This window comes from Choloepus didactylus, chromosome 6 (assembly GCF_015220235.1).
Source record: "Choloepus didactylus isolate mChoDid1 chromosome 6, mChoDid1.pri, whole genome shotgun sequence".
NCBI lineage: Eukaryota > Metazoa > Chordata > Mammalia > Pilosa > Megalonychidae > Choloepus > Choloepus didactylus.
The window spans coordinates 123,584,443-123,706,453 of NC_051312.1; the positions used below are offsets into that span (position 1 = coordinate 123,584,443).

General features: G+C 39.4%; 2 protein-coding genes and 1 non-coding gene across 3 annotated transcripts; 1 reads left to right on the plus strand and 2 right to left on the minus strand.

Moving 5' to 3' along the window:
* Nucleotides 1–936: 936 nt before the first annotated feature.
* On the minus strand, nt 937–4,250 carry SLN (sarcolipin). Its single transcript, XM_037838033.1, has 2 exons — nt 4,201–4,250; nt 937–1,294 (listed from the first exon to the last, which is right to left on the minus strand). The coding sequence occupies exons 1-2, from the start codon at nt 4,201–4,203 to the stop codon at nt 1,124–1,126; spliced, it is 174 nt and encodes a 57-aa protein (XP_037693961.1). The 5' UTR covers nt 4,204–4,250; the 3' UTR covers nt 937–1,123.
* A 34,948-nt stretch (nt 4,251–39,198) lies between these two features.
* Nucleotides 39,199–107,790, minus strand: SLC35F2 (solute carrier family 35 member F2). The gene is made up of 8 exons (XM_037839111.1): nt 107,681–107,790; nt 59,095–59,270; nt 56,910–57,037; nt 53,178–53,337; nt 47,731–47,887; nt 47,139–47,191; nt 45,731–45,885; nt 39,199–40,172 (listed from the first exon to the last, which is right to left on the minus strand). The coding sequence occupies exons 1-8, from the start codon at nt 107,788–107,790 to the stop codon at nt 39,987–39,989; spliced, it is 1,125 nt and encodes a 374-aa protein (XP_037695039.1). The 3' UTR covers nt 39,199–39,986.
* On the plus strand, nt 87,474–87,581 carry LOC119538891. The gene has a single exon (XR_005217678.1). It is a non-coding gene; the product is annotated as a U6 spliceosomal RNA (small nuclear RNA).
* Nucleotides 107,791–122,011: the final 14,221 nt, after the last annotated feature.

The window sequence follows — 122,011 nt, forward strand, 5'->3', positions numbered from 1 at the left end:
CAAAGATTCAACCCTGGCTATACTATACAATCATCTAGAGGAACTTTTGAGAAGCAGATGCTTGGGCTTTACCTCTGAGATTTAATCTAATTGGTCTGAGTAAGACTTGGCATCACTGCTTTTTAAAAAAGTATCCATGGTTGCATAAACTGACTACCAGAATGGCACATAGGTCTCAGCAATTAGTCGAATTCTTAGCAAGGAACACCTTTAATGAGAGGTGCTCATTAAATGATAGTTCACTGATTCCTAGCTTTATTTGCATAATGGCAGTAACAAAACTGGAATATGCTACTCTCAGAGACATGACTCATTTTCCAGTTTTATTCAGTGTTAAGTCATTTTAAATAATTATATTAAAACAAGCACAGAGATATTATAGAGTAGAAAATACAATTCTTCTGAATTTTAAAGATAAAACACAAGACTTGCAAGTTTAGGCTATGCCCCGGACCTCCTAGTGGAATGGATTTATTCTCCCTCTGACCTTGAGGCTAGTTTAGGAGGAAAGTTTGAGGAGCACTTAACCAACAGAATGGTTTGAACTGTGACACTTTTTGTTGATTTAGTTTCAAATCCTCAGTAATGGAAGCGTTTGGCTCATCTCAAACACTACAAATACTATAGCATTTGTCACTTCAATCCCAGCCAAGGGTCAAATGCAGCATCATGAGTAAAAGCTAAAATAAATTCTAAAAGTCGTTTTTGTGGTTGACATCTTTATTCACATGATAGCTGTAGGGGCAGACAAAGACTTCCTCTAACATTTCTTTCTCCTGGCAGGTTGATTTAGAGATGGTGTGGTGAGACAGATCAGGGGCTTGTTACAATTCTACGTCATCATGAATCCAGTTTGACTGTAACCTGTGGTTTGTCTAACACATTTGCTGTACAATTGGGGAATGAATCTATCGCTCACTGGCAAACGCTCGGCAGCCGTTGAGAGCAGCATCTTTGGAGAACACACAGCCCCACCACCAGGGGCTCCTCAGACATTGTGAGTGCAGGTCAGAGGTGGCCTGGGGTACCAAGGAAGGCACCCCATGACAGCAGTGGGGTCTCAGGGCATTCAGCAGGCAGCTCCGGAGCCTCGCAGTCAATCCCGGGAGTGTGGCGTGGCCTCTCAGTACTGGTAGGACCTCACAAGGAGCCACATGAGGAGAACCGTAATCAGGACAACGGTGAAGTTAAGAAACAGATCCTGGGTGGATCGCTCCAGTCTCACGGGTGGCTGGTGAGAATCTGGAGCAGACTTCTGAGAGCCCGCAGAAGACCTCTGGCTCGTTTTCGACTCCTAACAGAGAGTATTAAAAAATAATAATAATGAGATTAATGAGCATTACTGTAAGACAATGCTAGTTCTTTCCTCAAAAGAAATAGAAGTATTTGGAAAAGGAAAGCCTGGCTTCTCTGCTTTCGAAAAGACCAGTATAGTCCTGATTTTTCCTGTGATGATTGTTTTGATGATTTTAATACAACCCAAAATACTAAATTTTTCTCTCTCCAATTTCTATGTGTGCATGTGTGTGCTTGCTTTGCTAGCCTAAAGCACCAGTTAGCAGGGGCACTAAAGCAGAGAAAAATGTTATGGTTAAGTAGTCTTTGTGCTTTGAACTACATATAGCAGTGGGGTATCATAATCTCTCAGGGTTTCGGGCTACTATGGGTCTTTATCTAAGCCTGGAGAAAGCACAAAGTAGCTTCAACAGCTGCTTGGCCTCTTACAAGTTCTGCTTCAGGCACAGAGTCTATTGGGGTCAACCCAAAGGCCATCACATAGCAAGCACTGGGTCGAAGGAGCAAGTGTTTACCTCATGAGTGCTGCTATTTCACTAAGGGCTTGTGCCAGCTATTTTTAGTCTGGTCCAGGATGTGCCTAGATTGTAACACTTCAAAGAGCAGGGATAGTATCTTCATAGTGTGTACAGACAGTGTCCACAGAAATCATACTTTTAGAACACATGCAATGCAGTCAATCAAATTATTACCTGCCGTGATGTTCTATAATGGTGGTGTAACTTTGTTTATGCAAAATAAATTAAAGATGAAATATAACATTTTAGAGATTGAGGGCAAAAAATTTACCATGGAGTGAAAAACTTTAGTGGGGAAGGGTATTTGGTTTGTTTGCTGAGGGGGGGTGGAAGGTTCTTAACAAGCTTTTGGTCTGAATGGTATTGTTTAGCCATCTAGCAAGACTGAAACTGCATTTACCGTATTATTGATTGACCAAATTATTAATTTTATAGGCATCAGCTGAATAATCATTTTTCAATAATGTTATCTTTGGTTTATAACACATAGGTTCAAATCAATGGTGCCAACCAGTACATTGTTGAATCTTGGTTTAAAATAAGGCCAATGATGACTGATTTAAGGTTCATTTTCTTTTTAATTCTTATCCATCTTTTGGCCCTATATATGAAGAAAATTAGTGGATTGCTAATGAAAATCTTTACAAAGACTCACTTTGAGGAGAGAGTTAACAGAAGAAAATGAATGGACAAAGTAATAAGAGAGAATGTACAAAAGAGCAGAAGATAACAGGAAAGCGCTGAGCCCAGGTAAGGACCCTTGAGGCAAAGGGATTAAAATCAAAGTAAGAATCCTCCTTATGAATTCATGAATAAAATCAAACCCTGGTTCATCCTACTTATTTGGGTAAGTTCTCAAGAATTACAGAGCTATGCAGAAAATATGAGACTGTGATTATAATGATCAAAGCAACCCAGTTCAAAGAGGGCAAAATAACTGTCCTACCAAATCTGCTTATTAGAATAAGCTTTTAAATAAAGAGTCATTGGAAGTGGTCCAAAAGAAATATTCTCGGAATGCAAGGAAATGCTAAGGAAAGCTGTTCCACAGTCCTGCTAATGTGACCTTCACAATGATTCTATAGCCTTCACAACAACTCAGGCAAGTATTGAGATTTTTATTTTTTTCACTCTTTGAGAAACTGACTCTTAGAGAGAGGTTAAGTTGCTTGCGTAATGGTGCATAGCAAGTTAGAGGCAGAGCTAGACCTGGCAGACTGGAACGAACTGTTAGAATTGTGGTTGTCTGTAGGAGTGATTACCAGAATGAGTTCATACTGCAATTAACTGGGCTGGCTAAACAAAGTTAATATAAATTTTCAACCACTTTGGGAAACAGTATGGCATCTTTTATTAAACTTAAAGATACTCATTTCCTATTATCTAGCAATTTCACTTCTACCCTAGAAACTTAAGAACATGTACCAGAATACATGTACGAGAATGATCACAGCAACATTTTACAATAGCGCAAATTGGGAACAACTGAAATGTCCACTAACAGTAGAGTAAATGATGAATTTTGGTAAGCTCATGCATCAAATACAGTAGAGCAAAGAAAATATATAAACTACAGCTACACACAAGATTGGAGGATCTCACAAACATAAGTGGTGGGCAAAAGAAGAATTTAAAAGAAACAGAAAAGGATTCCATGTATACAAAGACAAAAACAGGGAATTTAATCATATTGGTTAGTGATGCAGACATAGATGGTAAAAGTATAAAGAAAAGCAAGGAAGGATATATCTTTTTAAATGAATAAAAACACAAGAGTTTATGTGACACTTTCTAATGAATCCGATTCAACTGAACACATAATGCTAACTGTAAGGAGTAGACTTCACTTTTACACACATTTACACCCTACAGTCAGAATGAACCAGGTTTGGCAGAAATTCATTTCAGCAAATTTCCATTTTTCTACTGCTAATCCACAAAGACAGTTTTGCCCCCATTTTAAACCTTCTCTGAAGTCAAGTTCATATCATATGATCCCAAATGACTGCCATGTGGTTGAAATAAAAACCAAAAAAATCTCTGAATAAATTGTGCAGGAAGTTTGACATTGACTTTCTTTGAATGGAGACTTTGAGAAGATGAAATACAGCCCTTTTTCTATGTTATGAAAATAAAATTTTATTTAAAAAAAAAGGAAATAAGAAGGGAGTAAATGTATACCACGAGGAGAAAAAAAAGGAAAACAAGGATCAATAATACTCACTTTACATCTTGAGAATTGTGCGCAATAGGCATTGCCTATTTTGTTAAGAAATATAAACATTCCTCTGTCTTTCTCCCTTGCAATTGCAACACACACACAACACACACAATGTATGCTAAACACAAAAATCCTGCTGTTACCCAAAAAGGGTGAAGGACGCACCATGGCTGCGGAGGGTTTCTCTCTCTTCTCTCCAATGCCTGCTCTCCTCCTGGGCTGTCGACTCCTCGGCTCAGGGCAGGGCTTAAAGTAGTCCAAGGCAGGTGGCAGGCAGTGTGATGTCACCATTGAGCCATCTCAGTGGAACAGCCTCTGGAGTCTCAAGGCTATTTGTGTTTAGGGGAACACAGATATATGTTGACTATCACTTGTTCCTTTGGCTGTGAATTTGTATTACCACAAGGACTTGAAAAACCTTGTTTCCATTTGGGTGGAGAATAAAAATATATATTCGGGGCCCCTCTGAAGAGCTGGGGGAGAATGCAGAGCTGTTGGACTTCCTCACCTGGATTGTTGCTGATATTCTCACAAACACTGGGGACTGACAGCTTGATGTGCCGAGCCATCTGTCTTGGGGCTTGCCCCTGTAAAGCTTGTTGCTGCAAGGAGAGGCTTAACCTGTTTACAATTGTGCCTAAGAGTCTCCCGCTGAGTGCCTCTTTGTTGCTCAGATGTGGCCCTCTCTCTCTCTAACTAAGCCACCTTGGCAGGTGATCTCACTGCCCTCCCCCTTATGTGGGACCTGACTCCCAGGGGTGTAAATCTTCCTGGCAACGCAGGATATGACTCCCGGGGATGAATCTGGACCCAGCATCATGGAATTGAGGATATCTTCTTGACCCAAAGGGGGATGCGAAATGAAACGAAATAAAGCTTCAGTGGCTGAGAGATTTCAAATGGAGTCGAGAGGCCACTCTGGTGGACATTCTTACACACTATATAGATAACACTTTTTAGGTTTTAATATTTTGGAATAGCTGGAAGTAAATACCTGAAACTACCAAACTCCAACCCAGTAGCCTTGACTCTTGAAGATGATATATAACAATGTAGCTTACAAGGGGTGACTATGATTGTGAAAACCCTGTGGATCGCACTGCCTTTATCCATGTATAAAGCCTAAATGAAACTTAGGGTGGGATGGGGGGTGGGGTTTGGGTGTTCTTTTTTTATTTTTATTTTTATTCTGATTCTGATTCTTTCTGGTGTAAGGAAAATGTTCAAAAATAGATTGGGGAGATGAATGCACAACTATAGTATGGTAGTGTGAACAGTTGATTGTACACCATGGATGACTGTATGGTATGTGAATATATCTCAATAAAACTGAATTAAAAAAAAAATAAAAACAACTTCTGTTTCCAAAGGTGACTTTGGTGCATTTAATGTGCGTTTTCAATTTGTCTTTTCCATGTTCATGAATATCTCTAATATATCTTTAAAACATTATAAACCTCAAGAGAGTGATAAACTGATAACAAATTGACGGTACATTTGGCTGCTCCCCCTACTCAGCATGTGAGGGTGTGCAAAAGTGACTTCATTTCACCACTCATATCTTTACTACTTGAAATGTAAAGCGATCTCTGTCTTCCTGACCCATGCTTCAATTCATGCACGCACACATACGAGAATTCAAAAGGCAGCTTTAGCTCCTTCCAAACTGACTTTAGTCCAAGCAGTGAAAATGTTCCTCTCAGTCACCAGCTCCACATAACTTTGCAGCTAAGACTGTAGGTTGTAAATTTACACATTAATATACAGTTTCATCTGAGAAAGCCGATGAAGTTTTGCATATGAGGAAGGTATGTTTATCAGTCAGTAAACTAATACAGCACTAAACTCATACAGCAAAACTCAGTCACTTGGTTAGATTGGAAGTAGAAGGAGAACTGGTCAAAATTAATGAAAAACATGAACTATAGAACATATTTGAAGGAAACAGAATTTCATAACTTTCAAATACAAACATTGACTTGTTAAGACAGGTTTTTAATCAGCATACTAGATGTTTGGAGGTAAATGGAACCACTAAAGTGTTTAATTGGACTTGAAAGCAGATCAATTAAGCACTTTAAACCTGACCCCTGCAATTGTGTTGGCTCAGCAGATAGTTTCTTTATAGGAAATAGAGTACGTCTCCCTTTGGAATTCCCAGTTAGGATTAATCAAAATAATATGTTCCCAGAAAGCAAAAACAAATAAAGTTAAATAGTTGTGCCCATAGTCAAAACTTTTCCACACACCCCAAAGGTATTACTAAAAGAATTTCCATTCCATTTCTTCATTTCATCATAAACCCAATGATGCAGAATCTTAATGCAGCATTCTGTCACCACTTGCCTTGTAAAAAGATAGCTTGCTGAAGTGACAGATAGTGTATAATAATTATAGTACAATTGAACATTGGCAGTTATTTGTTTCCATCTGGCAAACTCCTTGAATGTACTCAGATTTCAATCTTTCATCTCCAAGCCCTTGCCAGATTGTTTAAATGCTAAGAACGTTTTCCTAGTTACCAAGCAATACCCATTCCCCCCTTTTTTAAACCACTGAAAGTTGTTTTTCCAAGTTAAATTACTTATTTACTGCAGAAAATTTGAAAATATGCAAATTATATAAGAAAAAAATTAATTACCTTTAATCTCACTATCCAAAAGAAAAAAAGGGACTTTATATTACTTTTTATTCAGATGATTGGGGCATATAACCACAATCTCAAATTCCAAAGAAATTTTTGGTAAAGAAATTCTGATTCTTGAAAAAGCCTTTCTCTTTTTTGATCCATACAGACGCAAATCCTTCATATATGCCATGTGTTGGTGTTGGGTTTATAGGACAAGTATTTGTTTTGTACATGTCAGAATACAAGTTAGCTCTACAATATTTTAAGTATTAAATACAATGGGAGAATGTTAACATATCACCAAAAACAGCTGGCCAATTGTGTCAATTTAGTTGAACTGGTCAATTTGAATGACAAGGCAGTTCAGTTTCTCCATCTGGTTGTTCCTTTTGAGCATATCCAACATTGTACCAGGGGCTGTTGTGCCCAGTAGGTTGACAAGTTCCCGTGATGCCTGACAACCAGATAGTACCTTTGGAAACTATATAGTAGCCATTTCTCCTGGGATGAAACTGGAGAGTGGGATTACACTTGGAAATCAGCTTGATATTAGTTTGGCCTAATCCTCTTCAGAAAAAAATGCCAGTCACCCAAAGTCACAACTATTCAAAGGCTTGAAGGAGAATTTAATCCTAATTATTGGCAGGTCCATAAAGAAAACAAACAAACAACAACAACAAAAAACACACACAAAAAAGATTATTGTCTCTCAGTAAGAAGCTGATAATGACAAGATTTCAAATCTCCGTACCAAAGCAAATTTATCCCTTACAGTTAACCTCACTTAACTCTGCTGATACTTTCCTTCCTGTGAGGAATTTCATGACAGCATTCATTCCAAATCAACTTTCTTCCAAGGTGCTGTTCTGCCTTTCAGCAGGAGGACATAGTTAATAATTTTTGACATTATTTCTATGCCGGTTAATCTGCAATTTAGCCAAGGGCCAAAAATGTCAAGAAAACAACATTCACATTGACACTGACATGGAAGATCTAATTGGTATTTAGCTCAGCTTATATAGTCTCAAGTGTAAAATAGTATACTCTTTGGTAATCAATGCTGAGCTCTTATGACTGTTAGGAGCTAAACCATCTTTTTAAATTTATTCCCCTCTTCCATCCACCTCTTGTGAACACAAACTTGGAGACTATATATCAGTCCATTAATTCTACAAATCTGTGACACAATGGGAGAGTTTCGCAAGGCCTTGACAAAAGGCGATAAGTACTTAGCACATCACACAAATGAATACGATCATCATGGTGCCCTTTTCACCCTCATGTCTTCACATCCAGCCACTGAGAAAGAAGCAAGCAGCTCTCTGATTCTCTCTCACTATGCCAAACACATGAGGACAAGCCCAGAGGAAGAAGAAGCCCTACTTCTTGAAGCGCCCTCCATGACATTGTTGCCACAAGGATCGTATAAATTCCTCCCTTCTGGCCGCAGGGAAAGCCCAGGAAAAGGTCAGGAAGACGCTTTAGTGGCCGCTGGTGGGATCCACACAGAACCACCAATTCAGACATTTTAGTCCAAGTCATTTTGGGAGAAACTGCCTTCATTGGAGACTGTGTGGTAAAGCAGAGTCACAAAAACCTGTGTCCAAATTCTGAATTTCCCACTTACTAAATCTGGGTCTCAGATTCCTCATCTGTAAAATGAGAATACTAACAACTCTTATCAACATTTATGATCAGGATTCCGTTGATAGTGTACATATATACATGCCAAGCACAGAACCTGCCCGTGCTGATGTCCAGTAAATGTGTTAGTTCTTTCCTTTCTTTCTTTCATAAAAGTTTTTTTTTTTTTTTTTAATATATCAAGGGACTCCTTTCTCTCGGACAAGTGCAAAACTTCTCTTTACATTTATGACCAAAGGAGAGTGGACTGAGTTTCACCTAGTATAAAAATCCTCTGAGATGAGTGTAAGTGTGAGGGGTGAGTGTGTATGGAATTGAAGCAAGGTGGCTTCCCTGGCTTTCTGTCTTGCCACCCTTGTGTCCCTTAGATGTAGGCCAGCTATTGTCATACAGGCAGGAGAGGTGTCCTGCAGATAAGCAAAGTCACCACCTCCACTTCTCATGCAATTGTTCAGTTGGTATCAAGTGAACTAAATACAGAATATTATTCTAGGCAGATGGGAGACTAAGGGCCTAGGAGAAAATGTTGCCCTCCGGAGAAGAAAGTTAAGAAAAGTACACAGTTAGGATACAAGGCAATGTGAGAGAAGTGGCATCAGAATTAAATCAAGAAAGACTGTAAGAGTCCCAGGGTGGGAGAGATCTCTTTCTCCAGAGATAAGAAACGAGTGGAGCAGCTGCCTACAAAGAATAGAGAACAGTACTAAAGTTGTAGCAGATCATGGACAACCAACCAGAATTGAGTCTGGTCGCTCTCCATAAGAATGAGAAAAAAGTTACTTAAAGGCTAAAATGATAATAATCAAAACAAAATCAGATAGCATTTACTAAACATGCAGTGTCTTATTTAATCTCTATAACAACCCTGTGAGGGGGTACAAACATTCCCATTTCACAGCGGGGAAAATTCAGCCCCAGAGAGGTTATGTCTTAACAAAATTCAGAGTTAGTAGGTAGCAGAGCTGAGAGTTAAACCAAGTCTTTGGACCCAGTCCTGTGTTCCTAACCACTACTCATAGTGCATTCAGTGCAATGAGTAAAGTACCCTCTAGCCCAGCAGCTTCCAATCTTACGCACCTTACTAAAAATATTACCATGATCACCAACAGAAAAACATTTATTTGTATGTCATATATGTTATATTATATATAATATACTGTATATACATAACAAATACATGTAATTTGTTGTGTATGCATTAGAGTACACGAAAGTAAACATTCTAAAATAAGAGTTAAAAAGGAAAGGAGATAGAAATTCTTTTTTTGTTTTATTTTTTACACACCAGGAGACTTCTTTTCCCCCATTTTGGAGCCCTCTGCTATTACTTATGGCACTTAAAAATGAATGGCATACAATTTAGCTTCTGATTTTATATTGAGTCATGGTAGGTTGTCAGTAAATCCTTGTTGAAAAAAATAAGTTGAAAAAAATAAGTGATTATTATCTGTTTTATTGTTCACTTGTATCTCACTAACTGAATTTTATTTTCAAAAGCAAGGCCAATTACTTGTATTTCTTTTGTTTCTCTAGCTATTCGTTGAACTGGTGAAGAAGCATAACAGATGCTCAAAAATTTATATAGCAAGGGGCCAGGCTTGAGCCTCCATCACTCCCCTACTGAGATGCAGACATGTCTGAAAATATCTCGCACGCATTAGTGGAGGAAATGGAGGTCAACATCACATCTACTCATAGAGGGCCTAGAAACCTCCTAGGAGAGAAAATTCCTCTGAAGGGAAGTGAATCAAGAAGAACACTTGGTCCAGCAACAAAAAGCATTATTCATCGAGAGGAAGATTCAGTCATTCTCTAGCACATAACAAAGATAAATTTCACTGTGTTAGTCCCGGTCCTGCATGAAGCAGAGGCCAAAATGGGGTTAAATGCAAAAGAAAAATGTATTATGGGAAATACCTGTGAGAGAAAATATAGAGGGAGTGGAAGGGTAGTGAGTGAGCCATCAGACCACAATGCAGTTCCGACCCCAAAAGAAGGAAAGAAGGAACAAAGGAAGGAAGCACTTAGACTGCAGCGCAGTTCTAAGGAAAGTTCCTTTAAGGAAATTTCAGCTCAAAGTTCCCCATCAAAGAAGTCCTAGGGACTCCAAAGGATGGGTCTGCCTCTCGCTCAGTCACTGAGCCTGGCTTCCATGCAGACATGATCATGATTTCAGAGAACAGCAGCAGGATCCTGCCTCAGTTGTTCTGCAGTCAGGTCTGAGAGGTGCATACTCACCCACCCACCCATCCTACCTCCCAGGAGGAGAGAGGGCTGTGAGTAAAAACTCCATGTCTTGATAACCTTGATGGTGTGTAACACTGAAAGAGAGATTCTCCCTTCACCTGCGCCATCCTGAGGACCTGGGTATGCCCGTGGAATGAGTAAGGTAGTGGCCTTCAGAAGTGTCACAGAGCCTGACAGACACATCAGTACTCACCAATACTTAAATACTTGCAGTTTATATTAAGGTTCAGTGGCGGACAGCAGCTGAGATGAGCTAGAGATAAAAAGCAAATGGCAGATGCTCAGTGGTAGCTGACAGTACATGTTCATGAGTGCTTGAGAGGCTCCCTCTGAAATTGCTGGGAATAACTGGGAGGAACATTACAGGAGAATGGAGTCTTGAATAACAGGTGGAGGCAAAAACTAGAAAAATATGTGTTCTTCCTGTTTAAAATAACCCATTTGGAACCCTGGATTGGTGAGATGACACCTGTTAACATCATTTGGACTTGGAACCAGTTAAATTGTGCTTCTCTGCAACAAATACATTTCTGCTCTATAATAAGATTCTGCAAGCAAATGGTTTTCTCCCAGCACATTAAACATAGCTATGGGGGAGGGAGGAAGAGAAGAAGCCAAAAATGTGTTTACTACCCAGCTAATACCATCTGCCCTCAAAACACTCACAGATTTCAGATTGGCTTTGTTATTTTTCTGATAGGAATTAAGAATTCAGCAGTCTTTTGATGTGCTATTACTGTGCTCAGGGAGAGTCTAGCCAGATATGCCCACTTGAAACATTCTGTTCCTTAGGGAATTTGATCAAGGGTATTTTTCAGTGACTCTCTGTTTGGGAATCTGTCAGTCAGAATAACACAATCACAGTTTCTGCAAGAATGATAAGGATAAGAAAAAATTGCTTGTTGATCCCTGTAAATGAGTTTGTCTGACTTTAGCCTTTGGCCTTTAAAGCGAAGAGAACAGAGTCATGAAGAATCATGAATATCTATCTATGCTCTCTATGAAGTTAAAAAGAAAACTGAGGTGTCTAGTGGCAGCAATGTGGAAGAAGATTAGCTGGACACAGGCTACAGGCTAGGTTTCTTTTTGGATTAGGGATGTGCTATCTTAGAGGGCAACTGGGCACTGGTTCGACAGCCTGGGGATTAACCCAACCTTTTACACTTTTACAGTAAGAGGGAATGTGGTGTTGCCAGGGGCTAGTATTCTGAGAATTTGGGCAGCTTATCTGGAAGGGGGTAGTTCAGGCCTACTCTACTTAACTTCCCTTTCCCTGGGTCTTACACCATTTGCCAGTGGAGAACAGACAAGTGTCTTCCTCCCTCCCTGGCCCCAACATCTAGGGCACCAATTATACCTATGTTCCCAATGTTGTATTCTTATGTGATAACAAAAGTCCAATCAGTTAACATTTGCTTCCTCTTCTCCTATTTTCCCTCTTTGCTAAAGGCTACAGCACTCACCAGCCACTTACCTGTCAGCCTTGTGGCATTTGCCTTGGGTCCTGCACTCCCAATGAGTACCACTCCGTGCACAGCCCTGCCACTGCCTCAGTGGACAGTCACATCTGCCGAGCACCGCCACTGCATCTCTTGGTTACTGCCCACTCCTACAAGTGCGGCCTCCTCTGCTGGGTACAGCTTTTGACCATTGGACTCTTTTGACCATTTTGACCATTGGAGCCCTCAGGTATCAAAGTTGTACTTACTTCTGGAGCAAAATGGGAGGGATGGGGAAGGCTGTTATATGTTAAGCCCTTTCGTGAGGAGTACTAAAGGAATGCTAGCTTGCTCTCAGTCCAGTGTCTTTTCAGAGTGTTCATGTTCAGCCAGAAATTCATGGGGAAATGCAGTCAAGAGATATATGCAAGTAATAGGAACCTTGTTATTTTAGAATCACTTCTCTTCCAACACTAAGATTTGATGTGACACCAAATTTTCCTTCTATTAGGATGAATTCTCTCTTGGGAGGTGCCAAAGTTCCCAGTGCAAATCAAGTTCTGTCGGGTCTGCCTCATGAGTACATAGACATTGCATGCCTTAGAATGCAGCACTCGACACAGCTTAGGCTCAAGCCAAGACCCCACCACATCAGTGTCCTTGTACAGATACCACAGCATATCGTGGTTTCTACCAATTATTTTTGGGTTAGAGTTGGAGTAAAAATTGGTATCTCTGCACTCCAGATAAAAAGCATATTATTTCTTAATTCTATGATTCCCTGTAGGTTAAGTTCAAAATCTTTGCCTGCAGAGACAAGGCCCTACAATGATCTAGCTCTTCTAAACTCACTTCCCTTCTCTCCAACAATTCCAAACTTACAGTTCCTCAAACTTTGACTCCGTGTATGGATATACCATTCCCTTTGATTAGAACACCCTTCCTCCCTTCCCTCAATACCACCCACCCATCTCCCCGGTTAACAACAGTAAGTTACTCAGGTGTCACATTCCTGGGGCCTAAATGCTGAATGATGCACCTATGAGATCTACCTAACCCTATTCACTACTGATTTCTCCACCTTGACTTTCTCATCCATCTGCCCTCCTTAAGGACAAGGATTGTACTTCTCATCCCTCTAGGCTCAGCACTTAGTCATACAGCACACTTTATTGTACCAGGCACTCCATAAAAGTTTCTTGAGTGATTATATGTATGAATGTAAAATAACAACTGTGCAACTGTGGGGAGTCATGGGCAAGTGAATGTTTTAAAAATAAAACTTTCTAATCCTTCACCAGTTTCAGCTGAGAAAAGATGGTGATGTTTACAAGAACTGTAGTAACTTGAGCTCCTCAGGATTTCTTGATCTAAGAATAGTACATTCTAGGCTTCTCATCACTGAGCCAGTCTAACACCTGTCTGTTAGGTTGGCAAATAATATATTTTAAAGGGATGATTTTCTCTGCTGTAGAAGTGGAGCAACAACCAATGTAATTTGTTGTGGATATTTTTTTAGAAAATTTAAAAATTAAGATATTAAAAATAAACCCTTTTTACCACACAAAATTAAGAATTGCTAATATTCTTCGTAATAAGTTTTTAATCATACAATATTTGTCCTTTTGTGTCTGGCTTATTTCATTCAACATGATGTCTTCAAGATTCATCAATGTTGTTGCATGTATTGGAACCTCATTCCTTTTTGTGGCCATATGATACTCCATTGAATGTATATAGCACATTTTGCTTATCCATTCATCTGTTGATAGACAGTAGGGTTGCTTCCATCTTTTGGCAATTGTGAATAATGCTTCTATGAACATTGGTTGCAAATATCTGTTTTTGAGTCCTGCTTTCAATTCTAGAAGGATTGCTAGGTCATACAGTAATTTTCTATCCTTAACTTTCTGAGAAACCACCAAACTGTTTTCCATAGCAGCTGCACCAATTTACATTCCCACCAGAAACAATGAGTGTTCCTGTTCTAGTTTGCTAATGCTGCCAGAATGCAAAACACCAGAGATGGATTGGCTTTTATAAAAGGGGGTTTATTTGGTTACACAGTTACAGTCATAAGGCCATAAAGTGTCCAAGGTAACACATCAGCAATCAGGTACCTTCACTGGAGGATGCCAGTGGTGTCCGGAAAAATTCTGTTAGCTGAGAAGGCAGGTGGCTGCCATCTGCTTCAAAGTTCTGGTTTCAAAATGGCTTTCTCCCAGGACGTTCCTCTCTAGGCTGCAGTTCCTCAAAATGTCACTCTTGGTTGCTCTTGGGACATTTTTCCTCTCTTAGCTTCTCCAGAGCAAAAGTCTGCTTTCAACGGCTGTCTTCAAACTGTCTCTCATCTGCAGCTCCTGTGCATTCTTCAAAGTGTCCCTCTTGGCTGTAGCAAGCTCGCTTCTTCTGTCTGAGTTTATATAGTGCTCCAGTGAACTAATTCAGACCCATCCTGTATGGGTGGGGTCACACCTCCATGGAAATTACCCAACTAGAGTCATCACCCACAGTTGGTTGGGTCACATCTCCATGGAAACATTCAAAGAATTACAATCTAATTAACACTGATACATCTGCCCACACAAGATTACATCAAAGATAATGGAGTTTGGGGGGACATAATACATTCAAACCAGCACAGTTCCTATTTCTGCTTATTCTCTCCTATACTTTTTTTTTCATTTTTTTAAATAGTTGTCATTCTAGAGGATTTTTATTTCATTTCCCTAATGACTAATGATGTTGAGCATCTTTTCTTGTGCTTTTTGTTCATTTGCATATCTTCTGTGGACAAATGTCTACTCGAGTCTTTTGCTCATTTTTTGATTGAGCTGTCTTTTTGTTGTTGAGTTGCAGGATTTCTTTTTAAATTCTGGATATTAAACCCTTACCAGATATGTAGTTTCCAAATATTTTCTCCCATTCTGTGAACCATCTTTTTACTTTCATAATGAAGTCCTTTCATGCACAAATGTTTTTAATATTGATGAGGTCCCATTTACCTATTGTTTTTTCTTTTGTTGCTTATGCTTTTGGTGTAAGGAGTGAGAAACTGCTGCCTAACAAAAGAGCCTGAAAATGCTTCTCTATGTTTTCTTCTAGGAGTTTTATAGTTCTGGTTCTTATTTTTAGGTCTTGGTCCATTTTGAGTTAATTTTCCTATCTGTGTGAGGCAGAGGTCCCAACTTTTTCTTTTGCTTATTTATGTGAGATAGGATATCCAGTTTTCCCAGCACAATTTTTGAAGACTATTCTTTTTCAACTGAGTGGACCTGGCACCCTTGTCAAAAATCAATTAGTCATAGATGTGAAGGTCTATTTCTGAACTCCCAATTTGATTCCATTAGTCTACCAATTGTAACAAAGCTACCACACAAATGCAAAGTGTTAATAATAGGGAAAACTGTGTGTATGGGAAGTATGTGGGAATCCTATATTTTCTGCATGATTTTTTGGTAAACTGACAACCTCTTATAAATTTTAAATAAACTTGATGGGAATGGAGAGTCCAGTTCTGCTTTGAAATGAATCCCTTTAATTATTTGTCTTTACCTGCATGTAACCCTGTGTTTCTCTGTACTGAATCCCTCTGTAAAAGCTCTGCCTAATGTTGTTTGTTAATTTATGAGACTTCCTTTAGAAGCTTTTCTTTTTCTTTTTTCTTTTTTTCATTTTTCCATTTTTATTTTTTTTTACCTTTGTTATTTCCCTTAGCAAATAGCAGTATTAACATTTGACACCTGCAAGAGGTGTTCAGCCAAAGATATAGTTCTCATCAAATTGGGCCTGAAACAGATGGTGAGGCCCAGTTGACGCTTGGGGAGCAATTAGATGACATGCTCAAGGCATTCTCATGTAATGGCTGTGCTTTTGATCAAAATTCTGAGAAATACAAATCCTCACATCTTCCACGGCATAAAAAAAAAATAGCCAGGAACCTCTTCTCTTGGATCAAAGAAAGGCATGCCAACTATTTCACAGGACTTCATGTGCAGTAAACGGCCACATCCTCAGTAGAGCTGCAGAGGCACAGGGTGGCATGAGTCAGAACAGAAGGTGGGATCACTGCAGGCGTTGTGCTCCCTTTGTGCATGGGAACACACAGCCGTTAGGAATTCAGATCCCAAACTTCTAAGTGTCTTGAGCATTTTATGTGTCATTGTGAATGGTGCCAAAGGCAGGACCTTAAAACATGCTCCCTTCTCATGCTGGGTGTGGAGCTGGAGAAGGAATGGAAAATATCAAATGACACATATTGACATCAGCGGTCTGAATTCATGCCTTCACTGAAGGGTTAACTTGTACTCACTTTGGGCTATGTCCTGGGGAGACAATGGCCAATATGACCCAATCTTTGCCTACACAGAGTTCAGTCTGTGCCATTGGTGCTTCTTCACGTGGAGTAGGTATGCATATGAAATGATGTGGTGGACGTGAGAGGTTTACTTAAATTATGCTACTCTACAAGATAATAATAATAATAATGCCTTTTTAATTGGTCCCAGGAGAAAGTCCCTTGGCCGCCTCTGCACTTTCCTGAAGTCCCACATAGTTTGGTAGTTGACCACTGCATTATAGGGCTAGCCTTCTTGTTGATTTATGGCCTGAGGTTTTCATATTCTATTTTACTTGGTAACTTTACCGCTCCGGGGACAAGAAAACCTTTGTTTGCAGTAGTTAATCCAGCCCCCAAACCCAGCCCTCTCTTCCTTTCTTCACAAAGCTACCAGAATGGTTGTTCTAAAGTACACATATTCTATTGTTCCCTGCTTAAATGCCTTCAGTAGCTCCCTGCTGTCTACAGGGGTGAAGTCCAAATACCTTAGTATGGTGTTCAATGTCCTTGTGAGCTGGTGCCTGTTCACTGTTTTTCATTCACCTACAAACCCCCCTACCCCAGTTACCCTGATTTACTGATGCTTTCCACCAGCAGAATGTAAGATTCCATGAGGCAGGGATTTCCCCTGTTCACTGCTACATCCTCAGCACATAGTAGAGGCTCAATAAATTTATGCTGAATAAATGATTGAATATATATGCTCTTTCTTTTGTCTAGTATGCTCTTTGCTTTTCTCAGATTGACACATTCCCTACTCATTCTTCAGGATCCAGTTCATCTGTCTCTTGTAGAGCTTTCTTTGACCAACTCGAACTCCTTCCTCTCTATAGTTCTGCACTTGGAACAGATTTTTGTTGCTTGCTCTTGCCACAAAGCATGGAAGTTACTTGGTTGCATATCTTTCCTCCCTACAAGACTTTTAATTCCAAGTCTTATTTATCTCCATATCCATGTTGCTTAGCATAGTGCCTGTATATTTATTCCTTCATCCACAGTATTTAAGCACCTGCTTTGTTGCAGGCACTGGGAGGGGCTCTGGGGATACAACAGTGACCAAGACAATGACCCCCCTGCCCCCAAGCTTACATTCTATTAAAGGCTGCACATAATTAAAATAAATGTGATACATGCAATGATGGGACTGTAAGGGCACCCTAGGAGCCCATGAGAATGGCCCCTCACCCAAAATTTAAGGAATCAGGAAAAGCCTCCCAAGGAGCACTCCCAGAAAAACAAAGAGGAGCTGAAGAATAAATAGAAGTTAGCCAGGAAAGGTGGGAGTGTTCCAGCAAATTTGGTAAATGGAAGAGAGGAAGAAGGAAGGGAGACAAAGAAAGAAGGAAAGAAAGGGAGAAGGGAGGGAGGAGGAGCAAGACTGTCTTATTTGCCTTGTGATCATGTCTTGTTCCAGAAGGTGGCCTTACCCAGAGTCTACAATTGCCAGGGGCCACCTCCTACCCCTCCCGATTTGAAGGAGATTAATTCCAGTGCCACTGTTTGAAGCCCCAGGTACAGAATCATAGGATATTTTAGAGCCGAAAGGGGCCTTCATTACCTAGTTCTAACCCCCTTATTCTACACCTAAAAAACTGCGGCCCACAGACATTAGTAACAGTAATATTTTGCTTTTATCTGTCATTTTTCAGTTTACAAAGCACTTCCACCCCTATCCAGTCTAAACCCAACAGCCCTGTGAAGCATGTGCAGCTCATTCTTTATAACATTATCAGGAAACTGAGGCTCTGGTTTAATTCATTGTAGAGCTAGAAGCCAGGTGGTCTGGTGACATGCCCAGTTGTCATACTGCTACGCCTCAGCTCCTCTACCATATGCTTTGGTAATACATATATGCAAAGCAAAACGATAAAAGCATGGGCTGAATATATACCAAATTCATGATACTGGTTACCTCTAAGGAAGGAGAGGAATAAGACAACAGAGGGGAATTTAGGGGACTTCAACTTTTTCAGGCTTTTTAAAGAATTTTTTAAAAATATGAATAAATAGCTTAATATTTTATAATTCTTTGCCCATTTCTTCTCTAAATTATTTTCAAAACATATTTAATGAGTCTGACATCTCACATCTAAATTTCAACTATTTCCCCTTAACCACCTCAAGCTTAACACGCTCAGATTCCTCATAAAGAAGTGGTAGATTAAGTCATTTCTGAAGTCCCTTCCAGCCCTGACACTCCTATGAAATCTCTAAGACTTTGGAGAGATGGTAGATGAGTGACCTTTTGTTTGAGTATGTTCCAGGAAGGGGCTAGGAATATACTGTCAGCTGTTACAAGGGAAGGAAGCCCTGGCATCTTTTTTTAAAACTATGAATGCTTCTTGTTTTCACAGTAGCCTCTCTCCAGAGGCCTTCCCCAGATAAGTCTCCTATCTATTTATACTCTGGGAACCTGTCTAAATTAAGCTGCCACACAAAGGTTTGTATGATGATGAGATCTGGACATTCTGGCACTATTTCCCGCCACTCTTTGCCTCCCCCTTGGCACAAGCCTCTTCATTGTCATTAATTCTTGTACAAAGGAGTAGGCTTAGAGATTTACTGATCTATATTGAACCCCCAAGTGGAACTTGATCTGACCCAGGTCTGACAAAGTGACAGAATATTTGCAAGCAGAATGTTCCAAACAAATCTCCAGTCTTGTGGGAGACTGTGAAAGACCCAGTCAACACAGATGGGAAAACTGTGGCAGAACCAAAGTTCACAGCTGCATGGAGATCTTAATTGCTTGAATTCATTGCTTTGCTTTCCCCTGCATGTCACCATTACGTTTTGTAAAGGGTCCTTATTCTACAACTACTGGTTAGAACATTAGTGTCCTTTGTGACCCGATGCCCACCTACCCCAAGTGGAACCTCTAAGGAGCTGCTCCCTTCTTTCATTCATCAGTATTCCTCGAATGTCAACATTTAGGCATCTCATCTGCAAGTTCTCTCACTACCTTCAGCAATATGAATTATTCTTATTCTTACCTAAAGCAGCTCCCCTCCCTTTTATTATTATCCCTAAGTAATAAATACTTCTTAGATGAAGGAATCATGTCTTCATTTGAATTCCTCATGATTTGAATTCCTCAAACAAATTCTTATCTGGTTTGGTTAAAAAAAAAGACAAACATTTCTTAAACACTTACTATATACCACACAACTGATTGAAGCTATTTTTGCCTGTCCTGTTGAGAGTAATACCGTGGTAAAAACAATTGGTGTTCTAAGCAGGAGCTCGTGAAACAGTGCATTTCTCTCCTTGGACCATTGATGCAACTTTTCTATGAGTTTGAAACTATTACAAAATAAAAAGTCAAAGAAAGCATTTGACAAAGTTCAATCCAATTTCTGGTTAAATTTATTAAAGGCTCCCAGAACTAGGAATATAAGAAAACTTTCTTCATTTGCTAAAGGTGAATTCTTTTTTTTTTTTTTTTTTAATCTTCATTTTATTGAGATATATTCACATACCACGCAGTCCTACAAAACAAATCGTACTTTCGATTGTTCACAGTACCATTACATAGTTGTACATTCATCACCCAAATCAATCCCTGACACCTTCATTAGCACACACACAAGAATAACAAGAATAATAGAGTGAAAAAGAGCAATTGAAGTAAAAAAGAACACTGGGTACCTTTGTCTGTTTGTTTCCTTCCCCTATTTTTCTACTCATCCATCCATAAACTAGACAAAGTGGAGTGTGGTCCTTATGGCTTTCCCAATCCCATTGTCACCCCTCATAAGCTGCATTTTTATACAACTGTCTTCGAGATTCATGGGTTCTGGGTTGTAGTTTGATAGTTTCAGGTATCCACCACCAGCTACCCCAATTCTTTAGAACCTAAGAAGGGTTGTCTAAAGTGTGCGTAAGAGTGCCCACCAGAGTGACCTCTCGGCTCCTTTTGGATTCTCTCTGCCACTGAAGCTTATTTCATTTCCTTTCACATCCCCCTTTTGGTCAAGAAGATGTTCTCCATCCCACGATGCCGGGTCTACATTCCTCCCCGGGAGTCATATTCTACGTTGCCAGGGAGATTCACTCCCCTGGGTGTCTGATCCCACGTAGGGGGGAGGGCAGTGATTTCACCTTTCAAGTTGGCTTAGCTAGAGAGACAGGGCCACATCCGAGCAACAAAGAGGCATTCGGGAGGAGGCTCTTAGGCACAACCATAGGGAGGCCTAGCCTCTCCTTTGCAGCAACTGTCTTCCCAAGGGTAAAACCTGTGGTAGAGGGCTCAACCCATCAAACCACCAGTCCCCTATGTCTGTGGTCATGTTAGCAACCATGGAGGTGGGGTAGGCCAATACCCCTGCATTCTCCACAGGCTCCTCAAGGGAGCACTATATCTTTTTTTTTCCTTGTTTTTCTTTTTTTTTTTTTTTTTTTTAACTTTCCCTTCTTTTTTAAATCAACTGTATGATAAAAAAGTTAAAAAGAAAACAAACATACAATAAAAGAACATTTCAAAGAGACCGTAACAAGGGAGTAAGAAAAAGACAACTAACCTAAGATAACTGCTTAACTTCCAACATGTTCCTACTTTACCCCAAGAAAGTTACCTAATACAGCAACATTTCTGTGAACTTGCTCCTACTACATCCATCAGAAATTAACAGACCATAGTCATTCCTGGGCATCCCCAGAACGTTAAATAGCTTATCTGTTCTTCTTGGATTATTGTTCCCCCTTCCTTAATTGCTCTCTATTGCTAGTTCCTAAAGGTGAACTCTTAAAACCTTCCTTGCTCCATCCAAGGAGGAAATTTGGATGCTTTTTTTTTAATGTGTGTCATAACTATTTTTTGGCCAACTAAATAAAAAGAAAAAAAAGGGATATGAGGATTAAAGAAGAAGAATCATAAACAGTCATTATTTTCAGATGATACGATCACCTATGTAGAAATCAGTAACCCAAGAATTAGAAACTAACGAGAGGTCAGCAAGATTGCCAACAAGAATATCAACTACAAAATGAAATATATAGGCTCCCCCTACACAATGAGAAACTAGAAAATATAATGAAAAGTAACAGAGTATTGACAATGCCAGTGATAATGATATTAAGGAGTTAACCTTAAAAAGAATGACAGTATATTTAGAGAGAGAAAAAAAAACTAAACTTTAACAAAAAAATCTAAAAGGGATATAAATAAATGGAAAGATATTCTGTGGGAAAAAAAAAAATTCTTATCCAATATCCAAACTCCCCCTTCCTTATTAATGGAGTCCCAATTTGGGTTGGCAGGATCTATGTGCCTAGATTTAAAAAAAAATTTAATACCCAACATTGTATCTTGCAGCTCAGGGTGACCAGGGCATACAATTTTGGCCAGTGAAATGTAGGCAGAATTCCCTGAGGTAAACATTCCTTCCCAAATATAAAGGCAATGCCTTACATTAATAAATACATTAATGCATGAAAAGGGTAATACAATCCCTATCAGTGGTGTAATGTGCTCTGCAAACAAGGATGTTCAATCATAATTAAATGACTAATTAATGGAATTTGGCTAAGCAGCTTGCAGCATCAGATGGAGAATTGGACAAGATGAACGTTTAATACACTCCTAAAAATAATAGTTTATGAGTCAAAGGAACACAGTTATTTAGTTCCCTTGGATACCTTTGTTTTGATCACAGTGTCTAGGGTCCACTATTTTAGTCAAATGGAGTAAGCCAATTGAAACTCAATCCTCTTTAGGACTCTGCAAATTCTAAACACCATCACCCAGAGGGGCCATGGTGTGAATTCCATCAACAGGAGGTGTTGTTTGTGATGAATATTCCAGTAGGCAGAAATATTCTAACCATGAATCTTTGTGACTCAAGGTCAGAGCTCCCTCAGCTGACAGTTGCTTCCCAGTTTAAATCCCAAGGAGTGACAGTCACCATATGATAACGGAGGAACACTACATTTTGCAAGCCAGGTCCCACGTGAAAAAGTGCAGTGAGTTTCACATGATTAGGTCTCTGGAGAAAGCAAGATGTCACCAGCACCACACCTGTCATTTGGATTAGGGTGCAAGAGGCCTTGATTTAACAAATTGTTGAATTTATTTCAACAGAGTGCGTACATGCTTGGTAAATCTGTCATACAGCTTCTCAGCATGCCATACGGTTTCTAATGATCCATTTATGTTACCATCACTTGCCCAGTGTAAGAAGAGCCTTGTCCCTGTGGATTTGCAGGGACACCTGTTTATGAGGGTGTTGTTTTTTTTTTTAAACTTAGCTGAAGAGTTAAATTAAGCACAATCCTAATTCTTAACACATTATCATTATCAGTTCACTTAAGACCTATCTGTTGGCTTTGTTTCTTTTTTTCCCTCATTCCTGATCCCAGCACCACCAATTCTTATGTATTTTGTAATATATCTTGAAATAAACATATATTCTCATAAGATTTATGGTCTTGTGTGTATGTAGTCTTAATACAATTTCAGTGTTTCTTCTTTTATCATGTCAACAACATTTTTAAGATCTATCCATTCCTGTGTGAGTAGTTCAAAGATTCTGAATATTTTGGTCTGTATCTACCATACTGTAATTATTCATGCTCCCATTAATTGTTATTGCTACTGTCTTAATTCCTATTTTATTTTCAAGTTTGTTATTATTGACTTAGAGGAAAATTGTTGGTTTTTATTAGTTAACCTTGTATCCAGCATTTTTTCAGAATATTTGAATAGATATAATATATTTGCATGTTAAATAGATTAGGTTTTATCTCTTTCTTTTCAGTTATTATATTTCTTATGACTTTTTCTTATTTTAGCATTGTCCAGTACCTCCTTTACTATGTTAAAAAATAGTGATGAACAAGGCTATTCATTGCAATACAAGCCTGGAAATAATTCAAATATTCATCAGTAAGGGACCATTTGAAAAAACTATGATACATCTATACAATGGAGTACTCTGCAACTGCAAAAGGGAATGAGGGCCATCTTTATTTGCTGCTATGAAATAATCTCTAGAGGCATATTGTTGATTGAAAAATCAAGGTGCAGAACAGTGTGTATAGTGTGCTTCCTTTTACCTAAGAGAGGAGATAGAAATGAGAGAGACAGAGAGAGAGAAAGAGAGAGAGAGAGAGAGAGAGAGAGAGACAGAGAATCTGCTTCTCCCCAAACTCTCCAGGATTTGGTGCAAACTGAAGCCAGAGCCTTAACTCTGTGCCTTATGGGGGAGTTTCTTAACCTGATATTCCAACTCAGTAACTATCTGTGCTCCTTCTGTTAAATTCCATATCTATTGAATCCATATTTCAACTATCATAATTTTTATACCCAGGATATCTACTTGGTTCTTCTTGATTACTTTTTTGTCTCTGCTTCTCATTACCAATATAATCTATCCCTTTGAAGATATTTATTAAGCTTATTTTTAAATCTTGGTGGGTGTTTTTCATTAACTCTTATTCTTCTAGTATAGAACATTTGAGTGGAAGTCTTTTTCTCAAACAGATTGGACTCCTCCAATATCTCAATATTTTTGCCTGTGAGTTCATTTTCCCCTAGTAATGAATACCTACCATGAGGAGCTAAGGTTCAGACCCTTGCTTATGTCATTCCTGGGGAGTTGGTGGGGAAGGGTGTCTTGTACTTTTTCCCCATCTTCACCAGGTAACCCTGACCCCAATGTCAGGAGAAGCCTCTACACTCAAATATCTCCAATTAAAGATCTTTTCTTTTGCATTGTAAATATTCAACCATTTAATGTGGAGAAGATGGGAGAGTGTAGGGAATGCACAAATACTGAATTATCTGACTTCACTATTATTATCTGCTCCTTACCGCAGCCCACCACCCTGCTATAAATCCTATTGACCCTAAAGCCATGGCTGAAGCTGCTACATTTCTGTTCTGTATTACAACTGAGCCATCAGTGATGCACCCAGTGGAATATGTCCATGACAAAAAGCATATCTCAAAAGCTCCCACCTACCCACCGGAGTCTGGCCTTCTGGCCTGCTTGGCTTTCCTTCCCACACCAGGTCAGAATCATTTTACATCTCCACAAGGATTTCTCATTAATGTTGATTTGGTACTTCAGATCCCAGTGCTTTCCTCTCATTTCTGTTGTACTCTGTGGTTAGGTTAGGAGAGAGAGAGAACACCCCTGCTAATTCACCATCTTGTGTAGCACCAGAACCAGCTTCTGTTCCTTAGTACCACTTGTTGATGTCTCATTTGACTTATGATTTTTGAAACTTAATAAATTTTAATTCTGCTCCTTCCATCCAACTGCAATTCAATCTTGGGCAAGTTAATTAAATTCCTGCCTTTTTATCCCCTCTCATGTAGTAACTGTAAAAAATAAATGAGATAACATGCAAAATCATCTATCATATGTGTTGCCCATAGCACAAATAGAGTAATTTAGAGGCAGAATAATATAATAAACTATCAGTTAGCTTTTGCTGCTGTGACAAACTACCCCAAAGTTTACTGCCTTAAAACAACCACCATTTATTTAATTTATGATTTTGTGGGTTGGCTGGGCCCAGCTAGGCAGTTTGGGGAACTGGCTACTCTGCCGGTTTGGATGTATTATGTCCCCCAAAATGCTACGTTCTTTAATGCAATCTTGTGGGAGCAGAAGTATTACTGTTGATTAGGTTGGATTCCTTTAATTGAGTGCTTCCGGAGATGTGACTCAATCAACTGTGAGTGAAATGTTTGATTGGATTATTTCTGTGGAGATGCAGATCCACCCATTCAGGGTAGGTCTTGATTTAATCACTGGAGTCCTATAAAAGAGCTCACAAACAGAAGACCTCAGAGCAGCTGAGACTGACATTTTGGAGAGCAGCTCAAAGAGACATTTTGGAGACAGCTGCTAAAAGCAGACTTGTGCTGACACTTTGGGGATGCTAGCCCAGTGTTTGCTCCAGAGAAGCCAAAAGAGGACAAAACGCCCCAAAAGCAACATTTTGAAGAATGCACAGGAGCTGAGAGAGGAGCTGGAACACAACCTGGGATCAGCAGATGCCACCCACATGCCTTCCCAGCTAACAGAGTTTTTCCGGATGCTATTGGCCTTCCTTCGGTGAAGGTATACTTGTGTTGATGCCTTAATTTGGACATTTCCATGGCCTCTAAACTGGAAATTTGTAACCAAATAAACTCCCTTTATAAAAACCAATCCATTTCTGGTATTTTGCATAATGGCAGCATTAGCAAACTGGAACAGCTATTGTCAGCTAGAGCCAAAGGGTTAACTGGGCCACGAGTCTCTTATCAACCAGGAGGCTAGCCTGGGAGCTTGTTCACATAGCAGCTGTCAGGGTCTCCAGTGAGAGAGAAAGCAAGTGTGGCCCCTTGAGACCTAGGCTCGCAATTGGCACAGTGTAGCCTCCACTGCATGTTGTTGGCCAAAGTAAGTCATAAAACCAGTCCAGATTCAAGAGGTAGTAAAACAGACCCAATCTGTTGATGGGCAGAGGTGCAAAGTCACATTGCAAGGCCTTGGATACAGAGAAAAAATCAAGCTGTGACCATTTTTGTTCTTAAGTGGTTAAGAACACAGACTCCAGAGAATGATTGTCTGGCTTTGAATGCTGGCTTGTCATTCATGGTTTGTGACCTTGGACCATTACTCAACCTTTCTGTGCCTCAGTTTCCTCATCTGTTAAATGAGGATAATTTCAGCACCCATCTCTAAGAGTTGTTGTGAACATTAAATGAGTTAATATTTGTAAAGGAAGGCTATTAGAATTTATTAATCTTTTTTTAGTTTATCTTCCACCTGCCTATCATGTTTCCTCCCTGCCAAATCAAACTTCTACCCATCACTCAAGGCTCTGCTCAATTACTTCCTGCCCTCAAGACTTCTTTTTCACCTTTAGTTGGCATTACCTTCACTCCCCCTTCACTCCAACATCACTCTCTATCTCTTTGATAGCAGTCATCACATTCTGCCTTGCATAGATTGTAACAATAATGAGCTCCTGCTATGTTCTGGGCACTGGATATAGAGTGTGTATTAGTTAGGGTTCTCTAGGGAAACAGAATCAACAAGAGATATCTATAAATATAAGATTTATAAAAGTGTCTCACGCAACTGTGGGTATCCACGAGTCCAAATTCCATACAGCAGGCAGCAAACTGGCAACTCCAATGAAGATGTTCAATGAACTCCTCAGGCAGCAAACTGGCAACTTCGACGAACTCCTCAGGAAACACTTTGCTGGTCAGTTGAGGAAGTCAAGGCCCTCTATCTGTCTTGCTTAAAAATCTCCAACTGATTGGATTAAAGCCAGCTGACTGCATTCTCTCATTGTGGAAGACATACCCTTAGTTGATGTAATCAGTCACAGCTGCAGCCAATTGACTGATAATTTAACAAACCAGCCTTCTGGTTTATCAAGCAGCCACAAATGTCCTCACAGCAACAGTTAGGCCAGTGCTTGCTTGACCAGACACCTGGGTTCCATCACCTGGCAAGTTGACACATGAACCTAACCATCACAGGTGGTGAACAAGACCAAGTCCCTGGGCTTATAGGCTACAGTAGAGGTGAGAGTTATGTAAGTAAGTGTTTCTCTCTTCTAAATTATACCTCCTGAGGGCAGGGCCAAAGTCTCACTCCCTTTAATACTCTAGCCACAGTTGATAGTTGTATCAAATTATGTTGAATTAAATTGAATTGAATGCTCTCAAATTGACAATGTTTCATTTGAGGCCCTGGGTCACTCTCTTACTGGTTGCCTGGGACCAGAAAGAGCTAGATTGCGTTGGTGTTAAATCTTCAATAACAGCCTTTCCCAAACCATCTCCCCAAGCTCTCCCTATTCGGGCACTGAGTTCAGGACAGTCATCTCCACTTTCTCCAGTTAAAGCCAGAAGGGTCAGCTCCCGGAATAAGTGTTCCCTGTGGCTTTTCATAAAGTCTGTGTGAACAAAGCCACCTCTCCACAGTTGCTGTGGAGAAAATAAATTCTGGGGGGACTTGGATCTAGGTCTCTGGGACTTAGAGTCTCAGAGGGAAGCATTATCCCCCAGAACACCTTGGGACCAGAGAGGGAACTGTTTTCTCCTGACTCTTAACTCCTAACTCTCCTCTTTGGACATCAAAGAATCAGTCTAGATTTGGAGAGAGAAGGGGGATCTGCTCTGCCTAGGCCATGAGAGCGGGGGAGAGACAAAAAGAGAGCTGTGCGTAGTGAAAGAGGTGGCAAGTTGTTTATTCCTTCCATTGAGGGTAAGTATTCAGTTTCACAGATGGAAAATAAGACAAATGTCAATGCAACCTTCCAAATCTTTAGGCACAATCTACTGCCTACCTCTCTCACTTCTGATTCCAGGAGCTGATGTTTGCAACCCAAGCGAGGGGAATATGGAGCCCCCAAGTAATACAGTGTTAATCAGAGAAATGTTCTTTTACCAAATATTAATTATTCAGCTGAGCAAAGTCTCAGGAGCACCTTATTCCTATGTAATGCCTGTATTTTTTCCAAAAATTTTCATTTCAACAGTGCCATCTAGTGTCCAGTTTCCTGAATTACCAGGCCTTAGGATATCTGTTCAAGGTAACACTATTCACCTAGTAGACAGAAAGATCAATAGTCACTGCCTTGGAAAGATGTCTGTGACATTCTGTTGAGTGAAAATAGCAAATTACAAAATGGTATGTACCAAATAGTTCCGTATGTGTAGAGCCGTGTGCATATTTGTGTGCAAACTTTATTCATAAGATTGTTTTCTGAATTGAAATGCATTCAACAGGTTTTTATTGAGTATCTATTATGTACAGCATACTCTTTTGACTTTAAAATACAGCACTAAATTCAGATAATGCCCCTTTCCCATAATATCAGCCTCCATTTATTAGTGTTTACTATGTGTTATGTACTGTGTGGAGCCTTTTGCATTCTAAATCTTTTAAAAATCCTGGAGGTGAAACTATGGAGGTAAGAAAACTGAGGTTCAAACAGTTTAAATAAAAGTCACACAGAAGATATGGGATTCCATAGCCTGGACACCAAACCACTACACAATTCCCCTCTAAGTTTCTAAAAATTCCCTCCTCATTATCCACAAGTATGGGTAGAAATTTTTGAATGTTTACTAAGTGTGAGACACCATCCTTTAATCCTCACAGGAATCTATGAGGTAGATACATCTTAGCACACAACCGCAATACAACCAAGGAAAAGCCCATCGCTATGTGACAACTTCATCTGAAGTCACAGGGCTAATAAATAAAACAATTGAGTGCGTTGAGCACTTGCTATATGCAAGGCCCTGTTCTAAGAACTTAACATGTATTGTCCTATTTAATCCTCCAAACAACCCCATGGGGTAGCAGTCACAATTATATTCACATTTTGCAGATAAAGTAGAGACCCAGAGAAATTCAGTAACTTGCCCAAGACTTAAGAGAGAAAATAAAAGAGCCAGAATTTTAACACAGTTTTGACTAACTTTGAAGCCAGACCCTTCCCTCTCTACCTGATGCCATCAGAACCCTGGGCACAAGGTCGTGCTCAACAAACATTTCAGACGAATAAATGAAAGAAGAGGATCTGGGACCCAGAGACTCGAACGCAATCACTTACCCGTGGTTATCCACTGGTTGATGAGATTAGAATCTGGGTTGCCTGACTCCCAGCCCTCCGCCTATAGCCCCATTCCACTTGACCCCTGGAATCATCTACACACAAGTGTATGTTAACCACAAACGATTAGTGTATTAGTCTTCTATGGCTGCTGTAAAAAATTACTACAAACTTCATGATTCAAAATGATAGAAATTCATTATCTTACTTTCTGGAGATCAGAAGTCTGAAATGGTTCTCACTGGGCTAAAACCAAGGTGTGGGCAGGACTGTGTTCTTTTTTTGGTGGCTGTACGGGAGAATCCTTCCACATGTTTCTAGCCCTGCCATCTGTTCCAGTTTGCTAAAGCTGCCATTATGAAAAATACCAGAAATGGATTGGCTTTTATAAAGGGGATTTATTAGGCTACAAATTTACAGCTCTGTGGCCATTAAAGTGTCCAAACTAAGGCATCAGTAAGAGGATTCTTCACTGAAAAACAGCCAATGTCATCCGGAATACCTCTGTCAGCTGGGAAGGCACATGGCTGGTATCTGCTGGTCCTTTGCTCCTGCGTTGTGTTTCAAAATGGCTTTCTCCAAAATGTCTCTGGGCATCTGTCTTAGCTCCTCTCTCTCAGCTCCTTTGCGTCCTTGATTCTTTCTCCCAGAGCATTTCTCTCTAAGTGACTTGAGGTCCTCTCTTAGCTTCTCCAAGGCAAACTCCGGGCTAGCAACTCAAAATGTCCTGCTGTCTGCATCTCCAAGCATCATTCAGCATCAGTAAGCATCTGGGTCTGGGTCAGCTCTTAGGTTTTCTCTTAAATACTTCAGTGAACTAAATGAAGATCCACCCTGAATGGGTGGGGTCCACAACTCCATGGAAATAATTCAGTCAGAAGTTCCACCCGAATCAACAGACTAATCAGTCTGCCCCCACAAGATTGCATTAAGGAATATGGCTTTTCTGGGGGACATAATATATCCCAACTGGCATACCATATTTTGTGTCCCACACCTGCTTCACTACGCACTATGATTGCCCATCCTGGGAAGGTGAAATCTGGGTGGGTCTTGTGGAACAGAAAACATGCAAGATGGAATAAGTTTGAATAAAAGGAGTCAATGAGTGGGAAAAGGCCACTGGACATCCATGTAACCAATATCCAGGTGAAGATATAGAATATTTCCATCACACATGAGATTTCCCTCATACCCCTTTGCAGTTTATGATATACTACCACAACCACTACCCAGAGACAAATACTATTTGATTATAGCTCCACAGATTCATTTTGCCTGTTTTTTGAACTTAATATAAATAGAATCATGTGTATGGCTTTTTTTGCTCAACATATTTTTAATATTTATTCATGTTATTACATGTATCAGTAGTGCATTCCTTTTTTAGCAGTTTTATTGAGGTACATATGCTTTTATACCATACAGTCCATCCAAAGTATACAATCAATGGCTCACAGTATCATCAAATAGTTGTACATTCACCACCACAATCAATTTTAGAGCATTTTCATTACTCAAAAACAAAAACAAAAACAAAAATATCCCCTACCCCTTATTCCCCACCCCATTTTTGACCCTTAGCATTGGTGTGATACATTTGTTACTGTTGATGAAAAACTATTAAAATATTACTATTGACTATAGTCCATAGTTTGCTCTGGATGCATTTTTTCCTATATACTATTCTATTACTAACTCCTTGTAATAGTGATGTACATTTGTTCTAGTTGATGAAATAACATTTTTATATTTGTATTATTAATCACAGTCATTGTCCACCACAGGTTCACTATGCTACACAGTCCCATGTTTTATCCTCTAGCTTGCCTTCTAGAGAGAATACATGACTCTAAACTTCCCCTTTGAACAACAATCACACACATAATTCAGTGCTGTTAATTACACTCACCCTAGTGTGCTACCATCACCTCTATCCATTTCCAAACTTTAAATCATCCTAGTTAAAAATGCTGCACACATTAAGCATCTGCTCCCCATTCGCTACCCTTGTTCTCTCTCCTGATGACCTATATTCTAGATTTTAACTTGATGAGTTTACTTATGATTAGTTCATATTAGTGAGATCATACAATTTGTCCTTTTGTGTCCTCAGGGTTCATCCATGTTGTCACATGCTCCAGAACTTCATTCCTTCTTACTGCTGAATAATATTCCATTGTCTGTATATACCACATTTTGTTTATTTGTTTATTGGTTGTTGGATCCTTGGGTTGTTTCTGTCTTTTGGCAATTGTGAATAATGCTGTTATGAACATCAGTGTACAAATATCTGTTTGCATCCCTGCTTTCATTTCTTCTGGCTACATACCTAGTTGTGGGATTGCCAGATCGTACGGCAGTTCTATATTCAGCTCCTGAGGCACTGCCCAACTGCCTTCCAGAGCAGCTGCACCATTCTACATCCCCACCAGCTGTGAGTGTGTCCTTATTTCTCCACGTTCTCTCCAACACTTGTAGTTTCCTATTTGCTTATCAGTGGCCTTTCTAGTAGGCGTGAAATGATACCTCATTGTGGTTTTGATTTGCATTTCCCCAAAAGCTAGTGAAGTTGAGCATATTTTCATGTGCTTTTTAGCCATTTCCTCTTTGGAAAAATGTCTATTCATGTCTTTTGCCCATTTTTTAATTGGGTTATTTGTCTTTTTATTGTTAAGTTGTAAGATTTCTTTAATATTCTAGACATCAAACCCTTATCAGATATGTGATTTCCAAATATTTTCTCCCATTGAGTAGGCTGTCTTTTCATCTTTTTGACAAAGTTCTTTAAAATTCATAACTATTCAATTTCGAGGCGGTCCCAGTACATTCCTTTTTATAGCTGAGTGGTATTCCATTGTATGTATATACCACAATTTGTTCATCTATTCTTCTGTTGATGGACATTTGAGTTGTTTCCAATATTTTGCTATTATGATTAAAGCTGAAATAAACATTGTTAATAGAAGGCACTGGACTGATACCTCCATTATCTCAAAGGGCTCCAGGGCCTTCCACAGCAGGGGACTATGTATGTAGTGGGAGGCCCAGTACATGTGCACTTAGACAGCTATACCTAAATATAACTGCTACTTACAAGCAAACTTCTTGAACCAGTCCTTGGCCTGCCAGAGATGGGAAGTAACATAAGTATAATAGGGCATCCTGAATAAAGGAATGCAGCTACTTACGTGTTTTAGTTCCCAGCTGCTAAAACAAACACCATACTATGGGTTGGCTTAAAAATGGAACGCATGATTGGCTCAGGGTTTTGAGGCTGGGAGAAGTCCAAAATCAAGGCATCAGCAAAGCGATGCTTTCTCTTCCAAAGACTGTGGTATTCTGGAGCTGGCTGCCAGTGATCCTTGGTTCTTGGCTTTTCTGTCACATGGCATGGTACATAGCTGTATCTTCTTTCTCTTCTGGGTTCTGTTGGTTTCCAGCCTCTCACTGCTTCTCCTAGCTTCTCTTTCCATGTCCAATTTCCTTTTTTGAAAATAAGGACTTTAGCCATATGGGATTAAGGCCACCCTCTTTTAGTTTGGGCACAGCTTAACTAATAACATATTCAAAGGTCATATTTAGAAATGGGTTCACACCTGCAAGTCCAGGGGTTGGGACCTGAACACTCATTTTGTGGGGGGAAGGATTCAATCCCCAACATTATGCATTTGGCAGGTGAATCATTTCTTTCATTGCTAGGAGGTATGGTAATGTAGGGCTGCTTCCTGCACCTGGTGATATCATCCATTTGTCCACCAGTCTTGACATTCTTGAACATGCCTTGGACTTCTCCCAAACAAGAAAACAAACTGAGATCAATTGCCCAAATCAGCTGATTTGGGATGTAATGGAGTTGGAAATCATCAGTGATTTAAAACTTGATAAAAGAAAAGGGAGCTGTTGGAATGCAGGGAGTGCCATATCGTGAAGGATCTACCATCACCAGGACAATTTAGAATAGGAAAGCAAAATAAGCAGGATTTGGCACCCCTTAGTCACAGAACAAGTGTCACATATGGTGGTCCTAGAATGGGCTCCAGAAGCCCCTGGGGAATGTGCTCATTATCTTGACCAAGATCTGGTGACCTACAGAGGGGAAATCCAGGACTTCTGAAGGGAAAGCTGCTACTGCAATGACCTTGAATCTACCTAGTGTCCCGTTCCTAAGGAAGTTGATGACTGGAGCTTTGGGGATAGAAAAGTGAAGAATGAACCACCAGCAATGCCAGAGAAGCCTAAGAACCACAGCATATAGTGGATGTGATAGGGACGCTTCCTACAAAACTGCTAATATCTTGTCCAGTATCACATAGACCCTGGATAGAATGTGACCCAAAAACTCCATCCTAGGGATTCTCCAAAATACACTTCCTTGGTGAAACCAGAAATGCTGTTATGCACATGTATTAATTTCCTGGGGCTGCCATAACAAATGATCACAAACTGGATGGCTTACAATAACAGAAATTTATTCTCATAGTTCTGGAATTGAGAAGTTCCAAACCAAGTTGTCAACAGGGCCAGGCTCCCTCCAAAGGCCCTAGGGAAGAATCCTTTCTTGCCTCTTCCTAGGTTCTGGTGGTTGCTAGCAATCCTTGGTGTCCATTGGTTTGTAGCTGCATCACCCCAGTCTCTGCCACCGTTGTCACAAGGCCCTCTTCCCTGTATGTCTTCACATGGCCTTCATATAAGGACATCAGCCATGGCATTTAAGGCTCACCCTAATCCAGTATGATCTCACTTTAATGACAACTGCAAAGAACCCTATTTCCAAAGTAAGATCACATTCTGAGGTACTGGTTGGATGTGAATTTGGGGAGGACATTACTCAACTCATTGAGGACTGCCCAGATTATAGCAAGGAATGTCAGGTTGGGGCATGCTTGTAACTCTCAGCCAAGGAAGTTATCTCTCAGCTGTATCGTACCATTGATCCAGGATTGGGGTTTTGCTGGGCAGGATGTGGATGCAAAGAAATGATGGGTGTAGGTGAAAATGGAAGGACTCCAAGCAATCAGCCACAGACTCCAGGCAGGATAGAGAGGAAAAGAGCATTCAGGAAGGGAAACAATTGAAATAATTTTAAAGAATAAGGATTCAGAAGCACATGAAAATCAGGTGTGCTGGGTTTGAGGCTGTGACGATTGTGCTCAGAATATAGAATATGGGAATTTAAGGCTCAGAATTGGAGCCCTTCCAAGTGATAAAATTCAGATGTAATATGGGAGTAACCATTAGAGACAATACGAGTGACAGTTGTTGGCATTAAGTAGGTAAAGAAATTGTGAGGTTAGAGTGTAGATGATTCATCCACATGGGCACAGATCGTCTAAGCGATGGATGAAGTTGTGTGGAAAGACTAAACCAAGGAAAATGTCCTTAATGAGGACTGGAGAATGACTGGGAGGAAGGCGTTGACCACATCAAGAGAGATGAAACAGAAAGATAATAAAACAAAATGTAGTGTTGTATTGTTGGAAATAAATTTTATTGCTGTGATAAAATCACAAACCTATTTTTTTCTTTGGGCTAAAATTGAAATATCACTGTTAGCAACAATTTTTATTGCTGTGGTAATAAGGTATATACAGTTATTAATCCCCATCAGAAAAAAAGATTCCCAGTTGTTTTGTTTTCAAAGAAAAATAGTCATATTTTTCAAACCTGATGGTCAATTATTAAATGTAAATCACCCTAAATTTAATGTGGTGGAATGGCCTTCCAGATGACCAATTTGTGGGTTTTTTTTCCCTTTTTCAGAAAGGAAGTTACCAGAAAACTACTCTACATTCATTAAAAGCAGCCACTCTTAGCAGGGGAATAGGATACCTTAGAGCCATTGAAAATAGTCACTACCCCCAGAATTCGGTACGGACACGCTGGAATCTCTTGGAGCATCTCCCCTAGAAAGGTGAATTACCCTCACGGCACCGAAAGTACTGAAGGTTGCATTGCTTGGGAGGATTGGCAGTCTGGGGAGAAAAGAGTCCCTGTTTTAAAGATTGAAAATAAAAACTGACCTCTAAAGGTGCAGACCCCGGCATGAAAGAACTTCAGTAGTTCTGGGCAACAGACACTTAAACCAGCCCTGTATGAGAGCCTTAGGCCCCCTGACACCTTAAGAAATGAGAGCATATAGATTAGAATGCTAAGTATTAGAAACTGTAACACACCTGCCACACTTCACCAGGTCTGGGGCATTTCCCCTCCGTCAGAGGTCCGCATCAACCCCTGTGAGGATCTAACCAGCAGAGACCTCACCCCAGAAAGGAACGGCATCCTCTGTCACGCTGTGGAGGACTAGCTTTCCCACAATACTACCAACTGTTGGGACATGAAATGGCAGAAGCTGATTCATCAGAAACAGCTTGGGCATGCCCTACTTGGGGATGAAAATCAGACAAAACCATCCCTCAACCGTTTTAAATTGTTAAAGCCTCCTCAGGTTTTCAAATAATTTAGAGGAAGGGGAGAACCCCTAAAGAGACTATTTCTCACTAATAAGGAACATGGGGCCTACAGTAATTCATTAATAAAATAAGCGATGGGACTGTGCCCCTATTTTAGACAGCAGTTTATATCTGTCACATTAATAATGAAAAGTCACTCTGTCCTTTATTTTTTGGATCTTCCTCCTTCACTGTCAACAGAAAAAGCTGAGTGTCTCAAAATAACAAAGGAGGTAGTGAGATTATGAATCTTGAAATAGACAAGGTGTATGAAGTGAGTGTGACTGCGGGATTGGGAGGCAGTGCCAGCACCCTCAGAGGATAGTGCTCCCCGAGTATACCCCAGTGGGCAGTGCCTTGTGGTGCTCAGCACTTGGCATACATCCTCTCACTTAATCCTCACATTTTTCAGATGAAGAAAATGAGACACAAACTAAGTCACCTGCCCCAGGCTCAACCAGCAAGAAGGTAGAGTCAGGATTGCTTTCAACTGTGCTCTCAGTCTCCAGGCTGGGCTACAGTGTGATCACAAGGCTTGAGGTTTCCTCCAGGAGGGATCTCTGCTCAGCACCCACAGACACCAACCCCCCTGCAAACTCCATTTCACCCAAGGTGGGTTTTTTTAATTTGTTTGTTGGCTGGTTTTTAAATGTTAGATTAAGAACTTCCTCTCTCTCTTGGGGTTTTATGTTGTAGCACATTAGTTATTCTTGCTGACATTTCTAATGGTTCCCTGGGTAGCAGGCCTGTGTCTGGGAAGTAGCCAAAACCTAAAGCTCAGAACTTACTTTCAAATTCCCAGGGACTAGACATTCTCTGGTAGGCTTGGGTGCCACCAGATCAAGTCCTATCAAATGGATGCACAAAGGTGCAACGAAACAGCAACGCTTAAGGCTTGCAATTCTCTTAGTTCTATAAGACCTGCATTTTTCTGAAGCACAATGATTTTATTATAAATGTTAAAAGCAATGCCTTGCAGTTTGGTAATCCTTTTTCTTTTCTTCCCATGTTACTGATTTTACCATTTCCACAGTGACAGACAATGGCAGGTATTGATACTGTTTTACTGTAGCAATAGAGCATGGTGGCTAAGAGTATAAACTCTGGAGTCAGAGAGGAGGGTCCAAATTTGGTAAAGTTGCTTAATTTCTTTAAGCCTTCTGACAGTCTTAGGGATGCGCACAAATGAATTGTTAATTAGGTATATTAGCAATACAAGGCAGGATAGGTAGACCTCAAATCCAATATTTTAATAGAATCCCCGTTTTCCAATATATTGACACCTCAAACCAACTTTTGCCAGCCTTATGGTGCCTTAAACTAGAACAGGGCCTGTCTCTGTTGCTCGATAAATGTATTTTTGATCGCATGGATGAATGACGCTGTCTGCTAGCCAACAGTTTAGTTCCAACATTGTCTCCCCTGAGCATGGAAAAGCATAGCCACCACGTAGAAAGAAGTTAGCACCAGACATTGGAGAAGGGGGGGCTTCCTGCAGAAATTCCAGCTGCTAGCATGCAAGTCCTCTGTGTCACACCTGTGTACAGACTACGGCCTCCCCAGGGACTGGTTGTGAATGGTGATAGCTTGAGTGCGCAATGAGTATGTGAAAACATCTGACTGCATGTTTATAGTTAGTTGGAGCCAGTAATTGTTGAAATTGCCGTACATATAGGTTTTTATTTGTCTCAGTTCTCCCCCATTTCAATCTAAATTTCATTCTCCAAAAGTGCTGCATTTTAAAACAAGATTGTTAGAAGAGAACAATATTTAAATCAAGGAATAAAATGCATCGACAAACTTTGGGACATCATGTCCTACCAGTTAATACATAGAAGGGCAGGTAAAATTTTGTGTTTCTGAAGTGGCTTTACTTCCCTGATACCCATTTATATCTTGCCAGACTTCTCAAAACACCCTTTATATGACTATGGGAGAACTGCATGTTCAGCATTACCTAATTTTCTCATAAATCCTTTGCCTTTTAATCAGCTAAGTGGCTATCTGCTGACTTTCCTTGATTTACTGGTATCTTTTGAGGGCTGAAGATATGTCCAGATACTAAGAGATTAAATGTGGATGAAAATGGCACATCACCATAATTCTGATGGAAAAGAGAAGCGTGACTGGGCATACTTAAGCTCTCACAGAGATGAGTGTAGACAGCTTCTTAAAAGGGCAGGCTCCAGAGTTGCAGGGAAAACTGCAATGTCAAGCCAGCTTTTACACAAAAATCTTCACAGTTCCTCTCATAAGGAATGTATTTGCTGGCTCAGCAGTTCCAAGGAATACCCCCCTTAGAATTCACTGTCTTGAGAAGCAGTGCAGATTTTAAGCTGCTAGCTACAATGAAGATTAAAATCCTTGCTTTGGTTTTCACCTTTGCCACCCAGCTCAGTGTGACCTGAGGAGACGGGTGTTTCAACTCTTCTGAGGCCCAGCTTCTTCAACTGTTAATCAGATGTCATAATACCCTCTTTAAAAAACACAGTACTTATACACTTTGATTTAAAGGGACACTATGGAGGTGCTATAAAATGAAAGACAATTATGTTACACTTCTTTTGGTTGTCACAGTTGTTAAAGCGCCACCTGCTGGAAACTCCAGACAATACCTATCAATTCTAGGAGTGGCTGCTATCAGAAAAGTAAGAAATGTAACTGCCTTTCCACAAAAGGGAGCCTAGTTTCAAAATACAAATAGTGAAAATGGCATCAGCAAAGCCCCCTCTTCCTACAGTGTTGCCAGTCTAGTTGCAAAATTTATTACACACTATACAACAATTAGGAACAATGTAGCATCTTTATTATACTATTCAGTAGGTTTTTGTTTGTTTTTTAAATGGTATGATTATCTACAAAAAATATGGAAAAATCAATATTGTTCTAAAAGACTAAAAAAAAAAAGACTGACAGGCGGTTCTCAACTTAAGAATGTGTTTCAAAAGCTCGTCGGCAAGCCAGATGTTTGAGATATATTTTCCCATGAGTTGCATTACAGAGACTGGTCAAACTTCCAGGCCTCACAAATGCATTTAAGCCAGGATGCACAGCCCTGCAGTACTGTTATTTAATGGCTGTTATTCATAGTTCTGCTTCTTTGGGATACTGAATTCTGACTTTTAACATGGAATTCCTGGGTTCGAACTCCCTTTGCCCTCTCCTGAGGAAAGGGGGAAGATGATAGGATTAAGTGGATGGATGGAAAAGAGCAGAGTGGATTAGGATAACTTGCTAACTATATGCTTGTGCATAAAAGGCCTTACTTCAGGTCAACTTCTCATTAAATGCTCTGAATTAGGACCAAAATCAAATGTTTATTTAATAATCCCCAAGAGATAAAATGATCAAAGGGCTAGAAGGATGAAAAAAGGCAACAGTTAACCTGGAAGAGCTCAACCTGTGGTGAGGAGGGGCAGGTAAACCACAAGCACTTCCACCAGTGCTGAAAGTGAAAGTGAGATAAGGACGGGGACCACGGGAGCCCAGAGGAGGGAAGCCTGAGAGAAGCTTCAGAGATAAGTGGTATTTGAGCTGAGCCTTGAAGGACACATGAGACTTTGTCACCCGAGATTCCCTTCTTCAGCTCTACCACAACATATACAGGTTTATTCTTAAAATATTTTTTAAAAAAATCATCAGTGTGCTAAACAAACTGAAAGTCTTCCTCAAAAGGTCAAACATTTTAACATGAACTTTTTCTGTCATAGACAGTCATTAATGGTAGAGAGTGATAACCAACCAATTGAAAAGGCAATTTTAATTGGTTGCAAGGAATGAAAGATAATTTCACTCGAAAAAGTAAAACACCCATTCTGGTAAATTAGGATTGAAAAATGTTTATTCCAGCAACACTCTGAATTCCCCTCCATCCCAGCAGGGCCCCCCCAGATAGGTTTGCCTTACCTTACAGAAGACATGAGTCTGAAAAATTGGATATAAAGAAATCTTGACTATATTGAGACATTTAAAATCCACAAGGGCAAACAGTTAATCCAAGAAACCACCCAGTGAATGTATTTCCATGAATTCAAAATATTTTAATAATATGAACACTTACTCCCAGTTTCTTTATTATATTTTTAACAAAATAGTAATAATAATAATACACCCAGAGTTTTCTCAAAGTGGCATACTGATGGTTGATATTATCAGGCTACTGCATAGTAACACTTTGAAGTATCATAAAAATCTCATGGCACATTACAAAGAAGTAGTGTAGTGTCTACATTTAACAACTGGGTTTATTGGACACCAGCTTCTATGCTTCCCCCACCATATGCCATCAGTCACTAGCTTCATCCGTGAGCTGAAGGCTCCCAGGCCTCCTCTTCCCCAGTGTGGGGCCCGCCCATACCTCGTCTCCCTAACTAACAGGTTATCGGTCCTCAAACACATGGAAACAATCCTAGCCTTGGGTTCTTCTCTAGTTTGCTATGTCTGCTTATAACTCATTGCTTTGTGTTTTCTTTCTAAAATCTAACCACTGGATCCAATCCAATGCGGCAGAGTCTGATCATTTTTCCAGTGTCCTCTGAGTAGTCAATGGGCTCTGCTTTTCCCCAGTGGAGGCTCCCAGTTTCCCGAGAAGCCTCCGGTGCCCCTGTGTGTGCCTTCTTCTCCAGCTACAAGACTGTAGTGTGGGCCTCCTGGAGGTTCTCCTCAATCTTCAGCCCCAGGTTGTCGATCCCAATGCAGGTGACCGGTGGCATGCTGCTTTCAGCCGGCTCTGCCGTGCGTGTCGGGGTGGAGCAGTACAGAATAAAGCCCACCATGATGATGGTGAAGGACAGGATGTAGAGCCCTGAAAACTAGGAGGAGAGAACAAGAGGCTGTGGACCGTGCTCCTTCTCACACACATTTTTCCTGCTGCCTTCAACTGGGCTTTGAGGATGACCTCCTCATCATCTTTTTTTCTGAAAGTTGCCTAAGAAGATGCTAGCATCCCACACCTCCCCCATGTTTACTGGTGAATGTGTGGGCTTTGGCAGCACCACCTGGAAAACTGGCCAAATGGATCCTTGGATCTCGAGGGGAAAAGGAACCTTTGCTTTTTCCTGTGAGACTCCAGCAGCACTCCATTCCACAAGTAGTCCTGCTTACTGGAGAGAAAGGTGGGCATGGATATTATGAGAGAGCCGAATTTAGACCTTAGGCAGAACTTACTGTATTAGTATGAGACAGAGGAACATACAACCTAAGATAACATGTGGATGTTCAGATGCAACATCTCAACTCCTACTGAATGTTGTTCCAATAAAATTCATTTTTTCAAAGTTTCATAAGTTATCTTGTCTCTGAAGGAGAGTATTACATGGTAAAAATATATAGTGAACTGAGAAGACTCAGACTTTTCAACCTGGAAAGAGCCTAAGATATTATTTTTCAGAAGAGCCTGGAGCCCAAAGAGGTTTCTGGCATAAGGAGAACCACAGGGAATGGAGCCCTGCAGGAGGCATCACCTACACTTTCTGGCCCCAGAAGAACCAGTTTAGTGGGAGTTAATTCCAACGCACCATAGGGATGGAGTTTTTGATGACCTTCCTAATTGCCCCTTTTTAGGACTGAAAACAACCACCCAGAGCAAAACGCAATGAAAAAGAACACTAATGCATTGGATATTTTTACTGAAATGATATTCTGATATACCCTAAAGTTTAAATAAATTATACTAAGTACTTTGTATATTTGATCTTACTTGAATTGGGGAGCCACAGAAAACGAAAGTTCAAATACAGTAAAAATTAAGGAATATTTGTTCTTAACAGTATGGTGAATAAAGCACACAGCATAGCTAAAGATTGTCCATGAATGGCATTGTAAAATTGAGGGAAACCAGAAAGCATAATTAATGTGTAATTAAATGCCCAGGATTAATTTTCTTTTCTTGAAACAAGCAAACCTAACTAATGAAAGGTCCTGCTAACCTGATTTTAAAATTAAGAATGGGGGCATGCTCTTTTAAAGAAGGCAATAAATATTTTCAAATTAGCTTGGACTTCCTATTATGCAAAATAAAAAGAGTGCTAATAAGGGGAAGACAGAAAAAGCAACATGAAAACAACTGGGGAGGGGAAGAGAAAAAAGACTGAGGAAACAAGAAAAAAGAAGCAAGATACACTCTTAAAGGTAGAGAGAAGGAAACACTAAACAGGTTTTTGAAGTGAGTAGACTTACAGTCATATCCGGCTGTGGATTTCTGGACGTCACCATTGGCTTTGACATGTTAATTTTTTACAAAGGCTCATTACTTCTTAATCTTAAACATTTAGAACTCCTCATGAACGAAATAGCCACAGCCCTTGACCAGGCAGATTCAGTGATGATGCAAAGGCAGTGATAATGTCAAAGTGTAGGGATGAACTAATTAACCACCACTGGCTTTAATTCTTGGATCTGATGCTTAGGACAGGGCCCAACATATAGCTGGTATTTAATAAATGTTTGTAGGGAAAAAATATTAACTGAGAGAATATTAGGAAAAGTAAAGGCTGTTAAGAATATTTTACCCTTGGGAAGACAGTTGCTGCAAAGGAGAGGCTAGGCCTCCCTATATTTGTGCCTAAGAGTCTCCTCCTGAATGCCTCTTTGTTGCTCAGATGTGGCCCTGTCTCTCTAGCTAAGCCAACTTGAAAGGTGAAATCACTGCCCTCCCCCCTACGTGGGATCAGACACCCAGGGGAGTGAATCTCCCTGGCAACGTGGAATATGACTCCCAGGGAGGAATGTAGACCCGGCATCGTGGGACGGAGAACATCTTCTTGACCAAAAGGGGGATGTGAAAGGAAATGAAATAAGCTTCAGTGGCAGAGAGATTCCAAAAGGAGCCGAGAGGTCACTCTGGTGGGCACTCTTACACACACTTTAGACAACCCTTTTTAGGTTCTAAAGAATTGGGGTAGCTGGTGGTGGATACCTGAAACTATCAAACTACAACCCAGAACCCATGAATCTCGAAGACAGTTGTATAAAAATGTAGCTTATGAGGGGTGACAATGGGATTGGGAAAGCCATAAGGACCACACTCCACTTTGTCTAGTTTATGGATGGATGTGTAGAAAAATAGGGGAAGGAAACAAACAGACAAAGGTACCCAGTGTTCTTTTTTACTTCAATTGCTCTTTTTCACTCTAATTATTATTCTTGTTATTTTTGTGTGTGTGGTAATGAAGGTGTCAGGGATTGATTTAGGTGATGAATGTACAACTATGTAATGGTACTGTAAACAATCGAAAGTACGATTTGTTTTGTATGACTGCGTGGTATGTGAATATATCTCAATAAAATGATGATTAAAAAAAAAAAAAAAAGAATATAGCCTTAAACTTTTCAAGTCAGTATTGTAAGAGATATTCATGCTGTCCTATAAAATGTTCACTGTTACCTGTGGAAAAATCCATAAAACTTGTTAAAAATATGTCCTATTTGCTTTGGCGGTTTTTAAAAGTTCAGGAGAAAAAGTTTCGTGTCCCTCTTGAGAAGTCAGAATAAATTAAACAGAAGCACCTTTATTATAAGGGAGAGGACCTAAGGGAGTGGGGTAAGTCCTAAATTTACTAGTTTTCATTTTATTCTACCCTTTGGGTCTGAATGTATACAGGACGCTTCTTGTGGCTACTCTGTTCAATAAGTATTTACTCAAGATCAATTCCAGAGGAATCAAAATACTTAAGGCCTGACACAGATGAGTGTGAAGATTGTAAAGGCTCTTTTTCAACTGTCTGCTTCAAAAAATCAGAGCCAAAGTTATTTTAAATTTAAAAAATTTATGGTGTACTGGACTTATGATTCTGTCCTTAAAAATTCCTTCTAAAAATAGTAGGTATCTCCTTCATGCTCTGCAATGTTTCCCATCTCTATAATTTACTTTGAAGGTCATAGCAGACCTGCTCTTTGTTCTATATGTCTTGAAATGGACTTTGACCAAAACCAATAAAATCTAATCTGAGAGTGAGCTGCTAGACAAGTCAGGGACATAGACACATAAAAACAAAGAAAGGACTTTACAGATCTCATGTTCTGATTTGAGAATAATAGTTAAAGTCATGTGGCCAAAAAAATGACACAGAAAAGGGTTTTTTCATATTAAAAGTAAGAGCAGTTAACGAGCAAATATTTAGATTAAGGGGGTTTATATAATAGGTAATGACAAGAATATTCCATTTGTACTTAGAAGCTTTTATTTCTTTAATCTTATATATCCCTTAGACATTATTTTACTTATGAGGGAAAAGCAAAAACTAAAGTTAAATCAATATACTTAGTTAAGAAAAAAAAAGGCTCAGGAGAGGGGGGCCAGATGTTATACTGTTGAGCTCTCCCCTTTTCTTTGGGTGTGGGTTGCTATCAATGGCCTTGAACTAAAGTATACACACTATCATCCCCTGGTGGTGGCCACGTGAAATGCAGGCACATCACCACAACTGATTGCTCTCCTTCAGGCCAAGCTGACAATCCTGTTCTCATAGGGAAAAAAAAAAATCAGGGCCTGATTCACTTTGACATCTGTTACATTTTTATGATGCTACCAGAAAGCCTTTAAAATACTCCTTAGTTCAGGAATACCTTAACCAGCAAGTTTACAAAGATAACAGCTGGTTCCTGACACATAACATTGCAAGGAAAAATGGTTTATGCTCCTTAAGCAGAAATTTCTGGGAACTCACTGAGCTTAATGTATCAGTAATTCAAGTAGGCACAGTGAGCTCATGGCTGATTCCTGGGAATAATGTAAATCAGTGCCAAGGGTTTTTGCCTAGATAAAAAAATTTTACAAGGACAAAGAAATATAGTTCTCCATCAGCTACTTAAGGTAAATTATCAAATAACAGCCAACATCCTAACTATCTGCAGAAATGACTGTAGGGAAAGACAGTGAGCAGCTCAATAAACATTTACTGAGAGTATACTAAGGAAAGACAGATTTCTAAAGCAGCAGTTCTCAAAGTATGGTCTGGAGAACCCACGTGTCCCCAAGACCCTTTCTAAAGGTCTGTGAGGCCAAAATTATTATCATAATAATACTGTGAAGTTATTTGCCTTTTTCACTTTCATTTTCTTACAAGTGTAGAGTCCTACATGACATATCACAAGACAGAATGAAGAAGCAGATGTGAGAATCCAGTTATTTGAAAGAGATTTTCAAGAATGTAAAAAAGGCCACTCTTCTCAATAATTTTTATAAAAATATGTTTGTATAATGGATTATTTTCTTAATGAGTTAATAAATCTTTTAAATTTTTTTCAGTTTTAATTTCTAATATGGTAAATAACATTGGATATAAGCAACTGGGGTAGGTCTGCAATAATTTTTAAGAGAATAAAATGGTCCAAAGGTCAAAAAAGCAAGAGAACTACTACCCTGGGAGTTCCCAAATCAGATGTGAAGTGGAAAAAATCGACTTATGTGGTTCTCTCTAAAATATGAGACTTTAGCATGATAAATGTATAAGCCTCAGATCTCTTTCTAATAATGAAAATAGAGAAATGGTGCAATAGAAAGAAGACTGGACTGTAAGATGAGTAAGATTTAATCGTGACTTTACGACCAATCAGTTGCTGACAAAGAGTGAGCCACTTAGCCACACATAACCTTGCTGGGCCTTCATTTCCCCATCTCTAAAATGAGCTGGTTTGATCAGCAATTCTCAAGAGAAGGTATATCAGACTCTCTGGGGATACTATCTTTTCAAACTGTATATATTCGCCATCCTGCTTCTCTTAAAGAGACTGATACATCCCCCTCCCACCTCCCTTGAGAATAACTACATGTAACAGGAGCTGCTACTGACAGAAGCAGGTTACACTTATAAATGCTGAGATGCTGTGGAGACAGAAAAAGTCTGAAAAAATCTCTGGATGGAATTATGTCTAAGGTCCCTTCCAGATATAAAATTACTATCAAAGATGGAACCATTCCAATCACTGCATGCATGGTAATGCACCTGTCTCTCCTTCCTTTCCATCAGGGATTCCAGGCCTTTTGTCTGCCTACTAGGACAAAAGAATGAAGAGAAAAGCTCAAAGAGACTAGCCTAGGTTAGATCATCCCTCAAGTAGCTCTGGGATTGCTAGTTTATCATCTGGCATTTGACACTCCCATAAGCTAGTGTCCTGGGCCATACCATCCCAAAGAGGAAATCTATTGCCTTTCACCCTTTAGAAAAAGCCCTAAAAGGACAATTCTTATGTAGGAGAATTTTCTAATTCAAAAGCAATAACAAAAGTAGTGAAGAGTGTCCAGTGAAATTTTCCCCAAGAGAAGGAGGTTTTATTTGGGATCTGGAATCTTGAAGAAAATTGCTACTGCTCTTGGACTGAGCAAGTATTCATTTTTGAACATGCTCTATTTCAAATAGTATTTGCTTACCTTATAGTCAAATAGAAAGAGACCACAAAAAAGGCTGTAGAGGTCAGCTGTAAGGATACCCAGGTTGACAGAAGTGGCACTAGTGACTTTAATCACCAATGGCATGAAGCTGTACAGGCAAAACATGCAGAGGGCAAATGCCACAAAGAGCAGAGCTGTGAAAAAAAATGGAATATCTAGTATTATAAGAAGAAATGAGAAGGCAAAGGGGCTTAAGGCTTGGCTACCATAAAAAACTCACTGATCTTTTGAGGGGCTATCTGTAAAGCATTTCTGATAGTCAGCATTGCAAATAAGAGAGAAAAAGCTCTCTGGAAAAAAATAATAGTAACTAGTTTTAATGGAGATGAACAACTTCCAAAATCCCACAAGTGTTGGATAATCAAGGCCATAAAGTCTTGCTTGTGGTGTGATTGAGTCAGTGGCTCTCATCACCCCATGCTATCTACTGTCTGAGGACAGAGTAATGTCTCTGATAAAAGGTCAATTAAAGTGGAATCAATACCATGTCAAAAAAATCACTCATTATTCCTTTTTTGTTTTTATTTGTTTGGTTTGTTAGACATGACTAGTGTAATTGGATTCACAACAACGTATTTTTAGAGCATCAAAGGCAGCTGTTAGGCCTATTATCTTTGTTTGCCTCATTAAATTAAATGCGCCAAGAAAGCACAATATAATTATCCTCTTTAGGACAGTACCAGTCCTGTGGATGCTGACTACATTAGCCCTATCTCTGCTTTGTAATCACGTTTCCAATCTCACGCCCATACCCAACACACACACACACACTCACACACACACACACACACACACACACACTCACATGCAGACTCACATACTCTTTCTGTCCATCTAAGTTATTAAATTACCCAGGTAGGGTCAATCTTCAATGACATTTTATGTACTATTTAACTTCTTCCCACACATCTAAGGTTCAAAACTTTCTTAACTGTCCCATCACAGTTTCCTTCTGCTTTATTTACTTGTGCAGATGCCTAGGAGTACCAGGTGACAGTAGCAATGGAATATTGTGGGTGATTACAAACCATCAGGTTAGGTTAATGCTTCACAAGTTACATCAAGCAGACAACAACCTTTGTAAGAAGCTTGAAGACCCAAGATACAGATCTGTTTGAAAGCTAAGTATGTCAGTCTTATTTAGAATTCCTAGTAAAGAAAGGTTATTCCTGCAGGTAAAGATTACAAATTAACTTCTATGGAGGTTAATCTACAAACTCTCAAAACTCAATATATGCCAATATCACTCTCTGTGTAATAAATTACAGTGTGATTTTACAAAGATGCCTAAACATTATCAAAATGAAGTATTTATTTCTTGGGGTCTGTTTTTGTCAGTTAAGGGAAAAGGATATTCACTAAATAGAATTATCATTCATTTACTTACCAATTTTCCAGTCCCAGTGAATGCTGGCAATATCCTTATATTCCACAATCAATCTAAGATTAAAACAAGAGGTCACAGATTGAGCCACCTACTAATTTTTATTATTTTATAAGCATTTTAGTTTCTGTATTATTTAAGGAATTATGGTTGACTTCAAAAATTTTTTCTTAGAATATAAAAATAACTTGAATACAGATGGCAAAGAATAAAACGAAGGAAGTCCATAAAACTATTTTTCACTTCCTTAGGACACTTCAATAGTGTCAGTTATGGGGGGGAATTTATTAACATTATGCTATCCCTTAGAATAATCTTATGAAGTTAATATGTTAACATTTTCTGGAAATAATTAAAAAAGAAGGTCCTTGTTGGCAATGCCTCAACCACATCTGAGCAGGAATCCTAAACATCACACATGTAAAATAAAATGAAGCGTAATTCATGGTATTTTAACAATCCTCTAATTGATATTTAGCAAATTAATGATTTCAAATGTGAATTTGGAATAAAACAATTAATTTTAGTAGTTGTAAAGTACTTATCTATGATATATTTGCTTATTTTGTTTTTAAAGAAAATTTGAGATTCTTACAGTTGTATGCCGCTGATAATTGTTCCAAATAAGCCCACCATTCCTAAAAACTCCTGCCTGCTCAGTTTCTTCACGACATATTCCTCACACACATTAGAAATAGCATAGAGAGACGCTCCAAGAAGGACCAGTATGTCACCAGTCAGCACATCACTGCCTGCAGGAAGACAAGCCACAAAAAAGCAGACGCTGTTAAAGCAGAGGAACCTCTCTAGCTTGCTTCCAGGAGTTTACCTGGCTCGTGTTCATTTAAGTAAGATTTTATGGAAGGAATGACCCTGGATTTCTAAAATTTAAAGCTTTTCACTTTCTGGCACAATTCTGCTGTGACTTTTCATATTTTGTTCCTCCGGAGATTAAAAGACAGGGATGTTGCTGCAAAGGAGAGGCTAGGCCTCCCTATGGTTGTGCCTAAGAGCCTCCTCCCGAATGCCTCTTTGTTGCTCAGATGTGGCCCTCTCTCTCTGGCTAAGCCAACTTGAAAGGTGAAATCACTGCCCTCCCCCCTACGTGGGATCAGACACCCAGGGGAGTGAATCTCCCTGGCAACGTGGAATATGACTCCCGGGGAGGAATGCGGCATCGTGGGACGGAGAACATCTTCTTGACCAAAAAGGGGATGTGAAAGGAAATGAAATAAGCTTCAGTGGCAGAGAGATTCCAAAAGGAGCCGAGAGGTCACTCTGGTGGGCACTCTTACGTACAACATAGACAACCCTTTTTAGGTTCTAAAGAATCGGGGTAGTTGGTGGTGGATACCTGAAACTATCAAACTACAACCCAGAACCCATGAATCTCGAAGACAGTTGTATAAAAAGGTAGCTTATGAGGGGTGACAATGGGATTGGGAAAGCCATAAGGACCACACTCCACTTTGTCTAGTTTATGGATGGATGAGTAGAAAAATAGGGGAAGGAAACAAACAGACAAAGGTACCCAGTGTTCTTTTTTACTTCAATTGCTTTTTCACTCTGATTATTATTCTTGTTATTTTTGTGTGTGTGCTAATGAAGGTGTCAGGGATTGATTTAGGTGATGAATGTACAACTATGTAATGGTACTGTGAACAATCGAAAGTACGATTTGTTTTGTATGACTGCGTGGTATGTGAATATATCTCAATAAAATGAAGATTAAAAAAAAAAAAAAAAAAAAAAGACAGGGAGATGGTGGTATATACCATAAGGCCAGGCCTCAGAAAATGACCCTATGACATGACAAATTAATGAATTTAATTTCATTAGGAGGGACAGGTCAGTTTCAGATCTACTGGGAAGGAAGCTGTTTTCAAGGCAGTTTTGTCTCTCAATCAAAGGAGACACTGAAATTATTTGTAGATTGAGTGAATTCATAGACCTTGTTTGGGTTTCATGCTATCAATTGTCTGAACTTCAACAGAAAGAACAGTAAAGTGTTCTCAACTACAAGGTGGCTTAAAAAAGGGTCATCCAATGAACACAAAGTCTCCTTTTTTGATTAAAAACAAGACACCAAGGATGTACAGTAGTTTTTCTAGTAACTAATCCAAATGTTTGGACTAAATGATCATGGCAAATATATAAAGAAACTTCTCTCTCATGAGACAAAACAAAAATACTTAGTGTGACAAAAAGGAGCAAGGACTGTGGGCAGGCACAAACACAAAAACTGTTTTGTGGTAGTGGGTACACCAGAAACAAATAAATCTGAAAATAAATTTTAATATGTAGTTAACCAGGACATGTTTTCTGCCTTTTATTGTACCTTTGCAAATAAAAGCAAAAATACGGAGGGAGAACCTAAGATGGCGGCTAGGTAAGACAGGGCAAAAAAACACCTCCATGAAAAATACTAGATAAAAACCAGAAAGTGACCCAGAACACAAGTTCCAGAGTAGCACCAGCCAGACAAGGTCTGCTAAATCTACAGGGACTGTGCATTTGGTGAAACCAGGTGTCTGCATTCTGAAACGAGTGAGTGAGTTGGCTGAAAGTCCCTCAGCCACGCTGTGGTATGGGGAAATGGTGGGTTGGCGTTTGGAGACAGACTAGCTCTTTAAAAAAAAAAAAAAAAAGCCCAGGAGCAGCTGCAGATACGATGCGGAGAGCCCCACAGTGAAGCACAGCAGGAGCGGGCTGGGCTAATGCCTTGGTGTCTGGTGTGGAGAATACCCCTTCTGACACCCACTGCTGACTGTCTCAGGCCCAGGGGAGCAAAGGCGAGCCAAAGGGAGAAAGGACCGCATAACTTGCAGCCATCTCCCCGGCAGGCAGGGGACGCTCCTGCCCAGGGCTGGACCCGCAGCCCAAAGCCGCGCCAGGAAGCCCAGTGTGATGGGGAGTCTTTCCTGTAGCACCACGCACATGCCAGTGTCAGCCGTGGACACTGGCCTTTAACACACCCACGGCTGATTGTCCCGGAGCTGGGAGAGCGGTGCTGTGCAGAAAGGGGGAAGTTAACACATCCCATTCAACCATCTTTGAAGCGGGCTGGGAACGCCCCTACACAGCCCGGCGTCCCAGGGCTTCCCTGGAGGCTGGCGCACACTTGTGACATGGCGTGGCCCACCCTCAGCAGAGGTCCTGGAAGAGCACAGCAGGGAAGGGGGAACCACTCAGAAATCCCAGGGAACCTACGCCAATACGCTGACTTGTGGGTCAGCAGCAGAGAACAGCCTTAAATCTCTGGGAACACCTGGGAAGTTTGATTATTAAAGCTGCCCTTCCTCCCTAACCGCTCAGACACACGCCCCTCATTCAGGGTGGACAGCACCAACAACACACCCAAATTAAGTGCACCAATTGGATCCCACAAGAGTCAGATCCCCACACACCACAAAGACAAAGTTGGGGAGAACTGACTTGAGGGGAATAGGTGACTCACAGACGCCACCTGCTGGTTAGAGAAAGTGTACGCCACCAAGCTGCAGTTCTGACAAATTACAAATCAAGTAAAGCAAATGCCAGGAGGCCAAAAACAACAGAAAATCTTAAAGCATATGATAAAACCAGATGATCTGGAGAATCCAAACCCAAATACCCAAATCAAAAGATCAGAAGACACACAGTACTGGCGCAATTAATCAAAGAACTACAGACAGGCAACGAGAACATGGCACAGGATATAAAGGACATGAAGAAGAGCATGGCACAGAATATAAAAGACATAAAGAAGACCCTAGAAGAGCAAAAAGAAGATATTGCAAGAGTAAATAAAAAAATAGAAGATCTTATGGAAATTAAAGAAACTGTAGGCCAAATTAAAAAGACTCTGGCTACTCATAATACAAGATTAGAGGACGCTGAACAACAACTCAGCCTCCTTGAGGACCACAGAACAGAAAATGAAAAAACAAAAGAAAGAATGGGGAAAAAAATCGAAAAAAATCGGAATAGATCTCAGGGATATGATAGATAAAATAAAATGTCCAAATTTAAGACTCATTGGTGTCCCAGAAGGGGAAGAGAAGGCTAAAGGTCTAGAAAGAGTATTCAAAGAAATTGTTGGGGGAAACTTCCCAAACCTTCTACACAATATAAATACACAAAGCATAAATGCCCAGTGAACTCCAAATAGAATAAATCCAAATAAACCCACTCCAAGACATATTCTGATCAGACTGTCAAATACTGAAGAGAAGGAGCAAGTTCTGAATGCAGCAAGAGAAAAGCAATTCACCACATACAAAGGAAACAACATAAGACTAAGTAGTGACTACTTGGTGGCCACCATGGAGGCGAGAAGGCAGGGGCATGACATATTTAAAATTCTGAGACAGAAAAATTTCCAACCAAGAATACTTTATCCAGCAAAACTCTCCTTCAAATTTGAGGGAGAGCTTAAATTTTTCACAAACAAATGCTGAGAAACTTTGCTAATAAAAGACCTACCCTACTTCAGATACTAAAGGGAGCGCTACCGACAGAGAAAAAAAGAAAGGAGAGAGAGATATAGAAAATTTTAACAGACATATATAGAATATTACATCCCAAGTCACCGGGACACACATTCTTCTCTAGTGATCACGGATCTTTCTCCAGAATGGACCGTATGCTGGGACATAAAAACAAGCCTCAATAAATTAAAAAAAAAAAAAAAGAATTTGTTCAAAGCACAATCTCTGACCACAACGGAATACAAACAGAAGTCAATAACCATCAGAGACTTGGAGAATTCACAAACACCTGGAGGATAAAAATGAGGGGGAGATAAAAACATCCCCGGATAATCAAAAGCTGAGGGACTTCATCGCCAGTAATCAGTCCTATAAGAAATGCTAAAGGGAGTTGAGGAGGCTGAAAGGAAGGGGCACTAAACAATTGACTGAAACTACATGAAGAAATAAAGATTTCCAGTAAAGATCACATGGTAAATATAAATACCAATACTACTGTATTTTTGATTTATAACTCCACTATTTACTTCCTACAGGATCTAAAATACATGAACTGTAATGATAAATCAGTGGTTTTGGACTCAATGTAAAATATGTAATTTTTGACAAGAACTACATAAAGATGGGGGAATGATGGAGTATAGGAACATAGTTTATGTGTCATATTGAAGTTAAGTTGGTATCAAAGAAAAACAAGATTGTTATAGATTTAAGATGTTAAATTAAGCCCCAGGGTAAACACAAAGTATCAGAGAATATGACCATAGAGAAGAAAAGTAGAGTAGGGGTTCTGAGAAGTGGAGGAAGGGGCAATGGGGAGTTAAGAAATGAGAGTTTCTGTTTGGGGTGAAGGGAAATTACTAGAAATGGATGGTGGGAAGGTGATAGCATTGCAACATTCTAAATGTGATTAATCCCACTAATGGAATGCTAGGGAGGGGGTGGAATGGGAAGATTTAGGCTATATATATGTTTCCACAATTGAAAAAATAAATAAATAAATAAAAGACAGTCTATATAGATGACAATTAAATGCCAAGGATGATCCTGGATGGGATCTGAGGATGGAGGAGAGGAGGCTTAGAGGGACACAGATGGGACATACACACACAAAAAAGGAAATATAGAATGTAAGCTTTGTATCAATGTTGAATTTCTTGAACTTCTTAGCTGCACTTAATGAGATTGCATAAAAGAATGTTCTTGTCCATGGGAAAGGTATATGTGAATTATATTGTTTGTTCAAAGATATGTGCAGCTTGCTCTCATATGTTCAGAGGACAGGGCAATAGATGATGGGTGACAGATAGGGAAGGAGGGAGGGAGAGAGGGAGGGAAAGAAAGAAATGGTGGTGTGACAGGATGTTAAAGGTGGTGGATCAGGGTATCGGGGGAGGGGGGTCGTGGTATGATGGAGTTCTATATATGGGGTTTGTACTGTTTTTGCAACTCTTCCTGTAACACTGAATTTATTTCAAAATAAAATTTATTAATTAAAAAAACAAAAACATAGCAAAAATATGAACCAAACTTTTTCCTGCAACTGAACCAGAAACAAGTAACACAATCTTACCTGAATTGTCTCCCCTTCTTGCTAAGATGTCTGCACCAACCATGGTTCCTACACCCAAGAGACAGACAGCCACGGCGATGAAGTGGACCACTCTGTATCTTGCATAGAGAATAAACCACGACAGAGCCATCAACACAGGAATGCCAAAGCAATCCAATAGCTGCATGGACAGAGAAACAAACAGCTTAAAACAGCTCCCATTAGTGAAAAATGGGTAATTAAGTAATAATAGGAATCAGCTTTTATTGAGCATTTATTACTGCCAGCCCTGTACTAAGTGCTTTCCCTGGATTAACTCATTTAGTCCTCAGAAAAACTCTATGAGATTGGAACTACAATGAGGAAAATGAAAGCACAAAGGAAAACTGAGCTGCCCAGAATCACATTGCTAAAATGGGGAAGAGCCAAGCACAGAACCCAGGAAAACTGCTCCAGGACCCGTGCAATTTACATTCACACTCCCAGCTGTGTTTATCCTTAAATCCCCTAGGCAAACTGTCCTTCCTGCATGCATCCATTCGCTCAGTCAACAAGTGTTTACTAAGCATCTTGCACGTTCAAGACATTGTTATAGGAGCTAGGAATTCAGAGATGAACAAGACAGATACAAGTTCTGCCTTCAGGAGCATACAGATGGCTAGATAGACATAAAATAAATAATTACACAACTGGATATTTAATTGCAATTGGACGAAGTGCAATTAGAAGGGCTCCGAAGAGGTACAGATTATTATGAGAGAGCATAACCCATACCACCTTCCTGGCAAAAAGTCCAACCCCCACAATGTGAGACAGATACTTGCTCACAGTAAATACTCTTGTTCCTCTTTTTTCATATGCTCCCTCCATCATCTGTTGATCTTGGGTCCAGAAAAAACCTCCTACCTCCCTGCTTTTGTCAATCTGAAAGGCAGGGGCATTAAGAATGCCAAAATTATAGCAAACTCAAAACCATTTGCAAGATAAAAGAAAAAGAGATTGCGCTCAATTCCTAAATTCACAAGTTTTGTAAAGTACAGCAAAGGATAAAATACATTTCTTATACTAATTATGTTCCTAAAACTGCTGAGTTATTGCTCACCTGGTTCTTTTTCAACCTTGCCCTTGATTCTCTCTGTACCTGTTGAATCTTGGATAAGGTCAGTCTCTAAATCTCCAGCAGCCCATTTGAGCCTGCCCACAGTTGTTTACTGATAGCCTTTTATTGCGATGTCATCACTGGAGTCAGACACAACATGTGTAGGAATGGGCACCTTGCCTTGTTATTTATTCCAGCTGCAGAACTCTAATCTCCGAAGTGCTTTATGGAGCCTGAATAACAAACCATTGAATGATGCAAATGATAATAGCCTGGCCCAAGAGACACCAGCAGACTTGAGCCATGATGACTTAACAAAGTCTAAACTACATTCCTTAAACAAAAAGATTTTTTTAAGCTACCCTAAAAACTTTTGCAGAGTACTCCCTACCCTCAAATTGTGTCTTGATTTCACAGGTCCCTTCCTACTCTAAAATTCCCAGCATTCTCATCTGATACCTATCACATTCATGTGCATTTATCTGCATTGAATCTTCTTTCAAAATGAATTTTTGATAATAGATGTCCTCTCTTTGATGCTTTCAGTTCCAAGAGTCTTCCTAATTAATTTGATCTTTAAAAACATCCTTGTACAGCCACTGTAAGCAGGATCCTATGTAAGACCCGGTTTCAGGCAGGGAGGGAGGTACATAGATACAAAGATGAGTTAGACCACATGTGATGTACAACAGAATAAAGAAGAGAAGGTGGAATTGAATTCAGCCTTAGAGAATGGGGGTGACTAATAAGGATTGCATTCTAGAAAGACCAGGGAGGCACACGGAACTGGCTGCGGGTGGGGAGCAGGTCAATGTGGCAGGACAGTGGGAGGAGCCAGAGGGGAAACTAAGGCCATGGGATGAAAATGGCCACTTTGTGAACTTGATGTGAACTACCTCTATTTATAATTACAGAATCTTGAAAGGGCTCCATAAGAAGGGAGTTCAAAGACCCTCTAATCCAACTTCTACCCTTTCAGATTACCCAGGCCAGAGACTCATTCAAGCAGACTCCATTTGAATAATCTCAGTGGTAGGCACTCTCTGCTGCAGGAGGGAACTTTGGTTGTTACAGCCCTTTTTTATAATATCCACTATATGGCCCTTTCAAGGACTGTTAAGTACACAACTTTTGACAACCAGCTACTTAGATTTTATAAGAGACTGAAATGAAACTGTTTTCAACAGTATACGCCATGAACTTCAGTCAGCAAAACCCAACTGTGAATGCTGAAGAGAGCTGTGCTTTGACCTTGCACCAATTCAAAACTTTTAATCATTACTAGCTCAGAGGTCAAAGTTTCTAGAAATTGTAATCAAGTAATTAAAATGTGTGTGAGATTGTGAGGGTACGTGTGACTAGAAAATACTATTTTCTACATACTTTTACCCTCATTACCCAATGCTAAAAGTACACTTACTCCTATTTGTGATGAACTTCATCATCTATGCAACTCCTGGTTTAATTTTAGTGAAATCTTGTATGGGTATGTGTGTGTCTCTTATGATACCTATCTTAACAAATTATTTCTTATCTCAGCTTTTTAGCCTATGTCAGTTAAAAACCAACTGGTTTCTAAGGACAATGCTTAACATAGTGTTACAGAAAATATTTATTTAATAAAATGCATTCCTGTATAATAACATTTAATGTACATCCACACTGGAAAAATACTGAGTTTTCATCAATCCTTATCTTTTCCCAGTGAAATAAATCTAATTTCTCTCCAATTTCCCCACAGTTCCTAAAATTTGGAGAGCAAATAAGAACATTTCTGGTTTTATATAGTGAGAGAAGTGAAGTATCAAAAATTAATATATGCATGAAACTGTAAAGTTTAAACCTAGCACTGGAGTCGATCTCTCTCACCTCCATTTATAAAAACCTTGTGTTGTTAGTAAAGGTGAGGCAATGTTACGATACATCCCCATAGTTTTTTAGCATTAAGATCACAGATGTCAGTCTTCTTCAACTCTACAATGTCCCTTCCTACTCTAAAATTCTCAGAATTCTCATCTGATACCTATCACATTCAGTCATTCATCTGCATTGAACCTCCTTTCGAAACGTATTCTTTGTGATAAATAGGTTTAATTCTGCTAGATTGAAACAAAATGTTCCTACAGAGCATGCTATGTAGGAATGTTTTTCTTTCAATCTAGCAGAATTAAACCTATTAAAGAAATAGGGATGTGAGTTTTACCACTGGCTGCCACATCTATACATGATGTCTGATAGGTTCTTTCCAATAGTTTCTTTGTCTTGAATATTTATTTTACTTGCAAATCTCCAACTTTTCTGTAGCATAAGAGTACATCCATTTTCATATGCCATGTTTGAGCAATGTATAACGTAGAGCTGTTGTTAACATCACAGCCTCAATTGCCAGCTAAATATTTATAGTTATTTTGGTAGGAACAGTTCTGATCTGCTATAGCATTAGCAGTTTGGGAGCTGATTAACTCATATACATTTTCACTAATTCCAGTAAACATTACTCATTAGAGCATATGCTCCATTGGAAAATAGCATCCACCTGTGTTTAGATTTTCTTCAAGTGAACATGTTTTCAACAAAATTAGATTAACACATATGAATTCAGAGTCTTCTCTTGAAGTTGTAAAATCCACAGTGGTCAGTGGACTCCCTCTTACCTGGACACTGGTGAGAGTCGTGTACTGGTACGCTCTGACCATCAGGTAATTAGCTTCTACATCTGCTAGTCCCAGCAGAATATACTTCCACCATTTTCTTTTCAAGATGTATAAAAGGTCATCACTACCTGGGTGAAAGAGATCTGGGTTAGCACATGTTACTTGAGAATAATATTATGCATGTTAATTAAAGAGTCAAAGCAAGGGTTAGTTGTGTATTTTGAATGTGGCCCCTCCTATTTTCCATCACTCATAACCTAAACCCCTGCAACATTCAGCAGAGTTATCTAGATGTTTCCTAGTATGAGGCCCAAGTTAAAGTGTCCTCATAAACCAAGTATTCAGTGAAAGCACCAGAGAGAACGTAAGTAGGTGAAAAGTGATTAAATTCTTGTCCAGCGTAACTATAATGTCCAGTATGGATTTGAGTGTCACCATTCCCAACAAGCCACAGACTAACCTAGGAAATGAAATGTTTTGCTATGATTTCATTGGTTATTTAACCTCCAATCCTGGGATTCTTCATAGGAAACTCTACATGCAGTCATTCTTCTGGAAGAGTTGTGCTTTTAGGTAGAAATTAAGTCAGTGATAAGATTGGGGAAAAGATTTAGTGACACCATTGAAGAAACATCTTTTGTTTCCCAAATTCTGTTTATTCAAGTTAAGTGAATTCCACTACTTTAGAGTGTCTGGCGTCACAGGAGGTACAGAGTTGGCACATGTATCAGAAGGCTTTATGGTAGGATAAGCTACAAGGAAATAAAAGTAGTGAGAATCATAAGCAAAGAACTATCATTAAGACTCAATTAGCAGGAATATTCTAAAAACAGAGTTAGTCCTCTTCAACATGGGATGGTATGGAATGCAGTTAGCAAGAGGGCACCACACTGGCATATTTATGAGTCATGCTGACTTCCTGAAGGCCAGTATTCACAGAGACAACAAGCAAAGTCGGTCCAGGGCTATTACCCATGTACCAGCTCTATTTCCAACTCCTCAAGTTCTTGCCAAATTTGGTACTTGCCTCTTCAGATGGTTTTCCCTCTCCTACAAATGGTTCCTGTTTTCCTTCAAAAATAAATTATGTATTTTGACACAATGGAATGCCACTGACGCTTTAGGGTTCGTATTAAAAGAGGATTAACAAACATAGTACTGATGATTTTATTATATGCCTTAAATATGCTGAAAATGGAAATATACTACACCCTCCCAGTCAGTTTAGGTTTCCCATTGTCTTCACATTCCTGAATTTGATCTCATTTAATTTAGTTTATAATACCAGGCTCTCCTCCTGTGGGAAAGATGTTTGTTATTAGGTTAGCAGCCCCTAATACAGAGCAGGGGGAAAGCATGGTTCTGAGGCAGGCTGCAAAGGGTAGAATTCTGGTTACACCAAGTACTCCTGATACGACTTAGAGCAAACTATCCAACTGCTATTTGTCTCGGTTTCCTCATCTGTAAAGTTGGGTATAAGAATAATACTCACCTGAGTTTTTGTGCAGCTTCAATGAGTTAATATATAACTTAAAGGAATTAAGCAAGTACAACAATGCCTGCTGCATAAATATTAGAAACCAGTTTTTCCCATTTTTGTGTAGCTAGCTAGAAATCATAATTTTATGATGGTTCTAAAATAGCTTAACCAAGCAGTGAAAAAGATGTTAATTCTTTGTCAAGTCCCTGTCTTTGTTCTCTGACAATACAGACTTGATCTACATGCAATCATTGCTCCATTTTGCATTCTCCACTTAGTTGGAAATGTATATTTTGGAGAGTTCTTGACTTTTTAAGTGTGTTTAATATTGCCTTTTAATTTTATCACCCTCAAGGGATAAAACCTAACTTGCAATGGCACTGTGCTTTTTTTGACAACTTCTACTCTGTTACAAACAGCTTGGTGCCACTTATTTTAATCACAATTTCAGAGAGTTACCCCAAAATCTCTAGTGACTACTTTCATAGAATGCAGAGATGTCTTACTTTTCTGGTAACTTTTATAAATACAGCTGTAGTTTCCTGTTCTTGAGTTTGCCCCATGTTTTTTCTTTAATAGTAATTTTTTAAACTTTCTATTGTCATTACATATATACAACTCATGTTTTATTTTTAAAATGTCTAGAAGCTAAAAATTTTTATGAAAATAATTTTCTTGAAAAGGTAATTCCCACATTTGACATACCTGATCGAAATGTCAGCATCACTGTATAAATTAGGAACAGCAAGCAATAGTTGATAAAGCTCTGAAGCATTGGGGTGTTCACTTTGTATTTTTCAGCCAAATATTGGCTGGTGATGGCTGTTCCGCATATACACAAGGACAACATCTGACCCAGAACAATTGTTTTCAAAATATTCCTAGAAAATGAAGGAAAAAATCAGGATAACTTGCAAATAAGCCATACTTTTTTTTAAAACACAAACACACACACATTTTAGTGTTAAATACAAAGGTAAATGCTTATTGTTCCAGTGGTTCTTTTTATTTCATTTAATTGCTTACTTCCTATGCACAAAAAAAATAATTATTGGATTTTGAGGGACTATATTTTTATTCTTTCTGCATTTCTGATTCCTTCACCACACAAAAATACATAATTCCCTGATGTCACTGACCATCATTTAGAAATCTTTTTGATGACTTAGCTATAGCATATACTATTTAATGTGTGTGTGTGTGGGGGGGTATTTTTTAAAAATTCAGCTTTAGATGTTCTCACAAACATTGAGGACTGGCAGTTTGATGTGCCAAGCCCTCTATCATGGGACTTGCCCTTACGAAGCTCATCGCTGCAAAGGAGAGGCTAAACCTGCTTATAATTGTGCCTAAGAGTCTCCCCCTGAATGCCTCTTTGTTGCTCAGATGTGGCCTCTCTGTTTAGCTAAGCTAACTCAGCAGGTGATCTCACTGCCCTCCCCTCTACGTGGGCCCTGACTTCCAGGGGAGTAACCTCCCTGGCAACGCAGGATACAACTCCCGGGGATGCATCAAATGAACAGAGGCACAAACATGCCCTGGGAGGTTCAGGAAACATCAAGTAGCCCAGTGTGCCCGGGGCTGGGGGCAACAGCGGAGTGGTTGAGACCACAGACCCCGTCCAGAGACGGGATGGCTAAAGCTATTCAATTTGAATTTCAAACTTCTATTAAATTACTTGGAGGTGGAATTATTTTCTTTTAAGGGATGCGGACTTCTTAATGTTTCTTCTAGTCTCAGAATTTTATACTGTTGCCTCTTCTTCAGTTTTTTTCATCTTGTTCCTCTTTCATTCATTCATTTAACATGTCCTTTGAATCCAGAGCTGCTCTAAACAAAGTGGAGGAAAAGAAAAAACAAAAAAGCAGAAAACACAGAACATCTGTTCTAAAAGTTTAGAAGGTATTCTTTCCTCTGGAATATTTATCTCAGGATTTACAACTAGCCGCAGATCATCCAGCACAAGGGCAGAAAGAGGACGGTGCTGGGTAAGACAAGCCCTAAATACATTTGTTGAGCACCTACTATATGCCAGCCAAGAGGATACAAAAATGAACATGTATTCTCTGTTTCTGAGGGGCTCAAATTCTACTAGGGCTACAGGGTCATATGAGCTAGTAATTAGGGCACAGCAAGACAAGCTAAGATGGACTAGATGTAGAAAAATTCTAAGAGATCACCAGACAGGTAAGGGGAGAACAGGCATTCCAGGCAAAAGGAACACCATACACAAAGGCACAGAGCCCTAAAACAATGCTGCACATTCAGGGATTTAAAGTTGGTTGGTGTAGCTGCAGCACAGAGTATAAGAGAGAAATGGCAGTAGATCAAAAATGGCCATATGCGGATCTGGTTAGGACTAAGGCAAATCAGGCCAAAGGGTAAAAGACGATACTGTGTTTTAAAACTTCAACTTCTGTGTGCGACCAAGGGAAGAGATGTTTATTTGGTGCAGGATCTATATTTTCTGTAGCATACTAAATAATTTTAACTTGTACAGTCAGTTTATTCACACACCATAATTACATAGAACTTTGAGTGGGAAGTGAGATCTGGTGGGTTTGTACAGGTTGGTGTGAAATCCCAATGCATCCCAGAGTAATTTGGTCAGAGAATAAAAATGTATTTGCAAAGACCCCTTGAGGAACCAGGGAAATGTATGGAAATGATGGCCTTCCCCACCTGGGTTATTGCTGATATACTCCCAAACACTGAGGTCTACTAATTTAGTATGCTGAGCCTTCAATCTCAGGGCTTGCTCCTAGGAAGCTTGTTGCCGCAAAGGAGAGGCTGAACCTGCTTATAACTGTGCCTAAGAGTCTCCCCTTGAGTGCCTTTGTTACTCAGATGTGGCCCTCTCTCTCTAGCTAAGTCACCTTGGCAGGTGAACTCACTGCCCTCCCCACTATGTGGGACCTTACTCCAAGGGTTGTAAATCTCCCTGGCAACATGGGACATGACTCCCACGGATGAGCCTGGACCCAGCATCGTGGGATTGAGAAAATCTTCTTGACCAAAAGGGGGAAACGAAATGAAACAAAATAAAGTTTCAGTGGCTGAGAGATTTCAAATGGAGTTGAGAAGTCACTCTGGAGGGCATTCTTATGTGCTATATAGATATCCCGTTTTAGTTTTTAGTGTATGGGAACAGTTAGAAAGAAATACCTGAAACTGTCGAACTGCAACCCAGTAGCCTTGATTCTTGAAGATGACTGTATAACTATGTAGCTTACGTGGTGTGACCACATGATTGTGAAAACCTTGTGGATCACACTCCCTTTATCCAGTGTATGGACAGATAAGTAAAAAAATGGGGACAAAGACTAGATGAAGAATGGGGTGGGATGGGGGAGGGAATGCTATGGGTGTTCTTTTTTACTTTTATTTTTATTCTTTTATTCCTTCCTTCCTTCCTTCCTTCATTCATTCATTCATTTATTGGAGTAAGGAAAGTGCACAGGAATTGACTGTGGTGGTTTGCACAAATATATGATGGTACCATGAATAGTTGATTGTACACTGTGGATGACTGCATGGTATGTGAATATATCTCAATAAAGCTGAATTTTTTTTTTTTTTTAAAAAGAAGGGCCATATACATGATGCTAAAAAGTTGGTATCTTATCTTGCCAGTGGTGAGATCACTGAAAGCTTCTAAATAGGAAGGAGTACAGTGATTAGCAAGGCAGGAATTGAGCATTCCTAGGTCTCTAGGTATGTCATAGCACCAAAACCTTACCCTTAATTCCTAACATGAAAACCAACTAGGTTGGTTTGGAGCTGTATGTACCCCAGGAAAATATGTTCTTAAACTTAATCAATTCCTGTGGGTGTGAACCCATTGTAAGTAGGACCTTTTGAGGAGATCAGTTAAGGTGTGACCTACCTTCTTCAGGATGGGGCTTAATCCTATTACTGGAGTCCTTTATAAGCAGAATGAAATTCAAACAGATAAAGAGAAAGCCACAGAAGGGAGCAGCCAGAAGCTGAATTCAATGGAACTCAGAAGTGAACGGAGAGCCCGCCATGTGCACTGCCATATGACAGAGGAACTAAGGACCAAGGATCACTGGCAGATGGAAACAGTCTTCAAGGAGAAAGCATTGCCTTGAAAATGCCTTGATTTGGACACTTCCCCAGCCTCAAAACCATGAACAAATAAATGTTCATTGTTTAACCAACCCATTACATGGTATTTGCTTGAGCAGCCAAGGATAATAAAACACCAGTTGAGAGGGCAAGTTGGCAGATATGGAAAAGTCTAGAATAAGACTCAGTTTTCTGAAGAGATAGCAATAAGATTAGCCAAGATCCTGAAGACAGGAGGAAAAGGCATACTGTATTTGAAGACGATAATTCTGTTTTGGACAGGCTGGCTTTGGGTCAGTCAAGAGACAGGCAAAAAGACATGTCTAGCAGGCAATCTGGAGCTGGAAGAAAGGACTAGGCTGGAGAAATAAATTTGGGAATCATGAGCATAAAGGTGGAAGTTGAAGTTGTGGGTATACATGAGCTCACTAAGGCAAATGAACAAAAAGTGAGAAGAAAGGAGGGTAAGCAAACCACTCTGAGCAATATCAGCATTTAAGGAGCTGGAGGAGAGTGAAATTAGAGAGGGGGATGAAGGTGCATGGCCAGAGGACTGGGGAGAGAACTAGGAAGGAAGAACATTATGGAGGTGAAGGAAGACGGAGCGCCAAGGAGGAGAGCTCTCCACTTTGGACTGTAGCAATTGTCTCCTAATTGTTCTTCCTGATCCATATCCCCGTCCCTAAAACCAGTTTCCACATTTTGGAAAGAGTCATGTCTAGTCCATAAATGTTAATCTAATAGGATCATTCCCATGTCTAAAACCTTTCAGTGATTCCTCTTTGCCCTTAGAATAAAGTCAAACTTTAAAGTAGCTTAAAAGGCATGTCACCATATGACCCCTGCCTAGCTCTCCAGTCTCATCTCAGACTACTCTCTCCAGCACATTTATTTTTTTAATTTTAAAAATTTCTTATAAGATCTTTAAAATATAACAAAGTATAATGTATAGTCAACATACATCTACGTATCTTACCAGGCAGCCTAAGAAATAAAATACTGGAACATCAACATAGACACCTTTGGTTCTCCCCAGTCTCTTAGCCCTCCAGAGGTAACTACAGTCCAGAACTTGGTAGCTATAATTCCCATGCATTTCTATATATTTCACTACTTATATAAATATCCTTAAACAATAAATAGCATTTTAAAAACAAGTTTTGCTTGTTTTTAAACTTTGTATAAATGCCATCATACTAAATGTATACTTCCACATCTTGCTTTTTTGACCAACATTGCTTGAGAGATTCATCCACATATTAGTTAGTTAATTCCTTTCCACTACTGTAATGTATAAGTACTTTACTACATGAGTATGTCATACTTTCTCAATCCATACTTTTGTTGGATATTTAGGTTGTATTCCAATTTTTTGCTCTTAAAAAATGCTTCTATAAACATTCTGGCATATGTCTCCTGATGCACACATCTAAGAATCCTTCCATTATTTAAAAAAACTGGTGCAAACAGGTTACAGATGTGCCAAGATAATCCCGTCAACACTGAGGATGGCCTGATGGGGCACTTAAGGCATCTGAAGAGATTTTACCCCATTGCCATTTGATGGGAACAATGAATTCAGGGTATCCTACAAATATAATGACTTTCTAGTTGTGTCATAATGGTTGAAGGAATCATTTTCTGTGGAGCTATATCTAAGAGTAGAATTGTTGGTCTTAGGCTGTAAGCATCTTCAGTTTTGTTTCTCTACCTTGCTCTCTAAAAGGTTATATTCCTTCATGTAGTCTGTTACTGAAAGGGAAGGAACTGAAGGAATGTCCACCCTCAAGGGGGGAGGAATGCTCTTAGGAACTGGCCAAATCGAAGACGTTTTATTAGGCTATTGAAGAAATTTTCAACCAGTTGAGCAAAGAATTAAGGACATGCTTCCATAGGGGCAGTTTTCTTTCTGGGGCTATTCCATCTGCCATGGGTTGATGAGGTAAGTCAGATCCAGGGTGGCTGCCTCTATCTCTTCGTGAAGGAAGCCTGGTCTGCAATGATTCTGGATTTTAGGTTGCCCTAACCTAGAAAAAAGGAATTCACCTCTTGGTACAGTATAGTGTATTGGGAATCTAGAAGCATGAGGCCAAAGCCAAAGAATGAAAACATACATTCATTTAGTGTCACTGTCCTCAGTCACATCTGCCCTCAGGAATCAGGTGTGTGTGTGTGGGGGGGGACTGAGGAAATGGTTCAAATTTTCCTGTATTTCATTGTTCAATTAGTATCTATTAGTATAGCACACATTCTCAACATCAGCCTCACAACAATCTGAATGAATGTATTATCACATTCATATGACAGGTGGGAAAAATGAGACTTCGCGTATTCCATAATTCATCCACAGTCATAAAAGCAAAAGATAAAGGGCAAATGAAAGAAAATAAAAGGCAGAGCAAGTGAGTGCTCTTAACTATTAAGATTAGATTGGAGGGGTGGGGTATGTGTGTTAAATTTTGTGTGTGTCTATGTGTGTTTAACTTTTTATTTTGAACTAACTTCAAACTTAGAGGAAAGTTATAAAAGCCAATATAAAAACAATACATAGAATTCCAATAAAACCTCTCACCCAGATACCCAGATTTACCAAATTATAGTATTTGGCAATATTTATTATATCATTCTATCTATCTGTCTATCTATCTATCTATCTATCTATCTATCTAAACATTTGAGAGTAGGCTGCATACAGCATGCTCCTCTAACACTCAACACTTTCAGGTATATTTCCTGAGAACAAGGACACTCATTTTGTAACTACCTTAAGTACAGCTACCAAGTTCAAGAAATTTAACATTAATATAAAGCATATAGCCCATATTCCAATTTTCAAAGTTGTCCCAATGTCCCTTTTTTGTCTGGGTTGGAAGGTTTTTTTCATTTTTATTCTAGTAATATATATACAACCTAAAATTCCTCCCATTTAACCACATTGATATATAATTCTGTGGTGTTGATTACATTCGCAATGCTGTGCTACCATAATCATCATCCATTACCAAAACTTTTCCATTACCCTAAACAGAAGTTCTATATCATTTAAGCTATAATTCCCCATTTTCTACCCCGCCACCCCAACCCTGGTAACCTGTGTTTCAGTTCTGACTCTATGAATTTGCTTATTCTAATTATTTCATATCAGTGAGATCCTACAATCTTTGTCCTTTTGTGTCTGGCTTGTTTCACTCAACACGACATCTTCAAAATTCATCCATGTTGTTGCATATATAAGAACTTCATTCCTTTTTGTGGCTGCATAATATTCCACTGTTTGTATATAGCACATTTTGCTTATCTCCTTATCTGTTGATGGGCACTTGGGTTGCTTCCATGTTTGGCAATTGTAAATAATGCCAGTAAGGACATCAGTAAGCAAATATCTGTCTGAGTTCCTGTTTTCACCTCTGTTGAGTTTACCTAGAAGTGGGATTGCCAGGTCATATGGTAATTCTGTAATTAACTTTTTGAGAAACTGACAGACTGTTTTCCACAGAAGCTTCACTGTTTAACATTCCTACCAACATTGAATGAGTCTTCCTGTTTCTCCGCATACTCTCCGACACTTGTTACTTTTTGCTTTTTAAATAGTAGCCATTCTAGTGGGTGTGAAGTGGTATCTCACTGTGGTTTGATTTGCATTTCCCTAATGACTAATGATGTGACCATCTTTTCATGTGATTTTTGGCCATCTGAGTATCTTCTTTGGAGAAGTGTCTATTCAAGTCTTTTGCCCATTTTTTTGTTGTTGTTGTTTGTTTGTTTGGGCTGTCTTTGTGTTGTTCAGTTGTAGGAATTCTTTATATATTATGGATATTACACCCTTAACAGATATGTATTTTCCAAATATATTCTCACATTACGTAGGTTGTCTTTTTATTTTCAAGATGAAGTCCTTTGGTACACAAAAATTTCTAATTTTGATGAGGTCCCATTTATCTATTTTTTTAATTGTAGCTTATGCTTTTAATAAACTATTGCCTAACACAAGGTCCTGAAGATGCTTCTTTATGTTCTCTTCTAAGGATTTTATAGTCCTAGTTTTTATATTTAGGCCTTTGATCCATTTTGAGTTAATTTTTGTGTATGGTGTGATATAGGGGTCCACCTTCATTCTTTTGCATATGGAGATCCAGTTTTCCCAGCACCATTTGTTGAAGAGACTATTCTTTCCCAAGTGAGGGGACTTGGCACCCTTGTCAAAAATCAATTGGCCATAGATGTGAGGGTCTATTTCTGAACTCTGTTTGGTTCCACTGGTTTATATATTCATCCTTGTGGCAGTACCATGCTGTTTTTGTGTGTGTTTTTCCTTTTTATATATTTTTATTATTTGGTTTTAGTACCATGCTGTTTTGACCACTGAGGCTTTGTAATAAACTTTAAAATTGGTTAATGTGAATCTCCCAAATTCATTCTTTTGCAAGATGGTTTTGGCTATTCAGGACTTCTGACACTTCCAAATAAATTTAATGATTGGTTTTTCCATTTCCCAAAGAAGGCTGTTGTACTTTTGATTAGGACTGCATTTGAGTCTGTTAATTGTTTTGGGTAGAAGTGACATCTTGTCAATATTTAGTCTTTCAGTCCATGAGCATGAAATGTACTTCCATTTATTTAGGTCTTTTTTTATTTCTTACAGCAATATTTTATAGTTTGCTGTATACAAGTCCTTTATATATCTTTAGTTAAATTTATTCCTAGATATTTGATTCTTTTAGTTGCTATTGTAAATGGAATATTTTATACAATTTCCTCTTCAGATTGCTTATTATTAGTATATAGAAACACTATTGATTTTTGCTTATTGATCTTGTTCCTCACCACTTTGCTGAATTCGTTTATCTCCAATAGCTTTGTTATAAATTTGTCAGTACTTTTTATATATATAGGTTCATGTCATCTGCAAATAGTGAAAAGTTTTACTTCTTCCTTTCCAAGCTGGATATCATTTATTTTGCTCTGGCTAGAACTTCCAGTACAATGTTGAATAACAGTGGTGAGTGACATCCTTGTCTTGTTCCTGATCTTAGAAGGAAAGCTTTTAATCTTTCACCATTGAAAATATTAGTTGTGGATTTTTTGATAGATATCCTTAAGTGTCTTTATCAAGAAGGTATGCTGGATTTTGTCAAATACCTTTAGTGCATCAATTGATAAGACCATGTGGTTTTTTCCCCTTCATTCTGTTAACATGGTATACACATGAATTGATTTTCTCATGTTGAACCACCCTTGCATACCTGGGATAAATCCCACTTGGTCACGGTTTATAATTCTTTTAATATGCTGTTAGGTTCAGTTTGGTAGTATTTAGGTGAGGATTTTTAAATCTATATTTATAAGGGATATTGGTCTGTAACTTTCTTTTCTTGTGGTATCTTTACTTGGCTCTGGTGTTAGGGTGATGTTGGCCTCATAGAATGAATTAGGGAGTGTTTCCTCCTCTTCCATTTATTGGAAGAGTTTGAGAAGAACTGGTGTTAATTCTTCTTAGAATGTTTGGTAGAATTCACCCATGAAGCCATTTGGTCCTGGGCTTTCCTTTGTTCAGAAGTTTTTTGATTAATGATTCAATCTCTTTACTTATAATTAGACTATTGAGAGCTTCTATTTGTTCTAGAGTCAATGTAGGTTGTGTGTTTCTAGGAACTTGTCCATTTCATCTAGGTTGTCTAATTTGTTGGCATATAGTTGTTCATAGTATCCTCTTATAATCTTTTTTATTTCTGTGGGGTCAGCAATAACATCTCCCCATTCATTTCTGATTTTAATTACTTGCAAACTTTTTTCTTTGTCATCTAGTTAAAGGCTTGTCAATTTTATCAATCTTCGCAAAGAACCAAATTTTGGTTTGCTAATTCTCTTGTTTTTTTTTCCCCCTCTATTTCATCTATTTATGTTCTAATCTTTGTTATTCCCTTCCTTCTGCTCACTTTGGGTTTAGTTTGATGTTCTTCTCCTAGTTTCTCCAGATACGCAGTTAGGTCTCTGATTTCAGCTCTTTCTTTTGTTAATGTAAGCATTCAGGGCTATAAATTTCCCTCTGAGTACCGCCTTCTCTGTATCTCATAAGTTTTGATATATTGTGTTCTCATTTTCATTCACCTCAAGAAATTTTGCTCATTTTCCTTGTGATTTCTTCTTTGACACACTGATTTTTTAAGAGTGTTGTTTAACTTCCATATATTTGTGGATTTTCCAGTTCTCCCTGTGTTATTGATTTCTAGCTAAGATTCCATTGTGGTCACAGAAGATGCTTTGTATAATTCCTGTCTTTTCAAATTTATTGAGACTTGTTTTGTGACCTAACATGTGGTTTGTCCTGGAGATATCCTCAGTTTGGGGGTGCAATGTTCTGTATATGTCTGTCAGGTCTAGTTCATTTATTATATTTTTCAAGTTGTCTTATTTTCTTATTGATCTTTCTAGACGTTCTATCCATTGAGGAAAGTGGTGTTTTAAACTTTCCAACTATTATTGTAGAGGTCTCTATTTCTCCCTTCAATTTTGCCAATGTTTGCCTCATGTATTTTGGGGCACTGTGGTTAGGTGCACAAATATGTATGATGTCATTTCTTCTTGGTGGATTGACCCTTTTATTAATATATAGTGTCCTTCTTTGTTTCCTATAACAGCTTTTGACTTAAAGTATATTATGTCCTGTATTAGTATAGCTATCCCAGCTCTTTTTTTTTGGTTACTATTTGCATGGAATCTTTTTTCATTCTTTCACTTTCAATCTATTTGGGTCTTTGGGTTAAGGTGAGTCACTTATAAACAACCTAGAGTTGGATCATGCTTTTTTATCCATTCTTCCAAACTTTGTCTTTTTGATTGGAGACTTTAATCTATTAATATTCAGTGTTATTACTGATAAGGCAGGACTGCTTCAGCCATTTTTTCCTTTGTTTTCATGTCATATCTTTTTTGTTTGTTTTTTCCTTTATTGCAGCCTCCTTTTGTATATAATTGATCTTTCGTAATGTAACTGATTGATCCCTTCCTTGTTTCCATTCCTGTATGTTTTTTTTTTTTGCATACCATATGGTTCTATTTATTTATTTTTTTTTAATTCAGTTTTATTGAAATATATTCACAAACCATACAGTCATCCATGGTATACAATCAACTGTTCACAGTATGATCATATAGTTATGCGTTCATCACCACAATCTATTTCTGAACATTTTCCTTACATCAGAAAGAATCAGAATAAGAATAAAAAATAAAAGTGAAAAGAGAATACCCAAACCCTCCCCCCATCCCACCCTATTTGTCATTTAGTTTTTACTCCCATTTTTCTACTGATTTTTTTTCAATTTTTTAACTTTATCAAAAAATTAAAAACAAACAGGCAAACAACAACCAAAAAAAACCCCCACAACATTTCAAACAAAGCAATGGATTAAGGAAAACAAATAACCTAAAATACCTACTTTGCTTCCAATATGTTCCTACCATACCCCAAGAAAATTAATAAACCATGTCCAAACAGAGGACTAAGAAAAACAAATAATCTAAAATAACTACACTGCTTCCAACATGTTCCTACCATACCCCAATAAAATTAACAACCCCTAAGAAAACAAAGGAATAAGAGAAAAAAAAAACCTAAAATAACTCTATTGCTTCCAACATGATCTTACTATATCCAAGAAAGTTTACAAACCATAATCATTCCTGAGCATTCCCATAACATTGAGATTACCCTCCATAGTTTACCTGTTCTTATTAGATTATCATTCCCCCTCCACTAATTGGTATCTCTAGGTCCCCTACATTCTACAGTATAAAACATTGTACATTTTTCACAGAATTCACATTAGTGGTAACATACAATATATCTCTTTTTGTGCCTGGCTTATTTTGCTCAGCATTATGTCTTTTTTTTTTTTTTTTAAATCTTCATTTTATTGAGATATATTCATATACCACGCAGTCATACAAAACAAATCGTACTTTCGATTGTTCACAGTACCATTACATAGTTGTACATTCATCACCCAAATCAATCCCTGACACCTTCATTAGCACACACACAAGAATAACAAGAATAATAATTAGAGTGAAAAAGAGCAATTGAAGTAAAAAAGAACACTGGGTACCTTTGTCTGTTTGTTTCCTTCCCCTATTTTTCTACTCATCCATCCATAAACTAGACAAAGTGGAGTGTGGTCCTTATGGCTCTCCCAATCCCCTTGTCACCCCTCATAAGCTACATTATTATACAACTGTCTTCGAGATTCATGGGTTCTGGGTTGTAGTTTGATAGTTTCAGGTATCCACCACCAGCTACCCCAATTCTTTAGAACCTAAAAAGGGTTGTCTAAAGTGTGCGTAAGAGTGCCCACCAGAGTGACCTCTCGGCTCCTTTTGGATTCTCTCTGCCACTGAAGCTTATTTCATTTCCTTTCACATCCCCCTTTTGGTCAAGAAGATGTTCTCCGTCCCACGATGCCAGGTCTACATTCCTCCCCGGGAGTCATATTCCACGTTGCCAGGGAGATTCACTCCCCTGGGTATCTGATCCCACGTAGGGGAGAGGGCAGTGATTTCACCTTTCAAGTTGCCTTAGCTAGAGAGACAGGGCCACATCTGAGCAACAAAGAGGCATTCAGGAGGAGGCTCTTAGGCACAACCATAGGGAGGCCTAGCCTCTCCTTTGCAGCAACCGTCTTCCCAAGGGTAAAACCTGTGGTAGAGGGCTCAACCCATCAAACCACCAGTCCTCTATGTCTGTGGTCATGTTAGCAACCATGGAGGTGGGGTAGGCGAATACCCCTGCATTCTCCACAGGCTCCTCAAGGGGGCACTGCATCTTTTTTTTTCCTTGTTTTTTGTTTCTTTTTTTTAACTTTCCCTTCTTTTTTAAATCAACTGTATGAAAAAAAAGTTAAAAAGAAAACAAACATACAATAAAAGAACATTTTAAAGAGACCATAACAAGGGAGTAAGAAAAAGACAACTAACCTAAGATAACTGCTTAACTTCCAACATGTTCCTACTTTACCCCAAGAAAGTTACCTAATATAGCAACATTTCTGTGAACTTGCTCCTACTATATCCATCAGAAATTAACAGACCATAGTCATTCCTGGGCATCCCCAGAACGTTAAATGGCTTATCTGTTCTTCTTGGATTATTGTTCCCCCTTCCTTAATTCCTCTCTATTGCTAGTTCCCCTACATTCTACATTATAAGCCATTTGTTTTATATTTTTCAAAGTTCACATTAGTGGTAGCATATAATATTTCTCTTTTTGTGCCTGGCTTATTTCACTCAGCATTATGTCTTCAAGGTTCATCCATGTTGTCATATGTTTCACGAGATCGTTCCTTCTTACTGCCGCGTAGTATTCCATCGTGTGTATATACCACATTTTATGTATCCACTCATCTGTTGAAGGACATTTGGGTTGTTTCCATCTTTTGGCAATTGTGAATAATGCTGCTATGAACATTGGCGTGCAGATATCTGTTCGTGTCACTGCTTTCCGATCTTCCGGGTATATACCGAGAAGTGCAATCGCTGGGTCGAATGGTAACTCTATATCTAGTTTTCTAAGGAACTGCCAGACTGACTTCCAGAGTGGCTGAACCATTATACAGTCCCACCAACAGTGAATAAGAGTTCCAATTTCTCCACATCCCCTCCAGCATTTGTAGTTTCCTGTTTGTTTAATGGCAGCCATTCTAATCGGTGTTAGATGGTATCTCATTGTGGTCTTAATTTGCATCTCTCTAATAGCTAGTGAAGCTGAACATTTTTTCATGTGTTTCTTGGCCATTTGTATTTCCTCTTCAGAGAACTGTCTTTTCATATCTTTTGCCCATTTTATAATTGGGCTGTCTGTACTATTGTCATTGAGTTGTAGGATTTCTTTGTATATGCAAGATATCAGTCTTTTGTCAGATACATGGTTTCCAAAAATTTTTTCCCATTGAGTTGGCTGCCTCTTTACCTTTTTGAGAAATTCCTTTGAGGTGCAGAAACTTCTAAGCTTGAGGAGTTCCCATTTATCTATTTTCTCTTTTGTTGCTTGTGCTTTGGGTGTAAAGTCTAGGAAGTGGCCGCCTAATACAAGGTCTTGAAGATGTTTTCCTACATTATCTTCTAGGAGTTTTATGGTACTTTCTTTTATATTGAGATCTTTGGTCCATTTTGAGTTAATTTTTGTGTAGGGGGTGAGGTAGGGGTCCTCTTTCATTGTTTTGGATATGGATATCCAACTCTCCCAGCCCCATTTGTTGAAAAGACCATTATGGCTCAGTCCAGTGACTTTGGGGGCCTTATCAAAGATCAGTCGGCCATAGATCTGAGGGTCTGTCTCCAAACTCTCAATTCGATTCCATTGATCTATATGTCTATCTTTGTGCCAGTACCATGCTGTTTTGGCAACTGTGGCTTTATAATAAGCTTCAAAGTCAGGGAGTGTAAGTCCTCCCACTTGGTTTTTCTTTTTTAGAGTGTCTTTAGCAATTCGAGGCATCTTCCCTTTCCAAATAAATTTGATAACTAGCTTTTCCAAGTCTGCAAAGTAGGTTGTTGGAATTTTGATTGGGATTGCATTGAATCTGTAGATGAGTTTGGGTAGAATTGACATCTTAATGACATTTAGTCCTCCTATCCATGAACATGGAATATTTTTCCATCTTTTAAGGTCCCCTTCTATTTCTTTTAGTAGAATTATGTAGTTTTCTTTGTATAGGTCTTTTACATCTTTGGTTAAGTTTATTCCTAGGTACTTGATTTTTTTAGTTGCTATTGAAAATGGTATCTTTTTCTTGAGTGTCTCTTCAGTTTGTTCATTTCTAGCATATAGAAACATTACTGACTTATGTGCATTAACCTTGTATCCCGCTACTTTGCTAAATTTGTTTATTAGCTCTAGTAGCTGTATCGTCGATTTCTCAGGGTTTTCTAGATATAAGATCATATCATCTGCAAACAATGACAGTTTTACTTCTTCTTTTCCAATTTGGATGCCTTTTATTTCTTTGTCTTGCCGGATTGCCCTGGCTAGCACTTCCAGCACAATGTTGAATAACAGTGGTGACAGCGGGCATCCTTGTCTTGTTCCTGATCTTAGAGGGAAGGCTTTCAGTCTCTCTCCATTGAGTACTATGCTGGCTGTGGGTTTTTCATATATGCTCTTTATCATGTTGAGGAAGTTTCCTTCAATTCCTACCTTTTGAAGTGTTTTTATCAAAAAGGGATGTTGGATTTTGTCAAATGCTTTTTCAGCATCTGTTGAGATGATCAATTGATTTTTCCCTTTTGACTTCTTAATGTGTTGTAGTACATTGATTGATTTTCTTATGTTGAACCATCCTCGCATGCCTGGAATGAACCCCACTTGGTCATGGTGTATGATTTTTTTAATGTGTCTTTGGATTTGATTTGCAAGTATTTTGTTGAGGATTTTTGCATCTATATTCATTAGGGAGATTGGCCGGTAGTTTTCCTTTTTTGTAGCATCTTTGCCTGGTTTTGGTATTAGATTGATGTTAGCTTCATAAAATGAGTTAGGTAGTGTTCCATTTTCTTCAATGTTTTGAAAGAGTTTGAGTAAGATTGGTGTCAGTTCTTTCTGGAAAGTTTGGTAGAATTCCCCTGTGAAGCCATCTGGCCCTGGGCATTTATTTGTGGGAAGATTTTTGATGACTGATTGGATCTCTTTGCTTGTGATGGGTTGGTTGAGGTCTTCTATTTCTTCTCTGGTCAGTCTAGGTTGTTCATATGTTTCCAGGAAATTGTCCATTTCCTCTACATTATCCAGTTTGTTGCCATACAGTTGTTCATAGTATCCTCTTATAATTTTTTTAATTTCTTCAGGATCTGCAGTTATGTCACCTTTTTCATTCATTATTTTATTTATATGGGTCTTCTCTCTTTTTGATTTTGTCAGTCTAGCTAGGGGCTTGTCAATCTTGTTGATCTTCTCAAAGAACCAACTTTTGGTGATATTTATCCTCTCTATTGTTTTTTTGTTCTCTATGTCATTTATTTCTGCTTTAATCCTTGTTATTTCTTTTCTTCTACTTGGTTTAGGATTGGTTTGCTGTTCATTTTCTAGCTTCTTCAGTTGATCCATTAGTTCTTTGATTTTGGCTCTTTCTTCCTTTTTAATATATGCGTTTAGTGCTATAAATTACCCCCTTAGCACTGCTTTTGCTGCATCCCATAGGTTTTGGTATGTTGTGTTCTCATTTTCATTCGTCTCTATATATTTAGCAATTTCTCTTGCTATTTCTTCTTTAACCCACTGATTGTTTAGGAGTGTGTTGTTTAACCTCCAGGTATTTGTGAATTTTCTAAGTCTCTGATGGTTATTGACTTCTAATTGTATTCCATTGTGGTCAGAGAATGTGCTTTGAATAATTTCAATCTTTTTAAATTTATTGAGGCTTGTTTTATGTCCCAGCATATGATCTATTCTGGAGAAAGTTCCATAAGCATTAGAAAAGTATGTGTATCCTGGTGATTTGGGGTGTAATGTCCTGTATATGTCTGTTAAATCTAATTCATTTATCAGATTGTTTAGGTTTTCAATTTCCTTATTGGTCTTCTGTCTGGTTGATCTATCTATAGGAGAGAGTGATGTGTTGAAGTCTCCCACAATTATTGTGGAAACATCAATTGCTTCCTTTAGTTTTGCCAGTGTTTCTCTCATGTATTTTGTGGCACCTTGGTTGGGTGCATAGACATTTACGATTGTTATTTCTTCTTGCTGAATTGCCCCTTTTATTAGTACGTAGTGGCCTTCTTTGTCTCTCAAAACATCCCTGCATTTGAAGTCTATTTTATCTGAGATTAATATTGCTACACCTGCTTTCTTTTGGCTGTAGCTTGCATGAAATATTTTTTTCCATCCTTTCACTTTCAGTTTCTTTGTGTCCCTGTGTCTAAGATGAGTCTCTTGTATGCAACATATTGATGGTTCATTTTTTTTTGATCCATTCTGCGAATCTATATCTTTTAATTGGGGAGTTTAATCCATTTACATTCAACGTTAAAACCGTGAAGGCATTTCTTGAATCGGCCATCTTATCCTTTGGTTTATGTTTGTCATATTTTTCCCCTCTGTCTATTAATATCCTTTATTGTACCCATACCGAATCTCTTTAGTACTGAACCTTTCTCCAAGTCTCTCTGTCCTTTCTTTGTTTCTCTGTCTGTAGGGCTCCCTTTAGTATCTCCAGTAGGGCAGGTCTCTTGTTAGCAAATTCTCTCAGCATTTGTTTGTCTGTGAAAAATTTAAGCTCTCCCTCAAATTTGAAGGAGAGCTTTGCTGGATAAAGTATTCTTGGCTGGAAATTTTTCTCACTCAGAATTTTAAATATATCGTGCCACTGCCTTCTCGCCTCCATGGTGGCTGCTGAGTAGTCACTACTTAGTCTTATGCTGTTTCCTTTGTATGTGGTGAATTGCTTTTCTCTTGCTGCTTTCAGAACTTGCTCCTTCTCTTCTGTGTTTGATAGTGTGATCAGTATATGTCTCGGAGTGGGTTTATTTGGATTTATTCTATTTGGAGTTCGCTGAGCATTTATGATTTGTGTATTTATGTTGTTTAGAAGATTTGGGAAGTTTTCCCCAACAATTTCTTTGAATACTCTTCCTAGACCTTTACCCTTTTCTTCCCCTTCTGGGACACCAATGAGTCTTATATTTGGACGTTTCATATTATCTATCATATCCCTGAGGTCCATTTCGAGTTTTTCAATTTTTTTCCCCATTCTTTCTTTTATGCTTTCATTTTCCATTCTGTCATCTTCGAGGTCACTGATTCGTTGTTCAACTTCCTCTAGTCTTGTACTATGAGTGTCCAGAATCTTTTTAATTTGGTCAACAGTTTCTTTAATTTCCATAAGATCATCCATTTTTTTATTTAGTCTTGCAATGTCTTCTTTATGCTCTTCTAGGGTCTTCTTGATTTCCTTTATCTCCCGTACTATGGTCTCATTGTTCATCTTTAGTTCTTTGAGTAGCTGCTCTAGGTGCTGTGTCTCTTCTGGTCTTTTGATTTGGGTGCTTGGGCTTGGGTTATCCATATCGTCTGGTTTTTTCATATGCTTTATAATTTTCTGTTGTTTTTGGCCTCGTGGCATTTGCTGAACTTGATAGGGTTCTTTTAGGATTTGTAGACCAATTGAAGTCCTTATCTCTAATCTATCAGATCTACAGCTTCGTGGAGTACACTTTCTCTAACTAACCAGCGGGTGGCGTCCACGAGCCACCTGTTCTCCACAAGCCAGTTCTCCCCTGCTTAGCCTTTTTGGTGAGTGGGGGAGTGAGTCTTGTGGGGTCCAATTGGTGTACCAAGCTTGCGTGTGTAGTTGGTGTTGCCTGCCCTGTATATGGGTCGTGTTTCTGGGCAGTCGGGGGGGGGGGGTGGCTCTAACAATCAAATCTCCCTGGTGATCCTAGAGTTTTAAAGCTGCTGCAATAGTCTAATCCTTCAGTTCAGTCCTGCCACAGTTTGTCTCTGCCACTGACCCACAAGTCCTTGGTATTGGTGTATGGCTCCTGAGACTTGCAAGTGGGCCCCTCTTCCAGGCCATGCACCCCGGGTCCTCTGTTGAGGGATGACTGTGCTATGTCACAGGTGAGTGCCATCCCCCCAGGGCAGTTCTGGGCTGCTGGGCTGTGTAGGGAGGCTCCCAGTCTGCTGAAATGATGGCTGAATGGGGCTTTGTTAATTCACACTGCTCTACCTTCCCAACTCTGGGACAATCAGCTGAGGTTGCAGGGAAGGCTAATGTCCACGCCCAGTTTTGTGGTGTGTGCCTGTTATTTGAAGCGCTTCCATCACACTGGGTTGTCTGGGGCAGTTCTGGGCTATGGGGCTGGCGATGGGCAGGAGTGTTTCCTGTCCACCAGGATGATGGCTGTGTGCGGACAACCCCCTTTTCTTGGGAAGTTGTGGTGTTTAGTGAATTTTCTCAGCCACTGGATTATTGCGTTTTGTCTCAGAGCTCTCCTAGTTCTGCTCTTGACTTGACCTGCCCAAATAGCAAGTCTTTGAAGCTTTCTGTATTGGGCTTCTTAGAGTAATTGTTTTAGAAAAAGAAAAAAGGATTAAAAAAAAAAAAAAAACGGGCCCTCCTCAGAGATCTAATGGGTTATTGAAATGCTAAGAGACAAAGCAACCAGGGCCATTAAGGAAAGGTCCACAGGGCAGAGAGATCAGCTTTTCTTCGGGATTTGCATATGCGCCTCAGGGCCCTTCCCCTTTCTATGTTCACCAGAACTCCAAAAATCCTCCGCTTTTATTTTGGAGTTTTTCGTGTTGTTTTTTTTCTATGCCTGTCTCCTCTCTGCTGGGCTGGCTGCTCTCAGATTCTCTGGTGTCTGGTCTCAGTCTATCTATGGTTGGAGTTTGAATCAGTAGAATGAGTTTCCGATAAGAGCTGCCACTGCAGTTCTCCCTTCTCCTTCCCGGAGCTGACAGCCCCTCCTCCCCCGGGACTGAGCCTGGCAGGGAGGGGCGCGGGTCCCCTGGCCGCCAAAACTTACAGATTTCGCTGATCTCAGCAGTTCCACGTTTTCATGAGTGTTGTATGAAGTATGCCCAAAGTCAGATTGCTCTGTGGTGTCCAGTCCACGCAGTTCCTGGCTTTCTACCTACTTTCCTGGAGGAGTAACTAAAACATACAGCTCACCAGTCTGCCATGCCCATTCCTGTATGTTTTTAAAATACTTTCTTTGTGCTTACTGTTGGGTTTGTATTAGACAACCTAAGTCTATAAACCACTAGGTTGAAAACCTAACTTCAATAGCATGCACATTCTCCACTCCCATATCCCTCCATTTCCCCTCTTTTTAATTGTTTTTGTCACACATTACCTCTTTATATTTTGCATATCCATTATAAGGAAATATGATTTTTTTTTATTCAATTGCATTCTCTTATAGGAAATAAAGGGTGGAGTTATATACTGAGGGTACAGAACTATTAGGTTTCACATTTGCCCATTTAGTTACCTTTACTGAAGACCTTCTCCCCTTCATACTGCTTCAAACCTCTCTCTCCTGTCTCCTTTCTACCTGAAGAATTCCCTTTAGCAATTCTAGTATAGAGGGCAGGTCCATGAAAGTCTTAAACTCTCCCTCATTTTTGAAGGACGGTATTGCTGGATAAAGAATTTTGGGCTGACAGTTTTTCTCTTTCAGTACCTTAAACATATCATACAACTGCCTTCTTGCTGCCATGGTTTCTGATGAGAAATCTGTGCTTAGTTTTATTGAGGATCCCTTGTATGTGACAAATTGCTTTTCTCCTGCTGCTTTCAGAATTCTCTCTTTTAATCTTTGGCATTTCACATTTTGATTAGCAAAATGTCTTAGAGTAGGTCTATTAGTGTTTATTCTGTTTGGAGTGCATTGGGTTCTTGGACATGCATATTTATGTCTTTCATAAGATTTGAGAGATTTTCAGCTATTATTTCCTCAAATACTCTTTCTACCCCCTTTCCCTTCTCCTTCTGGAACAGCTTTGTGCTGTCACTCAAATCCCTGAGATACTGCTCAATTTTTTCTATTCTTTTCTCTATCTGTTCTTCTGACTGTATGATTTCACTTTTCCTGTCTTCTAGTTCAATGATTCTTTCTTCTGCCTGCTCAAATATGCTATCGTATGCCTCTAGTGTATTTCAACCTCCATTATAGTATTTGTCATCCCTATAAGTTCTCCTGTTTCTCTTTAAGCTTTTGAATTCTTCTTTTTGTTCACCAATTGTCTTAATATCCTTTAGCTTTATATACATATTTAATTTCTGTCCATATTCTCCTTCAACTCCTTGAATTGATTTAGATTTGTTTGAACTTCTTTGGTGATTAGTTGTTTCTAAGTTTATGTTTCCTCTGAAGTTTTAATTTGTCCCCTTCATTGAGCATATCTTCCTGTTTCTTATTTTGGCTTGTGATTTTTTGCTGATATCTGGGCATGTGATTATTTTGATGTGTTAACTCTCAAAGTCAGTTTCTCCCTCTTGCCTAGAGTTTTATTGTAGGCTGGCCTTGTGTTAGGGCTCTTCTTCAATACTTGGTCCACCTTATACTGAATCTTTAGAGCAGCCTGTGTTTAACTGTTCAGATTTTCTCAGGTTTTCGGTACTTGTTTCTTGCCCTGGACATGCAGTGCAACTTTTAAGATTGCCCTTTTATGTGCAATATTTTCATCTCCAGGAGCGGATTTTCTTTCCTCTATTCCTTCTCCTGGAGTCCTGGGCTGTTCTGTTTGTTTTTGTGCAGACTTTCCTCCCCAGTGGCTATGATGTTTATCAACTGCCCTCCCATGCTCAGTGCCCTCTTTTCATTAGAATTGTCACTCCCGAGGCCCACTCAGCCCGACAGCAGATCAGTATTCCCTCTTCTCTATGAGCTTTACTGCCTCTGGTAACTTCATGTTAGGGTACCCCACCCCAGGGAGCCAGATGAGGTCAACATTCAAAACCCTCTGCTTTTTCATTTATGTGCTCTAACGATTAGAGACTGGGTTGGGTGTGTGTACCACTTGCCAACAGTTCCACCGTGTGTCTCTTTCGTTTCCTGAGGGCACTTTTGTAGGCATGCACTCATCACTTGGGCTCTGCCCTGTGTCCATGTGGCCCTGGGCCCCCCGCCTGAATGTGCATGGGGTTATAACTCACTGCTATGGGTGGCTCTGTGGTCTGCAACCACAGCAGGAGGTGCCTGGGCCAGAGTACTGCCACTGTGCATCTCAGGCCACGCAGGGCTGAGTGCAGGTGTGGGATCCAGATGGGCGGGTCCAAGTCACACATCTCCCATCTTCTTTTCTGGAGGGTTTTTTTTCCCTTTGATTCAGCATTTGTGGAGTCTTTCTCCAGTTTCTATCATCGTCCAGACTTCCAAGGAGGTGAGACTGGCCCTTTTATTAGTTGCTTCTGAGGGGAAATTTTTCTGAGGTTATCTTACTTTGCCATCTTGCTGATGTCACCAGGGGGTTCAAATTTGTTAAAGAAAAGGATTTGGGAAAATTTCCTCTCTTTCCTGGAAGAAAGCCTCAGAATCACAGAACTTTGGCACTAATGCCCATTTTTGTTTAAGCTGAGGAGATTGAGGCCCAAAAGAGGAAGCAGAGTTAATGCCCATATTTTCTGACCACTAGATATCTGCTTTCCCCCTACAGCACATGGCCTTGGGATAATAAGTGAAGTCATATCCACAGTCAATATCTTACCACCTTCTGAATCTCTCTTTGCTCTCATTTGCTCACACTCCCCTCTTTACCCTCCTTCACCTGTCCATTATGATTCTACAACAGAGCTTATATTAGAAAGCCTCCTCTTCAGAGATCCTTGCATCTCACCTTGTAGGCAGGAAAGAATGACTCTAGCCTGATTTCTCTCCCGACAGTATTAAAACAGCTTCCCTATATATCACAGAGGAGTTGGATGTCCAAAGTACAACCAATCTAATCAAGTGGCTGATAACCTAATCAAATTCAAAAAAAATTACACATTCCATAATGGACTTGGAAGCAATTAGAGATTTGAAATAAGTGAGACTAAGAAGTGTGTAAGGCCTGTTCACAAATTGACAAGATTCCTCTAGTAAGCTTATATTTGCATTCTAAAATAGCAAAATTAAGCAAGCTGTCCTCCAGCTATAAAGCATTACTATCTTCAAAAAAAAAAAAAAAAAAGGAGAGTCATAAATTGAGTGTGGAGATTCAGAATTACAGGAGTGCACTCCTCTTGGCTCCAAATCATAATGACCTCATCTATAATGGAAGAGCAAGAGAACAAGAGCTAGAGGAAAAGCGAGCGAGAGAGAACAGGCTAGCATGAGACAAGCCGGAGAGGGCAGAGGTTGAAAAAAGGGAGAAATAAAAGAAAGAAACTCAGATTTGTACAGGGAGATACCAAAGGCCTCAGAACAATATTTATGGTTTATGGCTTCACCTTTAAGTATTATTTTTTCACTACAAGGTCCTAGTTTCTTCTACTTCTGAACAAGGGAACTATCTACACCACAACAAAACTGTTCCTCTCTAAGGGAAGTTGCCACAGGCAACGTGCATCAAATCATGGGATACATCCTGTCATGGTTTTTAAAAGGAACTGCCACTGACGTAGCTTCAATGGAAGGTTATGGTCCAACCCCAAGACAAAGTGGCTTCCCGCTGTGGGAGCCAGGCCACCAGAAAGCACAGCAAACAGAAGCAATGGATCACTGGGTGTCGGGGCGGGAAACAGGCAGAAGACAAGGCTGAGTAAGGGTCACTTCTGACTATATTACTGTTTGGATATATTCTATGCCTGCAGAACTTAAGGAATGAAAGAAGTTGTTGTTGTTGTTTTTTTTAAGATACTTTATTTACCCCCTTCTTTCTTCCAGGAGAACTAAAGCACACATCTTAACACCCTTCCCTTTCCACATTCATACACAGGCTTTCCAATGAAACCTTGCCTTCTTTCATTCATTCACTTAGTCAGTCTGTAGGTTGTGTATTCATGAAAGTTTATCAGGTACCTAATATGTACCAAGCACTAGGAATCTGGAATTTAAGACTCACATATTTTCCAGTCCCAGACCCTATCTCCCCAGACCAGAGAAGGTGGCTTATGCTCTGTGCCAAGACAAAACACCCCATCCACCTGTCACAGCACCCACCAACCCCTCCCCCTGCCATTGCTCCCACTACCACATCTCCTGTCACCACAGCTACCCCCCCACACCCCTGCCATTGCACCAACCAACCCATCCCCTATCACTGAACCCACCAACCCATCCTTTGTCACTACACCCACCACTCTGCTTGTGGCTCTTGCCCTCACATTCTGAGCTCCAAGAGGGCAGGGACATTACCTGATTAGCACAGTGCCCAGCACACAAAAAGTGCTTAAACAATATTCACCATTGTTGAAACTCCTAAGGAGTTTTTTTGTCTAATTGGGGGGCAGACCAACCACAAGAAAATGGGAAAGTATTAAAACAGAGTTGTGTATGCAGCCAAGGGGAAAGAGGAGTCAAGACTGCTTGGAGAAGATTCATGGAGAATGAGACACTTGATCACAGACCAGAGCGGTGAAAATTTCCAGCAAGAATCAGGAATGGGGGGATGACTATAATATGGGGGCTTGCCTAATTTAAACACTAGTTTTATATAATACATACATGAGTCGCAGTGGTGGTATGTACTCATTTCTTTAGCTCATCTTCATTTGCAACTTCAAATTAAACCAGTAGTCCTCTACCTGAGTGTGGCTGTGTATTAGTAACATGGGGGGGGTGGGGGTGGGGTGGGGATACTTCATAAAAAAAAAAAAAAAAACCCACTGACAGCTGATTCACAGCACAAACCAGATTCTCAGGAGGTGAAGCCCAAATATGAGTATATTTTAAAAAGTACCCTAGATAAGTCTAATATGCAACCAGGAGTGCAAATCACTGAATTATTCTCTTTTTCATTTGGGAGGGGGGGGGCATTCAAAAGGATTGATAAGATGCCTTGTTTGAATGCAAATCACATAATTTTTCTTCATTTTATGTCTCAATAAATCTGAGCTGTTAGGTTGCACACTGCCAGCCAATGGCAGGATTTAGCCTTAGAGCTACAAGACTTCTATGGAGCATAGTCACTCAGGAGATTTTAAAATCCATCATGTCTGCCACCCTTAAGTACCCTGGTACAGAATAAAGACTTCCAGCACTTCCATAAAAATCTTTGTACAAATCTGAAAAGAAATACTCATTTAGGCCAAAACCTCACATTTAGCACATAGATTATCCAGCATCTATTACTAGAGCATTTTAAATTATATTGGAAACAAGCTAGAAAATAAATTATAAGTAGTTTTTCTTTAACTATTGAGTAGCAGGTTAGATGACCTATTATATTCTTTCCCTCTCTACATTTCTATGACTTAAAAAGCTAGCCATTAATGCATCAGTTTTATAGCATCAGTTATGTAGCAGTTTTGAAGAGCCCACTTTCTGATGTTTAAAGAGGCTTATTCAAAACTCAAAGTGGCTAAGAAAGCCAAATTTCAAAGAATAGAAAATGTAGTTGGACACATTACCTTAAATGAAAGGCAAGATTTTTTTAAATATAGGAAAAATGAATCCATGTTTTCCTTTTCTCCATTGGATTATTAAATTAATGAATAACTGCTGCAAGTAATTACTGAGATTCTATAATGTTACAATGCAAAGTAAACAAATACCGTAGAAAGGAGGCCCTTAGATATGAACTCAAGGAATGTCTTGGCGGGAAGAAAATGAGCTTGGGAGTTAGATAAAACTGGAGTGCAGATTTAGATTAACATGAAAGAGAAAAGAAACAGTTGCACGTAAAGGAAAACAGTGATTTGTATCATGTTTTGTTTTGTTGTCATTGTTTTATATCTTAATTGTATTTTTATACTCCTCAATTTATTTTGAAAACAACCTTTTCTGATATATATCCAAATGAATTTGAAATTATAGTTATCTCAAAGTACACAGAAATTATCTATATTCTCCTGTAAATGAAACACTGATAAAAGAATACTTAACGTATTATTTAAGAACTTCAACATAATGCAAATTCACTTTTTCCAGCTTTTTAAACTATCTTTTTCCCATGTAAATCAATATGTAATATTTGACATTTGGGTTATATGTGCATATAAAACAGACACATTTGTCAAAGTGAGCATAAGATGAAACAGCATACAGTGTCCTTTCTGTATATTATTAAATTTTCAGAGGCAAAGTGATCCGAATGGGAGCAAAAAGCTGACTTCCTCATGAAATAAACCAGATAAACAAAAATTAAGAATAATGCTAAAGATTTATTCCATAAATCATTGTCTTTCCTATCCTTCTAACATATAAGTGTGCACTCTGGGTATGTGTGAATCTAAATACTTCCAATCAAGATTGTGAACTCCAATGGCTTGGGGTATCTAATTCAATAAAAGGCCCTAGGGCATTTGTATAGGTGAAAAGAGGATATTTGTCCATCAAGTTATACATTGCAACTTAATAAAGAGGTAGATTATTTAAAAGTCTCAAGGGTTCAAATACTGACTTGAGCCTGAAAGTGATGTGTTAATTACTTGTTAAGATCATAATTAACCATATTAGAATGCTAGCCATCAGTGGATTAGTGCCTTACGGTTAAACAATGGAAAGAAATGATTGTTATAAAGCAAACACAAAACATTATATTTTGTGGCTCTACTACTTTGTTTGTTCCACTACTTTGTAATTGGGGCAAGATAAGAGGTCCAGTTTGTTTAAGAACATTTAATGTACCCCATAAACTGTCTGAATCAAAGATTTTTATTAATTCTTCTGCCAAACACAACATTGATTTCCATCCACGATTATTTTTTAAGATAAGAAACAATAAGTCAACTGAAAAAAAGTTGTGGCCTTGAGCTATGAAACATTACATTTTTAACACTGGACAGTGCAAGATTGACTGAAATACCTAGACCATCACTGTAAAGATGTTAATCGTTGTTGGCCTTCGGCAATGAATGGATGCAGCTTTACTGTGACCTCCAAAAAAGCTTTGCTGCACCTAACACACTGCTGGTACATGGTCTCAAAGTCGGAGTCATTCCCGTAATAGGGATCTTCAATAATATGTTGTGTTTGTGGATCATAGCTCCCAAGTAGTTCAATTTTCACTTTGTAGTTTTAACTTCACTACCTGTTCTATTCAAATCGCTCCTATTGCTTTCATCCATACATAGTGTATAGTCAAATGTGGCAAAATCATCTTTGGTAGCCTGCCGGGCAACGTGATTCATAGGAATATCATGCTTCTTTGTGCAATTTTGCCCTTGATAATCAGGAGGGTTTCCTATCTCATTAAGTGGATGTTGCAGCCCTGTCTATCCTCCAATTATCTGAAATATTTTGATCAGTTACAAGTTTTCTGAAAACTGCTTCTGGTGATTGACAATGGGTGATCAACAAATGTTACCCAGACATACAAACAGCACTGACTTGGGTGACTGCACTGCCATCAGGAGCAAAGAGAGGCAAAGAGTGAGACTCATGTTTTGTTTTACAAAAGGTTGGCATAGATTGCACCCCAGACATGGCCTTTGGAAGAGGAGTACACCTTCTGAATACAGTGCAAAGAACCCTACTTTGAATCAGAGGACCTAACCCTACTGTGTCAGTTTTAATGTATTATGTTTCCCCAAACGCCATTATCTTTGATGTAATCTTGTGTGGGTAGACCTATCAGTGTTAATTAGATTGTAATTCTTTGAGTGTTTCCATGGAGATGTGACCCACCCAACTGTGGATGATGACTCTGACTGGATAATTTCCATGGAGGTGTTGGCCCGCCCATTCAGGGTGGGTCTGAATTAAATTACTGGAGCACTATATAAGATCAGACAGAAGGAGCAAGCAGCTACAGCCAAGAGGGACACTTTGAAGAAAGCACAGGAGCTGCAGATGAGAGACATTTTGAAGACAGCCATTGGAAGCAGACTCTTGCTCCAGAGAAGCTAAGAGAGGACAAATACCCCAAGAGCAACTAAGAGTGACATTTTGAAGAGGAGCTGTGGCCTAGAGAGGAACGTCCTGGGAGAAAGCCATTTTGAACCCAGAACTTTGGAGCAGATGCCAGCCACGTGCCTTCCCAGCTAACAGACGTTTTCCGGACACCATTGGCCATCCTCCAGTGAAGGTACCCGATAGCTGATGTGTTACCTTGGACACTTTATGGCCGTAAGACTGTAACTTTGTAACCACATAAACCCCCTTTATAAAAGCTGATCCATTTCTGGTGTTTTGCATTTTGGCAGCATTAACAAACTAGAACACCTACCTTATATTATTAGTATCATGAAGTTGAATAAATTAGTTGGCCTCTCCAAGCTTCAGTTTCTTTTCCTTCAAATGGGTATAACACCACCTTTTTGGTTTTATTTTAAGAGTTAATGGATGTAACCTATGTGACAGTACATAGCACACACATCCACCCTTTCCTTCCTTCCTCTGTCCTGCCCAGCCTATTGGTACTGCTTGACCAGAACTGTCCAACAGAACATTCTGCAATGATGGAAATGTTCTCTAAATGCATCATCCAATACAGTAGCCACTAGCCACATGTAGCTACTGAGCACTCATGTGAATGAGGAACTAAGTTTTCAATGTTATTTAAATTCAATTAATTTCTATTTAAATTTAAATAGCTACATGTGGCTAGAAGCTACCATTCTGGACAGTGCAGCTCTGGACCAACATTGTGCAAGAGAAGTTTCTGCAATGATGAAAATGTTTGAACATTTGAAATGTAGCTAGGTTGAATGAGGAACTGAATTTTTAATTTTATTTAATTTTAATGTTCATAGCCACATGTGCTAGTGTCTATAGTAAGGGAGAGCACAGCTCTAGACCAGCGCTTCTCAAAAATTGTAATGTGATATGAATCACCTGAGAATCTTGTCAAACTGTAGATTTTGATGAGGTAGCTTGGAGAGAGGCCTGAGATTCTGCTTTTCAAAGAAGCTCCTAGGTAATGTCCACGTGTTGGTCCACGAAACATACCTTGAGGAGCAAGGCTCTAGAGCAGTACTTCCAATTCTGGGGTCTCCCAACCACTAAGGATCCATGGAAGTAGTGACAGCAATTCATGGGCTGTCCAGGAGTTGTTTTTGTCACTTCAGAAAGCTTAACAGCACTTCTGATCACTGCCAGTAAAAATGCAAAATGATACGATCCCTATTTCAGGGCAAGAGGTGAGAAATTTTGAAACTGGTAAAGACAGGGAAACATTTTCCTACCTGTCCTATACAAATTGTACTTCATGGTAATCAAAGAGTTAATGAAGGGGAGTTTGTCTTTCTAGAAATATTCTGATGAGTAAATGAAGAGGGAATGATAGAAACAGAATTTCATTTTACAACCCCTAATAAAATAATGGCTCTAAGCAAAAAATATTGATAGCTGCTAACAGAACAAAAAAAGAAATAAGCAAATACTAACTGTCTCCTGATGGAAGTACTGAGATATTGTTACAAAAAAAAAAAAACAAAACTAAAATTGGAACACTACAGAGAAGATTAACATGGCCCCCACCCAAGGATAACATTCAAATGCATGAAGTATTCCATATCTTTAGGCCAACATCACCCTAATACCAAAGCCAGACAAAAATAGCATGAGAAAAGAAAGTTACAGACCAAATCCTTTATGAATATAGTTGCAAAAATCCCTAACAAAATACTCCCAAACCAAATCTCAAAGAACATTAAAATAATTATATACCATGATCAAGTAGGATTTATCCCAGGTATGCAAAGGTGGTTCAACGTAAGAAAATCAATTAGTGTAATACACCACTTTAATAGAATGAAGGCGGAAAAAAACACATCATCATCTCAACTGTTGCAGAAAAGGCATCTGACAAAACCCAGCATCCCTTCTTGATAAAAACACTTCAAAAACTAGGAATGGAAGGAAACTCCTTTAACATGATAAAGGGCAAATATGAAAAACCCACAACTAACATCATATTCAATGCTGAAAGACTGAAAGCTTTCCTTCTAAGATCAGGAACAAGACAAGGATGTCCACTGTCACCACTCTTATTCAACATCATACTGGAAGTTCTAGCCAGAGCAATTAGGCAAGAAAAAAAATAAATGGCATCCAACTTTGAAAGGAAGAAGTAAAACTTTCACTATTTGCAGATGACATGATCTTTATATAGAAAGTCCCGAAAAATCCACAACAAAGCAACTAGCGCTAATAAATGAATTCAGCAAAGTGGTGGGGTTCAAGATTAACAAGCAAAATCAGTAGTGTTCCTATAAAACAGTGATGAACAATTTGAAGAGAAAATCAAGAAGAAAATTCCATTTACAATAGCAATTAAAATAATCAAATATCTAGGAATAAATTTAACCAAGGTTGTAAAGGACTTGTAAATGAAAAACTACAAAACATTGCTTAAAAAAAAAAAAAAACCTAAATAAATGGAAGGACAGTCTGTGTTCATAGCTTGGAAGACTACATATTTTTAAGATGTCAGTCCTACCTAAAGCAATTTACAGATTCATTTTCTTCCAATCAAAATTCCAACAGCCGCCTTTGAAGAAATGGAAAAGCCAATCATCAAATTTATGTGGAAAAGTAAAAGGCCCTGAATAGCCACAAACACCTTTAAAAAGAAGAATGAAGTAGGAAGACTCACACTTCCTGATTTTCAAACTTATTACAAGCTGCAGTAATCAAAGCAGCACAGTACTGACAGATAGACCAATGGAATCAACTTGCGAGTTCAGAAATAAACCCTCAAATCTATGGCCAACTGGCTTTTGACAAGGGTGCCAAGTCCACTCAATTGGAAAGAACAGTCTCTTCAACAAATGGTGCTGAGAAATATTGATTATCTGTAGGGAAAAGAATGAAGGTGGACCCCAATATCACACCATATACAAAAATTAACTCAAAATGGATCAAAACTTAAATATAAGAACCAAAACTATAAAACTCCTGGAGGAAAGCCAAAGGAAGCATCTTCAGGACCTTGTATTAGGCAATGGTTTCTTAGATTTTCACCAAAAGCATGAGCAACAACAAAAAAATAAATAGGGCTTTGTCAAAATTAGAATTTTGGTGCATCAAAGAACTTCCATCATGAAGTAAAAAGAAAACTTACAGAATGGGTGAAAATATTTGGAAACCACCTATCCAGTAACAAAAGACAAACAACCCAATCAGAAAATGGGCAAAGGACCTGAATAGACACTTCTCCAAAGAAGATAAAAAAATAGCCAAAAAGCACATGAAAAGATGCACAAAATCATTAGCCATTAGAGAAATGGAAATACCACCACACTGAGATACCATTTCACACCCACTAGAATGGCTACTATTAAAAAAAAAAAAACAAAACAGAAAAGTAAGTGGTAGGGAAATGTGGAGAAACTCATTCATTGCTGGTGGCAAGGTAAAATGGTGCAGCTGTTGTAGAGAACAGTGTGGTGGTTCATCACAAAATTAAGTATAAAATTACCTTATGACCCAGCAATCCCATTTCTGGCTATTTATCCAAAAGACTTGAAAGCCTGGACTCAAACAAGTATTTGCACACCAGTGTTCATAGTATCATTCACAACTGCCAAAAGAGGGAAGCAACCTAAGTGTCCATGAACAGATGAATGGATAAACAAAATGTGGCATATACATACAATGGAATACTAAGCAGCCGTAAAAACAAGGAATTACATTCTGATCAGAATTACATTCTGGTGGCTGCTGAAGGTTGGGGTGGCTGTGGCAATTTCTTAAAATAAGACAACAATGAAGCCTGCTTCATCTCTGACTCTTCCTTTCACAAAAGATTTCTCTGTAGCATGAGATGCTGTTCGATAGCATTATAACCAGAGTAGAACTTTTTTCAAAGTTATTACTTCTACGTATATATGTTAAATTCCACAATTTAAAAAAATGATAACAATGTTGGAATCAATTCTCTCAAACCCTGCCCTGTTTTATCAACGAAGATTATGTAATATTCCAAATCCTTTGTTGTCATTTCAACAATGTTCAGAGCATCTTCACCAGGAGTACATTTCATCTCAAGAAACCACTTTCTTTGTTCATCCATAAGAAGCAACTCCTCATCCATGGAAATTTTATCATGAGATTTCAGCAATTCAGGCTCCACATCTAATTCTAGTTCTCTTGCTGTTTCCACCACATCTGCAGTTACTTCCTCCACTGAAGTCCTGAACTCTTCAAAGTCATCCATGAGGGTTGAAATCAACTTCTTCCAAACTCCTGTTAATGTTGATATTTTGATTTCCTCCCACAAATCATAAATGTTTTTAATGGCATCCAGAATAATGAATTCTTTCCAGAAGGTTTTCAATTTTCTTTGCCCAGATCCATCAGAGGAGTGAATCACTATCTATGGCAGCTATAACCTTACAAAGACTCTTCTGTTCACTTGAACACTTAGAGGCCATGGAGGGTTATTAATCGACCTAATTGCAATACTGTTGTGTCTCAGGGAATAGGGAGGCCCAAGGAGAGGGAGAGAGACAGCAAAGGCCAGTGGGTATATGTTCTAGTTTACTAATGCTGCCAGAATGCAAAACTCCAGAGATGGATTGGCTTTTATACAAGGGGGTTTATTTGGTTACACAGTTACAGTTTTAAGGCCATCGAGTGTCCAAGGTAACACATCAGCAATAGGGTACCTTCACTGGAGGATGGCCAATGGTGTCTGGAAAACCTCTGTTAGCTGGGAAGGCACGTGGCTGGCATCTGCTCCAAAGTTCTAGTTTCTAAATGGCTTTCTCCCAGGACGTTCCTCTCTAGGCTGCAGTTCCCCAAAAACGTCACTCTTAGTTGCACTTGGGGTATTTGTCCTCTCTCAGCTTCTCCAGAGCAAGAGTCTGCTTTCAACGGCCGTCTTCAAACTGTCTCTCATCTGCAGCTGCTGTGCTTTCTTCAAGGTGTCCCTCTTGGCTGTAGCTCCTCTTCAAAATGTCACTCTCAGCTGCACTGAGTTCCTTCTATTTGTCAGCCCATTTATGTGGGTCCACTGATCAAGGCCCACCCTAAATGGATGGGGCCACACCTCCATGGAAATATCTCATCAGAGTTATCACCTACAGTTGGGTGGGGTGCATTTCCATGCAAACAACCTAATCCAAACCTTCCAACTTAATCCCCACTAGTATATCTGCCCCAGATACTAAATATACACAAAATTGCATCAAAGAATATGGCTTTTTCTGGGGGACATAAAACATTCAAACCAGCACAGTGTCGCAGTCAGAACACACACAACAGTTATTGATTAAGTTTGCTGTCTTACATGGAAACGGTTCATGGTGTCCCAAAACAATTAGAATAGTAAAATCAGAGATCACAGATCACCATAACAGATATAATAAAATGAAAAAGTTTAAAGTATTGCATGAATGACCAAAATTTGTCACAGACCAAAGTGAGAACATGATGTTGGAAAAATGGCACAGATAGACTTGCTCAATGCTGAGTTGCCACAAACCTTCAATTTGTAAAAAAAAAAAAAAAAAAAAAACACAAACAAAAAAACACACACACACAGTATGTCTAATAGCATGGTGGTATATTGGAACTCTGTTTTATGCATGCTTTTTCTGTAAACCTACAACTGCTCTTTTAAAAAAATAATAAAAAATAAACAGCAAGCAAAAAAGAACAAGAGGAAGAAGATAGACAGATGGCAGAGATGTAGATATAACAAAATATTGAAATGCATGGGGCTTAACTGATTTGAATAAATTGTAAGAAAAAATTGACATAATTGGGGAATTTGAACATGGACTAGACATTTAATAAGACATTACTGTTAATTTTTAGGAGGGATAATGGTTTGTGGTTTTTGTTTTTTTTTTTAATCTTTTGGAGAGTCATACTGAGATATTTATGGATGAAAAGACATGATGCCTGAGAAGTGCTTTAAAATAATCCAGGGAAAGAGGAAGTGGAGGGGTATAAATGAAACATATGAGTTTATGATAATTATTCAAATTGGGTGATGGGTACATCACAGTAAGGAATAGTCTCTATGTTTATATATATGTTAAAATTCCCATAATGAAAAGGATTTTTTAAGGAGGGAAAAAAAGCTTAACAGAAATTCTACATTTGCCCATGATACAGATGTTTAGACAAGCAGTAAATTAGTTTTCTTTCAGCTATGATTATACCAACCAAGTGTGGTAACACTCATTTTCTCTTGCTAATCAGAAACTCTAATGTCTGATAAGTTTCATGAGAGGAAAAAAATTAAATTCATTATTACTTAATAAATGCAATTGGAGGGAGGGGGGTCAAAATCTTTCAAAACATATGACTCCTGGCAGAAAAATCATATAAAGGGTTCATGATGGAAGAAAAACCTGAAGACTGCTGATCAAAATGTCTCACACTGTGTTCTAGTTAGTATATGTGTTTGGCTCCCTGGGGTACTTGCAGGCTCCTAAAGGCAGAAACAATGTCACATTCATCTTTATCCAGTATGGGACTACAATATACCACAAGAAGAAACCATTCTATAGTGTAACCTCGAAATGTTGTCAACCCAGATGTCATCCGTAAGAATTCAACCCAAAAATTAAAACATAAAATACATTTCAATGCATCTTCAAATGAGACAGTTATAGTGGTCTGCTCTGCTAGGCAATATGAATTCTAGAAAAAGGAAACTTGGCATATTATCACATTTTCTCCAGTTCTATACAGCAACAGTCTCCTGATTCATTAACAAGTCAATCTTATCTGCTTGGAAGGCAAATGCCAAGAGTAGAAGAAAGGGTGTCTGAAGTGGGGCAACATCTAATTTCTTTTGTCCCTGTTCCAGATTCACCAAGCAACTTCCAATCTTGGATTTCCTAAGTATATTTTCCTATTGGGATGTTCTTACTATGACCAATTGACATATTTAGCAGTGACATTTCTCATTATAAATTAATATATTTATTTTCAAGTATAAATGTGCGTTCGAGCAGCAAGAGCCACTTTCTCCAGAGCCTGTTCACCCCCAAATGAAGTGATCATTGATGTTACAGGCATACAGAACTGGAAAATTACAACAGGGAACAGAAATCCAGAAGTTCAGAAGTCAGTCTTCCGAACATCTACAACTCTAGAAACATGTTCATAAAGTTTTGCCAAAACTATGACCTGGTATTTAATGAAGCAATGGAGCTTTTCCAAAATTTACTTCATAAATTATAACTTCCATTAGATTTCATTATATGTATGGCTATTACACAGAACTTTGGAACAGGACACTTCTGAAATTAGCAAAATATTTTTTCTCAACTTATCTTCACAATGTCATACTGAAATTCTTTAGTTAGAGATACTTTTTTAAAGCTATAATTCTGCAAAATTCTGTAGCAATACAACAAAAGTTCAGAGAAGAGCAAGTTAATAGGAGTCTAAATCCACCAAGTATAACCCATTGGATTACATCAAATCACTTGAGCTGTAATTCAGGATATTTTCAACCCAAAGATATTTCAGCCTTAGGTCATTCCTAATTCTGTTACTTGCAAGAAGTATTTCATTTTATTCTGAATATACCAAACAAGAGAAGACCTAGAGCCAAAGAATACAATTGGAAAGGGTAAGAGCTCAATTGCTTAGATGGATCAAATTGCAAGATTGACCAGAACTTAAAAGAACCACAGAATTTGGGATGGAATATAGGATTTGTGTGTGTGTGTTTTCTTTTTTACACATTTTGCATATACCAAGTTTTCTTCAATAAGAAATATATTTTAAAATTCTATTTCTTTCTTGTGAATCCTTGCACTAAATCAGATTAACAGCTCACCTTCCCTCTTTTGTTTCTCCCCCAATCACCTTCAGCCCCAAGATTCTCTGTTGACAATTCAAGGATTCCAAACTGCTGACTTAAAGCTCCCTGGACTTGCTGATGGGGCATCCATCATCATCAAATATTATTTATTTATTACATTCATGCTCATGGACCCCATCAGAATACCTTACTTTATGTTTTTTTATAGTGCCTTGCCATTTACAAAAACTTTCCAGTACTCTGTCTCATTGGATTTTTGATCCATTCAAAATGCTGTGGGGTTACAGATAAGGAAATTGAGGCTGAGAGAGATGAAAAGGGTCGGCTAACTCATGCTGCTCAACAGTGGCAGAACCAGGTGCATAATGCAAACCCCGGACACTAAGTCGAGTGCTTTTGCTAACTCACTAAATTTCCCCCTATGTGACTCTAAAAATAACTTCAGAGAGAGGACCTGTCCCCTTTTTCTCTAACCAAGATGTTGATGTAAATGGATGGAGCTGAGAAAATACAAACTGGAGCATACTAATGCCATTTCCTTCTGTAAAGAACTGACCTTTCAACTGATCATTGAAGATTACCTAAATATTATATCTTTCCACCCATTTGATCATCAATAACATATGCCATAGTAACTGCAGACTCAGTTATTACAGAATTATAATTATTTTACATTTTAACTTAGAATCCTGCATGCAAATATTCCCCATGTACTATCAATTTAATAAACACTATCCACACTACTGAATGATAGATGCAATACTTGTCAACTTTAAATCATCAAAATATCATCCCACAGTCAATAATGTAAAAAGCTACCAATACTCAATCCTCCAGAAAAGTATAGTTAAGCAGAGTATCAAATGGATGCTGGTTGAAAGGGCCAGTACTCACAACCTGGATAGGCTAATGTACCTTAAAATGCACATACACAGAGACAGAGAGAGAAGTGTGAAGACAGAGGGAACGGCCACTGGAAGTATTTGAGGGTTACTACACCTGTGGAATGTACAGAGCAGTGCAATTTCACACTTGGTGTGATGGTTTGGAGCTATTACCCCAGAAAAAAATGTTCTTAAACTTAATCCATTCCTGTGGGTGTGAATCCTTGTAAATAGGACATTTTGATGAGGTTATTTCAGTTAAAGTGTGAGTCTTAATCCTGTTACTAGAGTCCTTTATAAGCAAATGAATTTTAGACACATAGAAGAGAAAGCCATGGGAAAAAGCGGAAAAGTCAGCAGAACTCAGAAGAGAAAGGAAAAGCCAGGAGAGGCTGCCATGTGCACTGCCATGTGACAGAAAAGCCAAGGACCAAGGATAGCTGAAGCCAGGGCCAGAACACCACAGCCTTCTGGGAGAGGGCATCCCTTGATGACACCTGGATTTTGGACTTCTCCTAGCCTCAAAACCTTGAGCCAATAAATTCCCATTGTTTAAGCCAACACATTACATGGCATTTGATTTAGTAGCCAGGAAACCAAAGCACCTGGTAAATTGCAGCCTGGAGCTGACCTATCCCAGGGACAATCAAATCAAGTTTATACCTTGTCTTTTTTCAGGGGATGCTGTAGCCTTTGCAGTAGCACACCACTCCAAGGACCTCCACCTAGAGACCAGAACATGTGGCAATTTTCCTTGCCTGCTTAATGGAAATAGTACAACTCTGAAAGGAAACTTCAGCAACCCAGTGACCTTTGTTTCTATCTGCCTAATGGTACCCAGTTCAATCCAGCAAATATTTTTTAGTACCCAGCAGGATCCTGACACTGTACCAGGCTCTGGGAATATATAGAAATAGAGCCCCTGCCCTCATGGAATTTATAATAGAACAGTGAGAATAAACTAAGTTTCAGTCCATAAGGCAATTTGATCTATCAACTGTAAAGAAACAATTACAAGTATGGTGAGTGTGACCAAAGAGATGTCCAGGGTAGGATGGGACCTAATCTAATCTGGGATTTCGTAGAAAGCTTCACTCGTGGAGTGATATTTCACCTGAGACTTAAAGAATGAACACAATTTGATCAGGTCAGGAGAAGGAAAATGGGAACCACTGTCCATCCCAGCAGAAGGAACTGCACTGTGAATTCCCCAGTGTGGCTGAAGCCTGGAGATGCAGCCCATCTAAAGGAATGAGCAAATTACCAAATCTCTTCCAAATCTATGAAACAACCTGAACAGAGTCAGTAGCAACATTGGGTTGATTTTTTCAGACACTGTGCAAAAGATTGTGGGTTTAAAGAGCTGATAAAGGTCTCCTTGACATTTTATGAATTACTGCTGAAAGTTCTACAATACCCAGATGGGCCTTATTTCTCTGTAATCTAAAGCTATTTTTCACTGAAACCATACTAAGTGTGGGAGGCAGAATAACAGCTCCCCAAAGATGTCCATGCCCTAATCTCTGGAATCTGTGAATATGTTACCTCACATTGCAAAAGGGACTTTGCAAATGTGATTCAATTAATGACCCTGAGAAAGGGAAATTATCCTGGATTATCTAGATAGGCCCTATCTAATCACATAAATCCTGAAAAGAGAGAATCTTTCCCAACTGTAGTCAGAAGGAGCCTTTACTATGGAACAAATGTTGCAGAGATGTAAATTGCTGGCTTTAAAGATGGTGGAAGGGGCCATGGGCCAATGAATGCAGGTAGCCTCTAGAAGCTGGAAAGGAAAGGAAATTGATTCTCCCTGAGAGCCTCCAGGAAAGAATGGAGCCGGCCACACCTTAATTTTAATCCAGTGAGACCTGTGTCAGGCTTCCAACCTATAAAACTGTAACATGATCAATTTGTGATGGTATAAGCCACTAAATTCATGGTAATTCATTATGGCAGCAACAGAAAACTAATATCTTAAGTCAACAATGTGTGTGGATATTTTAAAATAATACTTGAATCATAATGTTTTAACTATATTTACATTCATCTCCATGAATTTCCTTAGTAAAGAGATAATCACATCCAATAAACAGAATCTATTAAATAAATGCAGACAAAGCTGATCAGGAGCCATCCGGGATTAAACACTTTCATTGTTTGCCAGGGAGAAAATAAAACCATGGGATCAAGTCAGAAACTATTAAACTAACTTTATGTAGAAAAACCAAAAAAAAAACAAAACAAAACTGTAAATCCAGTGATTTCTTCTTATATATTATGTTCAAGATGACTCTTAAACAGTCAAGAATAGAGGGGAAACATATTTATACTCTTTCACCATCTATAAAATAAAAGGGAGGGGCTCTCACATAAACTAGTTCTTTCAAACAACCCTATCAGATAAGGTACAATTTTGCCTTAGTCCAAGTCTTTCAACAAAGTTCACAGGATTAAAACCCACTGGATTTAAAACTAAAGCCTGTGTTCTTTCCACTCCACCATGCTAAAAAAATGAAATAATTGTGGGAACAAAGATATCAAGAAAGGTGCCCAGATCCAGAATAATCACCTCTAAATTACTAAGGCATTTTGGTTACAACGCTCTTATCCCATTTTCCACATTCTGCCTATAATGTTTTATATGTCTGTTACATTTGTTTTAATAGACTGTAAGCACAGAAACTGTTATGGGTATTTTTGTGCTTCTCTCCCTTATATACACATACCCACACAATGTCTAGTAATAATAGTAGCAGTAATAATAATGATGACATCTAACACTCAACGAGTACACATTATACGCCTAGCACTGTTCTAACAATTTCATATTCCTAATGCATTTACTCTTCCCAACAATTCAATGAGGAAGGCACTGTTGTCACTATTTATAGATGAAGAAACTGAGGCACAGAGATGTTAAACAACTTGCCCAAGAACACACATTAGCAAATGGTCAAACCAGAAGAGAAACCTAAGCAGTATGTCTCCAGAGTTTGAGCTCATAACCACTGTTACATTGCAAGCAGCCTACCTGCATTTTTAGGGGCTCAAAAATCTCAATAAAAGTGAAGAATCTTAATAAAACAACTATGTATCAGGTGGTATATTAGGTGCTTATACTGTATATGTTGTTTCATTTAAATCTCACAAAACTCTTGTAAAATAGGGATTACTAGTCCAATTATACTTTTGAAAAACTGAGGTTCAGCTGTTCGGAGAAGTTCCATAACTTCCCAAGGTCGGAGAATAAGTCTATTTTTTTCCATTCTACACACTGCCTCCCTGATAATAACAATAAGTTAATTAACAGAGAAGATTATGAGACCCCACAGGAAGATCAATTGACCCAAATTATCCTGCATCTCTAACAATAAGCAGTGTTTAACCCTTATTGGGCATAACCATTTAATTATGCATTCTGCAACTTAACTATTTTAATAAGGGGTGCATCCAACAAAAATAAGGGAGAGGACATAAAATCTATTGATAACACCCTTCTTCTCTTTGTCCTCCTATTTTTGATTGGTTGAAATGAGAACGTGAGAAATGCATTTTCACATCACCTGTTCTCTTTGGACATGTGTCAGAGGCATCTGAGTCACAGAGCCTAGGTCCAGGCGGTGGGCAGGGGTAGCACTGAGCTGTGGGCTATTTGTGGAGCAATATGGGGGCCTCCATTTCCAGGAGCCTCCCTTCCCCCATGCTTCCTCTATGAGAATTCAAAGAGGGGCACCCCAAAGGCCAAGGACAGGAGCTCCAGGAGAGTGAAAACGGTGCACAGACAGGTGCAGGGTAGGATTAGGAAGGCTAGGCTTAGTACGGGGTAATGGACAAAGGCCATTCCAATAGTCCAGATTATGAGAGTTTATGACATTGTCACACAGAAACACCCTCTGTGGACCCAACCCAGTCTGGCAGAGGTACTGAAGAGAACAGAGTAACCTTGTTCTCAACAGGCAGCCAAAAAGCCACATCCTATAAAATTTTAAATTCCTAATACTACCTGCCCAATGATGCTGAATAGAAAGTTTTGAAGGGACTATTTTTTTTTTATTATTGTAAAATCTAAATTAACTTCCTTGTGGACTATCAAAGTAAAAATACAGTTTTCAGAACTTTGAGTTTTTTGCTTTTTTTGTTTTGTGTAATTTAAGCTGTAAAATGCAATCCTCAAATGAAGATAATCAACTGGTCTTCAGTTAGAAACCAAAAGCCAAACTGAAGCACAAATGAAAACATGGACAGAGAATCCTGGTGTGACTTGGGTTCCTGGCTCCAGCTGCTTCCCTGGTCTTTTTTGTTGGTTTGGTAGTTGTGCTGGTTTGGATGTATTATCCCCCAAAACGCCATTATCTTTGATGCAATCTTGTGTGGGCAGACGTTTTAGTGTTGATTAGATTGTAATTCTTTGATTGTTTCCATGGAGATGCGATCCACCCAACTGTAATTGATAACTCTGATTAGATAATTTCCATGGAAGTGTGGCCCCGCCCATTCAGCATGGGCCTTGATTAGTTTACTAGAGCACTATATAAGCTTAGACAGAAGGAGCAAGCTTGCTACAGCCAAGAGGGACACTCTGAAGAATGCACAGGGGCTGAGAGAGGAGTTGCAGCTTAGAGAGACATTTTGGAGAAAGCCATTTTGAAACACAACCTGGAAGCAAAGGAAGAAGACGCCAGCCACATGTCTTCCCAGACAAGAGATGTTCCAGTCGCCATTGGTCATCCTTCAGTGAAGGTACTCTGTTGTTGGACACTTTATGGCCTCAAGACTGTAACTTCGTAACCAAATAAACCCCCTTTATATAAGCTGATCCATTTCTAGTATTTTGCATAACGGACAGCATTAGCAAACCAGAACAGTAGTTAACCCTCCTTGATGCTGTAAAGTAATAAATCCTTCTTTTTAACCTATGCCATTTTATTAGGCTCACAACTAAACTAATGCACTCATCAAACACCAGATACCTGAAGAAAAGGAGTATCTAAGCCTGATTCAGAAAGTTCCTGAAAACTAGGCCCAGTGAGGGAGACAGAGGTGTCAGGGTGACTTCCTGTAAGTCATGTTACCCCTTGCAGACTTTCAACACCCCAAGCCTCAAACTGGAAAAACTGGAAGCCATCTGTCACACTCATCTCCTTAAATAGCTTCAACTGCTCCTAATCCCCATTCAGCCAACTCTCAGTTACTCTCAAACTTTTCAACTTACCTTCCACTATCAGGCAAGGAGAAGTAAATGAATATGAGTGGGGAATCTGAAGCAAGCCCCAATTTTTTCTACTCCCAGGTGTTATCTTTAAAATCCATTTAAATTATAATGTGTATAAAGCAACCTATGTTTACTTTAATATAAAAATAATGTGCAAAAGACCCAAACAGGTATTTCACAGAAGAGAAAACATGTAAGGCCAATAAACATACACAAAGATCCAATTTCATTAGTGACCAGGAATAAGCAAATTAAGACATTAGGGCAATACTATTTTACATTTGTTGAATTGCCAAAACTTTAAAAGTGTGACAATAGCAAGTGTTAGAAAGGATGTTGTTTTTCTTACATGGCCAATGGGAGTGTAAATTGGTGCAAACACTTTGGAAAAGAGTTGGGCATTATTCTATGAAGTTAAACAGTCACATAACTATAATCCAGCAATTCCTCTCCTAGATTTATGTATATGTTCTTGTATGTTTGTGTATGAAAGAAATTCTTACATATGATCAACAGGAGACATGGAGAAGAATGTTCAAAGAAGGCCTGTTCACAGTAGCAAAAAAAACCTGGGAAAAACCCAAATGCCCATCAACAGAATGGATGAATAAAGTGTGATATATTCACAGAAAAGAATATTATTTGCAGTCGAAGTGAGTATTCTACAGTGTCATGCAACAATATGGATGAATCAGCAATCTGCTCTTGTGAAAAAAATTACAAATAGCATGATTTCCTTTTTATAAAGTAAAAAATGAGTGTAAAAAAACATTTTAATAGGGAACAAATAGTCTTTTCAACAAACGGTGCTGGGACATACAAGAGGATGAAGTTAGACCCCTACTTCACACTGGATACAAAAATTAACCCAGCCTCTTCCCTTAAGCGGCCCAAGGTGATCCCTGAAAATTGTTCACTATTCACCCCACAAAATCATGAAAATCAAGAAGTTTAAATCTTTGGGTTCACTTTAAGAACACCCAAGAAACTGCTCAGGCCATCAAGGGTATGCATATTCAAAAAGCCTCCAAATATATGAAAGATGTCACTTTACAGAAGCAGTGTGTGTCATTCTGTCATTACAATGGTGGTGTTGGTAGGTGTGCCCAGGCCAAATAGTGGGGCTGGACGCAGGGTCAGTGGCCTAAAAAGAGTGCTGAATTTTTGTTGCACATGCTTAAAAATGCAGAAAATAATGCCGAACTTAAGGGTTTAGATGTAGATTCTCTGGTCATTGAGCACATCCAGGTGAACAAGGCCCTCAAGATGCGCTGCCATACTTACAGAGCTTACGGTCGGATTAACCACACGAGTTTCCCCTGCCACATTGAGATGATCCTTACTGAGAAAGAACAAATTATTCCTAAACCATAAGAAGAAGTTGCACAGAAGAAAAAGATACCCCAGAAGAAACTGAAGAAATGAAAACTTATGGCTCTGGAATAAAATCATCATAAAGTAAATGCAAATTAAAGCAGAATGTTGGTTGTCTTATTAAATTTGTTAAATATTAAAAAAAATAATAACCCAAATATATCAAAGATCCAAGTATAAGAGCTAAAACTATAAAACTCTTAGAAGAAAAAATAGGCATAAATCTTCGTGAACTTGGACTAGGTTTCTCAGCTATTAACACCAAAAGCACAAACCACAAAAGAAAACTAAATTGGACATCACAATTTTTATTTGCATTTCCCTGATGACTAATGGTGTTGAGCATCTTTTCATGTGCTTTTGGCCATTTGTATACCTTCTTTGGAGAAATGTCTATTCAAATCCTTTGCCCATTTTTAAATTAAATTGTCTTTTTATTATTGAGTAGTAAGAGTTCTTTGTATATTGTATTTCAAGTCCCTTATCAGATATATAATTTCCAAATATATTCTTCCATTTTGTAGTCTGTCTTTTCACTTTCTTGATGGTGTCTTTTGAAGGATTCAAGTTTTTAACGTTTATGCAGTAAGTGGCCAATAGACAGATATAAATTATTGTCACGATTCTAGTTTAGGCCTGCGTAAAAAAAATTAGTTGAGCCATTCATGGGCCAATGATGAGCATGCATCATGAACCAGGAATTATGTTAATATACATCCCTGCAACTGGAGTCTAAACAAATAAATTATGCTCTGGGAAAAGGTATTGAATTTATTCTATGACATTATATGCTCTCAGGCATCCCTAGGGATACAAATAGTCCAGAGCAAGAAGCCCAGGGGTAAATTTCGAAAGACCTGCTTTTTCTATTTGCTGCTCATTTAATAAAAGACAGTAGCCAGTGGTTAAGAGTGCATGTTGCCTGGGGGAAGGCCTGGCTGCATTTCTTACTATTGTGTCTAATTCTGTAAGGAGACATTACGTAACCTATCTGTGCCTGTTGCCACAGGTGTCATATGGGGCTGGTATAATATTATAATACCTACTACAAAACATTATTGTAAGGATTATATGACAAGCCATTCTGAGGTCCTGGAATAGTGTGGTTGCTCTAGGTACACAAATTAAGCACTCAACAGAGGTTAGCTTTTATTATTTTTATATTATATATGTATTATATATATACACACACACACATATATATTTCACACTGGTATGTGAATGCTTTTCTCCCCAAATATACCCTAGTATATCCAAATATATCCTAAACTCTTCTGGAGCAGGAATGCCCCCCCACCAACTTCTCTGGGGAGTTCTGTTGTACCCAGATCAATATTAGCTTCAAGCATTCAATAAAGACTTGTTGGACTGAAGAAACAATTGTGGTTTTTCATGGAATCTACCTCTATCTCACTAACATAAATAACCAAGATTTTGGTGACATATCACTTGTCTGATTGCTTTAATCTAGACTTTTAAAACCATCCAAAATAAACATCCGAAGATTCAGGAGCTAAAAACTTTTATAATTTATTAAAGGGAACCCATTCTAATCTTTATTCTGGATGTATTTATACTTTCATTACAATCAATTCTAAGAAACTGGGTTATCTGGGGTCTATGGTATTGTACGATTAAAATCATAATTTATAAAGAATGCAAGCTTCCAAAGATATGTTTGGTAACAGAAAAAAAAAAAAAAAACACATGAAAACCTGTTAGAAAAAAGTCAGAAAAATAAGACAATTTACTTCAGTGGCTCCTGAGCATATTATTGCCACAGAGCAGAGTAATTAAAGGTCATAATGATGATCCAGAATCATGAGGAAAATATGATATCATGTGCAACATACTTTGTGTATTAAAAGGAGATTAGTCTCGTACGATTCTTTTAAGTATACTATAAAGAATTTTAAATGATATTTTATTTATTCATAGCAAAATCTCCAGGATTAGTTGCTTTATGGTCCTACTAAGTAATTAAATGGATAAACCCACCCTAGAGAGTTGTTCAGTACAAACCAATTAAAATGTTGAAGAACTGCTGCCAAAATTTATGAATAAATAAATAACAGAAATGAGTAACCCATTACATAAATAATTTCATTCAACTGGATTTAAAGATACATTTTAATGCTTAAAAGAGTGTGTTTTAAATTATCTGGAAAATTCACCCATGTAAAACAATGCTCTTTAGCAAGTAATAATGTAAGGAAGTTTAAACAGTTTTTCATAAATTTCCAAAACTTATATTCACAAACAGTGGTAATCCTGGGAGGCAATTTCCATCTTCCATAGTTGTGGCTTCCATTCAAATCATCTCTGAAGGCTGCTCTTCAGAAAGAGCCCCCATTTCATTACTTTATGGTCCTAAATTTTATATTTCACTTATTAAATCAAGTTGCAAATAGGTTTTTACTGTTCCTAGAAATCAAAACTACACCCAAAATGGGAAGAATTGCTACAATTTCAGTTCTGTGCTGGACATAATAGTACCATTGGGATATCAAAGATGAATTACCCTACCTTCCCCTAAGGCACTCAACCAGGCTAGTGACAGTTATATTTTACGTTACAATATGGTGAGTGTAATGATGAGTTAGGAACATGTACGTGAAAGGTACAGAGGAGGAGTACCCAATCCAAGGTGTGTGTAAGGAGAGAAAGGAGTCAGGAAAGATGCCTTCCCAAGGTGGTACTGTCTACAAAGAGTCAAAAAATAAGCAGGAGTGCACCGTGAGAAAAGGATGGACAGGAAAAGCATTCTAGGAGGGAACACCAGGTGTGTCGGTGTTACGGGAACACCGAGAGAGAGATGAGCCTGGAGAGGGATGTGGGCCCGTGATAGAGAACCTTGTAGTTCATGTCGAGAAGCTTGAGCTCTGCCCAGGAGTCGATGGCTTTTAGACTCGTGCCTACAGAACTCTTCCTTCAAACACCTTATATAAAAGCCCAACAGTAAAACAGGCAAAAGCAGCGTGCCCTGGTGGGTGCCAGAGGCCAGCCCAGAAGGCCACCAGCTCCTATTTCTGACTTGCCCCCTTGGCAGACCCTGAGGAACCTCCAAGAATCCCCAAACACCCCCCCACACACACACCACTCCCCACCCCAGTTTGCAAAACACTGGTGCAGATGACAGGAGGAAGCCTGCAAGGTTATCAGCCTGAACCTGACATGGTGCGATCTCTGAAATAGTAAAACGGGTCTGGGCTTTGGAATCACATGAAACTATGTCAGCTCTGCCTCTCACCAGCTATTTCCTTGGGCAAGTTACTTATCTGCTCTGTCAAATGGGACTTAAAAAAAATATTTTTACAGGATTGTTTGTAAGGATTGATGAAATTTAAGTAGGCTGCCTGATACATGGTAAACTCTCATATGAAATAGTTATTGATATCCTTAAATTTTATTTGGCATGATTCTGGTTCCTGTATAGAAAGAGAAGATGGGGGGTTAGGGAAGGGCTTATTACAAAAGTCCAGGTGTGAGATGCCAAAGGCCTGAACCGAAGTAGGGACAATAGTGACTGAAGGGGGAGGTGGACTCCAGTGATATCCTGGAGGTGCTGTCAAGATGGGAAAAAAATAAATGCTGGTGACCACCCTGTCTTTCTCCAAGACAGACAGAAGAAAGAAGCAGAGATAAGAAATAGGGCAAAAGTGGTCTAGAACTGGTCTGGAAGAGGGAGGAGATGGCAGCCTGGGGCAGTCAGAAGTCAAAAAGCCCAGGGTATGTTGGAGAAAAGCTTTTAAATTCCGCTCTTGCCTCTCCGCTGCTTTGCATTGGGACCTTACTGCCTGTTGCTTTAACAACTCCCTGAAGTGCTGAGAAGTTAATTAAAAAGGTTCAGGCTGTTCACCAGCAATCACTCCTCCACCATCCCCCCTCCAAGTCCCTAGGGCTAAAAGGCTCACCCTAGGGAGACTGACTCCTCCCCAAACTCCTTCTTTCAGTGTAGCTTAAAATCAAACCTCGATCACAGCCATAGCCTAAGGAGGGGCACCAAACAATAGCAATCAACGTGGTTTTGTGGTGCCCAAGGTATCTCGAGCTAGATGCTCCTCCTCTCCCCTCTACTTAGGTTCACCTGGAGGGACTCAGCCCAGGGCCTGGCCATCAGCTCTTCCGCAGAACATAAGGGGACATGTATGAGAAGGCTCTTCACAGTGTTGTTTGTGGTGGCCGGGTGGTGGAAACCATCTGGGTACCCATGGCTGGTTGACCATGGAGCCATGGAGTACCCAGAAGCAGTCAGACACAAGAGATTAGAACATGGTTCCCAACCAGATATGATTTTGCCCTCCAGGAGACACTTGGCAATGTCTGTAGACATTTTTGATTGTCATGCCTGGAAGAGAAGGTTTAACTGGTACCCAGTGGGTAGAGGCCAGGGATGCTACTAAACATCCTACAATGCACAGGACAGACCCCAGAAACACTGGAGTAGATGAACAAAAAAGCATGACTGGCTCATGAAAATATAGTGCTGAGGGAGGGGTGCTCTTTAATACAATATAATTTGGAATTAGGGACTCATTCATTCACTCATCTGATGTTTATTGTGTGTTTACTGCTAGGCAGAGAATACGATAGTCACCAAACCTAGATATGATTCCAGACCTCCTATGTCTAGTGGAAAGGGCAGATACTAATGAAATAATCTCACAGGTAAACAGGGGAGGGAGACTTTAGAGACTGGTAAGCTCTAGAGTCCTTTTCATAGGCCACAGAAAATCCCTCACTTTTTATCTTTGCTAAAATAACATTACAGAACAATATACCTTTCAGCAGGACTACATACCAGCACAGGGCTTGTACTGTGCACAAAGGGAGCACACAATAGATGTCTGCTGGATGAACAGATGAAGGCTATACAGTTCAGCACAACCAAATGATCTCTAAGCCAGGACTGCCCTTCTTTGTCTAGTCCACCTGAAAAACTCTTACTCATGCATCAAGACCCCTATCACCTCTCTCTCAAGCTTTCCAACCCTATGTCACTCTGGTAAACCTGACCTCTGCCCTCCTTTTTGCCATCACTGTACTTTATGCTCACCTTTAAAGCATTTATAGTAACTTATTATAATTTGATTATGAGCTTTCTCGAGAAGAGGAACCAAACCATCTTCATCTTTATGGCCCAGAAACTAGTCTACTGCCATTATACTACACTGTCTTCCAGCTGAGAACCTGCGGTTGAATTTATCAGAACATACACATCCAGATGATACCAGATGATTTTTGGCCAACTTTCCCCTTTAAACACATAACATCTATTTAAAACTATACTTATTTATCAGATAAAAATGCAAATGCCTTTATCGATCCAGTTTTTAAATGGTATGGCTTTTCAAAACATAGCTTTCACAATCTTTACAGGAGAATTCATTTTGCTAATCTGGAAAAAGAAAAAAATCAAATGCCTCCAGCCTCTTTCGTGCCAGGTGCCCAGGAGGGGTCAAGGTGCAATGGCACATGAGGGTTTGCAGATGCCTTGGCAAACTGCTTAGCCTTCTTTGTTTCTCCATCTGAGATGGGTATAATAAATAGTGCCTATCGCATAAAGTCGTAAGTAGATAAAATTTCCATACAGATTGATAAATAAGGTACCTGACGGAGTGAGTGTTCATTAAACGTTGGTTTTCATTATTTTAGTTCCTGGGTAATCTGTATTTCTAGAATACACGTCCCCCAGTAATAATAGAAATGCATTCCCCGTCCCAGATTCGGTGCCAAAATTTCTCCCTACGTCCCCCAGAGCAGAGACACCAGAGAGACAGGAAGAAGACTGGACCCCAATCCTGGAGGTGATCATGCGCGCCGCCGGATCAGGCCTACAAAAGAGGCAAGCGCTGGACTCTCTCGGGCGGAAGCGTGGAACCTAACACAGATTTTTCACTTGAGTGAACTCATGTGTTACGGGAGGATCACCAGGCCCTGTCTGACGGGCTCTGCCGCAGAAGGAATGCGAGCTCGGCGCCAGGAAGTGGAGCTCACCGACCTGCCAAGCCCCAAAGTGTGAATCCCTCCTTCACAGCATCCCTAAGGATAATGTCCCCTCCCCGCCTGGAGGCCACCCGGAGACTGCCCTAACAGTGCCAACAGAGTGAATTTCCTTCCAAAACCTCTGAAATAAATTCCCACGATTTCCAAGAGGGAACCGAGGGAGTAGCATGAAGCACCTCAGGAACCCAGGTGCAGCGCAACATCCGTGGTGACGCGTGTTCGGCCGCCTGAACCACCTCCAAAGTCCTGGCAGCAGCCACAGTTTGCCTCCCTCTTCCCGCCGCCGCGCTGCTAGTACAGCGTGCGCTCCGCAGCCACGTGAGAGCTGGGCTCCCCGGCTGGGATCGCCGCGGCGCTGCTCGCCGGTCCCGCCTCCTCAGCCCGCTGCCGCGCGCTCCCTTCACTTACCAGGTGAAGAGTTTGCCCTTTATCCTGCGCAAGAAGCAGACCAATGCGTTTGCCGCTCCCCGCGCGTGGGGCTGCGGGGTGCCGGGTCCTTGGGGCAAGGCCGCCTCCATCGGGGCGCCCGCGTCTGTGCGGCGCCGGGAATCCCTTGAAGTGCCGAGGCCCGGAAGACGGGAGGCGGCGCCTGTGCGGCCGGCGGGGGCTCGGCTTGGGCCCCGCGCTCTCTCCCGGTATTTCTCTCTCTGCTTCGCTGGGCTCTTTCTGCAGCAAATCATTAACAGTCAAGCCCAAAGGGCCAGACAATACATTTGCAGATTACAACCTGGCACCCCCGGGGTAACAGGAGGAGAAAGGGCACTTTTTTTTTTTCTCCTTGGCGATGGAGCCTTAGGGTTGGGTGGCAAGCAATACGCATTTCAGGTTTTTATGGTTCCTTATTTAAAATCAGCAAATGAGGTGATACGCGGTTATCATGACCGATTCCCAGGGTGTCCTAACCTAAGAAGCAGCTTACTGTACTTTGCCAAAGGGAAAGGACCGGCTGACTCTCCTTTTCTCCTAGTCTCCCACCCTCCGGCTGATTTGTGAAAGCTCTTGTTTGAAAGAACTGAAAACACTCTAGTTCTGTTTCATTTTAGTTTTTTAGTTGCTTTTTAGTTGGGTTTTGTGTTTTTTTTGTTTGTTTGTTTGTTTGTTTTTTAACAGTTTGCTTTTTAGTTTTTAGCCCTGTGTTTCTTTTCCTCGCAAAACCTGGGTAAGATCCTAAAAAGATCCTGGAAACATCTCTTTGTGGCGTTGGGCCGGCACGTCTCCTTCCTCTCGGGTGCATTTGATTTGCTTTTCAATACTGAGTTGTCTCGGCGGTGCCAGCGTAAGGGAAACTGACGGGGCCAACGCGGCTGGTGCTCAGCCAGGATACCCGGGGCCTGGGCCACGCCTTTCCACGTTTCCGCGGATCAAGGAGGAACTAAGAACTGGGGTTTAAAAGTTCGTGCCGGCTCGCTGACAGAAGGAAGTTGGCGGGTTTGGTCGACACCCTGCTTCCTGAGAGGACCAAATCAGGAAGGCGTAAGAAAAGGTGTTAGGGCTTTTTTTCCCCTCTGGCCATCTCCTTCTCGGGACGGGGCTGGACGGTGGGGCAGCAATTTTTTAAAACCAAGTTTAAGTGAGATGGGGGGAAAAACCTGAAAACTAAGTGCATGGTCATCTGTAGAGGACTGACGGAATATTATGGTACAATCACTTCTTGAAACATTATACCACTAAAAAGAATGGATGTTCGCCAGGCATTGTTGAGTGAAAAAAGTTAAGTTGCAGAGAAGCACGTTTAATATGATCCCATTTTTGTAAAGGAAATAGCACATTAAACCCTACATATTAACAATTTGGAATTTTTTCTGAGCCCTGTACAAGGAAGGTTAAGAAATCCTCACCTTTCCTTTTGTGTTACAGAAATGGCTTACTACAAAGAAACATCCTATGACAAGGCTAGACATAGACCTTCTAAATACGCATTAGCTAAACTGCTTGTCTTCAGTGATCAATCAGAACAAAATCCTGTTAACCAAACTTTAGTTAAGTTTCTCTCCTTTCCCCAGGTTCCTGAAGTTTGACCCAGAATACAGCCCCTCTTTAACAGCCCCTGCTGGAGTATTCTGGCCTCAGGATAAAACATTCTCTGATCTACTATCTGACAAAGCCCTCTTCTCATCCCACTTCCCTACACCCAGTTCTTTCTAGCCTTGCTTACTCAAAAAAAAAAAAAAAAAAACTATTTTTGCTTAACCTTTGAGATACTTGCAGACCTTATGGTTACAGTATTCTCCCTATTGCAACAGACCTCCAACACCAATTGCAAGAGTTGTTCCTCCCTTTGCAATAATCCTTTTGAATAAAGTCTCCCTTTGCCTAAATCCAGACTTATTTTTTATTTGACAATATGTAGATGGTTCTGACAGCATAGAAAAAAATATAGGATACACATTAACACAACCTTAAAAGGCGACAAGGGAGATCATGGGAAGATGGCAGAGTACGGAGCTCCAGGACTCAGTCCTTCCACCGGAACAATTATTAAATAGGTGGGAAATGTCTGAAACAACTATTTTGAAACTCTGGAGGTGCACAGCATCCAGGGAAGACTGTGAGGAAGAGGCTGATGAATTACGGTAAAGTACAGTAAATTGCTGTCTAGGTGCAGTGGCTACTGGCACCCATCCCCCGTCTCAAGGCAGGACACCTTGGGGTCAAGCCCCTGACTAGCTGGATGGTGACAGAAAAGGACATAAATATCTTCTTCCCCAAGATTGGGGTGGGCATGGCTGATCACTGATCATGACTTTTGATTAGCGACTTTGGATCACTGGAGGCCCGGCTCTGAGGACAGCCATGGTTTCAACCCACCCTGAACAAAGGCAGTGATGGAGGAGACTTAAAGGCACCATGCTACCTTAGGGCTGTGGGGGACAGTTAGTTGAAGGGCTACATTTGCTGGGCAGGCTAAGAAAGCTCAGCTCTGGGGAGCTGTGGAAGAAGCTCTTGGTGCCTTCCTGATCCTCTCCACAAGGCACTTTGAAGTGGGTCTGCACCCTCTTCGTGAATCCCGGACCCCGCTTTTGCTGGGAAAGACTGACTTGGGAAAGTCCTCTGCCATGTGCTCCTCCCAGAATTTGCCCTCCAGGCAAAAGCAGCTTGAAATAAGGAAAGGAATAAAAGAAACTATAGAGACCAACAATCTGGGCCAGAGGCTTTAAACACAGGAGAGAGGGAGATCTGTCTGCTGGGAAACAGAGGGAACAACCAAACTCCTGTAAACAGGGATACTCCAAAACAACTAACAAGCAAAAGCCAGGACAAGACACAGGCCCAAGACAGGGAAAAACGTGCATGTTGCCTTCATCTTGGGCAGATTTTCCTGACAGGAGGGCTTAAGCTCAAGAAAATCTATGTCCTATCACCAATTGGTTACAAAATCGAGAAACAGGCATCTCAGGGAATAAATCTCAGAGTTAACATTTTAAAATATATTAAACTGTACAATGTACAACAAAAGAATACAGAACAAATAAAGATACAGGAAATGATGGCCCATCCAAAGGGAGAAGATAAAAATCCAGAAAACACCAACAAAGAAGACCAGATGTAGACATAACAAACAAAGCCTAAAATAAATAAATAAATAACCTCTTAAAACTGCTCAAAGGATTGAAGGAAAATAGAGAGAAAGAACTAAAGGACATCAGGAAAACAATAAATGAGCAATATGAGAATCTTAGTAAAGAGACAGAAATTTTAAAAAGGAACCACACAGAACTACTGGAGTTCAAGACCATAAAAACTGAAATGAAAACTGCCTATGAGAGTTTCAAGAGCAGATTAGAGATGGCAGAAGAAAGAACTTGAAGACGAAACGCTTGAAATGAATCAGGCCAAAGAGAAGAAAGGAAAAAGAACATATTACATACAAGGGAGTCCCAATTCTATTGAATACCTACTTCTCATCAAAAACTGTGGAGACAAGCAAGCAGTGGATTGAAATAAGTGCTGAAAGAAAACAACTGCCAACCAAGAATTTTATATCTGGTGAGACTTCATTTCAAAAATGAGGGAGAGACTAAGACACTCTCAGATAAACAAAAGCTGAGGGAGGTCATCACCACTAGACCTGCCCTAAAGTGAGTTCTTCAGGCTGAAAGGAAAGGACAGTAGACAACGGTTCAAAGTGGCATAAAGAAATAAAGACCTGTAGTAAAAGTAACCATTTGAGTAATTATAAATGACAGTATTATTATAGTGAGTTGTTTGGCACATAACTCCACTTCTACTTTCTACAGATGCTAAAATGCAAATGCATAAAAAGTAATGATATATCTATGAGGATAAATAATGTGAAAGAATACACACCAGGCTGTAGATATTGGTTAAGTCATGGGAGTGGGGGAAAAGAGGTAAGGAAGAAGAAGTTTCTTTATAAATCTTCATTTTGAGTTCTTATTATAGGCATAAATACTACTTTTGCAGTTTGAAAAATAGTCAAATTAAGAATTTTTCCATAAGTCACATTAATCGTAGTTTAAAATGTGTTAGACTCAATGAGGTCTTATATATCACCCCCAGGGGATAACAGGGCCAGGAAACAGACAACCACTGATATGGATTCTAAAATTGTGGGCAAAGTTGCATGTATTTTCTAAACACAAAATCCTCTTCAAAAAAGTGCAATAGTTGTACTGCACTAGTATGGTTCCAAAATGAACTCATCCCCTTACTGAGGAGTATTGATTGGCCTACATTATTTTGGTATCAGGATTAAAATACCTTGAATGGATCTGTGGGCACCAATCCACAAGTTTTGGCAAAGGAAAAATTATTTAGATGTTGGGGATTTTGCACATAATAACCTTACTTCTTATGAGTACACACACAAAAAGAAGTAGCTACCATTTACTGAGCACCTACTATGTACCAGACATTTTACATAATTCTATCTTACTCCAGTTATCTATTGCCCTTATCAAATCACACCAAATATTAGTGGCTTAAAACAACAACAAGCATTTTATTATATCTTGTGGTTTCTGTGGGTAAGGAATTTAGGAAGGTGTGGGCCAGGCAGATCTGGCTCAATGTCTCCCATGCAGCTGAAGCCAGAAGGCAGGGGACAGAGCTGGGGTTGGGCTGAAGCAATTAGAGGTTGACCAGCATCTCTCTCTACTTAGTTTCATGGGCTTTCTGTGTGGTCTTTCTTTATGAGCTAATTTGGGCTTCCTCACAGCCAGGTGATTTCAGGACATTCAGACTGCTTACATGGCAGCTGGCTTCCTTCTCTAATGAACATTCCAAGAGAAAAGAAACAGAAGCATCTTGCCAATGCCCTCTAGCCAAAGACCACCTTGAATACCCCCACAGCTGAACAAGTTGGGTTTATTACTCATAGCAAGAGAGAACACACACCATGGGGGAACCATCAGATGACTCAATAAGAGGGGGTTAGAAAGAACCTCTATTGTAAGATATGGGCTTTCTTGAGTGATTTGAGGAAAGGTCTAAAGAAGTAGAGATTTGTTCTAGATTGGACACTATGAGATGGGATGTGATCCTATGATTAAGTATCTCAATAAATTTTATCTATACAGAAGGCAGACAAGGGTGAGGATAACAGTATAATTGGTAAAGAGGTAGCATTCACTCATTTTGGCCGAGAGAGGGGGATAGTTGGTAATTCATAGGTGGCACAGTGCGCTTAGAAAAAATTATGAACTGGCCTTGCTCTGTCTCATATCATGGTTTCATAGTAATTTTTTTTAAATCTTCATTTTATTGAGATATATTCACATACCACGCAGTCATACAAAACAAATCATACATTAGATTGTTCACAGTACCATTACATAGTTGTACATTCATCACCTGAATCAATCCCTGACACCTTCATTAGCACACACACAAAAATAACAAGAATAATAATTAAAGTGAAAAAGAACAATTAAAGTAAAAAAGAACACTGGGTACCTTTGTCTGTTTGTTTGTTTGTTTCCTTCCCCTATTTTTCTACTCATCCATCCATAAGCTAGACAAAGGGGAGTGTGGTCCTTATGGCTTTCCCAATCGGTTTCATAGTAATTTTGTCTGAGACTGGTATTCTGTGAAATTATGTCCAGTAAAAGAATAACATGACTGACCTATGAGTGCCAGGACAGTTTCTGAATGCCAACAACTGCTTTCTTTTTTCGTTCTCAGCATCTCCTTTTTTGACCTAGCCTTAGATGTCACTTAGCATCATTTCTTCCATAGTCACAAGCCCAACCAGATACAAGGGGAGGGAACACAGTCCTCATATCTTGATTGGAGATATGTCAGTCACATGGAAGAGAGCATGTGGAATGGGAGCTACTGTTGCAGCCAACTTTGGAAAATACAATCTGCCACAAATGCTTTCCAAATGCTCTCAGGCATTATTAGGGTTATTTTTCAGGTGAATAAAACTTAGAAAGTTTGTAACTTGCCCGAGATCTTCAGACTCCTAAGTGACTGAGGCTGACATCAGGGCCACCTGTCTGCCTTTCCAATTTTACTGGTGAGCTTGCATTAGCCTCTCTCCCAAGATCCTTTTTCTCACTGGTTGTAAAAACAAAACAAACAAACAAAACTGTAAATAAACATACATTTTTAATCTCATCAAACATAAATATATTGAATAATAAAAGCTATTAGAGGTATGTTTCAGTTACTCCTCCAAGAAAGTAGGTAGAAAGCCAGGAACTGCGTGGACTGGACACCACAGAGCAATCTGACTTTGGGCACACTTCATACAACACTCATGAAAACGTGGAACTGCTGAGATCAGCGAAATCTGTAAGTTTTTGCGGCCAGGGGACCCACGCCCCTCCCTGCCAGGCTCAGTCCCGGGGGAGGAGGGGCTGTCAGCTCCGGGAAGGAGAAGGGAGAACTGCAGTGGCTGCTCTTATCGGAAACTCATTCTACTGATACAGACTCCAACCATAGATAGACTGAGACCAGACACCAGAGAATCTGAGAGCAGCCAGCCCAGCAGAGAGGAGACAGGCATAGAAAAAAAACAACACGAAAAACTCCAAAATAAAAGCGGAGGATTTTTGGAGTTCTGGTGAACATAGAAAGGGGAAGGGCCCTGAGGCGCATATGCAAATCCCGAAGAAAAGCTGATCTCTCTGCCCTGTGGATCTTTCCTTAATGGCCTTGGTTGCTTTGTCTCTTAGCATTTCAATAACCCATTAGATCTCTGAGGAGGGCCCGTTTTTTTTTTTTTTTTTAAATCCTTTTTTCTTTTTCTAAAACAATTACTCTAAGAAGCCCAATACAGAAAGCTTCAAAGACTTACTATTTGGGCAGGTCAAGTCAAGAGCAGAACTAGGAGAGCTCTGAGACAAAACGCAATAATCCAGTGGCTGAGAAAATTCACTAAACACCACAACTTCCCAAGAAAAGGGGGGTGTCCGCCCACAGCCATCATCCTGGTGGACAGGAAACACTCTTGCCCATCGCCAGCCCCATAGCCCAGAACTGCCCCAGACAACCCAGTGTGATGGAAGTGCTTCAAATAACAGGCACACACCACAAAACTGGGTGTGGACATTACCCTTCCCTGCAACCTCAGCTGATAGTCCCAGAGTTGGGAAGGTAGAGCAGTGTGAATTAACAAAGCCCCATTCAGCCATCATTTCAGCAGACTGGGAGCCTCCCTACACAGCCCACCAGCCCAGAACTGCCCTGGGGGGATGGCACTCACCTGTGACATAGCACAGTCATCCCTCAACAGAGGACCCGGGGTGCACGGCCTGGAAGAGGGGCCCACTTGCAAGTCTCAGGAGCCATACGCCAATACCAAGGACTTGTGGGTCAGTGGCAGAGACAAACTGTGGCAGGACTGAACTGAAGGATTAGACTATTGCACCAGCTTTAAAACTCTAGGATCACCAGGGAGATTTGATTGTTAGAGCCACCCCCCCCTCCCTGACTGCCCAGAAACACGACCCATATACAGGGCAGGCAACACCAACTACACATGCAAGCTTGGTACACCAATTGGACCCCACAAGACTCACTCCCCCACTCACCAAAAAGGCTAAGCAGGGGAGAACTGGCTTGTGGAAAACAAGTGGCTCGTGGACGCCACCTGCTGGTTAGTTAGAGAAAGTGTACTCCACGAAGCTGTAGATCTGATAAATTAGAGATAAGGACTTCAATTGGTCTACAAATCCTAAAAGAACCCTATCAAGTTCAGCAAATGCCACGAGGCCAAAAACAACAGAAAATTATAAAGCATATGAAAAAACCAGACGATATGGATAACCCAAGCCCAAGCACCCAAACCAAAAGACCAGAAGAGACACAGCACCTAGAGCAGCTACTCAAAGAACTAAAGATGAACAATGAGACCATAGTACGGGAGATAAAGGAAATCAAGAAGACCCTAGAAGAGCATAAAGAAGACATTGCAAGACTAAATAAAAAAATGGATGATCTTATGGAAATTAAAGAAACTGTTGACCAAATTAAAAAGATTCTGGACACTCATAGTACAAGACTAGAGGAAGTTGAACAACGAATCAGTGACCTCGAAGATGACAGAATGGAAAATGAAAACATAAAAGAAAGAATGGGAAAAAAAATTGAAAAAATCGAAATGGACCTCAGGGATATGATAGATAATATGAAACGTCCAAATATAAGACTCATTGGTGTCCCAGAAGGGGAAGAAAAGGGTAAAGGTCTAGGAAGAGTATTCAAAGAAATTGTTGGGGAAAACTTCCCAAATCTTCTAAACAACATAAATACACAAATCATAAATGCTCAGCGAACTCCAAATAGAATAAATCCAAATAAACCCACTCCGAGACATATACTGATCACACTATCAAACACAGAAGAGAAGGAGCAAGTTCTGAAAGCAGCAAGAGAAAAGCAATTCACCACATACAAAGGAAACAGCATAAGACTAAGTAGTGACTACTCAGCAGCCACCATGGAGGCGAGAAGGCAGTGGCACGATATATTTAAAATTCTGAGTGAGAAAAATTTCCAGCCAAGAATACTTTATCCAGCAAAGCTCTCCTTCAAATTTGAGGGAGAGCTTAAATTTTTCACAGACAAACAAATGCTGAGAGAATTTGCTAACAAGAGACCTGCCCTACTGGAGATACCAAAGGGAGCCCTACAGACAGAGAAACAAAGAAAGGACAGAGAGACTTGGAGAAAGGTTCAGTACTAAAGAGATTCGGTATGGGTACAATAAAGGATATTAATAGACAGAGGGGAAAAATTATGGCAAACATAAACCAAAGGATAAGATGGCTGATTCAAGAAATGCCTTCACGGTTATAACGTTGAATGTAAATGGATTAAACTCCCCAATTAAAAGATATAGATTCGCAGAATGGATCAAAAAAAATGAACCATCAATATGTTGCATACAAGAGACTCATCTTAGACACAGGGACACAAAGAAACTGAAAGTGAAAGGATGGAAAAAAATATTTCATGCAAGCTACAGCCAAAAGAAAGCAGGTGTAGCAATATTAATCGCAGATAAAATAGACTTCAAATGCAGGGATGTTTTGAGAGACAAAGAAGGCCACTACGTACTAATAAAAGGGGCAATTCAGCAAGAAGAAATAACAATCGTAAATGTCTATGCACCCAACCAAGGGGCCACAAAATACATGAGAGAAACACTGGCAAAACTAAAGGAAGCAATTGATGTTTCCAAAATAATTGTGGGAGACTTCAACACATCACTCTCTCCTATAGATAGATCAACCAGACAGAAGGCCAATAAGGAAATTGAAAACCTAAACAATCTGATAAATGAATTAGTTTTAACAGACATATACAGGACATTACATCCCAAATCACCAGGATACACATACTTTTCTAGTGCTCATGGAACTTTCTCCAGAATAGATCATATGCTGGGACATAAAACAAGCCTCAATAAATTTAAAAAGATTGAAATTATTCAAAGCACATTCTCTGACCACAATGGAATACAATTAGAAGTCAATAACCATCAGAGACTTAGAAAATTCACAAATACCTGGAGGTTAAACAACACACTCCTAAACAATCAGTGGGTTAAAGAAGAAATAGCAAGAGAAATTGCTAAATATATAGAGACGAATGAAAATGAGAACACAACACACCAAAACCTATGGGATGCAGCAGAAGCAGTGCTAAGGGGGAAATTTATAGCACTAAATGCATATATGAAAAAGGAAGAAAGAGCCAAAATCAAAGAACTAATGGATCAACTGAAGAAGCTAGAAAATGAACAGCAAACCAATCCTAAACCAAGTACAAGAAAAGAAATAACAAGGATTAAAGCAGAAATAAATGACATAGAGAACAAAAAAACAATAGAGAGGATAAATATCACCAAAAGTTGGTTCTTTGAGAAGATCAACAAGATTGACAAGCCCCTAGCTAGACTGACAAAATCAAAAAGAGAGAAGACCCATATAAACAAAATAATGAATGAAAAAGTTGACATAACTGCAGATCCTGAAGAAATTAAAAAAATTATAAGAGGATACTATGAACAACTGTATGGCAACAAACTGGATAATGTAGAGGAAATGGACAATTTCCTGGAAACATATGAACAACCTAGACTGACCAGAGAAGAAATAGAAGACCTCAACCAACCCATCACAAGCAAAGAGATCCAATCAGTCATCAAAAATCTTCCCATAAATAAATGCCCAGGGCCAGATGGCTTCACAGGGGAATTCTACCAAACTTTCCAGAAAGAACTGACACCAATCTTACTCAAACTCTTTCAAAACATTGAAGAAAATGGAACACTACCTAACTCATTTTATGAAGCTAACATCAATCTAATACCAAAACCAGGCAAAGATGTTCCAAAAAAGGAAAACTACCGGCCAATCTCCCTAATGAATATAGATGCAAACATCCTCAACAAAATACTTGCAAATCGAATCCAAAGACACATTAAAAAAATCATACACCATGACCAAGTGGGGTTTATTCCAGGCATGCAAGGATGGTTCAACATAAGAAAATCAATCAATGTATTACAACACATTAACAAGTCAAAAGGGAAAAATCAATTGATCATCTCAATAGATGCTGAAAAAGCATTTGACAAAATCCAACATCCGTTTTTGATAAAAACACTTCAAAAGGTAGGAATTGAGGGAAACTTCCTCAACATGATAAAGAGCATATATGAAAAACCCACAGCCAGCATAGTACTCAATGGTGAGAGACTGAAAGCCTTCCCTCTAAGATCAGGAACAAGACAAGGATGCCCGCTGTCACCACTGTTATTCAACATTGTGCTGGAAGTGCTAGCCAGGGCAATCCGGCAAGACAAAGAAATAAAAGGCATCCAAATTGGAAAAGAAGAAGTAAAACTGTCATTGTTTGCAGATGATATGATCTTATATCTAGAAAACCCTGAGAAATCGACGATACAGCTACTAGAGCTAATAAACAAATTTAGCAAAGTAGCGGGATACAAGGTTAATGCACATAAGTCAGTAATGTTTCTATATGCTAGAAATAAACAAACTGAAGAGACACTCAGGAAAAAGATACCATTTTCAATAGCAACTAAAAAAATCAAGTACCTAGGAATAAACTTAACCAAAGATGTAAAAGACCTATACAAAGAAAACTACATAACTCTACTAAAAGAAATAGAAGGGGACCTTAAAAGATGGAAAAATATTCCATGTTCATGGATAGGAAGACTAAATGTCATTAAGATGTCAATTCTACCCAAACTCATCTACAGATTCAATACAATCCCAATCAAAATTCCAACAACCTACTTTGCAGACTTGGAAAAGCTAGTTATTAAATTTATTTGGAAAGGGAAGATGCCTCGAATTGCTAAAGACACTCTAAAAAAGAAAAACGAAGTGGGAGGGCTTACACTCCCTGACTTTGAAGCTTATTATAAAGCCACAGTTGCCAAAACAGCATGGTACTGGCACAAAGATAGACATATAGATCAATGGAATCGAATTGAGAATTCGGAGATAGACCCTCAGATCTATGGCTGACTGATCTTTGATAAGGCCCCCAAAGCCACTGAACTGAGTCATAATGGTCTTTTCAACAAATGGGGCTGGGAGTGTTGGATATCCATATCCAAAAGAATGAAAGAGGACCCCTACCTCACCCCCTACACAAAAATTAACTCAAAATGGACCAAAGATCTCAATATAAAAGAAAGTACCATAAAACTCCTAGAAGATAATGTAGGAAAACATCTTCAAGACCTTGTATTAGGCGGCCACTTCCTAGACTTTACACCCAAAGCACAAGCAACAAAAGAGAAAATAGATAAATGGGAACTCCTCAAGCTTAGAAGTTTCTGCACCTCAAAGGAATTTCTCAAAAAGGTAAAGAGGCAGCCAACTCAATGGGAAAAAATTTTTGGAAACCATGTATCTGACAAAAGACTGATATCTTGCATATATAAAGAAATCCTACAACTCAATGACAATAGTACAGTCGGCCCAATTATAAAATGGGCAAAAGATATGAAAAGACAGTTCTCTGAAGAGGAAATACAAATGGCCAAGAAACACATGAAAAAATGTTCAGCTTCACTAGCTATTAGAGAGATGCAAATTAAGACCACAATGAGATACCATCTAACACCGGTTAGAATGGCTGCCATTAAACAAACAGGAAACTACAAATGCTGGAGGGGATGTGGAGAAATTGGGACTCTTATTCACTGTTGGTGGGACTGTATAATGGTTCAGCCACTCTGGAAGTCAGTCTGGCAGTTCCTTAGAAAACTAGATATAGAGTTACCATTCAATCCAGCGATTGCACTTCTCGGTATATACCCGGAAGATCGGAAAGCAGTGACACGAACAGATATCTGCACGCCAATGTTCATAGCAGCATTATTCACAATTGCCAAAAGATGGAAACAACCCAAATGTCTTTCAACAGATGAGTGGATAAATAAAATGTGGTATATACACACGATGGAATACTACGCAGCAGTAAAAAGGAACGATCTCGTGAAACATATGACAACATGGATGAACATTGAAGACATAATGGTAAGCGAAATAAGCCAGGCACAAAAAGAGAAATATTATATGATACCACTAATGTGAACTTTGAAAAATGTAAAACAAATGGTTTATAATGTAGAATGTAGGGGAACTAGCAATAGAGAGCAATTAAGGAAGGGGGAACAATAATCCAAGAACAGATAAGCTATTTAACGTTCTGGGGTGCCCAGGAATGACTATGGTCTGTGAATTTCTGATGGATATAGTAGGAGCAAGTTCACAGAAATGTTCCTATATTAGGTAACTTTCTTGGGGTAAAGTAGGAACATGTTGGAAGTTAAGCAGTTATCTTAGGTTAGTTGTCTTTTTCTTACTCCCTTATTATGGTCTCTTTGAATTGTTCTTTTATTGTATGTTTGTTTTCTTTTTAACTTTTTTTTTCATACAGTTGATTTAAAAAAGAAGGGAAAGTTAAAAAAAAAAAAAAAAACAAGGAAAAAAAAAAAGGTGTAGTGCCCCCTTGAGGAGCCTGTGGAGAATGCAGGGGTATTCACCTACCCCACCTCCATGGTTGCTAACATGACCACAGACATAGGGAACTGGTGGTTTGATGGGTTCAGCCCTCTACCACAGGTTTTACCATTGGTAAGACGGTTGCTGCAAAGGAGAGGCTAGGCCTCCCTATGGTTGTGCCTAAGAGCCTCCTACCGAATGCCTCTTTGTTGCTCAGATGTGGCCCTGTCTCTCTAGCTAAGCCAACTTGAAAGGTGAAATCACTGCCCTCCCCCCTACGTGGGATCAGACACCCAGGGGAGTGAATCTCCCTGGCAACGTGGAATATGACTCCCGGGGAGGAATGTAGACCCGGCATCGTGGGACGGAGAACATCTTCTTGACCAAAAGGGGGATGTGAAAGGAAATGAAATAAGCTTCAGTGGCAGAGAGAATCCAAAAGGAGCCGAGAGGTCACTCTGGTGGGCACTCTTACGCACACTTTAGACAACCCTTTTTAGGTTCTAAAGAATTGGGGTAGTTGGTGGTGGATACCTGAAACCATCAAACTACAACCCAGAACCCATGAATCTCGAAGACAGTTGTATACAAATGTAGCTTATGAGGGGTGACAAGGGGATTGGGAAAGCCATAAGGACCACACTCCACTTTGTCTAGTTTATGGATGGATGAGTACAAAAATAGGGGAAGGAAACAAACAGACAAAGGTACCCAGTGTTCTTTTTTACTTCAATTGCTCTTTCTCACTCTAATTATTATTCTTGTTATTCTTGTGTGTGTGCTAATGAAGGTGTCAGGGATTGATTTGGGTGATGAATGTACAACTATGTAATGGTACTGTGAACAATCGAAAGTACGATTTGTTTTGTATGACTGCGTGGTATATGAATATATGTCAATAAAATGAAGATTAAAAAAAAAAAAAAAAAAAAAAAGACATAATGCTGAGCAAAATAAGCCAGGCACAAAAAGAGAGATATTGTATGTTACCACTAATGTGAATTCTGTGAAAAATGTACAATGTTTTATACTATAGAATGTAGGGGACCTAGAGATACCAATTAGTGGAGGGGGAATGATAATCTAATAAGAACAGATAAACTATGGAGGGTAATCTCAATGTTATGGGAATGCTCAGGAATGATTATGGTTTGTAAACTTTCTTGGATATAGTAAGATCATGTTGGAAGCAATAGAGTTATTTTAGGTTTGTTTTTTCTCTTATTCCTTTGTTTTCTTAGGGGTTGTTAATTTTCTTGGGGTATGGAAGGAACAT

Bases quoted from the DNA above. Each gene is read 5' to 3' on its own strand.
- SLC35F2 (XM_037839111.1), bottom strand. From the start codon at position 107,790: ATGGAGGCGGCCTTGCCCCAAGGACCCGGCACCCCGCAGCCCCACGCG. The intron at 47,888-53,177 runs GTAAGATTGTGT...GTCTTCCTGCAG, and splicing joins AAGAAGGGGAGACAATTCAG to GCAGTGATGTGCTGACTGGT. The intron at 45,886-47,138 runs GTAAGTAAATGA...TTTTTTTCACAG, and splicing joins TCACTGGGACTGGAAAATTG to CTCTGCTCTTTGTGGCATTT.